The sequence below is a fragment of the Erigeron canadensis genome, chromosome 6 (genome assembly GCF_010389155.1).
Source record: "Erigeron canadensis isolate Cc75 chromosome 6, C_canadensis_v1, whole genome shotgun sequence".
Classification (NCBI taxonomy): Eukaryota; Viridiplantae; Streptophyta; class Magnoliopsida; order Asterales; family Asteraceae; genus Erigeron; species Erigeron canadensis.
The window spans coordinates 35,171,685-35,315,863 of NC_057766.1; the positions used below are offsets into that span (position 1 = coordinate 35,171,685).

General features: G+C 32.3%; 18 protein-coding genes, 1 non-coding gene and 1 pseudogene across 25 annotated transcripts in view; 11 read left to right on the forward strand and 9 right to left on the reverse strand.

Annotated features, from left to right (window-relative positions):
- Window positions 1–5,033: 5,033 nt before the first annotated feature.
- On the forward strand, window positions 5,034–7,246 carry LOC122605704 (probable glucuronoxylan glucuronosyltransferase IRX7). Its single transcript, XM_043778663.1, has 3 exons — window positions 5,034–5,678; window positions 6,117–6,361; window positions 6,438–7,246. Exons 1-3 carry the CDS (start codon window positions 5,097–5,099, stop codon window positions 6,892–6,894), a joined length of 1,284 nt encoding a protein of 427 aa, XP_043634598.1. The 5' UTR covers window positions 5,034–5,096; the 3' UTR covers window positions 6,895–7,246.
- Window positions 7,247–20,321: 13,075 nt separating this feature from the next.
- LOC122603717 (serine carboxypeptidase-like) lies at window positions 20,322–23,236 on the forward strand. The gene is made up of 7 exons (XM_043776502.1): window positions 20,322–20,642; window positions 21,400–21,568; window positions 21,685–21,804; window positions 21,881–22,175; window positions 22,256–22,344; window positions 22,420–22,681; window positions 22,770–23,236. Exons 1-7 carry the CDS (start codon window positions 20,347–20,349, stop codon window positions 23,018–23,020), a joined length of 1,482 nt encoding a protein of 493 aa, XP_043632437.1. The 5' UTR covers window positions 20,322–20,346; the 3' UTR covers window positions 23,021–23,236.
- Window positions 23,237–25,847: 2,611 nt separating this feature from the next.
- LOC122603460 (serine carboxypeptidase 3-like) lies at window positions 25,848–28,238 on the forward strand. Its single transcript, XM_043776170.1, has 6 exons — window positions 25,848–26,152; window positions 26,761–26,880; window positions 26,954–27,248; window positions 27,347–27,435; window positions 27,516–27,777; window positions 27,857–28,238. The coding sequence occupies exons 1-6, from the start codon at window positions 25,925–25,927 to the stop codon at window positions 28,108–28,110; spliced, it is 1,248 nt and encodes a 415-aa protein (XP_043632105.1). The 5' UTR covers window positions 25,848–25,924; the 3' UTR covers window positions 28,111–28,238.
- Window positions 27,435–33,560, reverse strand: LOC122603462. Of its 4 annotated transcripts, XR_006324460.1 has the most exons (5): window positions 33,213–33,558; window positions 32,835–32,989; window positions 30,332–30,409; window positions 28,891–29,165; window positions 27,435–28,124 (listed from the first exon to the last, which is right to left on the reverse strand). XR_006324460.1 is itself a non-coding variant. In XM_043776173.1 (3 exons), exons 1-3 carry the CDS (start codon window positions 33,514–33,516, stop codon window positions 30,401–30,403), a joined length of 468 nt encoding a protein of 155 aa, XP_043632108.1. In that variant the 5' UTR covers window positions 33,517–33,557; the 3' UTR covers window positions 30,103–30,400. The 4 variants fall into 4 exon arrangements, 2 of the variants coding, with proteins under 2 accessions (XP_043632108.1, XP_043632107.1); XR_006324459.1 differs by lacking the exon at window positions 27,435–28,124 and having other exon boundaries at window positions 28,763–29,146; XM_043776173.1 differs by lacking the exons at window positions 27,435–28,124; window positions 28,891–29,165 and having other exon boundaries at window positions 30,103–30,409; window positions 33,213–33,557.
- Window positions 30,748–32,611, forward strand: LOC122603461 (annotated as a pseudogene).
- Window positions 33,561–33,627: 67 nt separating the features above from the next.
- Window positions 33,628–33,700, forward strand: TRNAF-GAA. Its single transcript has one exon. It is a non-coding gene; the product is annotated as a tRNA-Phe (tRNA).
- Window positions 33,701–38,486: 4,786 nt separating this feature from the next.
- Window positions 38,487–40,382, forward strand: LOC122604779 (transcription factor RAX2-like). The gene is made up of 3 exons (XM_043777645.1): window positions 38,487–38,622; window positions 38,860–38,989; window positions 39,407–40,382. The coding sequence occupies exons 1-3, from the start codon at window positions 38,487–38,489 to the stop codon at window positions 40,380–40,382; spliced, it is 1,242 nt and encodes a 413-aa protein (XP_043633580.1).
- A 10,102-nt stretch (window positions 40,383–50,484) lies between these two features.
- LOC122606061 (50S ribosomal protein L18-like) lies at window positions 50,485–51,193 on the reverse strand. The gene has a single exon (XM_043779024.1). It carries the CDS (start codon window positions 51,132–51,134, stop codon window positions 50,757–50,759), a length of 378 nt encoding a protein of 125 aa, XP_043634959.1. The 5' UTR covers window positions 51,135–51,193; the 3' UTR covers window positions 50,485–50,756.
- A 3,657-nt stretch (window positions 51,194–54,850) lies between these two features.
- Window positions 54,851–56,623, reverse strand: LOC122604780. Its single transcript, XM_043777646.1, has 2 exons — window positions 56,618–56,623; window positions 54,851–56,560 (listed from the first exon to the last, which is right to left on the reverse strand). Exons 1-2 carry the CDS (start codon window positions 56,621–56,623, stop codon window positions 54,851–54,853), a joined length of 1,716 nt encoding a protein of 571 aa, XP_043633581.1.
- A 1,473-nt stretch (window positions 56,624–58,096) lies between these two features.
- Window positions 58,097–62,860, forward strand: LOC122605576 (pentatricopeptide repeat-containing protein At2g28050). Of its 2 annotated transcripts, none has more exons than XM_043778536.1 (2): window positions 58,097–59,549; window positions 60,370–62,860. In XM_043778536.1, exon 1 carries the CDS (start codon window positions 58,106–58,108, stop codon window positions 59,489–59,491), a length of 1,386 nt encoding a protein of 461 aa, XP_043634471.1. In that variant the 5' UTR covers window positions 58,097–58,105; the 3' UTR covers window positions 59,492–59,549; window positions 60,370–62,860. The 2 variants fall into 2 exon arrangements, with proteins under 2 accessions (XP_043634471.1, XP_043634470.1); XM_043778535.1 differs by having other exon boundaries at window positions 60,378–62,860.
- Window positions 61,604–64,796, reverse strand: LOC122605578 (P-loop NTPase domain-containing protein LPA1 homolog 2-like). Its single transcript, XM_043778537.1, has 8 exons — window positions 64,722–64,796; window positions 64,459–64,616; window positions 63,793–64,103; window positions 63,616–63,697; window positions 63,067–63,483; window positions 62,257–62,973; window positions 62,062–62,172; window positions 61,604–61,978 (listed from the first exon to the last, which is right to left on the reverse strand). The coding sequence occupies exons 2-8, from the start codon at window positions 64,606–64,608 to the stop codon at window positions 61,604–61,606; spliced, it is 2,163 nt and encodes a 720-aa protein (XP_043634472.1). The 5' UTR covers window positions 64,609–64,616; window positions 64,722–64,796.
- A 15,012-nt stretch (window positions 64,797–79,808) lies between these two features.
- On the reverse strand, window positions 79,809–83,211 carry LOC122603040 (ruBisCO large subunit-binding protein subunit alpha). Its single transcript, XM_043775653.1, has 8 exons — window positions 83,061–83,211; window positions 82,744–82,936; window positions 81,919–82,040; window positions 81,607–81,814; window positions 81,357–81,502; window positions 80,957–81,263; window positions 80,417–80,868; window positions 79,809–80,325 (listed from the first exon to the last, which is right to left on the reverse strand). The coding sequence occupies exons 1-8, from the start codon at window positions 83,118–83,120 to the stop codon at window positions 80,038–80,040; spliced, it is 1,776 nt and encodes a 591-aa protein (XP_043631588.1). The 5' UTR covers window positions 83,121–83,211; the 3' UTR covers window positions 79,809–80,037.
- A 5,749-nt stretch (window positions 83,212–88,960) lies between these two features.
- On the forward strand, window positions 88,961–89,338 carry LOC122604781 (transcription factor PCF1-like). Its single transcript, XM_043777647.1, has one exon. The coding sequence runs from the start codon at window positions 88,961–88,963 to the stop codon at window positions 89,336–89,338; it is 378 nt and encodes a 125-aa protein (XP_043633582.1).
- Window positions 89,339–90,287: 949 nt separating this feature from the next.
- LOC122603227 (OVARIAN TUMOR DOMAIN-containing deubiquitinating enzyme 12-like) lies at window positions 90,288–94,419 on the reverse strand. The gene is made up of 11 exons (XM_043775879.1): window positions 94,353–94,419; window positions 92,636–93,001; window positions 92,385–92,548; window positions 92,076–92,149; window positions 91,882–91,936; window positions 91,612–91,686; window positions 91,457–91,530; window positions 91,309–91,357; window positions 91,142–91,226; window positions 90,920–90,976; window positions 90,288–90,595 (listed from the first exon to the last, which is right to left on the reverse strand). The coding sequence occupies exons 2-11, from the start codon at window positions 92,961–92,963 to the stop codon at window positions 90,573–90,575; spliced, it is 984 nt and encodes a 327-aa protein (XP_043631814.1). The 5' UTR covers window positions 92,964–93,001; window positions 94,353–94,419; the 3' UTR covers window positions 90,288–90,572.
- Window positions 94,420–97,044: 2,625 nt separating this feature from the next.
- Window positions 97,045–100,055, reverse strand: LOC122605358 (ATPase GET3B-like). Its single transcript, XM_043778283.1, has 11 exons — window positions 99,835–100,055; window positions 98,981–99,192; window positions 98,812–98,874; window positions 98,626–98,736; window positions 98,461–98,535; window positions 98,310–98,378; window positions 98,171–98,236; window positions 97,957–98,037; window positions 97,755–97,853; window positions 97,540–97,674; window positions 97,045–97,451 (listed from the first exon to the last, which is right to left on the reverse strand). The coding sequence occupies exons 1-11, from the start codon at window positions 99,959–99,961 to the stop codon at window positions 97,314–97,316; spliced, it is 1,176 nt and encodes a 391-aa protein (XP_043634218.1). The 5' UTR covers window positions 99,962–100,055; the 3' UTR covers window positions 97,045–97,313.
- Window positions 100,056–100,984: 929 nt separating this feature from the next.
- Window positions 100,985–104,920, forward strand: LOC122605838. The gene is made up of 10 exons (XM_043778794.1): window positions 100,985–101,176; window positions 101,285–101,338; window positions 102,464–102,580; window positions 102,664–103,119; window positions 103,276–103,685; window positions 103,770–103,869; window positions 103,946–104,005; window positions 104,179–104,268; window positions 104,354–104,473; window positions 104,565–104,920. The coding sequence occupies exons 1-10, from the start codon at window positions 101,102–101,104 to the stop codon at window positions 104,871–104,873; spliced, it is 1,791 nt and encodes a 596-aa protein (XP_043634729.1). The 5' UTR covers window positions 100,985–101,101; the 3' UTR covers window positions 104,874–104,920.
- Window positions 104,921–105,952: 1,032 nt separating this feature from the next.
- On the reverse strand, window positions 105,953–106,333 carry LOC122604782. The gene has a single exon (XM_043777649.1). It carries the CDS (start codon window positions 106,331–106,333, stop codon window positions 105,953–105,955), a length of 381 nt encoding a protein of 126 aa, XP_043633584.1.
- Window positions 106,334–106,503: 170 nt separating this feature from the next.
- LOC122604783 lies at window positions 106,504–106,977 on the reverse strand. Its single transcript, XM_043777650.1, has one exon. The coding sequence runs from the start codon at window positions 106,975–106,977 to the stop codon at window positions 106,504–106,506; it is 474 nt and encodes a 157-aa protein (XP_043633585.1).
- A 22,350-nt stretch (window positions 106,978–129,327) lies between these two features.
- LOC122605803 (BEL1-like homeodomain protein 9) lies at window positions 129,328–132,970 on the forward strand. Its single transcript, XM_043778759.1, has 4 exons — window positions 129,328–130,503; window positions 131,165–131,574; window positions 131,769–131,829; window positions 132,210–132,970. Exons 1-4 carry the CDS (start codon window positions 129,391–129,393, stop codon window positions 132,672–132,674), a joined length of 2,049 nt encoding a protein of 682 aa, XP_043634694.1. The 5' UTR covers window positions 129,328–129,390; the 3' UTR covers window positions 132,675–132,970.
- A 5,438-nt stretch (window positions 132,971–138,408) lies between these two features.
- Window positions 138,409–144,179, forward strand: part of LOC122602853 (protein CHROMATIN REMODELING 4-like) — a 10,772-nt gene continuing 5,001 nt past the window's right edge. For 2 of the 3 annotated variants that reach the window (XM_043775458.1, XM_043775459.1), the window contains exons 1-12: window positions 138,413–138,574; window positions 138,889–139,368; window positions 139,487–139,549; window positions 139,650–139,885; window positions 140,111–140,258; window positions 140,408–140,532; window positions 140,651–140,941; window positions 141,760–141,897; window positions 142,064–142,315; window positions 142,407–142,547; window positions 143,453–143,746; window positions 143,844–144,179. The exon at window positions 143,844–144,179 is cut by the window's right edge and continues 736 nt beyond it. In XM_043775458.1, the coding sequence (XP_043631393.1) occupies window positions 138,897–139,368; window positions 139,487–139,549; window positions 139,650–139,885; window positions 140,111–140,258; window positions 140,408–140,532; window positions 140,651–140,941; window positions 141,760–141,897; window positions 142,064–142,315; window positions 142,407–142,547; window positions 143,453–143,746; window positions 143,844–144,179 (2,496 nt within the window). In that variant the 5' untranslated portion in view covers window positions 138,413–138,574; window positions 138,889–138,896. Of the gene's footprint in view, window positions 138,575–138,888; window positions 139,369–139,486; window positions 139,550–139,649; window positions 139,886–140,110; window positions 140,259–140,407; window positions 140,533–140,650; window positions 140,942–141,759; window positions 141,898–142,063; window positions 142,316–142,406; window positions 142,548–143,452; window positions 143,747–143,843 lie in introns of all 3 variants that reach the window. The other variant, XM_043775460.1, reaches the window with a different exon arrangement.

Here is a 144,179-nt window from a genome sequence, read left to right on the forward strand (position 1 = left end):
AAGGTGAAAGCCCGAAACAAACGACAATTTCTTGACCCACTCCAGCTAATTAGATAGGGATCATTGTATTGGGCCTAAGCCCTAAACAAATATCTAAAAGATAGTTGGACTACACGATGTTTCCTACTTATGTTGAGATTAATCTTTTAAGGGGTTGGGTATTATAAAACAAGTATTAAAGTAAAACAAATAAGACAAGATCTTGACTCTTAGATCAGGGATAGATTAATACACGAAGATTTACGAAGTAATTGATGCACGATGATTTTCATGATGCACAGTGATCTTCAGTGTAGAGAAACCTATTGTTTTATTTGTTTTACTTTAATACTTGTTTTATTTTACCTAAAACCTAATTTTCAAACAATTCCAAAGTATATCACACCTTTTAACCTATACCATTTTTTCTATAAAGTTATAAGTTGTATTTTGTAAGTTCCTTTGAAGCCATACGTTGATCGATGCCTCTATGAAATACATGAGCATTTTCAAATGGAAAACTATATTCCCTCCTGAAATATCTTTTTATTTATTGAATCTCTTAAAGCTACAACATGACATGTTCCTTTATTAATCCTTTCTCCTCATCACAGACAAGTCATATTTTGATGCTAAGAAGATAAAAGTAGGAGGATGTTTTAAGAGTATATAATTAATTAATTATATATCATTACTAAATGGAAAAAATATCACTTTTTCAGAATATACTGACTTAAAAGTTTTAATGCTATATTATAGGTTACCTTTTGTTTAGGGAAAAAAAAGTTCAAGCATATCAATTATAATTCCGTTTATGTTATTCTCATTTTAAAAAGGAAAATGATAAAAATAAATAAATAAATAAATGTTTTTTTTAAAAAAAATCGAATAATTCCTTACCAATTTTTATCATAACAATTGATATAATATAAAAGAAGAGATTATGAGATAAAACTAATGGATTACACTTGACAAAATTTAAGGAATATATTTTAGGATACTTCATCACTTTTTGAAATTTTTGACAAAGTTGAAATAATTTTTAAGGACTTATATTTTTAGGACACAAGATAAATACATCTAATGAACTCAAATCTTTTTTATAAATAGATAAATAGTATACTGATGATTCATATAATGATACGAGTATTAATTATTAAATTTATTTAACAAACGTATTTGTTGATTAATTTAATTTAATGTGCTCCAATAATCTTAGCTCTCGATGTCTTGCTAAAAGTTATTTTAAATATATATGTATTTCCGAGTTTAAAGGAAATGTACCATAAAATTTAGGTAGCAAACTCAATTTGAAGATAGCTATATACAATACAGAGAAGAAAAGGAACATATTATCCTTACACTTGCTTAATCTATACTACATATATAAACAAACTAGCTTCAAAAATTTAACACTCTACTTTTAAAATCTTTAATTTACCCTTTTAATCTATACTATTATCAAACACTTTATCCTTGAAATTACAAAAATACCCTTAACAAAAAAAACCTTACGCATGTCCCTTCCCTAAAAAAAACACACATGCGTTACTGAATTTAATAATCAATCAAAATAAAAAACGTACACTCTAAAACAACAGCGGCGGTTTGCACTTTCAGCCGTACTAAAAAATACTTGAGTTGAATCATACATTCATGTAATAACACGATACCGCTACTTAACCAACGTTTTTTTCCTATGCCCCGCCGCATCGTGTGAGTACAATGCTAGTGTTAGAATAATAAAGTAAAAAGACAATGTTTAACGTCTACGGCTCTAGGCATGTGTTTAATCGCTAACTGAATATCCAACAAGTGGTATGAAGTGGTGGGACATAATTGCATTACATGATTAACAATGGCAACCTTATCATCGATCTAAACATTCAATGATCAATAAAAAAGTTTAATAAATCAACAAATAAAAAACAAATTGACGGAAAATGCAAATAAACATAAGCGAACATATTGTAATGCAAAGGACAGGAAACATGAACTTTCACTATGCTGATTGAAGTAATTTTCCTACACCCTCTTTGGCACTCCATCGATAACGCTTCCTTTCCATAAGTTTCTAACATGGTATTTTTTTTATTTTTTTTTTCCTGTCGAATTTTATCAAAGTGTAAGACCTTATTAAGGACCTAACATCTCATTGTCAATAGGGAATTACTTCAATAACATATAATAAAATTATCAAAAGTAACTTTTGTATTAGAATACTCGATGACTTTTTAACTCAAGAAATGGTCTTATGAACATTTGGTTCCTACAAAATCAAACATATAATATAAAATCCAAAGTATTGTTGACACTAAAAGGTTCAAACAAATACAAAGTGTTGATGATAAATAAGTAGATTAAGACGGAAATAAGGAAAGTGATGATAAAGTCGCCACGTTAGTTTTATGACATCAATCAATATACTTTCATATCTTTACTCCTTTATAACATTTTAGGTTTCTGCTTATGATATGTATTTTTTTTTCCTTAAAAAATCTCTTTCACCATATTTATGATTTATAAAATGCCCTTATAACACGTGGATATTATGCTCGTATTAGAAAAAAAAAAAAAAAAAGATAGATTAGAAAATTAAGAAAAAAAACGAAGTTTTAAACGTAACCAACAACAGGAGGGAACTTATTCAGTGGGTCTCTTTGTGTTGTTGAATTTTATGGGTAACTTATTCTCCTTAACTATGTCGTTTTCGGTACACCTTTGATTGACCATTAAGTCAAAAAAGACAAGCCAACTCCCACGTACACATGTATGGCGCAAATAGAGAATCCCTAATCAGACAGGCAAAACAAGTTATTTACAAGTATAGAGAGATTTACAAGTGTGTAATACTGCAATGTAATGGGAGCTATAATATAATATACTTTACACATATAACAAACTTGTGCATATTTCAAAATTTCAAAGTATATAACATGATAATATAATGCTCAAAAGAGAACCAAATGATGTTCCATACAGCTTAGAGTTAAAGTTAGGTTAAGATGAACGGGAGATCGAATGATCGATCAACTAAGCAAGACTGTCACGACAACATAATGAATTAATGATTGCAAGTACAAACAAAATATTAACATTATTGTTTTTGGTTTTGAACTACAAACTCAAATAGACGGGCTTGAACTCATAACTACCTAATCGATAGTACACGTTAGATACATTTTTTAAGTCGTTAAGCCAATTTTTTGCTGATTAACCAAATTTAGTTGTTTTACTTTAATAAATCATCGATCAATAACATATCATCAACATAAAAATAACATATCATCAACATATAAATATAACAAACACAACGTATTATCTTTCCGAATCTTTCTAAAGGATCATTAAATATTGGATGGAAAAAAAAAAATACTAAGTGAGGATGTTGATTAGAGTTGCATAAAGGTGGATTATTTCAAACTTCAATCATAAACCTTGTACTTGAAGTATGAGCAATCAAAATGAATAAAATATGAAATGATTCTCCATAATAATCATTGATATAATGGAATATATGACTTTAGATAAGGGGTTAAGTGGAATATGGAAAAAAAAATATGTGTATTAATATGATAAATTTGTAAATTGCTTCAATGATCAATTACCTTTGCATTTTTATGTTCATGATCATACTTTCCAGTAGATAGAGTAACCATTACTTATTAGTCCAACACTTTTTGTCTTTGACTTTTAACTTGTTCGGATAACAAGCTATTGGTTTAATTAATTAATGAAAGAACAAACATATCTATCAACTTGATGGTGTATTAACATTGCAGATGGTTAAAGCCTTGTTCTCATTTTTGTTGGCCAACTTGACCAATTGATAATTTCTTTACATCTTCACCAAAATGTCATATGGACTATGGGTTATAAAATTCAATGATATACTATCCGGACTAGTCCACAATCCTCTAATATAGTTGAAGTTGTCATAACTCCCAATAGAAGGTGGTGGTATGATTTTTTAATATATATTTGGTAACTCATTAGCCTAGCGGAGGCTTGCTTAGCTTACAAAGCTAGCTTACTAACACGAATCATTTTACATTGGTTGCAGGCCAAGCCATTAATTTCAGGTATTACCCGGCAATTTGAAAACACTCGGAACAAAGAGATATCCTAGTTTTATTTATGAGGGACCAGTTTTTTACAGTTACATATATGTAAAATATATATATGGATATTTTTAGGACATATGAATTTGGTTAATATATAGAAAAATGTTGTTTGTATGAATGGTTTGTTCATTTGCATCTTAAATTTTCTTTGGAAATTTATCCCCGATATAAGAAAAAGAAAACAATGATATTATCATGGTAGAATGTATAATGTGCTGATTTACTTTTTATGCTGGTTATTCATATAGTTCCGTTTGATAAACGAAATTAAATATTTGTTTTTAGGCCGCGTGGATTATACCAATTGGTGTATCATACCTTTATGAAAAGGTTACTTTTTATTTAATCAGAAAAATGTAGATCTTAACAAATATTATAGTGATGGAATCCGAATCTTACACTTAGACAAACAAATCATGTTATAGCTTTTGGTGTTTTTAGAGACCAAATAATATTCCTGACTATTTTCAGATACCCTTTTCAGTGTCCATTTTTTTGATTATTTTTTAAAAATTTCATCCATTTCTTTATGCCGTTTCTATATCATATATTTCTTTCAAATTTAAACCTTTAAACCAACCTATATTACTGCTAAAACTCCATTATTCATCTGCATTTGACCACACATAAGAGCCCCACAATACATATTGACATAATCCCACTTGAAACACACATATTAGTCAATTCATGGCTTCATGCTTATCACATAATCTAGAAATATAAACACCATTAACTCCGAAAAGAAAAAAACCTCATCTGTTTATCTGTTTATTTGTTCTGTTTAATCATCTCATTTTTGCCATCAACTGATCTTAATTTGTGAAATGAAAGTTTTTTTTTTTTTTTTTTTTTTTGACAAGCTTTTCAATTTGGTTTCTTGATTTCTACTTTTGTTTTCTTCAACAAGAAATGAAAACCCCATGTGAACCAATTCTCATGACAACTATCTAACACCAATAATCATACAATTCCCCTGTTTCCTTTTTAACAAAAATGGAAGTATTTGGATCAACAAGAAACAGAAAGCAATTCTATGTAAGAATGAAACTTTTAAGAAACAAACATGGAAAAACAGAACACCCCTGTTTTTTCAAATACTTCAAATGGCTTCTTTGGTTTTCCCTCTCCTTTTACTTCTTTGCTAAACACCGTCCAGAATCGACGTCTTTTAGACCCATAATCTCTCAAAGGAAATCAGTTCTTACACAACCGAATTCCTTGAAAAACTTGAAAATATACATATACGAATTACCATCGAAATACAACAAAGATTGGCTGTCAAATGAGCGTTGCAGCACCCATTTATTTGCATCAGAAGTGGCAATACACAAAGCTTTGATGAATAGCGATGTACGGACGTTTGATCCATCGGTTGCTGATTTGTTTTTCGTCCCGGTTTATGTTTCTTGCAACTTCAGTACCGTTAATGGGTTCCCGGCTATTGGGCATGCACGTGGGCTTTTAGCCTCTGCTGTTGGGCTCATTTCATCACAGCTTCCGTTCTGGAACCGGACCAATGGTTCGGATCATGTTTTCGTAGCTTCTCATGATCACGGAGCTTGTTTCCACACCATGGTACCAAAAATAACGTGTCGATTTTTATTAATCTTGATTTACTACTTACTAGAGATTTCATTATGTACAAAGCCTTGAAATTATACTTTAACATGTAACGATAGATATGATATACTCATATACGTATATTTTAGATTAAAAATGGAAACAACCTCTCAAACTAACTTAGTTAGAGGTAAGGTCTACCTAATTACATCTTAATCTCCACCAAACACCGCCAAAGGTATTGGGGCTCAAAACCGGGAAGGTGACATATACGCATATATATTTTCTTTAGAAAATTGGGGCACATCTAACACGTCGTGATTTAATAAGTGATGCAATTGTACATTAGTTGAATAACGTTGTGCATTTTAGTCTTTTTAACTGAATATTTGATCATGACTACAAATACTCGTATGATTTATGGATAACTTTGTTTTACTAATAATGTTGTAGGAAAATACAGCTGTGGCTGATGGTATTCCGAAGTTTATGAAAAATTCTATTGTGTTACAAACATTTGGTGTCAAGTATCATCATCCGTGTCAAGATGTTAGGAATATCGTCATCCCGCCATACGTCTCGCCGGGAAAATTTAAGTCGGTGGTGTCAATGTTGCCAATCACGCGAGACATATTTGTGTTTTTCCGAGGGAAGATGGAAGTGCACCCGAAAAATGTCAGCGGTCAATATTATAGCAAGTAATAATAATGTGATTAATTTTTCATTATCGTTTTAGAATAACTAAATTATCCTTAATGAACTTTATTATTACAGGCGTGTGAGAACAGATATATTGCGGAAATATGGGAACGATAGGCGGTTTTATTTAAAGAGGACCCGGTTTGATGGATATTTGTCGGAAATTGTACGATCGGTGTTTTGCTTGTGCCCGCTTGGGTGGGCCCCGTGGAGTCCCCGGCTTGTAGAATCTGTGGTATTGGGTTGTGTCCCGGTGATTATTGCCGATGGCATAAGGTTGCCATTTGAGTCCACGGTTCCATGGTCAAACATATCCCTCACGGTGGCGGAGAGGGACATTGGGAAGTTGGGTCGGATACTTGATTACGTGGCAGCCACGAATTTGTCATCCATCCAGAAAAACTTATGGGACCCGAAGGTGAAAAGGGCTTTATCATATCACGATAGCGTGAAATATGGTGATGCCACGTGGCAGATTCTGAAGGCTCTGTCAGCGACACTTGGATTTACACGTGGGCATAATTTTGTATAAAAGCCATTACTTGGCTACTTGCTTTTCATTCATTGGTTGAGGCGTACAACAAATGGGGCGTATTTGGCGTTGGCGGGCCCTCACTTGACGCCAAGCTGGCATTTACGTAACGTTGAGTGGCGATCCACGATTAATGAATTTCGTTCATACCAAACGCAAAGAGGTGGGATTATATTGTGTTTGGAGTATAGACGTGATGTGTCCATGGATACAAGTTTTGATCCGATACAACAAATTGTGAAAGAAAGTGATATTTGTAACTAGTTCAATTCATTTTACTATAGATATCAAACTTATTTGTTTTGTAATCAATTTACTTAACATGAGAAATTTTTTTAAGATCTTCTACATATAATCAAAGGGACAAAATTTAAACTTAATTTCTTTTACTACTAACCAAAAAACGAAGTACAATGAAATGTTCAAATTTTTGGTCATGGACATGCTCAAACACCTACAAGTTAAGAACGATAAACACATATAACTATAGTATATGTCCATACCAATTAATACAAAGACCAACACTATGTCAAATATACTTAAAATATTCATATAGACTACAAACACTTGTACAACTAAAAGAATACTACACAAATACACAGGTTTGATCTCATGCTTTTAACCTATCAAAAACTTTAACAAAAACAGCTACAAAAACTACCTGTCATGATTAAGTGCAATAAGTTAATACATATTTACAAAAATTCCTTGGCAACGGACAACAACGAGCCTTCATACTTTAAATTTTTTCTTTTCACGGACCTTTTTTGAACTTTCAAGGATATTTGTGGTGTTTGAAAAATTGGTTTTCTCACTAAAAATTATCCATGTTTTCCATTCAACAATAATCATATTATATTGTAACATATAAGCACAACCAAATTCCACATCTAGATAACCAGTTTATTCATTATTATTATCATATATCATATATATATATATATATATAAATTATATGATTAAACATTTAAACTCATGTAAGTATGTAACTTGTATGAAAGAATTTATAGACTAGTGATAGAAAGAATGAATATATTCAGTCAAGAATTACTATAGTTAAATAAACCCCAAAAATTCACGGGCAGTGAATTAATCAAAATTCCTAATAAATAGAAACCCCAAAATAGAAATGACCTTGATAACAGTTAGGTTAGATCACAATATCAGAAGGACCGAACACTGTGACATATAATTTAATAAAATAACCATTATTCATGTCTTGAAGATGGAGGGCATAATTTGTGGATGGGTCATGGGTGAATCGGGGATTTGAGACAGGGGTTTGTTTCTATTTGTGTGCGAGAGTGTAAGACGGTTGTGAGGTATAAAAGAATAAAAGGGAAGATTGATTTGTACTCTTTTTATTATAAAAAATTAACATTAAACCCTTAAATTTTCTTTTTTTCTTTTCCAAAAGTTGAGGTGGGCATCTGCCCCTCCTGCCCCCTACTAATACCGACTCTGCATATAATTATATGACTCTAGTCTAGGTATATAATATAATTATAAACTTTATCACAAAATGTAAGGATAAATTTTAATACGAAAAGTATGACTTTTTATGTACTTTAACTATAGTCTTATAAGTTGTATTTAGCTTATTTTTTATTATTATTATAACTTGTTATCTATGATTATAGCATATCATAGTTAAATGAGGTTTCTTAATGACAATCATTAAGACTACAAATGTAACAACATATAAGCAAATATAATTAGCTTAACTCGCAGTATCCCTGAATGTTTACATAATTACATGTAAGTTTAGTTAATAATTAGTTTTGTCTCAAATTGAATTTCAATATAGAATGTATAAGAGTATATCCATACACACAAAAAAATTATATATTGTGGGCTATTTATTTTTATTTAATAATTTGTGTTCTCCTCACAAATTCCATATATATGTATAAATTGCGTGCGTGGGTTTGTGCGTCCACTCGCAACCATCCATTTTTCAATTCTTTTTCCTTTTTTTTTCACTATATTTCATTTACAAGTTTTTAAGCGATAAGTACAACGTCTAAAGCATATATTTATAATTTTTTAAGCAGCATGTACTACTTCTAAAGCATATACACGCATGACACATACACATGAACCACCAAAGCTCCGACAACCACTGAGAACAACCACCTTCGAAAACAATTACCGTGAAATGATGACAGTTTTCTAACCACCAGACAAAACTAAGCAAACAAGGTACTGGATGTCGTCGCACCGGCACCACCAACTAACAAATTAACAAAGACATATGTATCTACCTAACCCAATGTAGCACGATAAAGAATGGGAGAGATTCTTCTTTTCTTGAAAAGTTTCTATCTTGATTGTTTTTTTTTTCTTTTTCTTTATCTTTCTTTTGTTTTCTTTTTAGTTTTTTTTTTAATTATTTATTTCTTTTACTTTTATTTTTATTTCTATATAAAAGTCAAACTTAAGTTACACCATATATAAGTTTACTAGTGTATTCTTCTTTTTTTTTCCACTATTATTGTGTAATCAGTTCGACAGGTCCGACCATTAAAATATTGTGAGATTGATTCAGTGTTCGATCTGGTTTTCAAAACATTGGGAGATAGACATCAATTTTCATAAAACTAATTAAAAACATCAATTAAAAGTTAAAAAGAGAAGCACTTAAATGATCAAATCCTGAAAACCCCGGTAATCATAAACCAACTAAAAGCAATAATTTAAGAAGAATATAACGTAACAACAATTATTAAGCAAACCATGAGATTAGCACACACACAACATATAACTTAGGCTTCTTCATTAATGGCAACAGGCGGGCGTCCTCCTTCTTGTCACGTTCTCCGCTCCTCTTGACGGTAGGGGCTTTGCCTTTATGATCCGTCCGAGCTTAATTATGTGGAGGAAACGGTACGAGAGATGGAGTATTGAATAGCACATGCTTATTAATGGAAACATGCAAACCATGATCCCACTACAAAACTAAAAGCCCACAACCGTAGAACTAAACCAAACTAAAATAACTACATTATTTGAACATCAGGAACACAAAGTACATGGAATCGGATTGCTTGGAAGCTTCCGGCTTCCCCTCTGTCCCTTCTTCGATTCTTCTAGCTTGGATATTGGAAACTTCTTTCCCCTATAACCTCTCTTTGTGCTCCCCGACTTGTAGTTTGACTGCATTCCCTTTTTGAACGACGTATTGCGCTCAGCCTTCAAGTCCTGCTCCCAGCTCTTTTGTTTAGTGGCCTCTACATATGACCTTCTTGTCACGTTATTCGCTCCTCTTGACGGTAGCGGCTTTGCCTTTATGATCCGTCATAGCGTAATTAGCTGGAGGAAAACGGTAAGTCCGAATGGAGTGATGAACACTCCATTATCTATTGCTAATTTAGGTGATCCATTGTAACTTATTGCTAATTTAGGTGATCCATTGTCCTTTATTTTGTTCCAATTTGTGTGAAATGTTATTACTTCATGTGTGACCTCGATCGTTATCTATGCCTTCCATGTTTTTTTTTAACTTGAACAACATTCCATATATATAGTTGCTCGAATGGAAACCTAGCTAAATAACCACCCAAATGCATATACCATGAATGTGACTCGAACAAGAGAGCCTTGAATAGTAACCCACATTAACACTTTCCAATGGGCATACTAAAACAAAATCTATAAGACATATATTTTGAAACTACACGTATATTGGATGGACCTGAAATAAGTTAACATGAGTATTTAAAAAAATAAATAAATAAATAAATTTATCTATTGGATTGACCCAAAGGATGTCTAGGAAATTAAGTTATCTATTGTGGGTTTTTTATTTTTATTTAATAATTTGTGTTCTCCTTACAAAATATATACAGTACCATTTGGTCTTGAATTCAACATGGAAAAATCTTAATCGTAATAAGTTTATGTTTACATGTGTCTTGCAGTTTCAAACTCATACCCTTATGCATTAGCTTCGAATTTGTCGACGGATAAAGTTAGAAACCCGGCAACCCAAACTTGCTCACCTATCCTTAATATAATCGACATACATGTATCACCCTATCTTTGTACCTGATTCTTGTAAGGATTATATATGTGAATTATTTGCAATTAGTAAAAGTGCTATTGGTCGGTTCAAGCATGTGCAATCAATCAACAAGAGTAGAATTTATTTGTGGGAAATGAACCAATTAACCTAATAATCCTTTTAATTATGAGATGATGACATGTGAAAAACTTAGAGACAAGATTAGGAAAGAGAATTAGTGGATGCCACATGTTATTTTCTTAATGTATTAAGAGGATTATTAGGCTATTTAATTAGAAGGATTTATCATTTTTCTTTATTTACAAGAGAATATATTTATAGGAGAACAAGTCACGGGTTGCTGGAAATTTGGTAATAAGCTTGTGAAGAATTACGGGTAAAACGCACATATATCTACCCGATATTTATTCTAGACATGTAACATTTAAAAAGGTATGTTCTTTTTCTTTTGTTTTTGACAAAAAAATAAAAAAATACCAGTACTCTGTTATTTGTTAGGGGGAGGGAGTGGTCACCCATCATCTCCTAACATTAACCAATCAAATTCTTACACCTCAATTTTCCCCAATCTTCCCCCATTTTCCCGAAATCACTGGCGTCACTTTCTCCATGTTCCCTCCATCTCCACCTCATCATTTATTTTTAATACTATATATTTTTAAAAACTATATATACTAAACATATATATAAATACAATTAATAATATAAAAAAAGATAAATGTAAACTATATATAGTCCAAGGACTAAATTGTAATTAATGATAAATAGTTCAGGGACTGAATTGCAATTTCTAATAATTAAAATATTTATAAAAAAAAAAATCCAGATCGTCTTCTTCATATGTATACATACATATTATACATATATTATGAGTTCAGATTTAATTATGAAAAAAAACCAATTATCTTTTCCCTCTCTCTTCCCTTCTTTCTCTCTCTTCTCTTCCCCCTTCGCGGTTCTTCCCCCAATTTCTTCTTCTCTCTCCTGCGGTGAACCGCCGGCGGCGGTGTGCCCCCGCGGCCCCGCGACCACTCCCTCCCCTCTTAGGTTTTACGGTCTTAATATAGACGGGGCGGGATGAAGCGTTCAACGAAAAATATCTGAAACTTGTCACCTATTACCAATTGTAAACTCATATGAACTTTTTTTTTTAACAAATAGAAATGGCCGATCTCACTTTTATTAAATAAACCTTTTGAGTTTTGACATTATAAGGTGAATCTGATGATTTGTTGTAACGTTCAATGACCTAATGTATATAGATATAATGAAATAGATAAGTAGAATAAAGAACATATACTTAACTGAAAAGTTGTGAAGAACCGCCAATGATGATGACTCAACTCGACTATGCAATCACCATCAAATGTATCAAAAACAATGTTTTTTTTTTGTTTGGAGAGGATAAATATGGTATTTAACTCGACTATGCAATCACCATCAAATGTATCAAAAACAATGTTTTTTTTTTTTGTTGGAAAGGATAAATATGGTATTTAACTTGTTAGCAAACTCATCAAAAGACATGTCTCATAGCCATTTGATTAGTTTTATATGAAATTTTACTTAATAATCTGGCATCCTGATATTTTCGTAAAATTTTTTTAGGTAAATGTTTTAGACATTAAAAACGGTTATGAATATATATTACGTGTATATCTAAGTCAATGTTGTGCCCTTCTCGAATTACATTAAATGGAAAAGAGAAAACTTATCCTAACTCGTAAACATTAACCGAAGAACCCTTTAGATTTTTGCCTTCCGAACTTCGATATTTCAGTAATAAAATGTGGATCGCCAATTTATGACTTATAAGTGGACTTACGTTGGGCTTGTTGGGCCACAACATTGATTCACAATTTCGCACCTTCACAATGCTTAATTGTTTAGACGAAACATTCGTTTCTCACTTTGATTATTTCACATAATCACATCATCTTTTACTTACTAACTAGTTAATCAACCCGGGTTTAACCCGGACATGTTAATTAAAATTTTAAAATATAAAATAAATTAAAATTTTTTTATGTAATATCTGTTTTTAAAACATTATAACTTGATATAAATCTAATAATTCAATTAAAACAATAATTATATAGTTAATAAATCAACTAAATAAAAAAATACATTTTATTTGTAATAATATTATATAAGAGAGATTTTTTATTCTTTAAATAAATGATTGATATTTTAATTAAATATGTAAAAAACTATTTCTATTTTATTTATATATATGACATCATAATTAAATAAAAAGAATTTTTAAGTGAAATATGAATTTGCCACATACAAAATCTTTTTAATAATACCTATAAAAAATAATTTTGTTTTATTATATACAGAGATAATAATAATTATTATTATACTCAATAATCATGGTATTTATAATTTTGATATATTTAGTTTATGGTTTTACCACGTATACATTCAAACTAAGAAAACTTTTTCATTTTATGATAGTTTTGCTAATATGTACCCTTAGATAACACATTTGTGACAACTAAATGAGCTAACAAAAGTTTCCATCTAAAATAAACAATGCATTTACTACATAATCCTGTAGTACATTAGCATGGGAGGCCCGGAGGGGGCAAACCAGATCTCCGACTAGGGCACATGATTGAAGGAGACACAAAATTGTTAAAAATTTTCTATATATATTGCATAGGAATAAGTATAATGTGTTATATAGATAGATATATTTGATTCCAATAAGGATGACTAATAAATATTATGATTTTCTTACTGTTATAAAGTCTCATTTGTCAAAAAATTGCATATATGTTTAAAATCCCTAAGAGCTAGGGGCATATTTTTTTTCGACTCGGCCTGGGTACTTGGATTCTTAAGGCCGCCACTGTACATTAGCCAGAACAATCTCTTTAAGATACCATAGGTCTGTTGTCAGCTATTCGTGTTATAACATACGGGTATTTTTATCATTGTATATTATATTTCATTCGATTCATCCAACTTTTCCACAACTACTACACAATTTACATTAAGGAAATGAATAATCTTTTTAAAAAACTAATCTAAAAATCTTTCTAATTATAAGATCATGTCACATGGAGAAATGAAAAAGAGGAAATGAAGAAATCTAGATAATGAGTGGATTACATTTTCATAATACTAGTATTTAAAGAATTTTTAGGAGGATTTATCATTTTCCTTTACATTAATTGTCCATTCCATTCATCCCACATTCCATACAAATAAAATATATCAATCAACTAATAAAATAACTAAACTACTCATTTTACATAAATCACATTTACATAAATACTACACATTATTTGCTGTCCGTCATCACCAGTAATCGTTGCGTCAGCCAGCCACCGCCACTTTCATTATTACTGTCGCATCGAGTGTCCATTAGTTTATTATTGAAACAAATTCTGCGGCATAATTCTTAGAAAACAAGGTTAGCACTTAGCATCTTACCATTGTTGAAGCACATTTTTCCATTCTTAATTTGTCACAGGGTTTGTTAAAATTGGTAATCAACTAATTTCAGAAAAATTAAACATGTGAGATATATCTACATGACTACATGGGCCTTTAAACTAGTTCTAGTTTTATATGTTGCGTATACGTCTCTTCATACTCTAATGTCTTATCACGCATCGACCCATATTGAATCACGTCCAACAACTACAATACCACATCCATCCTTGGCTTAATTTGTGTTACTTTTCTTTATCAACACGAGACAAAGTATCAATGTGTTTCAACGGTAAGATAGTGAATGTGATAGGCTATAGAGTGTGATAAGTTATAGTAGGTGATATGTTATAAAGTGTAATAGCCAAATGTTTTAGCCGTACGGGTTCCGCTTCCGAATTTAAAAATTCATCGAAAGTATATCGAATGACATCTCTAATGAAATAACATGAAATTTTAAGAACACCCATATAATTTTTATAATTTATCGATGTACAGTTTTTGAGATAAAGAATTTTGAATGAGCTAGAAAATAAAATGATTTATCAATGAGAGAAAAAAATGAGTGGTTAAGATTTGAGAAGAGAAAAAAAAAGAGTGGTTGAGATGCATATAGATGTATTGTACATTATGCATTAGTAGGTGTACATTGTTGAAAAGTTGAAAAAATTTTGAAGGAACAAATGATTTATAATATAGTAGAGATAGAGATAAAGTACACATTATTTACGTTATTTATACGGGAAGTGAACACATAACTGAAGAAGTTTTTCTATAAATGAGTTTTTTTTAATTTAGATGATATTGGTTATTGTTGCATATTAAAGAAATATTATTTCCTTTATTAATCACAATTCACAACCAAACATCTTATAGATACTTTATAAATGTTAATCTGAGGGTTGTCGGGTGACCTATTAAATATTTTAAGTCAAAAATCTTGACCTTGACCCGACATGGGTCAATCTGAGTCAACTTGAAATTACTCTTAATATCTATACTATATTAATAAACAAACTACTCTTCCCCTTTTTTAACTCTCTACCTCTAAAATACCTAAAATACCCTTAATTTTCAACACATTCTCAACTCACACACTAAATCTACCTAATATATCCCTAAAATATTTTTCACCTATATTTATCCAAACTATCTTTCTTCTTTATTCATTAACTTAAATACTTTTACCTAATATCTCTATAATACTCTTAATAAAGTTATTTGCAAAAGATACATCTCCTAAACATAAAATTACTACACTACAATTTACATCAATCAATTTTAGATTAATAATCACATTGTTACCATCACCCCTACCAGCACCACCCGTTGCCGCCACCGCCACCGTCGCCACATTACGCGGGTACCCATCTCGTATAATTACAACCGCTTATCTTTCAAATACTCATAATTTATAACTACAACCGTTTCATTAAACTATCAAACTACTTACCATAGTATAATTCACATTATACAATTAATGACTCGACACAAAATAAAATGAGTCGCAGGGCAAAACGAGTCACGACTATCACCATTCGTTGCTTGCATCTAAATATTGTCTATGTAAGTTCTTGTTAGATAAAAAAATTATCAAACCATATCGTGTCATAAGAGTATTAATTAACTGGATTTTATTTGATTGTACGTTATAGAGTTTGAAAATTTGAAGCAACAACAAGAATTCTAGTTATCAGTCATGTTTCAAGTAATAGTCCAATATACAGACTTCGTTCCTCCACAATCCACATCGTTTAGAAATGATTGAAATTTGAAAGGAATATTATTTATTCACTGTATATACCTTTAGATAACATCCTCTTCAACGGTATGCTTATAAAACAATTTTTATTTTAAAAAAACAAAGATATTCGTATTTCTTTGTAATCTTCTATAATTATGAAGTAGGAACTGAGAAGGTAATTTAAAACTTTAATAGATATATGCGATTAGATATAGGTTTCGTTAAATAGGTTTCGTTATCCTCATGTATGCCTACCATGTGAGGACATAAATATGTTTTCCCTATGATGACTTCGTGATGTGAATAGCGAAATCCAGTTAAAAGTCATGTGTTTTTGGATTGATGATGAAGCCCAATTGAAACAAATGACCATTGGGTAAATTTAAAGTTATCTATAAATTTTACTTTTAAAAATAAATTTTACTTTTAAAAATATTAAAAAACATATAATATTTTCACTTAACACCATTTAAAAATATTTTCATATATATTACTCTTTTACCATTAATGATTAAATCACACTATTAATCTTTTATTTTTTAAAATATCTCTATTAACTCTTCTACATCAATTACTTTTACATCAATTATCTACACTACTTGACGCCTCATCTATCACCAACAATCGGGCCCCACTACCACATTGTCGTCGTCACGACCACCGCCGCATTGAGCAGGTAACGTGCTAGTAGATGATAAATGAAATCCATACAAACCACATTGACCATTCGCATAATTACCTTTATTTTTAAAAAAATACTATCATTATTAAAATCTTTTATAACCGTAAGAAGAATATTACAGGGATACATGACCGAAAATTATTACCTTTTTGTTGTGTAACAACGACCTAATAGCATAAGATATAGATTAACAACAAACTATTATGGAACAATAACATACAATCTATGTTGTTAATGGTCGAATAACAGTTGTAACGATTGACCACTGGTATTTAATATATCGGTTATAGCGGTGGTATAACGGTTAGCATAATATTATGCTATATATAGGGTAGGTCGGTAGGGTTAACGTGAGAACAACAAATATGGAGAGAAACGTGAGAACCACTAATTTTTCTCACTCTTTCTCTTTTTTTGGGTGGTTTTTTAATTTTTAATTTTTGAACTTTTTTTTTTAATTATTTTCTTTTAGCAAAAACCCATTAAAAAAAAACTTTTTGAAAAACTCATGTGGTTTAAGTGTTGAAAACGTATGGATACGATATGGGCGTTGCCCTCATCCATTCTAAATAGGTTGTCACCGGACGCATATGAGAATTGTATGAATTTGATGAGCGACGAGAGATGGTGACGGTTTGATACGGTACGGGCGTATCCCTTAACTCTAAGGGCAAAGCCCTTAAAGATGGTTTTTTAGATATATATATATATATATATATATATATATATATATATATATATATATATATATATATAGGGAAAAGAGAATATAAGGTTGTCCGACACCTAAGTTTAGGTGTGGAACCTCTCACATACTAATATTTTATTATATATTGTTTAATGAACAAATGCATGGCCCCCATGATTTTTATGGTTTAAAAAATAAATATGTGAGTGTCCGGTATCTAAGCTCAGGTACTTAACAACCTTATATTCTCATTCCCTTATATATATATATATATATAGAGGAAAGTTATTTTTAGTACAAGGGTTTGAAAAAGTACAAAAAGTACAAGGTATTTCCTTCTTCTTCTTCCTTCTTTCTTCCATCTCCGAACACCGCCACCACCACCATGATCATCTCCGACCACCACCATGATCCTCCGGCGACGGTGACCATCTCCGGCGAGAGTTACACATGTGTAAGTACAACTTTTTTTTAGCATTTTAGGGTTTAAAATTTCTAGGTTTTTTTCTTCGTAAGACAACCACTACCAGCCACCATCATCTCTGACCACCCCAACCACGGCGCCTGCGCTGGCATCAAGGGCTTCGCCCGTACCGTAGCAAACCGTCACCATCTCTTGGATCGCCGACCATCAAATCCATACGATTCCCATATGCGTCCCTTGACGGTCAGCTTAGAACGGATGAGGGCCTCTGGCCCGTACCGTCTCTACCCGAAAACGAACCTGATTCTCGCCGGAAAGTTAACTTACACATGTGTAAGTTGTAGTTACACATGTGTAACCTCGCCGGAGATGGTCGCCTGCGCCGGAGGATCATGGTGGTGGTCGGAGATGATGATGGTGGCGGTGGTGGTGGTCGAAAATGGAAGGAACAAACATGTGTAAGTTAACTTACACATGTACTTTTTGTACTTTTTTAAATGCTTGTACTATAAATAACTTACCCCTATATATATATTTAAAAATTCCAAAATAATTAATACTTTATATTAATATTAAACTTAAAAGTCAAGCTTAAAATTATATGAAACACGATAGATGAAATTCAAATCATTAGTTTTCAAAATCTTCATCCGAATCCACATCAACTAAGTTATCCATTTGTTTCCCAAGATATTCCACTTCAACCCTATGGCGCTCTCTTTTGCTCCTAAGACTTGGTCCAGTAGCTTCATTTTATCTTGTGTACTTGTAAAGTTTGAAGAACACTTGAGCTGCTGTAGATTGATCGATTGATTATAAATTAGGGTTGGTACTTGTTTTTCTTTTTTTATCTTGTGTTAAAATATTAGATGGATCTAGGCTTTTATTTAGTTAGTGTTATAGACCATTAAAAAAAAAGTTATTTATTAGTTTTGGGCCCAAAAAATGGGGAAAAGAAAAAAACCTGTAATAACACCGTTACAACCTAAAATTTAAAAGCTAAATATCGGTAAAATAACGATAAATACCAGCGTTAAAAACGGGACCGTTATTTTGGGGAAGGACCGAGAACTGTTATACCACCGTTATTAACAGCATAGCATACAATAGATTATTATAAGCAAATAAGAAAATAAAGATTAAGTGAAGTCTTTCATACATATCTTTAACACTATACATGACCATTATTTATAAGTTTCTAATAACATTATAAACATAAATGTAGTGAAAGTTTAGAAAGATGGATAGTCACAATAAATAAGAAAACATTTATAACACTTTTATGATTTATCTATACCATCTTGTAAAAAAAGCCCTTTTGTTAAAAGTTATATGGAAAAAATGTCAAAAATAACCTTAATAATTATATTAACCTATCAGTCTTTTATCTTTTAAAATATTTTCACTAATCATTTACATCAATTACATTTACATCAAATATTTACACCATTCGACGCCGTCTCTACCACAAATAGTCGTCCCTTACCACCATACCGTCGTCGCCACATTGCGCGGATATCGTGCTAGTTAATTATAACCAATATTAGTATAAACATGTTAAATGCACTTCCCATTATAAGATTGACTCTAATACTTTAGATTTTACTCCGTAGAGGATTGACTGTCATCTTTAGAAGGTAGTTTGAAAATCATTTCGTGTCTTGTCGTTATGAAAATATACCCAAATATATCCTAAAGTTATAAATGATCCTTTAGATTTGGGATAGAAATTATTCGTACTAGACTTATTTATTTCTAAGACATTCTTTTTTCACTAAAATCGTCTAGAAAAATCTTACATTAAGATAAAAGTAATAAATGAATTCTGTACTTTTTAGTTAAGAAGTCATTTTTATCCTTACATTAGCTATTTTTTTCTTACAGGTCTTAAATTTTTTCCCGATCGTTACTTACATTAGTAAATGAATTTAAAGACGTACACTTTAATGCAAAGAAAACGCAAGTCAATAAAAAGTCAACCAACTCCAAAAGGATTAATCATTTAATAATTCACTGATAAATTGTATTTTTTAGAACATCCGGTCGGTATATGACTTATATCCGGTAAAATTTATTCTTGAGTGAAGGTAAAGTTATCTACATTATTCTTCATTTGTGTTAGGAATTTGGTATTGCTATTGTTCTATTTGTTGTACCACATGTATTGTAAAAACATTTTTCTAAACAGATTCTGTCACATTTTTCACATAAAAATAAAAAATAAGTCAACAGTTTGCTTTCCATATTAGATCATAGAGAATTAATTACTTAAAAGGGTCAAATGAAAAGAAAAGAAAAGAAAATACCCAATTAGTAAGATCGTGAGAGAACAAGGGGACCAAATTGCAAGATTTCATGCGACATGAAACACTATATATATATACACTCACACACTAAGCAAAACTGAAACCAACCCATCTTTCCATTTCATCTTCACACACAAACAATGGCTTCACTTCTCTCTCTTTTCTTGATCATTTCTTTTCTCCTTTTCATTTCTTCTGCCTCACATTTGAGAAAAACTGGCCACCAGTTGATCAATGACCTCAACTTGCATCCAAATCTTGAAGTCAATCTTTTTAAACCAAGCACAAATTCTTCCCACAATGCATTTAAAGTTTCCGAGTCGAGTCTTGTTGAGAAACGGTTGCAATTCAATGTTCTCGGTGTATCGGGTGCTAATGTTGCTGACTTGGCTCACCATGCCGGATATTTTCGTCTCCAACATACCATAGATGCAAGGTATATATATCAATATATGTTATTTTTTCCAAATACAATCTTTCGACCAAATATATACTAGTGTTAGGAATTTTGTATCGAGATAATGTACATTGTTTTATAGAACCTAGTTACAAAAGAATGTACAAAGTTGGTATTTTTTTATTTCAGTGTGTGCCTAATAACTGACCAATTGATATATTAGATATAATTCCAAAATGACATTTTTTCTTCATGGGTTTTAATGTACATTGTTTTATAGAACCTAGTTACAAAAGAATGTACAAAGTTGGTATTTTTTTATTTTAGTGTGTGCCTAATAACTGACCAATTGATATATTAGATATAATTCCAAAATGACATTTTTTCTTCATGGGTTTTGGGTTTTTTAATAGGGAAAGTTACCTACCCATGGAAAAAACTCTTTTAATGATTAGTAGAATATTTGGACTTTCTGGTGGAGAATTGACTGGTATTATTATTATATATTGGTAGACTTTAATTTATGGAATCTTTAAAATAAAAAACATGTGAGTAGGGTCCAAAATGCACATTCCATTGATTCCTAAACAATGCCACCACTACTTTATTGTACTTTAGCATACTTCTCAGGAATTGCTCATATGTTTTTGTTTTTCAAGATTCACTGTAATGACTAACAAGTTTTCTTCACTAAAAGAATTTAGGCCCATATGTTTTGTCCATTTGCTAAAAAGCCCATTAGTGTGTCATTGTATCCTGTAAGAGAGACTAAAGTTGGCAAAGATATTGTGTGCAGGATGTTTTACTTCTTTTTTGAATCAAGAAAAGCCAAAGCTGACCCTGTGGTCATATGGCTAACAGGAGGACCAGGGTGCAGCAGTGAATTGGCCCTGTTTTATGAAAATGGTCCTTTTAAACTTACTAACAACTTGTCTCTTGCCTGGAATGATTATGGTTGGGATAAGGTAATTCTCTTTTACTGGACTCAACTCAATCAACTTATAATACTTTGAAATTTTGTAGCATGTAGCTGATCAGTTTAAATGTTGTACTCACGGACGAAATATTGTGTGTGACACAGGTTTCTAACATCTTATATGTTGACCAACCTACTGGAACCGGTTTTAGTTACAGTTCTAGTGATCAAGATCTTCGCCACGATGAATCTGGTGTTAGCAATGACCTCTATAACTTCTTACAGGTTTGTTTATTAACCGTGATGCTGTAATCGACAATTCCATCATTTCATTAGGTAAAATCTATGCTTGTAATGACAGGCATTCTTCAAAGCACATCCAGATTACGCCAATAACGATTTCTATATCACCGGAGAATCATATGCAGGACATTATATTCCAGCTTTTGCTGCTCGGGTTAACAAGGGAAATAAGAACAAAGAAGGGATTCATATAAATTTGAAGGGATTTGCAATTGGAAATGGGCTAACTAATCCTGGAATTCAGTATCAAGCATACACAGATTATGCTTTGTCCAACAATGTAATTTCAAAATCAGATTATAACCAAATAAACCGAAAACTTCCAGCTTGTCAACAGGCAATCAGACAATGTGGTAATCCTTAATCTTTCTACTTTTGTTGTTTAGGTTTTGTTCATTCATGTCATAGTTGTAATTTGTATACGAATTTGCAGGCACGGCAGGAACCCTCACATGTCAATCTGCCTATAACTTTTGCCAGCAGATTTTCGAGGATATAGTTTCTGTAACAGACAACATAAATGTAAGAACTCGTTGAAGCAAACCTACTATAACTGCAAAGTTGATTATCTAGTCATGATTTATTTTCTATTTTCAGTACTACGATATAAGGTTGAAATGTGATGGGAGCTTGTGTTATGACTTCTCAAACGTGGAAAAATTCCTAGGCCAATCGTCGGTTAAAGCAGCATTAGGTGTACCAAGTGATATACAATATGTTTCATGTAGTGATATGGTATACCATGGAATGCTCAATGACTGGATGAGAAATCTTGAACTCGTGATCCCACCACTTATGGAACAGAATATTGAAATGCTTATATATGCCGGAGAATATGATCTTATTTGCAATTGGCTTGGTAAGTCGATTATCTCTTCCAACCTGAAAAAGGAATTGAATTTTCATTGTATTGCTTTGAAAATTGAATAATGGTTTGTGCTTTACAGGGAACTGGAGATGGGTTCATGCCATGCCATGGTCTGGTCAGAAAGATTTTGTTGCAGCATCAAATGGTTCATTTATAGTTGATGGAAAAGAAGCTGGGACCTTGAAGAACCATGGGCCTCTCACTTTTATTAAGGTTCATAATGCTGGACACATGGTTCCTATGGATCAACCAAGGGCTTCACTAAAGATGTTGGAGTTGTGGACCACAGGGAAACTTTCTCTACCTAAGAAGGACACGGTTACGAAATGAAGAATATATAGACCATATTAACTTTATTATATTTATAAGAATTCATGTGATTATTGAGCGTATATGATATAGGTGTGCAGATTCACTTAAAGAAAAAAAAAAGAAAGAAAGAAAAAGGTCAAAGCGTCACATGTAACTACAACATTGATATTCGAAGATTTTATGTGATAAAAGCAAGAAGAAACCATTCAAATGGATGGGGCTATTACTTGTTAACTGCATGTTAGATCTATGTTTTTTCAATTTATAGCATGAATGCATGATTATGATAAGTCCACATTTGACTTTTGGAAGTCAATTGTTTATTCTTAAGACTAGAAAATTTCAAAGTTTATACCAGGGCCTTATCTACCAAGTTGTCTTTTTTGCATATTCAGAAAGTTGTTTATATGCAAAAAAAAAAAGTATTAGATTAGATGGTTCCGAGAACCGGCTTTTTAACAGATCATTTTTTCGAAGGAAGTAGTGGCCATAGCTGAACTCTGGCCTATCAAGCAACAAGATATGAAACATAACTACAATGGTATGAAACAAGAGATGAAACATTTAACCAAAATGGTCCCGGTCTGTTGTCATTTACCTTGTTGTCGTCCCTATCAGTCCGTTCCCATTCACGTCAGTTATATCCCAGTTGCATGATCCTTACTCAACTTCTCGATCTGCATACGAGAACAGGACTTGAATTCATTAAAAAATCAAACTTCTTTAGGCCTAACTGATTTGACCATTGTTGTTAAGCCATTGAGCCATTAAGGCTCTCAGTATTAGGCAATTCAGGTGCTTTGGTTCAATTCATGACCTTTCTCATCTTACTTGATATCTTTCATTTAAACACAGTGTAAATGCAAGGTCATTTATCCAATATTTTCGCAATTTAAGCAAAAAAGGTTAACAAATTAATCATCACTAAAACAAAGTCCAAACTCTAAGCACAAACCATTATACATTTTATTTCAGGGATTTGCTGACCATTGCTATTAAGCTTACCTTGTCTAAAAACGGTCAATAAACATGGTTGACAGAGTCTCCTAAATTTTGTTTGCTTATTATGGTTGAAATTTTGTAAGCATGCTACCGGGTTTCTTTCCAGAATTCCAGGCACGACAGGTAGGAAATTGTGAAATAATAAATTCACCAACCTAAAAAAGTTGATTGCTATGTTATAATTTGCAGCACTAAGATATATAGATATCTTTCACACAATCAAAGGATGCAAATATACCATTGTTCAACACTTCAACTTTAGCCGGTTTAATGAAAATCCTAATCAAGTCCATTGGCTTGAGTTAATCATTTTATTTTATTATTCTTTTCATTTACAGATCTTGTAGTATTGTCAGTTTTGTTGAATTTAAAATATTTCTTGTTTACTAAATCTATAAGTTAGTTTGTGGTAGGCCTGGCAAAATGGTGGTGGTGGTGGGGGGGGGGGGGGGGTCGGGCGGGTTTGGGTAACGGGTCAAAACGGGTGCTAGTTTAAGTGGGTCATTTCAGGAATACTGGTCAAACGGGTGTGGGTCAAAGCGGGTCGGGTGCAGGTTGACCCACTATTTTTCAATCACCATAAGTTTCTTATAACTTATTCACTCCACCCACCTAAGACATCTGCACCTGCACCTCTTTGATTGTTTTTGAAGGCTCGAAAGATATTAAAACCGGAAAATGTCAGTAAAATGAACATAAGGTGGTTACTATAAAGCAGTATAACTGTGCACCATTTAATGAGCATATTATTTATATACATAGCTTTTGAGCTCAACTTGATCAAAAAGATATCATTGAGATGATGATGAGGATATCTCCACAAGAACTTTTATATGCAAATGCTAAATATTGAAACACACAAGTAAAAGGATCATAAAAGTTCATTCATCAGCTTCTTTTTTAAAAAGGAATCACACTTTACCAATATTATTGTTACAGAAAGATAAATAATTGAGGGATTTAAACCTTTATCTCTAGCAGAATGAACTCGAAGACGTACCAACCAACTGAAAGTTAGCCGACAAGGCAAAGTTTTCACATAAAAGTTGAACGTTCGGCTTTATATCTGTCACAAGAAACAGCTTTGTAAGATCTTGAGGGAATGAGTGAGAAAATCACAAGATACATGCAAGAAAAAGACTAAATGAATTTGAACTTTCAAACTGCACAAATCTAACACTATATATACTCCATCACGAAACTAACCATCTTAGTGAAACCACATCCAACTCTCTTGTTTCTTCACATACAAGAAATGTTTTTTTCACTTTCAATCTCTTCTCTCCTCCTCTCTTTCCTGCTCTGCATTTCTTCATTTTCCACAAGAACAAATTCTTCTTCCATCTCCTCATTGCAGTTTTCTCGATCTCCAAGAGGAATAACCCAACTCCAATATATCAAAGACTTCAATTTGTACCCGAATCATGAAAAGAACATCTTTAACGAATATGCTAATTCTTCTTCTGAGCTTGTTGAGAAACGATTATCATTGCAGGTTCTTGGCAATTCTGGTGCAACTGTTTCTGACCTAGCTCAACACGCTGGCTATTTTCGTCTTAAACATACCGTAGATGCCAGGTATATAGTTAGATGTAACATTATTCTATATTTTCAATCAAAAAGTTTCACATTTTTTACTTTTACCTTGTAATAAGGAAAACTAGACAAATATTAAGCGGGGGCAAGTATTTCACTATTGTATATATAATAAAGGAACCAACTTTTAAAAATGTTGAAAAAAAATGTCACTTTATTATATTTGCTTTACTTTTTTGAGCAAGATATTACATGAAAGTTGCCATTTTTGAGGTTAAAAGAACTTTTTTTAAAAGTACAAATGAAACAAGTAATAACATTTTTTGTGTCTTTAATAAACTAAAATCAAACCCCATTTCTATAATCACGAATACAATAGAACATATGCAAGAACAGCAGTCCTATTTCTATAACTTCTATTCTAAAGAGAGACAGAATTGCAGGATGTTCTACTTTTTCTTTGAATCGAGAAAGGCCAAAGCTGACCCGGTTGTCATATGGCTAACGGGAGGACCGGGTTGCAGCAGTGAATTGGCTCTGTTTTATGAAAATGGTCCTTTCAAGCTTACCAACAACTTATCACTTGTTTGGAATGATTATGGCTGGGATAAGGTAATATTTGTTTTCGCATTCATGATTACATATATCCTACTCTACTACCAACCATTTCTTGCATTGTATTCAGCACAGGGCTTGTAATACTTGATCCAACCAAAAACCCGACCTAAATAAATTTTTACAAGTCAGGTTGTGTATTGTTGACTTAACTTTTTTCAGGTCGGGTTTGGGTTATGCTTTTGAGTCATCGGGTTGACCTGCCATCGATATGTTTCTAAATGGATTATATTATAAGAAATGTATATGCATTTGAACTTATCAAAGTATGTATTTCTACACTAATCGAAAATCCACTAACATCATACATTCGGATAATCCTATTTTTTCTGTTGTGAAAAATCCATTTAACAACTTTCACATTTTATTTTGTAACAATTTGACCCGAAATCAACCCATTTGACCCTAAACCAACCCACCAATATGCTTGACACATGTATTAACTAGGTCAGGTTCGGATGGTAGGTCGTGGGCCAGGGTTGAAATTACCGAGGATGGGCTATGGTTGAGGGTCTTCAACTTGTCAAGCTGGCAACCTGAACCTGCCAACCCAAAGCCGACCCAATTGACAGCCTTAATTCAGCAATGGTTTTCTTTTGACACAGGTTTCTAACATAATATACATTGATCAACCTACTGGTACCGGTTTTAGTTATAGTTCTAGTGATCAAGACACACGGTACAATGAAACCGGAGTTAGCAATGACCTCTACAACTTTTTACAGGTCTGTTTATTCATAGTCTTGGGAAAAGCAATATTGTTCCTTCATCTAACAGAACCTAACCTTATAATGATAGGCCTTCTTCAAGGTCCATCCTGATTATGTCAAAAATGATTTCTACATCATGGGAGAATCATATGCGGGACACTACATTCCAGCTTTAGCTACTCGGATTAACAAGGGAAACAAGAAGAAAAAAGGGATTCACATAAATTTGAAAGGCATGGGAATCGGAAATGGGCTAACTAATCCAGAAATCCAGTATCCAGCATACACAGATTTTGCTTTGGCTAATAAAATAATATCAAAAACAGATTATGACAAAATAAACCTACAAATTCCAGCTTGTGTAAAAGCAATCAGACAATGTGGTAACACCTAATCTTTCTAAATTTGTTTCGTAAGTCGTCTTTAATATTGTGATGTCTGTAATCATATAAGTATGCGGAAATTGCATTCTTTCTTTCAGGCACAACGGGTACAGAGACTTGTTATTCTGCCTATATCAAATGCCAGCCACTATTATTTGACATAATCAATCTTATAGACAATAAAAATGTAAAAAACTCTTTATATACAAACTTACCAGATACAAAAAGTTTATTGCAGTATTATTCATGATTTTTTTCCAATGGCAGTATTACGATATAAGGAAGAAATGTGAGGGGCGCTACTGCTATGACTTTTCACAAGTGGAAAAATTTCTAGAAGAAGTATCAGTTAAAAAAGCATTAGGGGTACCCAGCAATATACGTTTTGTTTCGTGTAATAACAGAGTGCAGGATGCAATGATCAATGATTGGATGAGAAATCTGGCACTCGGGATTCCGGACCTTCTGGAACAGAATATTCAACTGCTCATATACACAGGAGAATTTGATCTTATTTGCAACTGGCTCGGTATGTGATTTCTTCCATCCTAGAAAATTAGATTTCAACCATTATGCCTTTTTACTGAAAACCAATGAGTGGTTTGCAGGGAACTGGAGATGGGTGCACGCCATGGCTTGGTCGGGTCAGAAAGAATTTGTTGCAGCTTCAAATGTTTCGTACTTAGTTGACGGAAAAGAAGCTGGCATTTTAAAGAACCATGGGCCACTCACTTTCATCAAGGTTCAGAATGCTGGACACATGGTTCCTATGGATCAACCCAGGGTTGCACTAAGGATGTTGGAGCTGTGGATCACAGGGAAACTTACTTCGCTTCAGAATGATGTGGTTCCGCCTCTTTGATTGTTTTGCAGGCTCTGAAGAAAAATAAGTCCATAGGACCCCTTCAGCATTCTTTATTTGATTTCAATATTGTCAAATACAGATACAAACAGTGAATATATAAGAAAAATAGTAGTAGTGTTAATAAATTGGTAAGATGCAAATAGAAACCCAACTCACCTAGCAGTGTTTATCAACAAATCATAATTTCTGAAACACATAGTATTATTTTCTTATTATTATTTCAAAACAATGGCCTATTATCAATAGTTACATAACTGATACCATTGAGCAAATAGCAATGACATAAGAAAACATAACTTCAAAAAGAATGGTTATCTTTTTGACAATCTTCAATGGAGCATAACTCAACCACATACGTGTACAAGCATCCTAATATAATTGGGGGAAACAATGATTCAAGGCTATTGCATATGGCCTTTTGAGATGCATGTTTTGTATGTGGAAACTACTTAACAAAGCAATGAATAAGTTGATTAAGAGTGATACATAACAAAAACTTGGAACTATTTCTAACACTATACCTTTGTTGGATTAGCTATTTTCATTGGATGGTTTGCTTAAAAAAACAAAGATCTTATATTGGATTATTAACAACTTAGATATAACATTTAGACAGAAGTAGTAATACAAAAATGTTAACAAAGAGGCAATTAACTTGACTAATATATATATATATATATATTCTGCCGTTCTAAAAAAAATATATATATATACTATAATCATCTTATTTTAGACCCTTACGCACTTTGCAGAAACCAAATACAAAGCAACACATACCACAGTAGCATCAGTCGGCGTTTTACATTGTTCTCGTCTTTGTTAGTCAGTTTCCATTCTTGTATGTTACATCGGAGTTGAACTCATTAAGGAACTAAATTTGATCCCAAAACTCGATGTTAAGGCTTCCAGTTCTTGGTGAATCGGGTGCATCGTTTAGTGACCTTGCTCATCTGGCTTGTGATATACGAGTATTAATATTACACACACTGTAGTCCATAGATGGAAGAATTGTTTTATACAGGAGCTTGTTCACCTGAAAGAAAGAAAGAGGTCTATTTTTACTTGTAACAATTTGTATGCAAGCATTATCTGCAAGAATTAAGAAGAAATCATTCACATAATGATGCAGCTTTAATGGTTTCCTTAATATTTTTTGGCATGATTGTGTACAATAATCCATTTTCAAACTTTGAGCATCATATTTTATGCCAATTTCAATACTATCAAAGTTTATTATGCTGGTCGCGAACAATATAAAAAGATACATTGAACTATATAGAAAAGTTAATCAAGTGGAATCAATTTGAGATGGAAAAGAAAAGGTAACTTGGGTAGCTATTCCTCTTGAATATATAGCATCTGAATTTCAAATTGAGTGATGAACTTCTACCACAGTACTTAATTTTTTCTAATTCAAAGAAACAAATGTTCTTCACACACGCACACACATGCACACACACATAAACATAGTATGTAAACAAGAGATCTTGGAGAAATTAGTAAAACGTGAATAAGGAAAACACGTCCCATTTGGCAGTGCTGCCAGGGTTTGTCCATTTTGCAAGGCGTGGTATTCTTTTTGGAAATTCAGCGGTAGTAAAAGAGCTTAAGTCACACCGATTGAGTAATTAGATACGAAAACATAACTTACAAAAAGAATGCCAGTTTTATTTCAAAGGAGTACAAGTTAACCATAAAAGTGTGCAAGAATCCTATTAAAGGGAAAAAAAACATTGCTTTAAGGCAAAATTTTTTTATCTTTTTCAGATGAACAGATCCAAGACTTCCTCAATAGATCAACTTAATGAGTTAATGGTACCTTTTTTATTTCATATGTCAATGTCAATATTACTTGTTAAAGAAGATGAAGGACAGTTTATCGAGAGCGATTAATAATAAAAACTGGACTATTTCAACCATATTCCCTTTGTTTATTTATTTGCAATAAATGGTTTGCTAGAAAAAACATATAATATCTTATATGCGGACACAATATAGCCTAATTTATTACATTTGGACAAAAGGAATAATGCAAGAACATTAACAAAAATGTCATTACTTGTCTTTGATCTGCATAAAAACTTAAATCATAGTGTGCAGGTGGGTTTTCGTGTGGAGATATTTTAATTACCCTCTATAAATCCTTTAAATTCACACAATCTTTACAGAAGTGAAATACAAAGAACACTAAACCAAAATGCCTCCGGTTGTCATTTACCTTGTTCTCCATGTCCTTACAAGTCACTGTTCCTTTTCATCTGCTAAATCCCAGCTACAAGATCCTTCCTCAACTATTCTGCAGACAAGAACAGGATTTGAATTTATTAAGGAATTCAACTTGCACTCAAAATTTAATGTTAACATCTTTAAGCCAAACATATCGGATACAGTCCAGATTGCAGATTCCAGGATAATTGAGAAGCCACTAAGGCTTCCAGTTCTAGGCAACTCAGGTGCTTCGGTTCATGACCTGGCTCATCTTGCTGGATACATTCGAATTAAAAACACTATAGGTGGAAGGTATCTTTTAGTATCGCCACTCGGCCCACTCCCCATAATATTGTAGAAAGTGCTAAAGATTTAACTATAATTATAAATTCAAAAAGTAACTATATTTTTTACTACGTTAGCAGGATGTTCTACTACTTCTTTCAATCAAGAAATGGTCAGGATGATCCTGTGGTTATATGGTTGACTGGAGGACCAGGTTGCAGCAGCGCAATAGCTCTTTTTAATGAGAATGGCCCATTTCATCTGACCAAGAACTTGTCTCTAGTCTGGAATGATTATGGTTGGGATAAGGTCTATTTTTCGCAATTTTTAAGTATTCAATCTTTCTATTCTCGAAAGGAAAAGTAACCAAGACATTCGAACTGGTATGTAGGTTGCCAACATGATATACATCGACCAACCTATTGGAACTGGTTTCAGTTACAGTTCTAGTGATAAAGATATTCGACATGAAGAAAAAGGCGTTAGTGATGATCTCTATGACTTTTTGCAGGTATGGCCCTTAATCTTAATTGGTCCCATACTCCTGAACTTAAGTAACTAATTTTTTTGTCAAAATATAAAATAAGATAAAAACAACTAAATTTGAATTGTGACTGACAGGGGTTTTTCAAGAAGCACCCCGAGTATGTGAAAAACGACCTCTACATAACTGGAGAATCATACGGAGGGCATTATATTCCAGCTTTCGCTTCCCGTATAAACCAGGGGAACAAAAAAAAAGATACAATTCATATAAACTTGAAGGTGACATCACAATCTACTAGCCTTTGTAACAGTTCCAGTTCTGATAATGAGAATTGTGATTTATTGAACAGGGATTTGCAATTGGCAATGGACTCACCAACTCTGCAATCCAGTTTAAGGCGGACCCTGACTTTGCTCTCCTGAGTAATTTAATTAAGTCACAAGAATACCTCAGAATAATTCAGATAGTGCCAAAGTGTGAAAGGGCAGCAAAGAAATGTGGTATGTTCTCCATAATTAAATTCATGATTTAAATTTAACATACTTTCTTCAACTGTAGACTTTAGTACAATTTCTTTCTAGGGACAAATGATAAAGACAGATGTGTCGATGCCTTTAACATATGTATGGAAATTCTGAATGAGATTTTGACCATTAGCCCTATATGTGTAAGCACTCGGATACCATACAATCCATAATTCGGCATGAAGTTCATATGAGCTTACCTGACTTTTGTGTTCTATGGCAGAGGTTTGACATGAGAAGGAAGCACTGCTATGATTTCTCAAGAATTGAAGATTTCTTGAATATGGCATCAGTAAAAAAAGCATTAGGGGTACCCCAGGATATAGAATATTCCGCGTGTAGTCATGCGGTGAACAAGGCAATGACAGAAGACATTATGAGAAACCTTGAAGTTGGCCTTCCGGGACTATTGGAGGATGGTATTAAGATGCTTGTATATGTAGGAGAGTACGATTTAAGTTGCAACTGGCTAGGTAACATTCTTTTGTAAGTGAAAACGAATAGTGTTTTTTACTCCATTTGATGAAATGAGCACTGGTTGTGATTATCCAGGGAACATTAGATGGGTAACAGCTATGAATTGGTCGGGTCAACAAGATTTTGAAACAGCCAAATTGGTCGAGTTTGTGGTAGATGGGGAAGAAGCTGGACTGCTAAAGAACCATGGCCCTCTTACTTTCCTCACAGTTAGTGTGTACGTGTGTAAATTCTATATGCATATATCTAAGAAGCTGCTTTAGTTTTCTAAGATAGATATTTCATCCCAATCAGGTGCATGATGCTGGACATCTGGTTCCAATGGATCAACCAAAGGCTTCACTAATGATGTTAAAAAGGTGGATACATGGAAAACTTACCATACCTGAAGAAATAGGTCAAAAAGCTATAGTTGATTGATAAACATTTTATAGAGATTAAAACAAGATATCTTCCATATGTTATACATCTGATCTTTTGTATTCTTTCCTACCCGTCATCAACAAACGGTCAAGTCTGTGACAATTTGATCCAAAAGTATGACCTCAAAATCTACATAATCTTATTTATCTTCCTGTTCTTAATTCTCCACAAATAACACTCTTAACAAACTCTTGGAATGTAATTAGAACCAATAGTGAATAGTGAACAGCAATACAAAAAAATTTCATAAGTTTCACAATTCACAGCATGAAGAAGTAACAATCAAAATGAGAAAGTAGCCAGTTATCAGCTCTTACTCGATATAGTTCACGCAATGTCTCTATCACAGGACGAAAACCGGTTTTCAAAGGAACAACTGATACAACTCTTTGATGTTGTGCATTACCATTTTTTGGTTTCGAAAGTGTCACCCGCAACATCTCTCCCTCCAGAATCTTACTTGCAGTCTCACCTGAATATTTATTCCAAAAAAAAAAGAAAAAAGTCATCTATTAGTAATTGGACATACACAATACAAAACAACAAAACCTTAGCAAATTTCTTGAAAAATAAATGAAATCCCAAATGGGTAATTTAAATTTTTTGTTAAAATTGATACCAAGCTAAAAAAGAATGAAACTTGGAAAACTCAAAATGGGCAATACAGATTTCTTGATATAAAAAAGAAAACCAACCTGAAAAAGGATGAATCTTGGAAAACTCAAAGAAATCTTGAGCAGAACAACCAAACAAAACCTTAGCAGCCCTATCAAAAAACACTACAACAAACACATTTGTATCGGTTGCTATCGACATAAGAACACGAAACAGACGTTTAGGAGAAGGAGCGGCAGTGGCACTATTTCTACTAAATGTGCAATGCTTGCAAACGGATTCATGTATAGTTTTTTCACACAAGGAACACACTGTGTAATGCAGATTTGTGTGATCAATGGCGACCACTGTGCATATTGTGGTGGTTGGTTCGTCTGATTCCATGGCGGCTGAAGATTATGGAATGGTGTTTTCCGATGATTATGTATATCGAAAAGTTGTAAATGATGTGGATTTTGGTGTTATTATTTCTGCTTTGATTAAGAAAACATCGATGCGGGGATAGCTCAGTTGGGAGAGCGTCAGACTGAAGATCTGAAGGTCACGTGTTCGATCCACGTTCACCGCATTTCATTTTTTTTCCTTTTTGCATTTCTTAAAAGTTTACTTTTTGCAAGTATTTGGGGTTCGATCGTGATTTTATGAGTTTCTGACTTTGAGTATTGGTTTGGTTATTACTGTAATTTCAAAAAAAAAAAAAAATCATTCTTTACCTAATAACATATCTGGACTTTTTTGGTTATTACTGTAATTTTTTTTCCTTTTTGCATTTCTTAAAAGTTAAACACGTTTCTTTTTAGACTAAAAAAATACAGTAACATTTTTAGCTTGAAAAAAAAAAAAAAAATTTTTTAATGAAAAAATTCAATAAGTGATGAGTCTGATGTATATAATTCAAATTATTATTTTAAACAGGATGATATAGAACAAACAAAAACTAGATTTAACGCATGTATAATATATTGGAAAAATAAAATAAAATACAAGTAATACAAGTAGAAGAAAGCTAGAACAAGGTGTAAATAAATCTTTGCTTCTATATCTAGCTAGGAACTAGTATTGACGAAAGTAGTGGAGGTACTCATTCATTGATGTCAATATCCCCAAACAATAATGTTGAAATCTTTAGCCGACGTCCCTGTTTGGCTATTTACATTTAATACCCTATGCCGAGGTCAACGACGATATTAACTCAAATATGTGATCTCAAAATATATGTTTGTGTTGTTGATCGATGTGCATACACAATCTAACACATTGAATAAGTAAATTCTATTTTCATTAAAAGAATGGATAATGTAAATCATATAATTGAGCTCTTATATATTTTGGATTTTTTCTTCTTTTTTTAATGGCTTTTATAAAGTTTCTCTAGCACATCTTTAATTAGACCATTCTAATAATAGTATTCAAAAATAAATAAAAGGTCTTAGATTATCTATATATACTTCATTGCTTTAAAAAAAATGGACAAACTCCGAAAATTGGGACTACTATACATGAGAGTCAACTGATGATACACGTGACCATGAAGTCAAATCTGTGAAACACATCTTCTCCAAATGCCAAGTCGATCGACAAGGAGATTTGAGGTCACATTGCAGCTTGGTCGATTTAGCCCAACCCGGCTGATCACTCTGCTAACGGGCTACCTTTCCTGTACGTGTTTAAACTTCCAATTTCAAACAAGCATCTAGCTAGCTAGCCAGTTGCCATATTACAAGAAACATCCAGTTACGGATTGCGCATCTCTAGCAACTCCTCAACTCAGTTACATGCTTATGTCGATGCCTCCTTCAATGCTATTAATGCCTACTCTGATGGTGATTGGGCTGGTTGCCCAGATGACCGTCGATCCACAGGGGGATTTGATATATATCTAAGATCTGATCTTATCTTTTGGTCTGCTAGAAAACAACGCATTGTATCTCGGTCATCCACAGAGGCTGAATACAAGGCTATGGCTGACACTGTCTCCGAACTTACATGGCTTCAATCTCTACTTCAAGAATTGCGCATTCATATACAGACTACTCCAACATTGTGGTGTGACAATCTAGGCACTACTTATTTGTCAGATAATCCCGTCTTTCATGCACGTACAAAGCATGTGGAAATTGATTTTCATTTTGTACGAGAGAAGGTTGTTCAAGGAAATTTGTCAGTAGAGTTCATATCTTCACATGATCAGATTGCGGATGTTTTTACAAAGGCCTATCTTCAGATCGGTTCATGTTGTTGCGATCCAAGCTAAGAGTCGCACACCGGCCTTAGCTTGAGGGGGTGTATTAAGATAGATTTAGTTTCTATATTATTAGTTTCCATAATAATAGTTTCCATGTATTAGGTTGATCATAGACTTTATAAATACAATCTCTTGTAATTCTCATAATTACAAAAAAAGAAAAAAAAAATCAAATACAATAACCTACAAAGTTTTTCACTCATCACCCCTTTTTGTGTATTGTGAGAGTGTCAGAATAATCACTTGGATTAACTCTAGGAACTGATATGATGGTGGCTTAATGGTTAGACGATTTTATAATGTGATATGTATAGTAATTTTGTGGTATATATATAATCATGATTTTTATCTTGTAAAAATTATATATGATCGACAAAGAAATTAAAATAGAAAAGTGAAGGTCACATGCCAAGTTAAATAAGATATACAAAATCACTGTAGTCTGCAGCAGCAAGCATAAGATTCCATTTCAAAGTATATTCTCGTAAACCATATATGATTAGATTAATTAATGAATACATGCATATATGTATTTTGTTGATTTGCCGTTTAAACAACTGTCAACTAGCCGGTTCTCTGCTTAAACAAAACATAAAATTTTACTTGTATGCATTTGTCATCAAATAAGTCTTCTATACAGAAATAAATTTCCAATACATGACCAAATGTATAGTATATTAATTAGTATATATCATCTAATGAAGGAATTTGATATGAAATTCAAATAGTCGTTACACAAATGAACACATGCTATTTGGGATCTCGACAGTACTACTCTAACCGATCAGGTTTCATAAAGCTAGCTAGGCTTATAACAGAACAGATCGACAACGAAAAGAGTTATACGTTAATAGGTGATCGGTTCACAGTGTTACACACACACATATATATATAGAAAGAATAACTCAAGCAACGCGTGCCTATGAAGTAATATATACATACAATAATCGATCGACTACAACATCAAACGGCCGTAACCCAACCCGACCACATGATTATTTGGCTACAATATTTGTTTTCTATTTCGCCTGCTATATATAACATCTTAAATACATCAACTGGATCAAACAGGTACAGCAATGGAGGCGAAGCAGTTTAATTAGTGAAATGTAGTACAAATTTAATTAATCACTCTTGACTAATTAGTTTGAAAAGAAGTTGGCTATTTGAAAAACTTTGTCAAGCTAAATTAGGCTAGCCAAATTCAATGAGAATTTTCTCAAATCAATTAAGCAACTGTAAGTACTTTTCCATAGTACATGCATTTCTTGTGTGCCAACCATGAGAACGGGCCCCTACTTAATTAAACTTTAATTAGGGCCAGGTGTTAGAAATATAGAAATAACTTGATGGAGTTGATAAAGAAAACTCTAAACATGCCTAAATTACCCTGTAACATATATGCTTTTATGGCACTTTTTATATTAAGGTGTTCCAAGCAATGCGACATTACTTTTTCTCTTTTTTTTTTTCTTTTTATCTCGAATTTACTAATTAATAAGTCAACACAACATTATTGATCGATGGTATTATTAGTCTAGCTATATTGGTTAGAATCTGTTCAATTTTAGCTAGGTAGGTTACAAAGAAAACTCCAAACAGTATACATTTACTAACCATCTCCCTCCAAAAAAGTCCAACAAATTGACTTTTTGATGACTTTCAGTTTATATTAATTATCTTGACTTAATTAGGATTAACCTTCATTTTAAAACTAAAAGTATTTGCTAATATTCATTTAAAGAACATCATTATGCTATACTTATATACAAATATAAGATACCTTATATTTTCTTACTCATTCCGTCCCAATTTAAATATCTTAATTTGATTCCACAAGAGTAATTTTATTTTGAGTTATACAATGCTTCATGTAAGTTATATTAATGTAAACTACATTTAAAACATAATTCATTTATAAGTTTTACATTATATTACACAGACAAAAATACTTACAGTCAAAATTACATAAAAAAGACCAAAAATATCAAGCTAAGAAACTTACATTGGGACGAAGGCAGTATTAAGCTAAGGATATAAGGTTCCATCTATGTCTACCAATTGCAATTGAACCTTCTCCAAGATGTTAATTAGTTATAGTGGTCGGTAGACAGCCACATGATAGAGCAAAGTCATTAAGAACGCCCGCATGAAACAGAGATATTGGTTGATCTGTGCATATCAAAGCCAAATTAATGCTTGATCTACTATATACCTTGATAGAACGAACATGGACCTATATTTCTATTTCTATAACATTATAAAATATTTTTTTCTTTCTATTTTTTTAGCTAAGTAATTGATAACCTCAATATACCTTTTTCTTTTAATTTGTTAACTAATTTATATATTCTCAACTAAGATACCTATAATACCTTTAAAATAACTATATATATATATCATCATTTCCCTTTACATCGATCATTTTTACATTAACATCACACCGTCGCTACCACCGTCACTGCCACCCGTTGCTATCGTCGTCGCATCGTCCAGGTATTTGTCTAGCATCTGTATATTTGCATGTTAATTTGTTACGCAATGTCTATTGCATGTGTTATATTACTGTAATTGAATTTATAATCACTAGAGTTTGGTATTATTGGAGAAGGTGTATTACAAGGAAACTTGGGTGTGAGTTGATCGAGGGGAGGTTTTACTAGTAATTTGATAAATGACTCGATCTAATAAAAAAACATTTGGCCATGGGGTCGTACATATGTCATATAGAAAAAAGATACAAGTAGAAATATGATTTTTAAAATATTGATGAAAATTAAATCATTATTATTATATAAACCCTAATCTTATTGACTTGTGTTACCATGCATTATCTGTAGTAATTATATAAATAAATTAATATTTGTACCCTGACCACCATCAGAACAAGTCTCTCACTCAACATATAATGCCAACCTGCAAACCCACCAAACAAGGTTGTTCATTTAACAGCACTCACACACACATTTTGAGAAAAAAAACACACACACACACTTACAAAATAAGATTTTCTTGTGGAAAAGGCCAATTTGTAAGTGAGATACACTATATACATACAACCAAAAGCTAGCTAGCACAAAAAAGAAAGGTAAATTAAAATAAAAAAAAAATGGGGAGGGCTCCATGTTGTGACAAAGATAATGTAAAGAGAGGACCATGGTCTCCTGAAGAAGATTCAAAACTCAAAAACTTCATTGAGAAACATGGTACTGGTGGTAACTGGATTGCTTTACCTCACAAAGCTGGTATTAATTAACTATTTAACTATCTTAATTTTGCTCTTTCCATTTTTTTTTTGTATCTTGAAATTAATAATCTATCTAGCTAGTTAATAAGAATATTATCTCTCTCTATATATATATCTTGACGAGATATGGCTGTCTACACGTACCTCTCTGTGTATCTTGTTTTTAATTAGTTGTTGTTGTTGTTAACATTAGTAATTTATTGGTGTACGTTGTGGCTTTGATGTTAATTTGTAGGTCTCAAAAGATGTGGGAAGAGCTGCAGATTGAGATGGCTAAACTATTTGAGGCCCAATATTAAACATGGTGAATTCACTGATGATGAAGACAAGATCATCTGTAGTTTGTATGCTAACATTGGTAGCAGGTAGCGCTACTAATTACTATACATTCATATATATAGATATAGATTCAAATCTTATTGGTTTCCTTAATTTTGTTGCTTTTTTTCAATGTAAGTTGACTTTTGTATTCATGATGAAACATAGATATGATACACCCAATTATATGGTCATCATATGTGTTCAGCTGCTAGCTGGATAACATCTTTTCACTTGAAAGCAACCTAGCTACTTTGAAAACCTAAAAATGATAAATTGTATTCATCAACATTTTTATATATAGAAATAAACTACTCTATAGTTTTTTTTTAAATTCCGGATGCATGCATATGCATGCCAGTTCAGTTTGGAAATTAAGATCTGATCTGTCTTCCATATATATGTCCTGTTTTTGATTTTGATTGAAACATATCTTTGAATTATATATATACATGTAATTGTAGATGGTCAATAATAGCAGCACAGCTACCAGGAAGAACTGATAACGATATCAAGAATTACTGGAACACAAAGCTCAAGAAGAAGCTCTTAGCTATGCTTCCTTCCTTTCAAAAAAGGCCTTCTCTTTTTCCATTTCAATCACCACATCCATACAAACCAAACCACATGATCTTCAACCATGATGGTTCATCACCTTTTTATGCTCACACTAGCCCCAACTTCATCAACATGAACAACAACATCAACTCTCTCATAAACACTGCTACTTCCAACAACCTATTGCAAGATCATATCAATCTCTCTACACAACTACTACAAGCAGATCCAAACACTTTGATCAGCTTGTTAACCAACAACAACCATAATATTGCAAACAATAATATGGAGAGTAGTAGTTCTTTCTATGTAGGGTTTCAAGAGGATCAACAACAAAACATGTACAATATTAATCCAATGGATGAGTTATACCAATATCCTAATAGTACTACTACTTCAGATGTCAAAGAAGCTATGCTCATGTTTGGAAACACTACTACTAATGAAGGAGCAGTAGGGCATGATCAAGTGAGTGCAACTGGCTCTTCCTCTGAAGGTGGAAGTTGTATGAGTCAAATTAGCTATGGAAGTAACAAAGATAAGCAGCCATTTCAGCATCATCACATCAAGCAAGAAGATCAGTTTACACTTCAGGGTTTTGGGGATCAAATAATTAGTCATAGCTTGATGATGAATCATAGCTACATTGATCAGAAACCAAAAGTGTATAATAATAATAGCTTGAAAAGTAGTACTACTAATTATGAAAGCAGCAGCTCATTGCATAGTGATCTTGAAGAAGTGAAGCAACTTATTGTCAACACTAACTGTAGCAGCAGTTATTTGTTCAATGTTCATAATGATGATGACTACAAGACAACACATGATAATACTACTCTTAATGATGGTGATGACGATAAGGATATATGCTATCATTACTAATGATGTGTATGATTTGTAATTAATTAAGGAAGAAGATTATGCAGATGATTTGAGACAGTTTCTCTTGGGGTTTGTGCTGATTGTAGTAGTGGAAATCAATATATGTAAAAAGTCACTAAACAAAAAGATGAACAAGTTATTTATTTGTTTTTTTTTTTTTTCTTTCTTCATATCTTTCTGTGTGTGACATGTAGTACATGTGTACAATCTTTTCTTTTTGTGCATTGCTTATTGGGGTTATTATAATTTTGTACTATATATATTGTGTCAGTAGCTAACCCCACTCCAGTTTTTAGAAAGAAAAAATTGGATGTTAATATCTTGTGTCATGTATGGTTTTTCTTGTGTCCAACTTAATTTAGCTTTTTCATAATATCTAAGTGAATCAAGTTTCCATGTAATTCTAATGATCACGTACAATCGTAATTTGTAACCAAACTCGATCCATTTTCTAATTATTCGATCTCTTATGGCTAGCTGGATCGACCAATTAATGTTATAGGTTAATTTGTTATTCGATAATGAATAATTAGGCGCTTTGATCTTATAGCTAGATAGATATTTGTCATTCATTCATGTCGTTACTTGACTGTTTTATGATCAATGTACTTTGTATGCACTTTTGGTCGTCCTTGAAGAAATTTATTAACTACCATTGAATTCAAATTAAACCGATACGAAACGTGCACGACATATATATTTAGTTTTGTGATTGACTCTAACAATTAAGGAGAACACGTAAATGTTTAGTTTTGAACTAATTAAGATCACATTGCAATTAAACCCAATGTTTTAAAAACCGATATTTTAGTTATACCGGCTTGGAAAAAAATTTCGGTATTACCGGTATTATCGGTAATACCGGCCGGTACGACTATTTTTAATTTATTATATTTTTTTGTGTAAAAATCTTACAAAACTTGTTACAAATTAACAAAAATAGTCAAAATGCAATTATAATTTACTCAAAAATAATACCAAATATGTATTTTATAACAAAATATAGGTTTTAAAGTTCACAAATAACAAAAAATAACATTAAAGTATCATAAAAATAATTTTTTTTAAAAATAAAAATTTATTTTTTGAAAATACCAGAAATACCGGTATGGTAATACCGAAAAATACCGGAAATACCGGCCGATATTGAATAGTGAAAGTATCAGAAAAATACCGGACTTAAAATACCGGCGTGGTCTCCGGTACCGGTAATACCGGCCGGTATTTACTGGTATTTAAAACATTGATTAAACCTCAATTAAATTAATCTTACCATTACTACTACTCTTATTTGCTACTTATAAGTCATGATATATATCAGCATCTAGTTAAATTGATCGACGAGTTTAAAATGCAACTTTATTATGTAAAAATAGTGTTATCAAGTTTTTAGTTACGTTAGAGGTCATGAAGCATGCATGCATATCATATTATTAAACACTATTTTTTTTTTGTCCGTGAAACTATCTTCTATTTTATCATTACTCATTGTAATGACATTATTATGTTTGACATAATATAGTAATATAGATGAAGTTTCATTTTGGAACGTAGTAATAATAATGTTCCATTGGTTTATAATCTTGATTAATTAAATATACTTTTTCTGTTAAAATGTCATCTTCACATTTCATAGGTCAAATGTTTGTGTTAATTTAAAAACTAATGCATGTAGAAGCATTTTTGTCAAATTGAAACAGTCATGCATGATCAAATATATATATATGTTTAGAAGGTATCCCTATTTTTTTATATATATAAAAAAGATGGTGACATGAAAATAATGAAATGGATGTGGTGGCAAGAAAAGGTTTGAAAACAGCAACAATCAACTATGGATTTATATTATAATCTCACTGAACTATCGAATCAAAAATATACGTACTTTAATTTTATTCGCATGCATATTTTAATATATGTGTTTTGTATATTCAATACGATTTTGATGAGAAATTTCTAGAGGATAACATGATCATCGATCGACAACATACATTAAGAATTTATACTTAAAATATTATCAAGATCGATTTCGGTGGTCACTATATCTCCACGAGTACCCATTTTTTTACCATAATAATTAATTGAAGTTTTAGAACTAATTTAACTTTTTAAAAATTAATACAGCCTAGCAATTAACTTGCTATAGTTAAGTTTACAAAAGTCAGTTATTGTTCAAACTTCAAAGAGTGTGGCATGAAGAGATCAAAAAAATATTAAAATACTACTCCGTAGTATATAACCACGATCGAGTTAATATCATATCATCAGAACCACGATCGAGTTAATATCATATCATCAGATTATTAAGTTGTTGAAAGTTAGTTTGATAATTTCTTTAAGGCGCGTAAGTAATGTATAGTGGTGTTATGCAAGAAGTCAAACAATGTGGATGTTAATTACACTATTCACTTGGGCAAAATATTTTTGTGAATATACCCGAAAACACAAAATTTGATTGAATTGTTTAAAAAGTTAATCCAAAAGAAATGAAAAATATCTAGGCAAGCATATGTACAATAACCATGCATCTGCTTAGTTTTTCGGCGTTTTTTTTTTTTTAAACATTTTTCAGCGTCATTTAGGAAACTGTTTAATTTTGAATTAATAGGGTAATTATTTAGTAACGAACTTTACATCATCGACCTAAATTTCCCATAAAGTCATAAGAGAAATCCTTGAAAATTGAAATTAATTTCTCATGAATATATTCTGATAAAACGAATATATTTTCACGCCTGTAACAAAATAGCACATATATAGGAAATTAACAACTTTAATATATGGGTTTGTAAGAATCATCATGATCATCACAACCATGTACTCCATATGGAATATAGTATTTTATATATATATATATATAGTTAAACTAGTGTTCAGGTCCGTCTAATGAACAGGTAGTCTCAAAATATATTAAACAAAATTTAAAAAATTAGAATTCAAGTATATTATATCCCTATGACCAATATCAAAATTTAATCAATACGAAACTAAAGAATGAGACATATAAAAATTAACTTCATATAAATATTGATTCCAGTTTACCTTTTTTTTTAACTTTTAACTACAATACTAATAATAATATTATTAATAATGATAATAATAATTTAAGTTCATAATATATTTAATTTCATTAAAGTGATGATCTTTAAAAATTAAAAACATGTTACCTGGTATAGGAGGAGGTCGAACCTTTTGGTAGCTGACTTTTTTTTTTTGGTTTGGCAGTAGGTTTTTTTTAGTGAGAATATGTAAAAGTTTTTTCCTAATTTGTATATATATATATAAATTATTATTATGTTATTATATATATATAATAACATAATAATAATTTTTGGGAGTCTTTTTTTTTATAAATAAATATTAAAAAATTAGAGGATTAATAAGGAGAGAAGATTAGGCTTTAAGAGAAGGATTAAGAGTGTCAAGTGTACCACAACCTTTTTTTTTATTTATATTATTGTAGATTATCTTTATTTTTATTATTATGATGATATTATGATTGGATCTATATTTTTTTTACATCGTTACGATGAATTATACTTACTAATTAAGCCTAATTAAGTTGTACAAAAATCTTTTATAATAGTAAGCCCATAAATTTTACAGACTAAAATTTGTAAGATTATTAAAATTATAAATAAATATTAAAAAATTAAAAGATTAATAAGGAGATAATATTAGGATTTAGAAGAGGAATTAAGGGTGTCAAATATACCCCTTATTCCTCTTTTAGTTATTTTATAAATTATATTATGATAATTTGCTAAATATGACCCAAATTGTTTGGTGTCAAAAGATATACTACATAGCAATCACTTGTGAATCATATGCATAAAATAATAAGGATGAGAACGTCTATCACGCTAAATGTTAATGGGTTCCACACCTACGTGGCTACATATGATTGTAGCTTTTAATTTGTTAAAAGCCAAGCGTTGAGTAGTGTTTCCTCCTTGACCCTTGTTTTCTCATACAGTAGATTATTAACCAGATTGAGGGTCCGTGAAGCTAAGGTTGACTCTGGTTTGTCTTGACACTAATTCGATTGATTCCATTTCCATAAATATTGAATATTGAAATAACTTATCCCGTACTCAATACAAGTTATGATAATGTAATCAATAGCTAGGATTTTAATAGATATCGTCTTTTAAACTAGAAAGGACTTTGTATGCAACTTCTAAAGAGGTTGTTTTTTTCTAATCCGACATATATATGTTCGAGACATGTCTCACACTGATGATCATATTGTTTTCAAGGCATACATGTCATAATAATCATTATTAACATGACTTGAAGCATTGTTATTTTTTATTTAATAAACTTAATAATTAAAAATTTAATTATTCAGTCAAACTTTATTATTATTTTTTAATTAATAAACAAAAATAGTTATCACCTATAATTTACTTAATTATTTACACATTCATCTATTAATTTAATACATTCAATATTTAATGACTACAAATATATTATATTATGGTTTTGGACCTAAAAGCACGGTTCACAATATTTTGGCTAGTATCAGACAAGCGACATTAATTTTACTTTTTATACCACTCGTCTAGTATCAGACAAGCGACATTAATTTTACTTTTTATACCACTCTACACTACTATACTAGTGCGTATATATTTTGAATAATTTGGATAGAATCTGAAACGTTCACATGGACTGAAGTTGTACCTAAGTATTTAAATAAGGGTGAATATATGTAAAACTAATATAAAATTGGTGAATTGATTAATTAAATCAAATGACAAAAATTCGAATCCGCTTTGGGAAATTGGAAGATGTGGAAATAAATTACAACATCCAAAGACAAAGACAAACCTTCTTCCTCTTACTCTAAATTAAATGTGAAGATTGTTTGGATGGTAAAAGATGACGACTTCTCTAATAATCATTGGATTGACTTTGTCATATCACTTCATTTTTAGTTTTTAACAAACAAATATGTTTTTTTTCTAAAATATATCTATACTTCCTATATAAACAAACTACACCTCTCCAAATTAAACACTCTACCTTTAAATTCTTTATTATACACTTTTAATTTACACTATCACCAAACACTTTAATCCTGAAATATCGAAAATACCCTTAAGAAAACCTTACGTCCAATTTGTCTTCTTTCTCTTCCCCGGAAGCTGCTCACATATTATACCAAAAAACACACACATACATCCCCCCCCCCAAAGAACAAAAGACACACATACATCCCCTCAGAACCGCCTCACTCTAAAACACATATAGCCACCGCCCCCCAAAACCGTTGTCGTCTGCGCCGTCTAAAACACACATAGCCATAGGTACGATGATCTGGTAATCACGTGGGTACCGCTAATTAACCAGCTTTTTTTCCAATTCCTCGCCGCATCGCACGGGTACAAAGCTAGTATGCCATAATAAGCTTAAACAGTTAAACTAACTTATGATATAGTAACTCGTAAATTATTGATAAGAACTTTTTCATCTCGTACATATATATATATGTATATAAGAATTTTTGTTTTTATCTTTTTAACGTAATAAAACAATTTTTTTTTTTTGAACAACAGTGTTAATTGGACTCAACGGCATGCCTCTTCATCGTCCGGTAGAAATCGACCACGTCACCAGCACAGTTAAACCGAGGGCATGACTGACGGTGAAAGTTTCACTACCGTTCTGAAAGAAACTAGCTAATGATATAAAAAACTCTCATGTTCCACTTTATTGGTAAAGACTTCCCAATATATATTTCAAATGTTTTAAACTTGTAATCAACATTTGGTTGAAAGACATAAGCACGTTATTATAATTGATCATGGTAATATATATCAGGCTATGATGAGTATTTCGGGTCAATGATAGAAAGAGAATCCACACTCAGAAGCAACGTTCACTAGGTCCAAAGTTTCATCATTTTTTCCATACATCTTGTCAGTCAAGAAAATATATTCAAATAATTCTGGAATAAAGTATCTTTATATCAATAAAAGATAAATTATCCTAAATCTAACTATAACGAGAGGTCTAACTTATTTTAATTGAATAAGTAAAAGTTTAGCTTAATGAAAAATTTATTAAATTTTAGACCCGACCCGTATAAATATACGGATGTATATAAGAATTATACGCTAAACAAAATTTAAAACATGTTCATGACAAAAGTCGTGAACTAAATTATTTGAAGTAACATATGTTTGGTTTGTAAAGTTTCATTTAGAAATATTTTTATCAGACTTTGTTAGTCCACTTTAGAAAAGATTAATGTTCAAATTTTGACATATGTTTTGGAGTAATTTAATTAGATTTAATAATTTGTTCCAAAAAAATATCATTTCTAAACAAAATTAAATGTAAGTATAATATCTGGTATATTTATATATATTTATTTTGATAAATAATAAAAAGTCATATTTGATATGGATATTTTTTTTAAAAAAAAAATCCAATTGAGTATAATAAAATTAATATAATTGTTAGTAAACTAGGTTATATCTGGACGTTGCCCCGAACTATTTTATCTCTTACTGATTTCTCATAAGTTATACTCATATACAACAAAAAAGATGGCAGAGTTACACGGAGGTCAAAGTTGGTAGTAGCAACCCTCTAATGTGTATAAAATTCTATATATTCGGTACTATTTTTTAGTATTGGTGCAATTTAAAGCTAACTTACCTCCTACCAAAACATACATTTAGAAACTCATATGTTCATCTTAACTCAATTTAAGATAACTGGTATATTTTATACACTGATTGACCTAAAATTATGTCTTTGCCACTAATAGAACTTGAGTAAATAGAAACACAATTATCTATATATACCCAACATGATTATATATACACGTGTGTTGTATGAACTAATCATTTATAAATAGTAGTTGATAGAAAATCGATATATCTATACTACTTTAATATATTATAAAAAACATTAATTTATTATTATATATTGTAAATTCAAATATATATATATATATATATATATAGATATCAAATCAAATTATAGTTATACGATTCTCTCTCTCTCTTTATATATATATTTCGTATAAGAACTGTAATTAGTCGAAAAGTTCTTAGAGTAACTCTCTTTTAAATATATTAAAAGAAGGATGCATATTTCGAATATATATGAGTTTTAAATATTATTTATTTTATTTCAACAAGTTATTATTTTTTGAGAAATGTTTAAAAGTGCGGATTGATGATGGAAAAAACATGTTTAAAAAGTGTAAATTAATGATTAAAAAAATATAAATTATATTAATGACATGTGCTAATTATTATTTAGTTGGATATTTAGGATAAATATGAGTTTCATACATTATTTATTTTATTTTAATAAATTATTAATTTAAGAAAAAAATTTAAAAGTGTATATTGATAATGAAAAATAAAAAAAAGTGTAAATTATGTTATTGATATATGATAATTTAATTAAATTTAAAAAGTTGAAAATTATGATTAGTCAATTGAGGTTAGGTCCGTTGTTTTATAATATAATATAAGATTAAAATTAAGATTAAGAATATTAAGTTAAGACTAAAAAGAGGAAAACTTAGAAAAGATTAAAAAAAGATTGTTACACAATAAAATTGTAATTGAAAATAAAATTAAACAACAAAAAGTGAAAAGAATGGTTGTATTGTTTTAAATGAATTGGATTTTCTATTTTATTATATCAATTTAGTTATGTTAAAAGATAATTGTATTACATCATTTGTTTGGTCGATCTATATTACATTTTTTATTTTTATAATCAATTTTATTATATTAATTTAATGATGACATCATCAAAAGTCAATTTGATAGAATAGAGAGTTATGATTGGTTAATAAGATATTAAACAAGTTGTCTTTTAGTATATATAATAAAGATTAAAATATTTTTAAGTGAAAAACACTTTTATATATTTTTGCATCTTACAAAATTATGGAAATTAAAATCGATGATGATGATAATGATAATAGGTATACTACTAGTTGTTATGGTTATTTAGTTACATTATTTGAAAATATTTACTAAGTTCCTATATACAATAGAGGTTTTGATTAATTTGTATACACCACAATATTTTGTGCTTAATTAGTTACATTATCCCGTACTTACTCGTCTTTTTAAAGATATACTATGTGAAATAATCACACCTAAGACCATTCTTAAGGGTGGATGAAGAAGGAAGGTGAAATAAGAAGGTGAAGTAGGTTAATGGTTAAGGGGTATAGTTTAAATGGGTAGGTGATGAGAAGAAAGTGATTATGTTCACCTATGATTTTATGGTCCCTAATAATTGTCTTTATCTTATTATTTAACTTCATTCACTTTATTTTGATTGGTTAGATTATGAGTATAGTGAGGTAGTAATTTGAAGGTGAATAGTTAAAGAGAAAAGTAGAAAGTGAAAAAAATAAGAAGGTGATACTTATGTGACAGGAAAAAATGTAAGTGAAAAAATGAATGATTATAAATGGTTTAATAGTTCATTTTTATTTTTTTTAATTATTATTATTATTTTTTTTTATCAATAATAGCACTAGTAGTAGCCACGTTGGAAAGGACATTTCCTAGTGAAGTTTTGCTGAGGTCAAAAAGTATGGAGAGGCTGACAAATGACAAAAGAGTGCATATTTTTAAAACCTAAAATTCATCAACATTTTACTTTTGGGAACACAATCCCAGTTTCAGAGCTAGGACTTTTTTATTTGGATTTCCATGTTCAAACAATTCAATTTATGATTTTTAAATGTATCATCATCATAAATATTCCAGCTATATGATGCATAGTTTTCTGTTATTAGACTCGGTATGTGTTTGTTTTTTAAACCATTAAGCGACTAAATTGATAAGCTGAATGGATAAATAATGTCTGTATTGAAAGTCAATACAGGTGTTTTTGTTTATTAAGTAAAAAAACAAACACTTTTGATGATTTAACAAATTAAGTATCTTTGATTAAGTCATAACTAAGTTTATTAAGTCCCAAACAAACAACACCTTGATGTGGTCTATAAACTATAACAAGGGATAATATTAACAAGACTTGAACTATACAAACATATTAAGGTAGCAAATTATTTGGAGGCTAACCACATTTTCTATTAATATTTTTCGTATATATATAGTATTTTAAAATTAGATTGTATCCATCAGCTTAAGTATTTCGAGATATTTAATTTCATAAGTTTAGTGTACATACGGTACAAAAGACCAAAAAAAAAATGCATTTCTGAGCACTTGAGAGGGTAGGAACTAAACACGAGACCGGAATTAACAAAATGAAGATTTTGGATATGCAATCTTAGAAGACGATGAGTAGTTTGTGACTTTGTGTATAACTTTAAAAAGGGTTTTAAATACTTTAGTTCTATTACAATTAACCATCCTACCTGCAAATCTTGTATCTTATGTAACAATTGGTAACTTAATGACCAGTTTGACTAGTCAACTTGATGACGCGACTTCCACTTGGCATTTAGCACCTACCGTGGATTGAGATCAGTTTTCTCAGAAAGCAAGCGTTTTTCTCATTTGGTGGTGGGCTAGCTAATGGCTCAATGGCAGATCTAAATTATAAATGGGGATGTCCCAAGACTTGAAGACTATAATGAGATCGGTTTCTCAGGAAGTAAGTTTGAACTAATATTTCTATCTTCATACTATCTAATAAAAGAAACTGGCACTTTGATTACCCAAAATTACTATTTTTTGACTCATAGGCAAAGTCATATTGGCGATAGACTCAACTTTTTAACAGATAAAGCTTTGCAACAATAAAAAATAATAATAAGTTCAGATCTTAGTTTAATGGCAAAAATTGACTTACAAGTTACTCATTGCTATATACAAATTTTCATACTCACCCAGGAGGCAATGTCACAATGGCAACAGTCTTATTAACATACATCCCATTATGTAGCGGGTTGATAAAGCATTAGCTGCATAACAATAAACAACTTGCATCATCTCATCATATAAGATTATACTATTTAGCAGGATTTTACTGCACGACAATGATGAGATAACAAACTGGATGAATCTTTATGGATAGATAACTGTAAGATACAAACCATATGTCCCATCTGGATATAAGATATATAAACTGAAGTGACAGGTAACGCAAAAATTTTGATATTGCAAGTTGATTCAGGTCATGCAATCAGAACACGGAAACATAAATCCAAATCTTTCTATCTACATATTTGACCAATCAGCCTTTCTGTCATCACTCATGGTATTTATTCTTAATTGGCGAGCTTCTGCACAGTAGTCATCACCCATAACATATAGCTTTTCCATTCTAAATTTTTCTTTAAACAAAGATCAAACCGGTGATGTGTTTTGTGGACCAAATAGTACCAGGCTAAACAAGTCATAGCAGAAAGGCTTAACCTAGCCGAGAAGCATCATTATTCTTGTCAAGAATGAGCCTGACACCGTTGCTTTTAAGAGAATTGATAATAGCCCAAACCTTGGTTCGATTTTTGAAATCTTTTTTCTCAAGCTCTTTATTCACGTCAATATGAATGCCTCTTTCTTGGCCAGATTCAAGACCTTCTACCTTAAGCCGCATAGCCAGCACCTCACCCACAACTGTTGCAGCTTTTGCATTGCAGGTTCTACCACACTCAAGTGAGTTTTTGATAGAATGTTCAACTGTTGATGCTGTTGCAACTATTCGCCCATTGTTCCCATCCACTACATTAGCAGTAACGTATTTTAATGACATGAACAACCTCAGCACATACCTCTTCAACACCGTCATCCTTTGTATTCTCCTACATTAAAAAAACCCTGATAATTAACTATGGAAGCTACTCAGCAAAACCAAATTGTTCATATTCTCTCTTGTTCATATTTTGTGAATCAAACGATTAGGGACAACAAACAGAAGATGTATTGATGATGATGATGTTTAACTAAACAAGACGCCTTCTTCTTTTTCCTTTTTTTTTCTTTCCTTTTTTTTTACTTTCTTTTTTTTGTCTTTGTTATTGGGGGGCTTCATTTTTCTTTGTTTGTAGGCTTGTAGCCCATTTGGATTTGGAGAGTGTGTTGGGTAATCTGAAAAAAATTTAAAAAAATAAAAATTCTAAATCTTTAAAAATACTTTGTAAATATGTTTTTCTTCCACCTTTCAAAAAACTAAATAACAAAATAAATAAGTTTATTACTCAATATTTTCATATTTTTCATCATATTGTAATTTTATCTTATGATTTATAAGTTGCACAATAATTCATTATTATTTATTAAAAGATACATCATCATACATTAACTTGTGGTCATCGTCAAATCAATGATAAGTTGGTGAAGTGGTTTTAGTTCTCCTGGTGACTTATAGGTCTCAGGTTTGAATTTCCATTTCATCCTTCTATGAGGGCTTAACTTGGGTATACCCAGGTTTAAGTCTAATAGACATTTCTACTTCGAGGGAGCTCTCTAGTGCGGACACAATTAAGACAACGTATGCTAGACCTCTCACTGTCGAACTGCGACACGAAGTTTCAAGCGAAATTCACTTTTAAAAATAAAATAAAATTAAAAAAATTAAAAAATTGTGGTCATCAAAGTTTCTGTTAATGGAGTAAGTTCTATCTAATGAGTACTGTAAAATCCGTTTATATCATTAGTATGCAGTTTGAAGGAATGGTACTGTAATATTGCAATGCATATAGCATTAGTATAACCATAGTTGTGTATATCATAAGCAGTTATCTTGGTTAGTTTGTAAAGAGCAAAGCCTGTCTTTCACTAGAGGTAGACTGGCCTTACAGCAAAGGTTTATAGTATCGAGTTGTGGGTTCAATCCTAACTAATTCATTTGTAAATTAGTTGAACATTTTGAATATTATAAATTTATAATTAGAGTCTAAATGTAGGAGGCAGCATCATATATGAACATCACACTAATTTTTAAACACTGCAACAAATGGGCCGAAGAAATTAACATCACATAGAGGTTTAACGGAAATTTTCAGCTAATTACACAGATTTTTAGTTCAGACAATTAAAAAGATCCTGCTCATTGTTTTTCTGGTAAATAAAATATCTCTTACGGGGGTAAAAATCTTTGGATAGTCGAGGAAAAATTTAGGAAATGGACATGGAATTCCAATAAGGGAATCAAAATTACTAGTGAATTTCAAATTTTAATTAATTACTAATTGAAGTAATCAAAAATCAATAACTCATTAAATAAAAGGGAAATAAAATTGTAGAAACAGAACAGTACATACCGATTTTGAGCGAAGGAAGGCAGTCCAGATGCAGCTGGCTGGTTGGCTATAGAGGTGCTGCTCTGCTGAGACCTGGGTTGTAGTTTTGTAATCTCAGCCTCTCAGGGCCTGAGGCCTGATATTTAATTACTTGATCAACAACAACAACAACAACAACTGTACCCAATCCCTGTGCGGGGTATGGGGGAGGTGAGCTATAGACAGTCATGCCTCTACCCAAAGGTAGAGAGACTGCTTCCATAAGGACCTCCAGCCAAGCATATGTAAAAACCGTAAAAATAGTAAAGTGTTTATACCTGTCTGCCGAGAAAATGCCAAGACGATATACCTGGTCGCCGGTTATGGCTACCTTAAGAGTAGGGAATAGTGGCAAGTGTACGGGCTAAAAGTACCTAAGCACAGTACATAAAATATAGGAACCATAATACGCAAATAACAACGTAGAATGTAGGGACATAATACACAAAGTCTTCAACAAGGAGCTCAAACCAGAGGGACATAAACCACCAGGACAACCATTCCAATATGTAAGAAATGACTAAACACTAAGGGGATTAAACTATTTCTAAACAACCTACGTAGCGAAGTACCTTAGGCCGCAAATCCAAACTAATCCTAGTCTACTCGCTAAAACGCTCCAAAACGACAAAGGTAACCTATACACCTAGTCCTCTAGACACCGTCTACTGAGAACACCCGAGAACAAAAAGGAAAAGTAGCATCAAACGACCTAAATAACTAAAAGCACTCATCGAAACGCATATAATAACAACCCTGTAGAACGTAGCCAAATTTAAAAGTGTTTTAGCATAAATCCCAAACCTACTTACAAATAAGGAATTAACTAAGAAATCCTAGTGCCCGATAAGTCCAAGGAAAATAACAGGTGGTGCGCAACCTATGAAACACACTAACTAAGCCGCCTAGCTAGACATTAACTTAGACTAAACCTACCCTTCTCCCAAGCTCCCAAACCCCTAAACTAGTCCTAGACCTCTAATAAACTCTCACCGGTCATGTCCTCCAACGGGCAATGCATTTAGGGGCAGCCAAGAGTAACCTCCCCCCTCGATTTTGGCCTCCCTCTACTCAGGCCAAAACCACTACGGAGGTTACAGAGAACCAAAGTCTAAGGAAAAAAAAGTATAAAAAACCTATTCCCATACGACTTACACTCACTGTCCACCTCCTCCACCAGAAAACTCCTTCATATCCTTCAGTATTCTGTCCTTCCACCTCCGTCGACCTAACTATTTTCCTGTCAGGTCAAAGCCTTCTGTTGCCTAGAGTCACCTATATTGGGCCTACTTCTCCCGGCCAAACAAACACAAACCACCTTAGGCAAGGCACTATGGGAATAAGATGTCAATCACAGTCCCGCAAAAGTCATACCCTAACCTAATCCTCTACTCTAATCCTAGTTCTCCAGGCCATCCTATCCGACGTCATGTCCTCCGACAAACCAAGCTCTATTAGGTCCTTCGCTAATCGGTCCTCCCACCTCATCTTCGGCCTTCCCCTTCTTCGTATGCCTTCGACGTGAATAGACTCCGCTCTCCTTAGAGGTGTTGTTCGATCCCTTCTCCTAACATGGACAAACCATCTCAAGCGCCCTTCTCTTAGCTTGTTAGTGATGGTCCCTACTTCAAGTTCGGCTCTGAAAACTCCCGTGGGGATCCTGTCTGATAGGGTCTTCCCGCAAGACCACCTTAGCATCCTCATCTCTGCCACCTCTACTCGAGACGCTTGGGCTTTCGTCATCGGCCAACATTCTGACCCGTATAACATAGCCGGTCTAATAGCCACTCTGTAAAACTTGCCTTTCAGTTTTAGCGGGATCCGCTTGTCGCACATGACTCCAGAAGCTGATCTCCACCTCATCCATCCAGCTTGGATTCGATGTGTCACGTCTTCGTCTATCCCCCCAGATTTGTGTATCACCGATCCCAAGTATCTAAAAGACACATTCGGACCCAAAATCCGCTCCCCGATGCGAATATCCTCATCCCCATTTTGTCTTATTTCCTGTTTATCAAAGTCACATCGTAGGTATTCAGTCTTCTCTCGGCTCACACACAACCCATTATCTTCAAGGACTTCTCTCCATTTCTCGAGCCTGCGGTTTAGCTCCTCCGTCGATCTTGCAATCAATGCAATGTCATCTACAAAAATCATGCACCACGGTAGTTCCTCCTGTAGGCCACTAGACAACTCGTCTAAGATCAAGGTAAAAAGGTAAGGACTAAGCGCTGAGCACCACGGTAGTTCCTCCTGTTCGAACACCGGTCCTCGCCCTATCGTACATATCCCTGATCACACTAATGTATCTCCCAGTAACTCCTTTCGCTTGGAGCGTCCTCCAAATCAGCTCTCGTGGTACACTATCGTACGCCTTATCCAAATCTAGGAAGGCACAATGTAACGCTTTTTGTCTTTCCCTATACTTTTCCATAAGGCTTCTGGTGATATGGATAGCCTCCATCGACGACCTCCCTGGCATAAACCCAAATTGGTTCTCTGCCACCTTCGTAACTCTTTTGAGCCTCGACTCGATCACTCTTCTGAGCCTCGACTCGATCACTCTCTCCCAGAGCTTGATGGTATGACTTAGGAGTTTAATGCCCCTATAATTGCTACAACTCTGCACATCCCCCTTGTTCTTATAGATAGGTATAACCTCACTAAGTCTCCATTCTTCTGGCATTTTTGCCCTCGTCCAAATCTTGTTGAAGAGGCTTGTCAGCAAGCTTATCCCCACGTCCCCCAGGCATCTCCATGCCTCAACCGGAATTTGGTCTGGACCTACTGCTTTGTTTCTCCCCATCTTCTTTAGGGCGACCCTTACTTCTTCTTGGCTGATCCTCGTAGCATCATCGTTGTCGTAGCGTGTGTTTGAGTGTGCGGTGAGGTCTTCTCCTCCTTGAACTCTCCCCGACCCTCTCCCATTAAACAGGTTGGCGAAGTACTCTTCCCATCTTTTCCTAATGTCTCCCTCCTTCACAATGCACCGCCCACTTTCGTCTTTGATATAAATGACATCTCCTAAATCCCTACGTCTTTTCTCCCTTGCTTTAGCGATTCTGAAGATTTCGCTTTCGCCTTCTTTGGAATCTAGTTTCTTGTACAATTCTTCGTACGCTCTTTCTTTTGCTATAACAACAATCCTCTTTGCTTCTTTCTTGGCTTCATAGTACCTCTGCCTAGCCAAAGACCAGTCTTCATTTGTCCCGTTCTGGCGGCTTTTGACAAGATCCTTAAAGCAACTAAGTTTTGCCGCGACCTTGGATTGGACCTCTTCACTAATCCACCAAGATTCCCTACCCACTCTCCGTTGTCGTCCAGTTCCTCTAGTTACCCCTAGAACCTCCTTTGCCGTCTCCCTCATACCCTCTGCCAAAAGTGTCCATAACTCGTCGGCTCCCATATGCGAACCGTCCTTTATCTCCCTTGTGAACCTCGAGCTAGTCGTCGACCTAAACGTCTCTGCTGCTTCACCCATCAGGTATTTCCAGAGGATTCTTGGCTTTACAGCCTTCTCTGTCTTCATTGCTCTTCTACTCAGAAGCAAATCTATTACCAACAGTCTATGTTGGGAGTAACTCGCCTCTCTCGGGAGTACCTTGCAATCTTTGCAAGCCCTAAAATCGCCTTTACGCACCAAGAAGTAGTCGACTTGAGTCTTATTTATGCCACTCTGAAAGGTAATCAGCTGGGAATCCCTCTTTTGGAAAAACGAGTTTACAATAACCAGATCGTGTGCAGTAGCAAACTCCAATATCGTGCGACCCTCATCTCCTAATCCCCCGTGTACACCCGCGTAGCCGTCTGACTCTACTCCTATATGCCCGTTTAAGTCTCCTCCTAACACTAGTCGTTGGTCAACAGGGCAACTCCTCACAAGTTCATCCAGAGAGTCCCAAAAACTCTTCTTGTCTCCCGCTCCCTGGCCCGACTAGGGAGCATACGTGCTGATCATGTTTATTGTCTCCTCTTGTATCACCAATCTCACCAACATCAACCTATCCCCGTGTCTTTCCACTTGCACAACGAAGTCTTTAAGTCATTCGGTCATGATGATCCCTACTCCGTTAATCGACTTAGGCGCTCCAGAGTACCATAGCTTGTATCCGTTCTCCTCTCTAGTACTTTTCCCCGTCTACCTAGTTTCTTGAAAGCATGCAATGTCTACATTACATATAGACATGGCATCTCCTAGCTCTAAAAACTTTCCCTTAAGGGTGCCTACATTCCAACTCCCGAATCTAAGCCTAAAGGTTCTCTTTACTCTAGCATTAACCCCCCTATGCCTGCCCGCCCCTAAATCAGAAGGACATGACCTCACATAACTATTTGATAGAGACAGCTTAAACTAAAACTCAACAAATAAATGTAACTAACAAACAAAATAATAATATAATAAATAAATAAATAAAGTTATGCTCAATTAAATTAAACTATCCTTACAAAATGCAAGTAAATTTATAAAGTTGATGATCGCTTAATCGGGAAGCTTATGATCTCGATCTGGCCGGAAGTGATATCAAAAATCACCGAAGTTTTTTATACTCAACAAATCGAAATTAAAAATGAATAAATAAAAAACAGAACGTTACTAACTTTAATTTAGTTTAATTACCAAAAATAAAAATTGAAAGGAAAATGAGTAATTAGAATTAAAATAACAACACAAAGTAAGAAATGTTAAGTAGGTAAAAGATTAGATTACGTTACCGATGGAAATGAATGATGGAGTTGATTCCTCAAGGATAGGAATTAAAGTACTCGTATTAATTTTTATTATAATTATATTATACGAGTATAATATTGGGGTTTAACTACAAAGAAAGAAAAATACAGAGGAAGTTAGTCGTTCATAGAGATAAGAGAAGACTAAAAAGAATTACTCCGTATGTGTTTCTTTATTTAATTCCGAGTAAAAAGAATATTTTGAAGTAAAATATATATAGCTATATGTATTTTGTTTATCAAAACTATAAAAAAAAATGTTGTAGTAAATAACCACATAGATATTTAAGAATAGACTCAATCCATTTCGCCACAACTCACTGATGATCTTACGTTTTTAAAAAACTTTCATTAATATGTTCGGGTTGAACCCAGACTAATTAGCTAGTTTGGAAATAAAGAAAAAGTAGGATGTGAGGTTAAAAGTATGGGTTTTTTTTATTTCTTTCAATGCTTTACAATGGCCCACCAAACAATTTAGACTCCAATTTCAGATTTCATACCAATGAAGTAAATAGTATATATATATATATACATGGGGATGAGAATATAAGGCTATATATATATATATATATATATATATATGGAGATGAGAATATAAGGCTGTCGGGTATTTAAGCTTAGATGTCAGACAACCTTATATTCAGTCCAGCCCATATGAGTTGGCCCAACTCAGAATCTTAAAACTTACAACAATCTCAATCAAAAAACCATTTGAAACCCCATTAAACAAAGTAACAAACTAAAAAAAATGTCATCAATCCAAACTACACTTCTCCAAAACCTCAAAACAATCAAGAACAAAATCAACCTTCCAATCACAACCCCTTACAAGGAAATTGTTGACAACATCATCTCCTCTGCCACTAAAACCACTATTCTATCAACACTCACATCCAACACAATCACATCAATTCTTTCAGACCCATCAATCAAAACAAGAAAATGCTTAAATTTATTTAAAATCATCTCAAAAAACCAATCTTTAATACCCTTCAAGATTGAAGTTGAACACTATGTGACACTTATATGCAGGTCTATTAAGTCCAGAAAGTTTGAAGATGCTGAAAAGCTTCTAACTTTATTGACAAATGACCCAAATTTGAAATGCCCATTTCAAGATTTTGCTTATTTAGCTGCAAAACACAAGCTTTTTCAGTCAAAAATGCTGAATTTGATGCTGAAAGTTTGTGCTGATTGTGGTGAGTTTGTTAAAGGATTTGAGGTTTTTGATTATATGAAATGTAATGGTGTTTTTATTGATGAAAAGACTTGTACTGTTTTCTTGATTGCGTTGCTGAGGTGTGAAGAATTGGGGTTAGGGTTGGCATTTTTCGATAAAATGGTCGAGGCAGGTACCGATGTTTCGGTTTATAGTTTGACTGTTGTGGTGGATGGTTTGTGTAAAAATGGTGAGATTAAAAGGGGTAGAGAGTTAGTTGAAGAAGCTTTGTGTAAGAATATTAGGCCTAATGTGATTACTTTTAATACTTTAATTGATGCTTGTTGTAAAAGATGGGACTTTGATGAGTTGGTTTTCGTATTAGCGTTGATGGAGAAGGAAGGCGTGGAGCGTAATCTGGAAAGTTATAAGTTTCTGATTGATGGATATTTGAGTAGTGGGAGGGTTGGTGATGCTGAAAGGATGATCATGGAGATGTATGATAAAGATTTGAATGTCGAGGTTTATTTGTGGAAGTCGGTTATTCTTAAGTATTGTAAGTTAGGGAAAATGGAGAATGCGTTTCTAGTTTTTGATAAAATGATCGAGAGAAACGTTGTGCCTAGTGCAGAAACGTTTCGGATCTTGGTTAGTGGGATTTGTGGGATTGGGGAAATGGAGGCAGCACAGGAGTTGGCTGATAAGTTACAGAAGAAGGATATTGAATTGGGTCATGATGTTTTCGATGATTTGATTGATGGGTGTTGTAAAAAGGGGAAGTTTAATGATGCTGTTAGACTGCTTTCGTCGATGGAGGGTAAAGGATTGTATGGTGATGTGCGCTTATATAACATGGTTATTGTTGGTTTGTGTGAATCGGGTCGTGTTGAAGAAGCAACAAGACTTTTGAGCATTGTTGTGAAATGTGGCGTTGCGCTTGAAAATTTTGTCACTCTAATAAATGATCCAAAATGAGAACAAACGACGACAAAGAAAGAATTCCCACAAGGACATGGAACGATGGAAATGACAGGTAAACTATTGTCCCAACTTTTCATGCCATTAGCCCATTACGCTTATGTTTTAGCTTAACAAAGGCCATAAGCTATAAAACCGTAGTCAAAATGATTAGGCGATAATGTAGGCATGTAACAGTAACCCTTTCATAGGTCAGCCAAAATTGTGCGTCCGTGTGTAAGCTAGAAAATCCGTGAGATCGTGTTTTGACTATCAAGCTTCCAGAGGACACAAGCCTTTAATGATATCCTCATTGTGTAAACTTTTGATTTTGGAAAGTGTAAAGTAGGATTTGGGAAGAACTGCAAAGTTGAGTTAGTTTTGATTACATGTAATACTGCTCTTTGATACTTTTATTTCATGTCATTAGCCCTGCTATACACTTCATGTGGCCCCTATTTTCACAAGGGAAAATGTTTTGTATTTTGAATTTATGATTTCACGAGGCATGTTTTTAATTAAAGCTGCCATGCAAACACGTTCAGTTGATTTAAATCTTGAGGTATTTCAGTGGTCTGTAGCAACTTCTTGGCCTTTTTGCTGTTTGGTATTTTTATCAGTATCGTATATATGTATAACCAAAGTATTTTTCTAATAAGTATTTGTGGGCCAATAATCTTACGTGTCATGAATTTTTTTTATAAGTTTTGAGTTTTGACATATATACACAGTCAAAAAGCTTTAGGGTCCTTTGATAAATGAAAAGTGAAAGTGATAGATGAAGAGATTAGTTAACTAAATTTGGTATATTCTACTTCTGTTACGGTGTATTTTTTTATACATAATTTGCTCTTGAATTGCGCCTAAATGTCATTATTGCTGTGTATTATGTGGAGGCATATAGACCTGTAAGGAAAGGAGACCGTTTCCTTGTTTGAGGAGGAATGCAAAGCATAGAGCATAAGGTGACCGAAGCCGATCCTGCCAAATACTGTTTTGCTGCTCCAGACTCTGAAATCTTCTGCGACAGTGAGCCTATCAAGAGGGATGAAGATGAATGCTAGGATGAGTTAGGCACCCTCATTTTTTCAAATCTATTGGAGTCTTATAGTTATTTTCGCCCCAAGTACCTACCCTGGTTCAGGAAAGACAATGATAGGTAGGGTAGTTGGCTAATGGAGCAGGAGCTTTCTTTTTCTGCGTAACTGCGTATACGGACCAGAAATGATGTTAGCATTCGCTGAAGAGTGAAAGCAATCTTATTGGGGGCTGAGTAGAACATTCCTTCAATTATTTTCATCAATGAGACAGATTCGATAACTCTCAAGCAAGAGAAGACCAGTGGTGATTTTGGTGCACATGTTAGCGTATTAGGGGCTGCAAATCACCCAAATGGCATAGGTCCTCCTCTCAAAAGGTTTGGTCGGTTCAACAGGGAAATCAACATTGATGTGCCAGTAATTCGGTGTCATAAGGTTTACCGCGTCCATGCAGAACATGAAGCTTACTGAGGGTGTAAGTCAACTTTTTTAGAAACATGCCTTTTTAGTTTTAATAATGACCATTTAGCTGATCACTGACAACAAATTGTAACTTTTCCATGTTAATTTGGAATAGATATCTAAATGAACACATAGTTATGCTGTGATGATCTTGATGCTCACACTGAAGCTACACTTCTATAGTTCTATGCATTATAGAAAAAAAAATGGGTGTTACTGTCTTGGAAGGTAATCTATTGATGCTTTGATACTGATTTCCATAGCAGTCTCGAGTGAACAATTCTTGACTGCTCTAGGAACAAGCAATTCATCTCAAAAAGGAGGTTTAATGATGCTGTTAAACTGCTATAGATGATGGAGAATAAGTTATTGTACGGCATCAGTATAATATGTTTATTGAGTCGGTCGCGTTGAAGAAGCAACAAGACCTTTGAGGATTGTTGTGAAATGTGGTGTCATCCTTGAAAATTTCATTAATCTAATCAGAGATCCAAGATAAAGAACATGCTAGCCATCTACAAGAAGTCTCCTTTTTTACAACATGAATATGCTAGGTTAAACTTATCATTCCCAACTTCACACACACAAAGTCACTTAAGTTTCAGCTCAACAAAGACCACAAGCCAAGTCAAGGATGATCAAGAGATAAAGTAACAGCGATCCTTCTGAGGGTGGGACTAAGTGGCCCGTCCTTGCCTAAGCTAGAAATGCTATGAGACCGTCTTCTGACTTTCAAGCTTCCAGAGGACACGAGCCAATTTTCTTTGATGACACTTGGGTTGGTGTGCAGCGAATCCAGGCTCTGCTCACTTTTGTCTCTCAAGAAACGGTCTAAATTTCGACTGTACTTGTCTTCATGGTCATGTTGGGTAGTGGATAGAAGATTATGCTTCAGATTAAATTCATGATCAGTGAAGTAACCATTTTCTTGAATATCCTGCATCGCAAGATCGTCATACTCCTCATCTGATTTGGTCGACTCCTCATCAACTGAACCTTCCATCTGCATTAGCATGATGTCATGAAAAGCTGAAACCAAAACTGGGGCCAAAATCAAAAACTATGGTCATGTGAAAGTGTAAATACCTCTTCGTGCATATGTTCATTGGCATCATCGCTAAAATCCTCATCGCTGTCCACCTCAAGCTGATCATCTCCCTCTTCATCACTTCCATATACCGACTGCTCCTCCTTCAACTGAAAGTTGCACAGCAACCATCAATTATTTAAAGATCACACAATATTGGTTTGCTGTGATTCATAATGGAAAATGAGATTTACCTCTTTAGCAGGCCCATCAGAGGCCTTAGGTGAACTACAACATGATGAATAATATCTACTACCATTATCAGTAAGCTCGCCTCGAGAATCGTCAACGCTACTAGCCCGACTGGTGCACCCAAGGTCGGTTGGCCAAGCACTGATTCCAAAGTTACCAAATTGCAGGTTAACTGGTTCAGCCTTTCCAATCTGCACAGGTCCATAATCAGGATGTCCTATGATCGGCTTCCCATCAGCATCTACAGAATTTACGGGCCATGCTTTTGCAACAGATCCATCATCATTTAGAAGAGCCATTAAATGTCTTGAAGAACCTTGTCTTTGGATCAACTGAAACATTCCCTTTGAGCTCAGTGAGTTAGCCACACACTGATTTCTATATTCTTCATCAATTACAGAAACAGTGTTAGTGGTTGGATCGTAAAGCTGCTCTCCAGCCTCACGTCTTCTTAAGCAGCTGAAAACCGTGGCATGTATTGCAGCAACACTCTTGTCAACATTTGTATTATTTACTTTTGGCACCAGATGTTTATCTGCTCGATTGCAAAGGTATTCTTGGATTGTTCTGATGTTTCTTATATACTTTACATATTTGTTTTTGGAAGGGTCTAAAGTCATGTACTTTGCACGTACTGCAAATCTTTCCATGTGTTTGTCCTCATTCGTGATGTATATCATGAATGGTATGATTGATGGATGTTTCTTCATCAACCCCATCTGCATATTCAAACAAAATTGCCATCAGACATCAATTAACACAAGGCAGGTGCTATGCTATAGATTATATTAGTGATATTTGTTATCATATACCACAAAGTTAAGGCTCAAGTGAACACCCTCCACAACAACCGATTCTTTTCTTTCTTCCCATGCTGTGATGAGTCGATCAAGACTATCAATAACCATCTCGCTCTGTGCTTTAAAGCCTTCGATTGCCATTTGTTTAGGGCTGATCAAGTCTACTGTGGTAGAATCAGAACCATCATGAGGTAGTCGTGTTGAAGCATCAAATGGACCATTTTTGAGTTGTGATTGAGGCGAGATATTTCCTTGTTTATTTGCTTTTCGTTTGGCTTTAGCTTCTGAAACAGCCACTGGATCTAGATGCTCTCCTGCATGGTATGTAGAAGACCAGAGCAGGGGATTTTGCTTTTCATCAACAAAGCTCCTCATCATGTGCCGAATTGAGTCCGTAGATATAACCGTTGTGATCCCTAACCTGCTAGCCTGCACATGCAGTTTCAGGGTTCAATATCTGAATAGCAATAGTCTACCCAATTTCTGTCTTCAATGATGTGGTGTTGTATACGAACTCGTGGCACTAAACAAATAAAAGCTTCTAAAGCGAGATGGAATTACCAGCAAAGCAGACAATGTAGATTTGCCACATCCACTCGTCCCACATAGTAGCACTGTTACAGACTCCTTTCTTTCACGGATTCTGCAAAAACGATATAGCACATAATAGATTAAAGACATAGGGTGATAAAAAGAAAAATTAACATATATGATGATTTAAAATAAATAAAAAGATACCTGCAAGCTAAAACCAAATCCGCCCTCTGATTAGGACCAACATACTTGTATTCAGCAAGAGCATCACAAACAACATCAATGAACCTCTTCCTTTTAACAATAACCGTTGTACGCTTCTTATACGATTCAAAGGGAATACTCTTAATTTTCTCATCATCATTATCATTCTTTAAGCTTCCTTCTCCTTTATCATTCTCTTTACCATAAGGATGGACTTTTAGGAAATCCTTTCCAGTTTTAATAACACCCATAGCATCTAAAGTATCCCCTGAGCATTCTGTTCTCGTAATCTCAAATACCCTTTGACTAATCTGGTCAAACAACATATATTTTGCATAAAGTCAATATATATATTTGTTAAACAAATTAAATTTATAGATAAATCACTTCAAATTAATCATTAGTATATCCTAATTAAGGTATCACCAAATTAAAGGGCTTCTGATCTAGCTAGCCCTACAGTAGTGTATAGTAGTCATAAGAATTCAGTTTCTTATTAGTTTGTCTGGCCGTTTAAAGTAAAAGTGGTTGCACTTTAATTTCCTGTTGTAATAATTGACCTTAATTTTAAATATGTGGTACATAGTAATGAAATGCATACTTACGTATAGGTATAGGTATATAGAGAGATTAATTAGGAATTAAGGATGTATATATATATATAACCTTGAAGGCGTGACGAGCTTTACAACCCATTAACTGCAAAGTGCTTTGAAGAACATGACGAGTGTACCTAAATGATGACATGTCATCTTGACGACCAATATTATTATCATCTTCCACCACTACTATGTACAACAATTTGGCTACCTCCATGCCTTTCCCTATATTAATTATGTTGTAAGAAACACACACGTACAAACACATAAATATAAACTAATAAAGCATAAACAGAAAGAACGTACACAAAAAAATGGTCGGTCACTTACAAAGATTAAAGGAAGATTGGTGTACGTAATGTTTGATGAATAAGTTTAATATAACCAAGATTCAAAAAATCAAATAAGGAACATTGTTAGAATATGATCGAGGGTGTTTTATTATTATTATTATATAAGCTACTAGAAGAAGGAAGTAAGGAAGGTTATTGCTAGCTAGCTGATCGCAGAGAGATATGATATGGAGAGGCCAGTGTGTGTGTAGGTGGGTGGCACCTGCTGCTGCATATACACGCATCAACGTCTCCAACACTCCACGAGTCGTCTCCCACCTCCTCTCTCTCTTTCTCTCTCTGACCAATATATATTTATACATTTTTGTATATATATAGAATATATATATGTGTGTGTATTTTATTTATGAGGGAAATTTGATTGACGTAAATAAATAAAACATATAATTAGGGGTGAAAGTTTCAAACACAAAGAAAGCAAGAAAGAAACCCTTACCATTTGATGCACTTTTGTCTATTTTCTTTAATTAATTTCTTTCTTCTCGATCCTTTTTGTCCTAATTAATTTAAGAAGATATTTACAGGATTTAGAAATATATATTATTATTATAGGAGTAAATAATTAGTAAGAATGATCTTTTAGAAAAATAGATTTTGACAAGTATATATCTAAGTTATTATTTATTAAATATTCGGGTTAGATTTACATAAAGATATATATAATATATAATAACATAACCAAATTCAATATGTATATATAGTAGGCGTATATATGTAACTTCAATGCATAAAAGTCATCAATTTAGGCGGTCAATGTTTATAACGTAGCTAGCTTACATGCATGTCTTTGTAGTTTGTCCAATATTATTATTTTCATTCTTCTCATTAATTTAAAGGTTTTACCCAACAGTTTCAAAAATATGCACTTTTCCGTTTGGTTGCCTTTTACGCAAAAATCCTAGTACAAAAACCAGGGACGAAATTGGATACCTTTGGGAATGTCTAAGTGGAAAAATAAGCAAACTAGTCTCTCTCAATTTAAAAAACTCAGCGCTTTTTAAAAATATTCATAAAAAAGCCCTAACAACCTCTAACACATCACACGCATAATTACGCATTTCTTTTTCACACATCAACAGCAGTACCATTCATCATCACCATCGCCCGCTGCACCGCCACCACCGTCATTATATCACCACAACCATAGCCGCTACGACCCGTCACCGTCATTAATATTTTGCCGCATCTGTCGGGAATTAATTTCTCTAATAAAATATAAACGGAACCAACAACATTAAATAAATAAAGAGTTTTGTTAGTGACAGCCCTTAGGGTTGTCAGTAAAAACTAATTGGGTGCATTAAAATTTGTACTTTGCTGTTAGAAAAATCAGGGGGCAATTTTTAATATATAATGTACAAGTTTTTAAGCATGTAATATGTTGTTAGTGACAGCCCTTAGGGCTGTCATTATCATTTTCCATAATTAAATCACAGAGACCATACATATAATTTACTTTTATTCTAATGAAAGGTAATATTTTTAGAGTACGTGTTATCTTATTTATTAAAAAAAGGTTTCCTTTACAATGTGTTAAACGTACATATGTAAATATATAAATAAATATTCAAATAAAATTAACTAACATAACCAAAATCGAATTTGTTAAATTCAAGCCTTATAGCTGGTTAATTAATAAATAGAAAGAATATAGGTTTTTTTAGTATATAGAAGATTAAAGTTTCGTATGATCAAATAAATTCAGAAAATAAGAAAAGTTTTGTTTTTATATTTGTTGAATGGGTATGGTTGTAGCTTATGCTTCATAGGTATTTTGGCGAATGTAATTATAGTTGGTAGTTGTAGCTTGCGACTGTAATTTTAAGTTGAAATTGTAAGCCGTAGTTTTAAGTAAAGCTATTAATTAAAGCTTTTATTTTACAGAGATGTTTGATATTATAGTTATAGCTTCAACTTACAAATTTATTTGTGTTATTTTAAAAATTAAAAATATCGTCCAAACTAAAATCTTTAGACACGTTACTTCAAGTAGCGTTTTATTTTGAGTTTTTTCTTTTAAATAAAAGCCTAAAGCTCTAAAAAAGCTTTTGTCAAATATACCCTTCATTTGATATATTTATATAGACAAACTATGATTAAAAAATTAAAGGTTTTAGAGAGTGTTTAGGATTGAGTTTGGAACTGATTATTTTCATTATTGTGTTTGAATAACACAAACAATAGTAAAAAGTTTTTGGCAAAAATTATTGATTATTTGCATTTTCATAAAGACAAAATGCATTTTTTGAAAAAACAAGTTTGAAAATGTTTTTCCAGAACACAATTTAAAACACAAAATCGATATCACAATCGTACTTCCAAAGTCCCCTTGATTGGTTATAATAGACATTTGAACAATCTCTTGTTATTTATATAAAGATATCTATAATGGAAAATGATTAATCCTTTTAATTAATTAGCCTAAAAAATCTTTCTAATCATGAGATTATATATGTCGAAACATCAGAAGGCAAGATTAGGAAAGAGAATTAGTTCTTATAATTTTAGGAATATTTTTAGCCTAATATATAAGAGAATTTATCATTTTCTATCTATAATAATATGGTAATATGAAACTTGATTTTTATAACACATAATCACTAGCAATGTAGTTTGATGACCAACAGTTTAATTGTGAGGTATTTCATATAAGTAGGGGTAAGGATTTTTTTTATGAAAGCTTGAATTTAAGGAGATTCAGGTTCAAGTATAAAAAGTCAAAAATCTTTATTATGTTGTATCTTTAGACGAACTATTGCGGAGTATTCTTTTTATTAAATATTGTATTTAAAAATAAAAAAAAAAGTCTTTTTAGCATAAACTCTTTTTTTTTTTTAAAGGTGTGGGTCATAAAAGTCTTTTTAGCATAAACTTATGAAATATTGGATCATTTAGCGTAAACTTATTTAAGAAAACATTATATACACCCTACGTAGTGATTGATCCGCAGTTAAAAAGGAAAAATAAAACATAAATGATACAAAAGTGACCGACAAACAACCTACGGACGGGTGGTAACGTGGGATGTAGCAATGGCGAGAATAAGGGGCATTTTTTGGATGGTGCCAACTTCTAGAAAAATATACCAATTAATGAAAAGAGCATGTTATCAAAACTGTGGGTCATATATTCTGCAAAATTGAAGGCTTTTGACCTTTGACCAATTTTGTAAATGGATACATTTTTAAACAATGTTAAACTACGTTCTCCTTTAAATACTTACATATTCAAGGATATTCAATTTAACTAGTATAAAAATTTAACGAAGATATAAAGATTGTCTTAAGTTTACCAAATGATACATTTACTCTTAAAATATTAAAGTATTTGAATAAAATTGTTTTTTTCTTTGTCTAATGATAGAATCTTATATATTCTTATTAAATTACCCATTTATTTAATTTTCAAGTAAACACGTAAGGTTTGACAAATCTTTATATTAAATAAAAGAGGATTGTTGTGACATCATCATTCTATAAATATTGTTTATTTGTCACATCCAAATTATTTCTTAATATTAAGCTTGCTATTTTTAATTTACTTATGATGTCATAAACACTCTTATTCTTAAAATATATTGCATATTTTTTTTTTTATAAAAAAAATTTAGAGATATATATTTTTTATTTTTTTTAGAAAAAAACTCATTGTCTTATAAGTTTCATCGTCTAAATAACTTTATCATAAAAAATTTTAGTTATTCACATATTATGCGAGTTAATAAACTAATTATAACTTATAAGATATACTATTTTGAGGAGACAAGTGCTCTTATACTATCGTAACTTCGGTGGCGAAGATGCAATTTTATAAAAATTTGATTGATATGCCCGGGTTAAACCCGGGTTAATTAGCTAGTTAAATTAATAATCTAGAGTGAGATATAAGAAATAATTAACTAACAAAATTAGTATGATAATTACTCACTATATGTAGATGTTCACTACAAAAAAAATATGTTATATACAGGATAAAATGGAAAAAAAAATAATAAAAAATACCCTCTTTTTAAAAAATAAAAAAAATACCCTCTTAGTGTCTAATATATATCATTTTACCATGTTGCAACTAAATGCTAGACAAAATTGTACTTAGTATTAACTAATTATTTTTTGTAAATGAACAAAAATTAATAAAGGTGCCTCGTGGGTTTTTCGCTCTTGGACGAGATCATATTGAAGGTCGATTATGATGGTTGATTTAAGTATGCTTTATATAGAGAAGGTTATGTTGAGGTCGTGTTGTAGTCACAACATTTTTGTCAATTCTTTTATATGCTTGCAATTTAAACTTTGATGTATCAAAGATTAAAGGTCAAGACTAGTTTTTCAATATAGTCATTTCAGGAGGTGCAGTGTCGTCGTGGTGTTGTACACTTTGAGATATTTTCTCGATTAACTAACTCTATATATACATTCACAATGTCACCACTTTTGTCAATTATGTGGCCAAGACTGTTTGGTTTGAGGTTCCAACGGGTAACATCATATATAGGTAAGATCATGGTCAGTTTTCAACTTAATTATTCTATGACTTCTACTGATGTGTTTCGATATCAAGTGATTGTTATCTTAATATAATGGATTCCGTATTCTCATGTTCTTGCTTGATGATAACATCATTTTAAGTTAGACTTTGGTTTAGTAAACTTAGCATCAACTTAGCTGCTTCTAAAAAGTAAGAATCGATGTTCTGAATTTAATGGTACAATAACTAAACAGACAAGAGGTGGAGCGGCAAGCTAGATTAATTGTTAACCTCGATAACCAAAACTTTACTTTGATATGTATTTTAGAACTAGTATTTAAAGTAAAACAAATAGACTATATTTTAATTATTAGACTAAGTGGAGTAGAGCATTAAGGGAATGCCCAACCACCCATCATTTATCGACATGTGGCACTCCTCAATCATGAGGGGCATTCTCCCATTTCTTTTGGGTGGAGGAATGCCCTTAGAGACCCCACAAAATATAAAATTATATACGGAGTATATAATAGGTTTTTTAAGGAATAAAAAAATTTAATTAGTTACTTTTTCTTCTTGGAAGTGTGAATCGGTCAAAGGCCCCACAAAAAACCAACTCATCTAACGCTTTAAGAATGAAACGGGTCTCGGTTTTTAATGAGGTGGAACGCCCCCGGGATCGAAGTGAGGCGTTCCGGATGGAATTTACGAGAAGTAACAGGCTACTCCGTTTAGTCTTAGATGATAAAACTAATACACATTCATTGAGTACAAGTATATACTTATATATATATAACTAGGTTTTTTTACCCGCACGATGTGCGGCTATTTAAAACAATCATTTAATAAAGTTTTGACTATCGTTCTAAAATAAAAAATAAAAATAAAAAAAAAGTTTTGACTAATGTTATTAATTTTGTAATGTGAGGCTATTTAAAACAATCATTTATCAAAGTTTTGACTAATGTTATTTATTTTGTAGCTATAAGATTAAAGATAAACATGTATTAAAATTTAAACACATAATTATAATTATCAATAATATGATATGAATCGTTTCTTTTCAAATTTATTCATAAACATATCTTATAATCACATACACTCAACCTAAGTCTTTACAAAAATTCGTAAAAAAATCATTAAAACTCAACATATTAGTTTGATATTAATAATAATATAATAAAAAACTGTAGTCTGTAGCATTAATATAATATTTAATATTAAATTATAAAGCTGTAATTGTGATTATATATACATAAGATTTGATCATTTTGATGGAAGATTTTTTTTTTAATCTAAAACTTTCTATAAATATAAAATAGGCTATAAAAAATTGTTAAAAAAATATGGAGATGCCACATGGGATAAATCCTACATGGCAATTTTTTAGAATGGCTTTTAGTTTGAAGAATGTTTTAAAAGGCTTGTTTAACTACTTTTTTAATAGATATATAATATATAATATATAAATTCCATGATCAAATAGAGGAAAATACCTTTAATTTAGAACCCTCGTGGAAAAACGTTGCATAAACAAAAAAAAATCCAAACACCATTAAAGCCTTAAAGGTAACATTTTTGCGTTTTATAATGAAAGATCCTTCTTCGGCCATATCTTTTTTCTTCAGTAAATATATAATTAATGGAAAATATATCTTAGTTATGAAAACCATATAGAACTAGACTTTGGAAAGATATTTGGATCAAGGAAACGACTTTGGCCAGCAGATACCCCAAGACTTTATGCATTTGAAAATCAGTCGGATTGCTTTATTTCGAATTGGTGTATTGACAATTCTTGGAAATGGGAATGGAGAAGAAATCTTATAATAGAAATGTAAAAGTAACATGTTTTTCTCAGTTAAAGATATAAGAAAAGACCTAGATTTGACAATTCTTCCTATTAAAGATTAACCGACATGCTGGGACTCCATGGTGCCAAAGAAAGTCAATATCTTCACATGAGATTGTTGAGAGATTAACTACCCACAAAGTTGAACCTTAGTACTAGAGGAATCGAGCTTTATTCTATTAGCTATCCGATTTGTAATATGAGGGCTGAAACATCGAATCACATTTTTAAGGATTGTACACAATCAATCGAGGTAAGACTTCTATTATCAAATTGGCTTCAACTTAATATTCCCGACGAGCAACAAAATAACATCTTGGAGTGGGTATCGAGACTTCACGTGACAACGCGATTTAAGAGTATTATTCAGACAATATGCTTTGTGTGGTGGTGGGTTATTTGGAAACATCGGAACAACGTGGCCTTCAATGACAAAAGAATGACTAGTTTGGATCTTTTTCATGACATTGTTTCTTTTTCTTTCTTTTGGATTAAGTACCGTACTAAGAAAAATAGCTTAGATTGGTCACTATGGCAGGTTTGCCCCATTTATTTCTTGTAATTCTTTGATATAATTTTTGGTGTCTTCCAGTCTTTCGTCGAAAGTCACATCTAATACAAATAGAAATGTTGTTCCAAAAAAAAAATAATTAAGAGGCAAGGGTACAGAGCCGACGCTTGGCTCTTTGGCTAGTTTTTGGCTCTTTTATGCCAATAAGAAGCCCCCACGTGTTTTTACAAAAAACTAGCCAAATTTTGTCAAAAGTGGTAGTGTAGTGCAACAAAACGAGCTAAAACTTGCCAAATGTTAATGCCGAAAAATATATATAAGTGACCGAAAAATATATAGAAGTGACAAGGTTGCTGGGAAATATATAAAAGTGACAGTTTTTTATAAAATTTATACCCGGGCTCAGAATTTGGGGGTCGGGAATTCGGAAGTTGAAGACGTCATGGCTGCCAACCCGAAGGTTTACCCCGCCAAGATATGCCTCGGATCATCTGAGTCACATTCTTACGAACATTTTGTATTATCATCGCCCATTTAACGTAACACCGGTAACCTAATTGTTCGACGATATCATCATCGGCATAATACTACTTTTCAGACTACCTATTGCTTTAATGGAACAAAAGACGGCAATACTACCAAGGAAAAATCTGGCAACGTTACCGCTAAGTTAACACTACCAAGCTAATTACAAACATGCAATTAACGGCGACGTAAATAAGATAAATATACATATAATCAAGCATAAGCAGCAACAGTTAACCGGAAAACCCAAAAAAGGGCTTGTCGGAAAACCATATTAACTGGAAACCCCAAAAAGTTGTCATTGGAAAAACCGAAGCAACACCAACAGAACCCCCAAAAAGGAGTCACCGGATCACATGCAGCAACCAATTAAACCAGAAACCCTAAAAAGGAGTCACCGGAAAACTGATTAAACCGGAAACCCCAAAAAGGGAGTCACCGAAAAACTGATTAAACCAGAAACCCTAAAAAAGAAGGTCACTGGAAAAGTAGCTAAAGAGCCGATAAAATGTGTCCACTGCACCCTTGCCAAAGCCAAACAATTATTTGGACGTAAAAAGTGAACGATTTTTGCTAGCGACCACCAGAAACCCCAAAAAGGGGTTTCAGGTCTCATCGGAATAAGGGTATTGTACGTTAGGAGAGTCTACTAGTTTTTCCGGCATGGATTCCGGCAATAGAAGCCAAGAAAACCATAGCATTAGCCTCAAAATCGAAAACCCCCCAAATAACAATATTAGGTTTCCAATGAAAAAAATTTTGACACAAGAACAAAAATACGGTCACATAGCACGCTCCCAACGTTCACAAGGATCGGCCAAATGTGACCAATTTATATAGCCGATTAAACTTGTAAATATTTACCGATACACATGCTACAAGAAAGCCAAATAGCCGATGTTAACCAAAGCAATTTGCTGATAAAACTTGTCGACTACACTCTTACCCCCAACAAGCCTAACTATAACTATAATTCAAACATGACCATCGGTTTCACATGGTTAGGACCCGTTTGAAATTAAAGCACGATAGAAATTATGGGATCATTTATGTCGCACATGTAATAAAAGTTACGAAATCTCTTCAATAATAAATAAAAATAAGGTTAATTCATTTTTAGGTATAATGTGAACATTAAGCATCTATAACATATTGTGAATCCTATAAAAAACATGTTTTTTTAGTAAAGTATCATATGATTAGGACCACACGTCGCTTTTTTTATTTATGTTACATTATTACGTCTCGACATTTATATTTATATTTATATTATATATTATATATATATTGGTATCATATATATTAGGTACGATTCAAGTTAAACAACTACTTGACATTCACATTACACTTTTCTTTTGCTTAATTACTAGCTAATTAATCCGGGTATATTAGTAAAAGTTTATAATAACATATATTCGCAACTAAAGTTGAAACAGTCAAACGATACTCATAACATCGAAATAGTCACTATAAATAATGTTGTATTTTTTCACACTTTTAGTTAGCGTGAACAAATTAAAATTTTTGTCACGCTTTTATGTGTGTAAAAATATATAGAACTAAAAGTGTGTAGAAATTTCTCCACATTAAAAAGTGTGAACTCTAAAAATGTGTGAAATTAAAAGTTCACACTTTTTAGTGTGGACTTTCATAATTATTTTGTAACACCTAATTTGTCTGCGCTACCTTTTTAGTTAGCGTGGACAAATGAGGTATTACAAAATAATTATGAAATTTCACACTAAAAAGTGTGAATTTTTAATTCTACACACTTTTTAGTGTGAAGAAATTTCTACACACCTTTAGCTTTACATATTTTTATACACATAAAAGCGTGACAAAAATTTTAATTTGTTAACACTAACTAAAAGTGTGAACAAATGCAATATTATTTGTAGTGAGTATACCTTATAATTAACTTATTAACTCGCATAATATGAAGATATTTTAAAAATCTGTTATTACAAAATTATTTAGATGATAAAACTTAAAAGACCATATAAAAATTATTAGAGTTTTTAAAAGAAATTAAAACATTTTTTAAAAATTAACATCATAAAAAATAAAAATAAAAATTTAATAAATTTTAGAAAAGGAAAATGTTTATGACATCATAAGTAAATTAAATAGAAAAAAGAACTAAATATCAAGAAAGAATTGAAAGGTGACAAGTAAGTTATTTTTTATAAATGATGATGTCATAGCAATCCTTTTTTATTCAGTATAAAAAAAATAAAATAAAGATGAGCAAACAAATTCTCTAATTGGACAAAAAAAAAATATTAACCGGGCTTCGTGATATTAGAAAAGATATACCGAAAGGATATACATTTTACAAATATCTTATATAAATAAAATAAAATTATAATGACAATGATTTTTTAAATAATGCTTAGTTGTCATTATTACATTTATTTCTATCAATTATATCTTTTTATTTTTTTTCATTTATGACATCATTCTATAAAAAGTTTAAATTATTTTTTAATAGATTTATGATATATTTCATTTTTAGCTTAAGTCCAATATAAATTAAAATGTAATTATCTAATTTTTTTTAAACGACTATATGTCAATTTTTAAATATAATATCACCATCTATTTTCGTCTTAATATTATCAATCAGTCCGTCTATATTAAATAATAAAACAACTGTTATAAAATCATCATTTAAAAAAAAAAATTAAAATAGCTTAATTGTCATCTTTAAATTCTTTTTAAAATTAAGTTTTTTTGTTTAATTTTCTTATGATATTATAAGCACTTTTCTTCTTTTAAGTTTTTATAATTTTTATTTTTGTTATTTATGATGCTCTTTTCTATAAAAAAAAAAAAAAAGTTTTTATTTCCTTTGAAAACTCTAATATTTTATACATGGTCTTTTAAATTTTCATCATATAAATTGTTTTATCAAATAGATTTTTAAATTACCTGCATATTATGTAGGTTAATAAGCTAAATATACATTCGAAATATAAGATATACTATTTCGAGATTATGAATATGGTTGAACTATTTCATAGTTCTTAAATATCAACATAACTTAATATTACAAAAGCTTTATTTATAAGCACGGGTTGAACCCGGGTTAATTGGCTAGTTATTTATACAGTATTTTTTGTTTCCTTGAAATAATTGTTCAGTATATAAAAACAACGCAGACTATAGAAGCTATATTTATTATGTACTGCGCAATTTACTTTCTACTTGGCTGACAATATTTACGTTGATCATTTAATTATGTGTTTTCTGCTTTGTATAATAATAAACTTACTTTATGTTGTTCAAAAAAACTTAAAAGGTTAAACCTAGTTCAAAGAATAATAAATGTGAACAAAGTGAATAATGTTGTAAAACAAAGACACATAACAATACAAAAGACAAGAATATAGAGAGAATGAAGAGAGTTTTTTTATTTATCTCATAAAGAGGTATATATAATTACAAGCTGGAATATCCTCTAAGAAAACAATCTCCTAATCATAGAACAGATTACCATTCAATATATGGATATCCATTCCATATATAATATTTATAACACTCCCCCTTGGATGTCCATTGACTAAAGACATTATGCCTCGTTAAAACCTTACTAGATAAAACCCAACGGGACAAAGATCTAGTGAAGGGGAAAGAGTACATAATTCTTTCGATACGCTTGGGGATGTTGCCTCGTTAAAAACCTTGACAGAAAAACCTAGTGGGACAAAGCCTTGCTCAAGGGAAAAAGAGTGCAACGCGTATCTTCTCCCCCTCATGATCACATCACTTAAAAATTCTCATTATTACCAAATGTTTTCAATGCCTGACGTATGAAGTGTCTTAACAATATAAATTTTATTGCTTCTCGTACAAATAAAATTCTTAAATATTATTCTATTCACATATATTTACATACCATGTCTGAGGATTAGTAATACATCATGCATCTCATTTAAGTATATCCTCATACTTCACAAGTTACATATTGCCAATAAACTCAAGGTAAATGATGTATAATCCATGTTTGAACTACGAGAATAATTAGTGTTTCAATGACACTTCTAAACCAAAATGTGATCATTATCTAAAAAGTCATAAAAGGGGCATTTTAAGCATCATGTGGCCTCATAATCATGAGCGTTATTTATTATCAATATCAAGTATATTTATCATCTTTCTCTCTTATTTGTCATGATGCACATTGATTCATTCTTAAGATATTAAATTCATAAATCAACTATTATATTTTATGGATCTTGGTACAATGTAATTTTTTAAAGGTATATTTGTAATTGTGTTCTTACAAAATATAAATAAACAAAAAATATATACAAATGTCACCATCGTTGTCATACGCCTCTTCTTTGTAAGTATGTTACTTACGTTGGAAGCATTAGTTTTGAGATAAAATCTTCTATTGATAAAGTAAAAATCTTGAGTTATTTTGATTTTTAATAGAGTTTAAAAAGAAAAGCTGAAAAAAAGTGTTTTATTTGTTTGAGTTAATGTATGATCATACATTGATAAATAATATAGATGTATGTGAAAATGATATTTTCTTTTCAAATTATTATATAATAGTAATCACAATAGTCAGGTGAAAATTTATGTAGATGTTAAATTGCATATCATTGATTTCGATGAACTTATTTTATGTTCTTTAATATAATGCAACCCCTCTTTTTGCAAATTTGCCAAAATTGCAAAGACCAATGTTCAAGTTCCCATAACTTGCACTCACAAGAAATTATTTTAAGAGTTCATATTTTCTAATTCTCATGTGAGGGTCAATTTTTTTTAAAAATTTTTTCCTTCAAAAATGACTCTAATAAATATAACAAGAGATTTTTAAATTTGCCCCCTTACAAAATAAGTTCTGGCTCCGTCCCTGCCTGCCAACAAGGCTCGTCAATTTCTGGAACTGTTGGCAATGGCTTGTCCGGTTGACTGCATCACTTTACAGTGTCGGCAGGGCAGAAGTGGATGGGGTGGGTCTGATGAGTAGACAAATCAAAAAGTAATGTGTTTAATCGATTCATATACATAAAAAAAAAAAAATTAAAATAACATACGTGATTAAGCAAGTAAAATGATATGTCAGTTGGTTTGTTAGTATAAAAATGTTATGTGATGATGACGTAACAAAACAGATGAAGAAAATGAAGTGGGTATTATTGTTTAAAGTGGTGTAAAGCCTAGAATAAAAGAAAATACATTTAGATAATTCGATATGACCACTTCAAATGTTCGAAGGAGACTATGAAATATCATTGTCTTGAACCAGTCAATTCAAAATGATCAGTTATTGTTGGACGACCATCGGGTTTGTTTGACGTTGGTTTTTATATATGTAAGTTGTAACATGTATTATGGGGTTGAAACTTAGAGACCGTTTGTTGATGCACGTTTTGGTAAGGCATAACAATAACAAAGTCTTATGTCAAGGGTTGACCTTCTAGATTCCAACGACTTCGACAGTTGTATGTAGTTATGTCATTGTGTGTCTCTTACTTTGGACCGAAATAACTAGTATGGTCTCCGTGCGTTGCAGCGGATTCCATTGACAATGCGTTTGATGTCGTAATTACTGAAAGCAGTATAAGTGGGCAATCAATTAAACAAGATACCACGATAATAACGTAGCTTCAATAGCAGTCAACATTAACAACATATTTTATCCGTTTATAACAATTAATGCTTTAGACAGTTGTATATTATATATATATATATAGGGGAAAGATAATTTGAGACCAACTAAAAAAAGTCCAAAAAAAGACCATTGATTTTCGTAAGTTACACACCACCATCATGATCTACTATGATATACAAGACTTTTTTGTAAAAACATTAAGACTTTCAAGCGACGGGCCCACAGAAAAATTATGTGTAAGTTAACTTACACATGTGTAAGTAACTTACACATGATTTTTCTATGGATCCATCGCTGGAAAGTCTTAGTGTTTTTACAAAAAAGTCTTGTATATCGTAGTAGATCATGATGGTGTACAAAAATCAATGGTCCTAAAATAAGAGGTGGTCTCAAATTATCTCACACTTATATATATATATATTGGAGATAGATAAAAACCGGTGTAGAGTTATCACCACCCTATATTTAAAGGATTACAAATACGATTTTCAAATTATACTTAATACCATATAACATGCAACAAAAGTTATTGATGTGAACATAAACTGATTTACTCATTTGTCCCTCCATCATCATCGGACCTTATAATTGGTAACGGTTGGCCCACAGATAAAGAAAGGCCAATTACTTAGTCAAAAGTCCGATAACCAAACTGATAAGTTAGATAACTAGATTTCAAAGATTAACAATTACTCAAGTCCGTCTTTTACGGAAGGATGGTTTTACCTTTACCGTGAAGAATTGTTTTAACTTTACCGAAGGTAACCAGACTGATTCCAAAGAACTTAGTCTTCCACCAAAATTCTATGAAATACGTACTTTATTATGAAATTAAATTAAATCAAAATGTTTGGTAAACTTAATTTTGGCATTCATATACTTGATGTGTTCTCTCGATAGTACATACAAAGTATACAACTAACCTTTGTTGCATTTGGCATAAGCTGTCTCAACTCACAGCAAATTACAGACCATCAAATGCAACAAAATGTAATCTAGGGGCGATGGGTTCTTCTAAATCTATTTTACCATAGGCGAACAACACTTGAAAGAAAACGTCAACCACAATACTAAGTCAAGATATAATAATGGAACCTCCAAATCATCAAACTGTCATCTTCGACAAGCATAAAATACGATGAGCTGCAAATTTTGGCATGTTGGAAACCCCTTGTCAAAACGGGCATACAGGATTGGCAAGCCAAACTAATGAACATTTACTGCAACTAAGAAAAATTATTTTGACACGGGTACCGATATTGGCATGATTGGCAACCATTCCTCGCATTTTGGAATGGAATGGCGTAATAATTTGATGTGGCAAACATCAATAGGGTGAGAGTTACCAAATTTGACGTGGCAAACACCCATAGGGTGAGAGTGCCAACTTTTGACCTCATTGGTAGGGATGACAACGGGTGGAAAAAAACCCATTATCCGCGGATATCCATCCGTCATGGATGGTTAATTTCGATACATTTTACCCGTGGATGCTTAATGGGTATATTTGTGTACCCGTTTGTCGGTAGCGGATGGATAATGGATATACCATATCCGTCATGAATATATCCGTCCCGTGAACCCGTGATATCCATTAATGAGATCCGTGATATATTAATATGATAACCCGTCAAACCCGCACACTATTTTTAATTTTATATAAAGTTTATATACATATGTGATAAATATTAGTAAACTTGTAAAAAACAATTTACATTTTCTGTTACAAGTTTTGTTCTGATCATCATGTTAGTCCATTAATTTTTGTTTCCAAAGTTCAATTCCTATTTACTTAACATTAGTTGACAGTACGTTTTTTTTTAATACTATAATTGTTAGTATTAGATTTTTTTTTTGGGTTATATAGAATCCGTGGATCTACCCGTGAACTTGTATATCCGCGAATGATGAACATGGATTATATATTTAACCCGTTTGCGGATATCCGCGAATTGACTATTCAAGAAAAACCCGCGGGGATGGTAAGGGGAAAAAGATACCCGCACCCGTTACCCGTAGGTGCCATCCCTACTCATTGGCAGCCAACCTTCCACCCTAAAAGGGCACCCTTCTGCTGTTACCCAACTATCAAGATCAATATAATTTAATGCTCGTAAATGGCGCATTAGCTGCAATGACAAAAGATATATCGAGTTGCCTCAACCGGTAGATAACATTTAGCTAAGGTAACAGTGACCTCAAATCGGTAAAAAAAAAGACCCCAATCACATTTCCTATACTACATTGCCACGAGAACAAGCCACAGTTTCAGCTAGAATCATAATGCACTCAAATTAACTTGTTGATCATACAGTGAGACCTTGAGGCGCACCAGCAACAGCTGCCTTGGGCTTGGCCTTCTCGACCACAATAGCTTGTGTTGTCAGAACCATTCCAGCAACTGAAGCCGAATTTTGGAGGGCACATCTTGTCACCTTTGCTGGATCGATCACCCCTGCGTCTACCAAATTCTCATACTTGTCGGTCATTGCGTTGTATCCCATCTCCCATTCACTTTCCTTTACCTTCTCAACAACCACCTCGCCCTCAATTCCAGCATTCTGAGCTATCAGGGATGCTGGTGCCACCAATGCCTGCAGCAACTCATGTTCAATGTTAGTGTAAGACTGTTATAATGAGTCAAACAGATACGACACAGTGAAAAACGATTGCAAACAATTTTACCTTTTGGATGATGTCGGCACCTAAACGTTCATCTGCATCATCAAGCTTGTCCTTGATGGCAGGAACCAATGTTGACAAATGAACAAAAGCAGCACCACCTCCAGGTACTATTCCTTCCTCAATGGCAGCAAACGTTGCGTTTTTAGCATCCTCGATACGAAGCTTACGATCCTCCAATTCAGTTTCGGTTGCAGCCCCTACCTTTATCACAGCAATTCCACCAGACAACTTTGCAATACGCTCGGCAAGTTTTTCGGAGTCATAGACAGAATCTGTCTCGGCCAACTCCTTTTTTATCTGAGCAATTCTCGATTGTATCTCATCCTTTGACGCAGCATCTGCAATAATGGTGGTCGAGTCCTTGGTGATTGTGATCTTCCTGGCTGTACCAAGCTGCTCCACAGATGTGTTCTCAACGAGCAATCCCAAGTCACTGGCTTGGTACTCGGCTCCTATTACAGATTGCAAAATTGATGAAAGATCAGTAACGTATGTTAGATGAAAATAAAAAAGAACAAAAAGTAACTACTAATCATGTACCTGTCATGATAGCAATATCTTGAAGCATGGCTTTTCTTCTCTCACCAAAACTAGGTGCCTTAATTGCGGCAACGTTGATGATACCACGCAGCTTGTTCACAACAAGAGTAGCCAGAGCCTCTCCACTAACATCCTCCGCAATAATTAGTAAAGGAGCTCTCAGTTGAGTGGTCTTTTCCAACAAGGGAATTATGTCTTTGATAGAAGTTATCTTTTGGTCAGTGACCAACACTCTAGCACTCTCGAACTCAACTAATAGTTTCTCAGAGTTCGTAACAAACTGAGGAGAGATGTATCCTCTATCAATCTGCAAAACACATGAAATAAACAGTCATAAATCAAAGCATATATTAGATAGCTAAAACAAGATTAAAATTGAAATAAATACAGTTATACAAACCTCCATTCCTTCTTCAACATCAATGGTTGTCTCAAACGAGGATGATGATTCAATAGACAACACACCATCTGGTCCAACCTTATCAATAGCATCGGCAATCATGGTTCCAATGACATCATCATTCCCAGCAGAAATTGACGCAATAGCTTTAAAAATGCACAAATTGTCCCATCAGAAGCAGGATGATGTAAACTGACTCTATCTTTACCATTCATCAAAAGTTGTTATGACGAAAGAAACTCTAAATTACCTTTGATGTCATCACGACCTTTAACAGGTCTGGCTCTCTTCTCAAGCTCCTCAACCAGAGCTAGCACGGTCTTGTCGATACCTTTCTTAACTGAAACCGGATTAGCACCAGAGGTTACACTCAAAAGACCAAGTTTGATGATTTCCCGTGCAAGGACTGATGCGGTTGTTGTACCATCGCCAGCCGAGTCATTGGTCTTGCTCGCAACCTGTGCAGCGTAAATCAGCCCCCAAATTTCACCAGAAAAAGATACTCAACCAACTAGTAATTTAAAGTAAATCGGATTATTAATAAAAAACATTAAGCTCAAACCTCTCTAATAAGAGCAGCACCAGCATTTTCCATGGCATCGGGTAGCTCAATGGCTCTTGCAATTGTAACCCCGTCATTAACAACCTTTGGGGTACCGTATTCATCCAAGACCACGTTCCTTCCTAAATGACATAAGAACCACAATTGCAACCAAATGAGATCAAATCTTACTCATTTCTGATGAATTTACTAACAAAATGATAGGCAATAACCACTGAGACATTGTTGCCATACTAGAAAAACAAAAAAGGTCAAGTGCATCAAAAAGTATTCAACTTTGTTCCAAAATCTAATGTATGCATCCAACTCTCACTTATTCCAATTATATATATAACTATAGCTATATATAATATGGATAATGATAAATCAACCTACTTGGTGTGCCTAAAGATGTGCCTAATTGTAAGATAATAACATGTGGAAAAATCAGGGGGCAAGATTAGGAAAGAGAATTAGTGGAATCCACAAGTCAAATTCCTAAGGTTTTAGGCATATCTTTAGACACACCAATTATGTCAAATCGATATAATAGTACTTTTGTGGAATTGTCATCTATGTAAGTTTCAATGAAGAGCCCAATACATGTTTTGTCACATGAACAAAAATACTACTAGCATACACATACAATAGCAGTATTATAATAAAGTCGAAAACACAAGGTAGAATTGTGTTAATTTGGATACCCTACAATAAACTTTGTACTAAATTTGCATACATTTTTTAAACGCTTGGCCCAAAATACACAAATTTAAGCAGAAATCAGACACAAATAATAACAATAACAAATTGTAGATTTATAATTACTAGTGGTAGTTTATGTAGTACCTCTAGGGCCGAGGGTAAGACCAACAGCATCAGCAAGTTTATCAATACCGGCCTGCATCGCTGACCTTGAGCTCTGGTCAAACGCTATCTCTTTAGCAGAGGCTCGAACCGCCAGCCCCCGACGGTTTGACTGCTGAACCGGTCGACCGGTTCGCAATTGATTAACACCGTAATTAGCATTCCTCACTCCCCCCTGAACATAATTATCCAAACACTAATCAACTTAAAATACACACACACACACATATATATGTGTATATATTTAAAAAAAAAAAAAAAACTAAAAGGATTGAAATTTAATTTCATTTAAATTTTACCTGTTTAGGAGAGTATATGATGGAAGGGGTGGAAATTGCATTAGCAGAAGAGGAAGCCATTTCTTTGGTTTTGGTGTGTCAAATGAATTTCGTGTTTGTTTGTCTGTTTGTTTATTTGTTTGGTTATGAAATAAAATAAAATGAAAAATGTGAGTGAGTGAGTGAGTGAGTGAGTGAGTGAGGGGGAGATTGAGTTATTCATAGGGTTTTAAGTAAAATGGAGTGTACTAGACATTCCAGAACATTCTCCATGGAATTGGAATGGAAGTCTGTAGATTGGGCTATATTATATTTGGCCTATACAAAACTCTAGTTTGCTTTTTGCACTTCGCTCCCACTAGCTTTATTTTGTTACATGATACACCCATTTATATTCTCTTTCATTATTGAGATGAGATGATATTTTTTTTCCAACATTCGGTCGGTATGCAACATCAGGGAAATATCACCGTATAATGGTAAAGCCTTGCATGTACCCTAGACAACAAGATGTTGACCATGGCTCGTTACAAGTATTCGGGAAAAAAAACCTCAAGACTTGTCATCCCTAAGGATCGAACTCAAGAACTTGGATAAAACTTGAGATGCCTCTCACTAGTTGGACTAGTCATTATTGGCGATGAGATAATATTAATTGCAAAACCGAATAAAAAGTTAGAATCTGAACGTCGTATTAATCAATGGATTTTGGTTTTGAATTTTTAGATAACAGATATTCCGGTTATGTTTTTCAATTTGTATAACCATTGATCCAAAACTATCAAACTAGACGGAATCAAAGATATAACTACTACCTAATTTGTTTATATTTATATCTTTTTTGTATCATTATTTGTTAAACAAGTTAAAACAACATATACTACATTTTATATTGATGCTGAAAAGATACATGTAGAAGCTCATATGAATAACAAATTTGACATCCCTCACACATGTCGTATATGTTTTTTGTTTTTCTATATCTATATTATCCATTTTACAACGCATTTTCAGTTACATATCAAGAAACATTTAAGATGGCATTGGCATTGAGTCACACGAAAAAAATTGAGTTACTAAATACATGTAATTAAAAGCATATTTTAACCTGTGATAGATATACCAACTTTTTCAACTTTTACATAATTGATATGTTTTTATACAATTATTATATCTTTTTACATATGATAACTTGATTATGGTCCCGCGTAATACGCGAGAGAATATATTTTTATATTCATATATATATATATATATATATATATCAAAAATACAATTTTCTTAAGTAATAATTAACGAATTAATAAAAATTCAATTTCATTTTATTAATATTTGTTTTTCTAACCTTATTAATTTCACAAAAATTTATTGTGTTGTTCATTAAGTCTTACTGATTCAACGCCAAAAGTTATTACTTATTCATGTTATCACAAATATCTCGATGTCATTCGGATTTTCATGTCATCTCATAAAAAATATTACACATGACACATTCTTTAGATGGTGCCTAGGCATACAACCTTCTAAACCGGGTTGCAAGAATGCCACTATTAAACCAATGATCATTCCATAATCTTGTCTTATTTTCACTCCCAACTATTATCTAATAACATCTTAAGGAGGTTAGCAATCGAATGTGTCTCACAGACTGAGGAACATATATTTGCCCAAATATTATTATCATTTTTTTTACATAGGAACACAAACTCAGAACCATGAATCACTTGGATAATTTTAAACCTCACGACATCAAAGTTTTGTACCACATGTCATATCCATTTGTACATATAATGCTAAATTAAGAGCATCCAGACCACTAAAGCGTAAACCACTCACTTTTTTACCTGTCTTCCAGTCGATCCATTGCATTTCATTTTCCTAGTTCAGCCCCCCTCCTCCCTTACCCCTTCCACAAAAAAAAAAGAGATGAAATTGTGATCTTTAACAATCGAATAAAGAAAAATAATATATCATAAATACTTTGAATTTTAACTTTTATAGATTTAATTTTATTTTATTAAATTTAAGTTATTATTACTTTCTTCTTTAAGTTTGTAGACGTTAATAATTAACGTATTTAAAGATATAGTTATGTAAATTAATTTTTTTATATTTTACATCATTTTTTATCTTTAAAATTTATTTTTAATGTTATTACAATATAATTTTCTTTTTATTAAGTTATACTTTTGTATAGTATTTTTATCATATAACAAATAAAATTTGGTTATAAGGATTTTTGTATAGGATTATTATCATATAACGTTTTTATTAAATCAATGTTTTGAAATCTGGACCGGAGTTAACCCGTCCTTGTTAATAAAAAACAAATATGGAGTGTATAGTAAGCTATCACAGTTATATATCAAAAAAATAATTGTATAAAAGTTACAATGATATTATGCATAATTTTAAGTTAGATTAACACAACATGCGATATATTGATTGATAATTAAATTGCTTAGCTATTTTAGTGTATGACTAAATTATTCGAGCAAAACGTTAAAACAAAAGTGCAATGACAATGCAGACATATCCGGATGAGTGAAATACATCCAAAGAAATGAAAACCTTACTTAGCGAGACTTCTGATAGATGATATATCCTTTTTTCAAAATTGTGGTTAAATAACGCACAAATTAATATGAGAAACAATGACTAAGGTTTTTTACAAAAGCAAACTTCATGCCTAAAAGCGAACTGTGTGGTCACTGTTAAATGAAATCTTATCCACGACTAATGTAGCTTCATGTGTTTTAGTGGTTTAATTTTTACCTGGTTAAATGTTTGTTAACTTATGATATTATAAAAACTTAACATGTCACTAAATTATTATTTTTTTGAACGACATGTCATTAATTATATATGTTTCTAACGTATTACGCGGGTATTAATCTAGTTAGGATATATATTAGATATTAATATATTGAATATATAATATTAACTATTATTCTATTATATATATATAGGGGGACAATCAAATAAGAACATATTTAAAATAATAACGGTGATAACACCTTAAAATCATCATTTTGATGCATTAAAAGTTCATAAAACTGAAATAGTGCATAACTAATTATTATAATTTAAGTGTTTAACAACACATTGATTCATCAAAATCGAAAAAATCACGTTTTTTGTTGGATGCATCATTTTGATGAATATGCATCCAAGATGGATGCACAAAACAAAAAACATGATTATTTCGATTTTAACGGATGAATATGTTGTTAAACACTTAAATAATGATAATTAGTTATGCACTATGTTAGTTTTATGAACTTTTAATGCATCAAAATGTGTTCTCACCGTTCTTATTTTAAAAGTGTTATTACCGGAGTGTTAGGTGCTAAATTCATCCCTAAACAAACAAGAACCCTTTGATGAATTCCATATTTGATTTAGATCAAATTTAATTATTTCATCTTTCTTAAATGACAATATTAATACTTATACTTTTTATGATTATACAAAAAATACCTCTTTAAATTTAATTTACACTTTTTGGTTTCCCATAATAAATTTACACTTTTTACCCATCAATTTTAATCAATAAATCAAAAATATATATAGGGTAACACTCCAGTGAGAACAGTCTTAAAATATAAACGGTGAGAACACTTAAAAAACATCATTTTGATGCATTAAAAGTCCATATAACTAACATAGTGCATAACTAATTATTATTATTTAAGTGTTTAACAACACATTGATCTGTCAAAATCAAAAAAATCACGTTTTTTGGTGGATGCATTATTTTGAAGAATATGCATCCAAGATGGATGCACAAAACAAAAAACATGATTTTCTTGATTTTGAAAGGCCAATGTGTTGTTATACATGCACTTAAATAATGATAATTAGTTAAGAACTATGTTAGTTTTATGGACTTTCAATGCATCAAAATGATGTTTTTTAAGTGTTCTCACCGTTCTTATTTTAAAACTATTCTTATTTGATTGTCCCCCTACATATATATATATATATACATATAGAGGGTAACTTTCCAGTGATAACAGATTTAAAATGAGAACAGTGAGAACAAGGAATAAAAAAGGAATTTTAACATAAATATGGTAGTTTCCCTTTCAAACGTCTTTTTGATAATTTAAAAATGTAACCATCATACTAATACAAAATTCGTTCTATCCACATCCCCTTTTTAAAGATTTCTACACGTTTGCTATATCAAACAGAATTATACATTTTCAATTTTATATCCAAAAAGTTTAATATTCAATAATACACAGATACTATTTTTTTATTTTATTTTTTTGACAGCAGATATATGGATACTATTATTTACGACTTTAAACATGGATGCACAAATCTAATTAGTATGCATCCAATTCATCTCTTAATGATTTTACATAACTATAATATATGCACACTATATATTATTATGCATCTTATGTTTGAAATTGGAAGAAAGGAATTAACGGATTATAAAAGAAATAAATATGAATGCACAAACAATATTTGGTGGATGCACAATTAATATTTAGGTTTTTAGATGGATGCATAATTCATCTTAATTAATTATTACGGTCAAATTTGATGGATGCAAAGCTACTACTATTTATATGAAATTTAATGGATGCACAAACAATATTTGATGGATGCACAAATAATTTTTAGTATTTTTTTTTCTATAGTTGCATGCTTTTTAATAATCTAATTACGATGTAATATTGGTTGGATTTCAAAACGTGGGGGGTGGGATGGGGTGGCCGGCAGTTACCGTGAAGAATTATTTGATTTTATTTCCTTTTATGCCCTTTAGTTTTATTTAAAAAACATAAATTGCTTCAAATTTTATAATCCATTGATTTATGTAACCAACGGCTGAGATCTATTTTTATTTGTTCTTATTTTTTTTATGTTCTCATTGGATGGGCTTCCTATACATACATATATATATATATATATAGGGGACAATCAAATAAGAATATATATATATATAGGGGGACAATCAAATAAGAATAAATTTAAAATAAGAACGGTGATAACACCTTAAAATCATCATTTTGATGTATTAAAAGTCCATAAAACTGACATAGTGTATAACTAATTATCATTATTTAAGTGTTTAACAACACATTGATTCATCAAAATCGAAAAAATCACGTTTTTTGTTGGATGCATCATTTTGATGAATATGCATCTAAGATGGATGCACAAAACAAAAAACATGATTATTTCGATTTTGACGGATGAATGTGTTGTTAAACACTTAAATAATGATAATTAGTTGTGCACTATGTTAGTTTTATGGACTTTTAATGCATTAAAATGATGTTTTTAAGGTGTTCTCACCGTTCTTATTTTAAAAGTGTTATCACCGAAGTGTTACCCTATATATATATATATATATTGTAGCTATTATTTTTGATTTCTTGATTAAAATTATTGGGTAAAAAATGTAAATTTGTGATGGAAAACCAAAAAGTGTAAATTAAGTTAAAGGGGCTATATTATATTAGCTACTATTTTTGATTTATTGATTAAAATTGATGGATAAAAAATGTAAATTTATGATGGGAAACCAAAAACTGTAAATTAAATTTAAAGAGGTATTTTTTGTATAATTATAAAAAGTATAAGTATTAATATTGTCATTTAAGAAAAATGAAATAATTAAATTTGATTTAATGGCTCTAAATCAAAGATGAAATTCATCAAAGGGTTCTTGTTTGTTTAGGGATAAATTTAGCACCTTGTTATATATATATATATTGGTAGATTGGTAGATGATTGGTAAATTTGTTTTATATAATAGAATTTTAATACTCCTAGTATCTTTCGTAATTTAAAAATGCCTACTTATCTTGTATAAAAGTTACAAATCACCGCCCTAAAAGATAGATAATAGATATAACCAACCGGTTAAAACAAGAACCCTAAACCACCAACAAAAAAAAATGGACCCACAACAACCTGTCGAAAACCATCAAACCGGCCCCTCAAATCCAACACCCACTCCGACTCGGGCTCCGGCAGCAAGAAAGAAAAGCAGCCATCCGAAAGTCAACGGAAGAGGTCTGAGAGTCAGGGTACCAGCACTATGCGCCGCTCGTATATTCCAACTGACCCGTGAACTGGGCCACCGGTCGGATGGTCAGACCATTGAATGGCTCCTTCACCATGTCCATCCGTCTCACTTTCCCACTTCCACCGTCGCCACACCGGAGAACAGACAAGACACATCGTCGGAACTTGATTTGTTTCCAAACATGTCTTTTACTTCGTTGCTGATGCAAGGCCAAAACCAAGACCAAGATTTTGAGGGCCATGGCTAGTTATTATTAAAAAAATAATTATTATATATATATATATAGATAGATAGATATTGTTTAGATTTAGAGGAATGGTGATGTGATGCCTTGTACATGATCAATCTATGGATGTACATTGTTCTGGGCTTTTTGGTTGTTTGTTTGGAAAATGTTGGTTTTATTTTTTGTGAAGGTTGACTTTATGTTTGACTGACCCCATTGTTTAGGAGAATCCATGATTTTCAATTGGTTAAAATGTGTTATCGATGTCTATTTTTGTGGTAGTAGGGCCTACTAATTGATATTATTTGGTTGATTTGTATCATTTGCGTTTGATGTAATTTAGTTAACTTGATTATAGTTGATCTACGCATTAAACGCCTTCATCGACTTCATAAGAAGAAAAGGGTGAAAATCGCCCTCACCAAGGTTATGGTTTGTAAATTAGTTAACGGGGTGATCAGAAATTACCTTTTGAAGAAGTTATCACACTATTTATGTTTTGCAAAACTGCAAAATTAGTTGACTAAAATAATGATTATTTGTGTTTGCATAAAGATAAAAAAGGCTTTGTGTTTTGGGTAATTATGGGTATTCTACTCGATTTACGAGCAAACTAATCTTAACTTTTTGCAAGTTTAGAGTCAAAGCAGGTAAGTTTATATGGCCACTAAAGTATAAGAAACCAAGAATTAGACCCCTGAGACTTTAACCCTTTGTGAAGATACATACCCAACCAATGAATCAACACCCTAGTGGTTATTTGGAATTAACCTTTTGGATCAAAAAGTAAAACAATTTGTAGAGAGTTGTTAATGGGGTTGATGGCTCATTGATAAGATCTTTGACCTTGGGAGGATTTACCTGGGTTCGAGTCTCACTTCTCACATTCGTGAGGGTGGATTAATAGGAGTTTTTCGAGAGTCATGGATTCCAGGCATACATATAATTTAGGACTATGAGTAGAATAAAATGCCGTTCAAAAAAAATTTATAAAGAGTAATCGTAATAGATTCACCATTTTACTAGTTAAACCAAAAAACCGAAAACAAATTGGTTTATACAGAATACAATAAAAATGTAATTGTTCTAGACTGTGGGAGAGAGCACAACTTGTTATTGTATATGCCATATCATATGCAACATATGGCCACTAAAACTTGAGCAGAGTCTATGCTGCACGTTAAATGATATTAGCGGGAACAGAGCTGCAATAGCCACTCAAATACTCATCTTCTACATCAGTTCTTCATGTTTTTCACGGTCTCATGTTCGGCCCATCTGGATATATAGATATCGGGTAGAAGATTAGAAAATAATTGATCTCAGTGCATGATAAAAAGCAAGCGACTTTATATCAAGTAAACGATACAAATATACTATAGAATGCAGGTATTTTTGGGCTAAAACATTTCCTGAAAATAAATGTATCACACTTATTTTGGGGACAATTCTCAGAGAGATTATGCTAAGATCTGACATAAGATACAGCCACGTTAATTAAAAGTTACTCTCATGGTATTTTAAAACTAATACCGGTCTCGTATCATTAGTAATATGAGTCAGCATGAACGTTATCAAAAGTCTAATGGTTCAATCTTTTACCTTCATCAGGATGTATTGAATTGTAGTGAACCTCTGCCCAAAAGCTCAAGAAAATTACTGCAGCAACGAATATCATAACAATTGTAAAAAGAAACATTAACCAAACATGATGGACCTGATGGAATCCATCATTCAAGTGATCCCGATGTAGATTAAATTTTACTAAAACTTCTGCCTATCCATTTTGTCATATCTTCAATGGGCTGCAAACAAAGATAATACCTCGATTTGACCTTTGGACACTTGGAACAATCTCAATATAGCAGGTGTCCTTGAATGACGTGATTACGAAGATTTTGATGCCATACTACAACATAAAAACAACATGCATTAGGCTGCATCTCATGCTATTTTTAAGTAGATTATACCGTGAAAATACATTCTCATACCAAATCAGCAGCAGCCTGCAAAGTGACGTGATCGCCCCATTCACCGACCCTAATTGATATCCATGGAGTTCAGAAACATATAGTAAGATGGTGGGTGACTCAGGAAAAAAGTATATCACCATTTAACAGAAAAGAAGTAGTAAAATACTTGGCCATATTCTTCAAGTAATCACTGTAAACCATGGGGACATATCCTTCGTATATCTCTGCATGTGATTCAAGCTTTGGAAAAGAAAAGTCAATATCAAAAAGGAAAAAAGGATGGTGAGTCAATTACAAAAAAACCAGCATATCTACACCAACCTGATCTACGATTTGTTGTCTCACAAATTCATGGTGCTCTGCCGAACGGTACACTTGATCTGAGAGAGCTCGAAACTGAGAAACACAGTACAAATTACTACAATATTGTTCAGGCTTTAGAATGAGCACAAAAATTTGTAAAAAACAGGTTGGGTATCAAACAGATGCTTTATTAGGAGCTTATTCTGGTTTCAGTCAAAATATAGCATATGCTAGTCTTAAAATAAACATTACATAATTGTTCAAGCCACACATGCATAAGATATTCACCTGGCAATTTCCATCGCCTAGAACTTTAGACTCTACTAACTGGTATAACTGTAGCCTGTAGAAGGAAAATAGTATTTAGGCATCATGATAGGTATAGACTATAATGAAGAAACTGTTGCACCAAAAATAGGAAGTGAATGCATATACATGCCACATTCAGTGAAGCTATTGCGAATCAGGATATTGCTTAATACCTGTCAAGTAGCCTCTGATGATCCAAAGTTGCCTCATCTATAGAAGGTATTTCTCCGTTGACTCTGGGAACATGCTACAGAAATCCAGCAGCAAATTCTTATTAATACATTCGATAAGAAAGATACTGATAGTACATATGCAGCAAAACCATCTGTTTGACTTATTTAACCTACACAGAATAGAATTTGGTAGCCTTATTTGCATACACTTTTTTCTTGCATATGAGGCACAAAAGTGAAGTACTTGTATCAAATGAGACTATTACGTATGACAGGGTGAATCATAATACTCCAAAATTACACACTTACAGGAATAGAAGCCATCTGATTCAACCTCTTGCCTACTTCATCGTCATAAGCATAGTCATCATTTAGTTCCAAAGAGTAAGCCCACTCCTCCCCGTAATTCAACTGCCTGGTAGGGCTACCACATGAAGTAGAAGGTGGCACATCATTTGCGTTCTCATCATCTCCTAACAAAGTATATAAACATCATACAGCCAGAAATAACTTAAATAATCAAAATGATGAAATTAGAGCACGTTTCGTCTATATGATACCAAGGCTGTAGTTTGCCATAGACTGGTTAAGAGAATCCTGTAAATAAAAAGATGTTTGTGAATGATCAACTTCCTCACAAGAAGGTGCAGATTCTTCTGAAACCGAAAATGGGGACGTGTTTTCCGGAAGGACAAGTATAGGAAGTTTGTCATTTCCTGTGCTGATACATTCCGTGTCATAACTTGCTTCTCTAGAATACTGATCATGATAACAATCTCCATAATTTTGTGGACCATATCCGGAATAGCTGTTGTCAGTAAACGGCCCACCATCAAAGAGCTGGAGGCCCCACCGAACAACATCAGGATCTTGACTGTATGAAAACATTATGCTAATTCGTGATTGTTTAATTCATATTATTTCGGCTGCAAAGATAAGATAAATTTGTCAAAATATGAGAGGCTGAAAAGAAAAAAGACACCCTTATTTAGAGAAAGCCACATGATTAAATATACTAGTGGTCCCTAAGAAAGATTATGATAATGGCCTTATTATGTGGCTAACTTGGACAAATTAGCTATTTTGTATTAATTCAAACAAGACATCACTACTTTGCCTAGATAGAACATTATAAGACCTTCCAACTGGAAACTATATGGGCAATAATGAAAGCAAAGCGTGCGACTTTGGCAAAAGCTACAGATTATACAAAAATACCAGTGATTATTTGGGGAAGGTGAAGCTTGAAGCTGAAGCCAAATCAATCAATAATGAGGCAGTGTGTTAGGTTTATATCTACATCAATAACTTTTGAATGGTTCATGAATAGACATATTCATGCCGTTGGCAAGTTCATCAGGATCATGGAAATTATGAATAGACATATTCATGCCATTTTCTAAGACCTTAGATAGCTTTTTAAAATGGATTATGAATAGACATATTCATGCCGTCTTCAAAATACAACTGTAACTCTTTATCAAAGAACAACCCATAAAGGAAAGTGTGCCTCTTCTAGTTATATATGGTTCTTTGGGTGCGGTTAGCAAGTTCATCAGGATCGTGGAAATTAAAATTATGATTTTCCATTTTTTTTTCTGATTGATCATGAAACACTGGTTAGTGGTGTGTTTATCCAAAAGCATATCTCAATCAGGATCATGGAACCTCTATAATTGTTATCATATATGAATATTGACTTTTGAAATTGTGCTAGTGACATCGTATCACACTAAGTGCCGGGACCAAGGAAGAAAAAGTTTCCATGGCGATAGCCAGTGGGAATCGTTGACATAGACGAGATAGATAAACATAAACACACCACTAGTAAAATAAAAGGGAAAGTAATACCTAGTCTAGAAAACAATAGCAAATATGGCATCAACTTATCTCGTTCTCGATACTCAAATACCTTCTTTTACGCAGCAACACGATTTATATTCTCCTAAAGTTACTAGAGAAAATATATTAGGATGCAACTTTTTTCACTAGATTTAGATGCTACATTGTACTAATAGCTATAAATAACCAAATTTATTAGTAAATACGAGTACAAAAATAATCAAAACCTAATCCAGCTCACTCAAATCATTAAAAAGACAACCTTAAAAACATAAATAAATAGAAAGACATACATAGACAGTTAATCAGCCAAAATGCATGTGTGATTTAAGTTTCTTAAAGCACATAATAAGTCAGCAATCCGATTTTTTTTATTCTTAAAATATAGAAAACACTCAAAAATAAGAAAGAAACAGATAGAATTGTAGCAATTACCTAAAATGTGAATGAATTAGCACTTAGCATTACATTTAGAATCCAATGAAGAGATATACAACATATATATAGACATAGATAGAGATAGAGATAGAGATAGATACATTTTGGGTAGGAATAGTATAAATTAGTGTACCTGAAAGTGGGGGATCGAAAAAAGTGGCCCTTCAAAAGCGGAATCACCAGATTAAATATTTTTATAGATCTTTATTATTATGTCTGTGTTTTTGTTTGGCTGTTGGGAGAGTGGAATACTCACTCAGGTCGCTTTTACAACACTGTTTCTTCATAATATACGAAAAAAAAGATAAATAAATAGGCTTAACTTGGGATGTATTTAACTGTATCGTATTTGGATGCAGTTATCATGAAAATTTAGGAGATTTTTGTAAGAATAGTGATATTCATATCACAGTTTTTAATAAATTTAACACACCGTACAGGTACTATACAAATCATTAATGTATAACTGTGGTAGATTTATCAAAAATAGTAGTACAAGTATCACCTATTTTTATATACTTTCTCCATCCCAATTTAAATGTCTTATTTTGACTTTTGAAGTCTTTCCGTCGTAACTTTGACTGTAAATTATTTCGTGTGTGTTATATAACAATTGATGTAAAATATATGGATAGATAGAGCTTTAGATGTACTTTTCATTGATTAGATATTATATCATACAAAAAAAAACTTACGGTCAAAGTTAGAGAAGAAAGACTTAGCAAGTCAAATTTGGATATTTAAATTGGGACGGAGAGAGTATCAATCATCGATATGTGTGTGTGACTCACACACACAGTGTGACTGTATCTAAGAACTTTACACTCAAATGCATATTTGATTTTTACATAAATAAATATTATTCTTATTTTTAAACAAAAAATGTACGAGTAATATTTTTCGGTTGTCTTTCAAGGTTGTCTAAGGGGGTGTTTGTTATTGTGATTACAAATTAAATTTTGCATTTTCAAAATAGATTATGCGTTTTCAAATTGCGTTTTGAAAAAGCAGGTAGGTACATGCTTCTTCAAAACTGCGTTTTCATAGCAGATAATCACTTTTTCATACAAACACTTTTTTAGATTATTTGCGTTTTACGAACGTAATAATCAGATAATCATTTCAAAACACATTCCCAAACACCCTCTAAATGGTGCAACACTGGTGACTTTCAACTTGGTCCGGTAACATGCTATCTTACAAATCAAATCTTTGTTAGGTAGAATCTTGTACTTCCATTAGTGTTGAGCACCATTACATGATAAAAATCTCTAACGCGGACCCGGTTAAAATAACGTATGTTAGACCTCTCGCTATGAATAATTCATACACTTAAAAAAAAAAGTAAAATCATAATGGTGGTCAATGAAAGGGTTCGGGGATAAGACTAGAACACAACCATTTGATTTAGAAACTCGCTTTTTTCAAATAACTTAAACATAAAAAAACCTTATAGCACGTTTAGTTGGAGGAAAACATTCCCTGTTTTTCATTTTTGATTTTAAGAAAACATGAAAAATAGATAATGCAATCAAATCATAGTTTTTCAAGAATGTTTTCTAAAAAACAGAAACACTGTTTTTCACTTCTCCATATAAATTAGGAAACATTTTTTTTTAAAAAATATTTTCCAATTTTCATTAAAAAACCTTATATTATATTAACTCCCCCCCCCCTCCCCGGTAACTCGTTGTCCCCGCCCCCACCTCACCCCCGTCCTCTCACTTAACCAAGTATACTAGAACATGTTTTTTGATATGAAAAATTAATATAACAATTTCTAGTTTTGAACACGTTATCAAGATTTTTCATTTGTTTACCTAGAGACAGAAAAATTCCTTCCAATTTCTAAAAAGTTATAAATACAAAACTAAAAAAACATTTTCCACAATTATATGCGCCCTTATCTTTTAATCCATTTTAGTCTAACAATTATACTTTGTTTACTAAACTGGACAAAGTTTACTAAGTCGATAAATCACTGGACAAAGTTTAAGACCTTATACTTTGTTATTAGAATTATCCTAGACCTAAATGGTCTTTAAAAGCTCGGAAACGTTTATATACAGAAAATTTTTCTATAGTTGTTTTAAGTCGTTGCAATTGTTTCTGTTGTGTGTAGGAATAAAGAAAGTTTGGGTAAGATGAAGACAACATTGTGTTGATAGTATATGAACCAACTATATTAAACTTTATATCTACAATAATAATAATTTTAAAAAATATATATATATATATATATGGTATACTTGAACAATGACTTGTAACATAAACAAAAGATAGCTGGTGCAACAGTTATGTTGATGCATTCAAGCAACTAGAATTGTATAATTGCATGCATCTGGCCAGCTACAATATAATATATTCTTTGCATTTCTTTAAGCAAATTCGTTACTTACCATATCGACACCAATTACAGTCCAGAGTCTACTCTGGTCCATTTTAACTCCGAAGCATCTTGAACTCTTGCCATCTCAGGATGTGTTTTACTTATTAATTGGTTAACCCATGTATCCCACCCATTTTGTGAGCCGATCAATCTTAACGCAACCACCGACTTTGTGGGTAGCCTAGAGTCGTTACAAGTGAACCTCCATAGCTACAAGGGGTATATTTAATTGCTCCTAGCATTCAAACTAGACCTCTAGGTATTTCAACTCTTCGGAATTTACAAGACTATCTCAACTAATTATCTAATCACTAATCTGATTCTTCAGTGTCCACGTAATATTCTTTCAAAACAAAAACATGCCCCCTTAATGACTTCAAAAATCACATCCAAAGACCCATAGTTTGAAAAATATGTTAAACTGGGTTGGGCAGCTAGATGGAACGGGTGGAACTAAACAACATGCAAAACAGGAATGCGTTCACAGTCATGCGTAGACCCCTCCCTCTTAGGGCTCGCAAATGTGTTAGTATTTCTGATATGTTCACCCTCATAAGGCTCGCATCAATTCACTTCCAGACCATATCGCCCATGAACCGGAGAGCCGGGATTCCTCTTATCTCCATATCAACCAGTGGTGCTTCAAGTAGAGCTAAACTAGCCAATTCTGGATCGTTCTTGATCATATCAAGGGCACGCATTTGATCCTGTAATAAACAAACAAATGCACCAAAATTGATCAAGCGTATGGGGACAAAGGCTCAAATAGAATGAAACTTATAGCTGCTGCATTACCTTTCTTCTCATCAAGCAAAACTTGCAGTCTGTTGCAGCTGCTGGTAATAATTGATTAACTACAAGTCTTTGAACAGGGACACTTTCTTTCTTCAAAGATGCATGTAGCCTCGAGGACTCTTTTATTGCCATAACCTGTCAATCTCTTTTCATTACAAAAACTTATTTGCTTTTGGAGTCATAAATCTCAAGATGCATATGCATTAACAAATTACCGTAGGGATAGTCACAATAACAAATTCTGTAGTCTCCGAGTCACGAAAAAGAGCTCTCACATTTGCCATCTTTTCCCTCAACTTCTGTAGCTTGTCAGTCTACAGTAACAAACAGATGCTGAGAAATCTAGTTTTGACACTGGGGTTTACAGTTTATGGTTCAGTGTGACAAAAAAACATACAAAGTATATTCAATACTCACAGGGTCTTCAACAAGTGGTTGCTGCTGTTTCCCAAATACAGATTTAATGGCAGAAGTTGCAGAAGCAATCTTCTGTTTCATCTGTTGAGTAACACAATAATTGTAAACAAAACACAAAACAAAATTCAAAGATACAAATTAGCATGACAGGATTATATCTAGAGTCTATCGAGGTAGGGTTTTGGGGGAATGTGGTGAATAACTGAATACTAACCTTCATCATTTTGCCTATTGATGTATCCATGAAGTCTGGCAAAGACAAAAGCCTAAGTGTATGACCCTGCAAGTGAAACAAGTGTTCTAGAAACGGCTTGTATCTGAAATATTTTAAAGGATTTTACTATGTTGCTTACCGTGGGTGCTGTGTCAAACACTATCCTTGTAAACTTACTGTATTCTGGTGAATCAACAAACTCCATTACCTGCAAAGAACCGTGCATACATTAGGAGCCTGTGTTTTCTAATAATCACAGGGGGGAAAAAGTCACAAAAAGTACTACACACCTTTGATATTGCAATAGCTTCATCTACACCAGGAGGAGTTATATCCAAAAGCTCTGCCAAATTGAAGTCTCCGAACTATTAAGTCAAAAATCCAAAGAAACATAACCCAATTATAAAAAGACACGAACTTTCACAAAACATACAAGAATAAAATAATGTTTACACCTGCTCAGCAGCCATTCCAAGTCCCATGCTTTCCATCATATCTCTAACACCAGCACCACCATTGTTTTGAGACACACTGCGGAAATCTTCCTTTGTTTTCTCTGGATTAATCTATCAGAAACTCATAGTCTTATCAAATTAGTATTTATACAATGGGTATCAAGAACCTCATGCCAATAGTAGTACCTCAAGTCCAAATAAAGGCGAATCCAATCCTTGAATTGGAACTAGTCTCCCACCAGTCAAATCCTAGATAAGTATGCATTTTGAAGTAAATCAAACACAAATTCTCCCAAAAGGTTATGTATAATCCAACGTAAAAGTAACATTTCAAAGAGTAGAAAAAAGTGAATACCTGATCAAAGGAATCGCTTAAAGAGTGAGCAGGGTCTGTAGACACTACAATGGTAGGATGGCCGTAATTGGCAAACTTAACAGCAAGGGATGCGGCACAACTTGTCTTTCCAACACCTCCTTTTCCACCCAACATGTAATATTTTCTCTGATTACCCGCAATCATCTTATCAAATACTGAAAGAGATTTTGCATCACTTGCCAATGACCTCACTACAGAAAGAAAAGAAGAAGAAGAAGAAAAAAAGAGGTCCATAAGTACAAAATTGTTGTATGAGATATTGATACTTGTATCTTTACTTATGTTGTTTGTTAGAGAAAGAGCAAACTTTTGTTAATATATATGCTTATCTCTGAAGTCTTGAGTTACTAAGCTAAGAACTGTACATATTTGATCGGAACTTTTTATTCAGTAGTACATTTACATGTATCATGGTCCGTTTGTTATCGTTGTTTGTTTTATGTGCTGAATGAACGGTCCGTAAAGCAAAAATAGGCCAAGAAGTTATGGGTAATGCAACACACCAATGGATTAAAGTATAAAACAACTGCTCCGTGTAATATGTTTTTTCTCATTAAGTCGAAATTAAACACCACCTTCTCGAATAACAATTCCTTTTCGCAGTTCTTGATATTTCAAGAGTAAGAGTCATCATTATATCGCAAAATGAACAAAATTGGTACATACATTTAAAACTCACAAATGGGTACATATATTTTTTTTTCTATTTTAACTTTTTACTTACAAAAAAAAAACACACACACACATTGATCTTTTTCTTTTTTTTTTGAGTCCTAAGAATTAAGCAGTAAGGATATTGAAGCTGGAAAAAAGCTTAAAGAAGTAAAGAAAACCTTGAGAAAAATGAGGTGGCGGTATTTGAGTGTTGATGGTAGTTGAGAGTGAGGTGACGTGGCAGTAGTAAGCTCTGGATTGTGGGTTAGCAACGCGACGAAGCAGAGTGTAGGCTGCTGCTGACATTGTTTGTTCTTCTACGGCGGCTTTTACTTGATTGATTGAAGGATTCGTCTGCCTGTGGTGTTTTCTTCTTCTTTTTATGTTTGTTTCCTTTTCTTTTTTGTTGACTGTTCAAGTGGGCTTTTTGTGCTGGCCGAACTGGTTAATTTGAACCTGGATCCGGATCGGGTTTCCTTACCCACTTTAAGGAGGATGATCAATTTGGTTAATTTTTTTTTTTTCTAACTTTTCAACAAAGGTACATAATCTTTTTTTTATATAGTAATATAGAAGTATACTTCTATAGATAATCAGGTCAGGATGATTCGTTTTCCAAAAACTATATGAAACTTTTGCATACATTTTTTAAAAACTGTTGTCTTGAGTCCCGCAAACTAAAAAAAATGAGTACGGATCCCGATCCCAAGTTCCATTTAGTATTACTTCTCAGGATCGGGATCGAATGAGGGCTTGAGAAAATATACCCATCCCCTGGTTAATGGGATATAAAAAAAAGGATAGTATTTGTATTTTTCGGTTTATCTAGTCCAATCCTTTTAAGTATATGAACTCATATCAAAACTTCGAATTTAAATATTTAATTTCATAAAGTATAAATAACAAAAAGAAAAGTTTAGAAGAAACAAATTAAACAATGTTATCTTTTTCTAATAAACATAAAATAGATTTATTTAAATTGATGCCATGGACCATTTCCAATATGTCATGATTCATATGTTAATATCCAAATCATTTACAAACAAACACCACATTTAGAAGTATAACATGAAGAAGCAATCTTTCTCTTTCTCATGATTCTTTCATATCTATAATGAAAGCTCTTTTTCATCCTCGGTATATCATTCCTTCAAATCCAAACGTCAACATTCACAACCACCGCATCACCACCACTAGCTGCCACCTCACCAACCACCCTTCTGGTCAAAGCAATGCCACCACCAACTTAACTCACATTGCTTGCTTACTCATGCATCCATCATATTAACTTAAACACGTACATTTTTAGTTAGTTAGTTTCTTCACAATTTTCTTCATCATTTGATCATCTTAATTCACTTCATTTCCATCTTCTATCTAGCTACGTACCTAGCTCACTTTGTTCTCTCTTTCTTTTTTTTTGACATTCTACTCTAGTTGATCATAATGTGGATGGCAGCCCATCACATTCCCACCAGCACCACCACTACTATCACCCCCGCCACGAACACCCCCCTTAACGTAAGTATCTAGTTATATTTGTCATCTAAATATATCATGATAGATATTGATCGTTTCAAGATTAATTGTGCTTATCCTTAATTCCTTGTTAATCATTATTGTTTACAGAAAATCAATAAGCAAACTAGTGGACATCAAAAGAAGGAAGAATTAGAAAGAGAGGTATTTATGTTATTCAATTGTCGATATATATATATATACATGTACTTCTTAAACAATGGATCAATGTAGGGGCAGAGCTTATCGAGAGCGAGTTCAAAATAAAAATTATCAAGGTTTATAAACAAATTCAGGTGTCCAACTTCAAACACAAATTTACACTAATTAAATTACACTAGAGTTACAAAGAAATACTTTAGTCAATGGGTTTAATTAACTACATCTAACGGGCCGGTATATGTAGCTCTGACCTTTATTGGATCCATACACGACAAAAGTTTTTTAGTTTTGTTTTTGGAGCTTTGAAAGGGATATTGCAACATCTTATGATGATGTATGAAATATATGATGAACTGTATATATAAAGAGCATTTATGGTTTTAGTTAAGATACAAGAGTACCTTGTAATTTACAGATATACAGATAAATAAAACTATTTTATGTTTTGTACAATTAATTAATCGGCCCCTAACAAATAAATGCAATATATCTTTCATGAAATAGCATGTTTTGCTTTAAACAATTTGAGTATGTATTAGTATTACGGTATAACTTAGGTTGTGGGCGTGATGTAGGTACTTTGGTACGTACTCATAGTCACATGTTATATGTTTCCTATCATTATTTACTAACTTGTCAAATATAATGAATCAATCAAAGAAGCATTATTATTGTCACCATCTAGAAAACAAGGGCCATAACTGATAATAGGACTAGTTACATACTTACATTATACTTCAATGATTATTATGCAAAAAAATTAATGATTTTCATTCGATCAGTAGTTTCAATATGTGATCGATATGATTATGGTTCCCATAGTATGGAATTATGGATAGGCAGAAAAAGAAGGTGATGTCAATGGTCAGTCTGTTAGGCCAAATCCAAATCATTTTGTGTTTACTGTCCATGTTTCATTAGACATGTTGTGAAAATTTCTTTGAGCAAAACACAAAGCAAAAAATCTGTGATTTCGTGTTCTTATCCTGACTTTCATGGTGTACATGATGCATCCCCCATTCCTCTGTACTATTGTTTGTAACTAATCAAAGTTAATGTAAAAGATCCAATGCTTATAAGTGCTCGAGCTGTTTTTAATTCATTCATTCATGGGTGTTGATTAATCAGGTGTCGACGCTTCAAAAGATGCTAGACCACGAAGAAAAAGTTGGGGAGCTTCTTAAGCGCACGTACCAACAACAAGACCATTCCGCCCTTCATATCCCAAATTCACTTCCTCTAAAGGTGCCATATATATTTTCGGTTTACACTTTATTCTTAACTCGAATTAGTATAATTCTTTACACCCTTTTGTTTTTACGTGACAGATGAAGGAGTTATTGACAGAACTAGCCATGGTTGAGAACGAAATAACAAGACTAGAAAGCCAAATCAGTCATCTTCAAACTGACTTAGACCGAGAGAAAGAAGCCACAAGAGAAACTAAACTGAAACAAGGGCAATTTCGTCGAATTTCCAATAGTCCTCTTGCTCCAACGACACCCTTAATGTTGCCAAAAACTAAGGGATCATATGGTGAAAAACTGTCGTTTGAGACCAAGGCAATGCACTTCATTAGTAAAGCCATAAAGGGTGATTATAGTCTTAGAGACTTCAATTTACATGAAAAATCAAAAACAAAAAACGTATCATTCTGTCATGATGTGAAAGAAAATCGGCAGAATGATGATCAGGAACTTGGGGTTCGTGATCGAACCCCCAAAAGAACTGGGATTCTGAAACCACCCTCACCTGCAAGAGATACAAGGCATGTAACTCCTAAGGTATGTTAGCTATTTTATTATACAGTAAATAATAGGTTTCAAAATGATCTAATTATATCTACAATCTCCTACTGCTGTCAAGATTGGGCTCTTGATATACCATATGCCCAAACTGTTAAACCAGCCTGTTGGCTAACCCGTTTTATCTATTTATAGAGAGATCGCAATGTACCCGTATCTTCAGAGTCCTCATCACAGTCTGAGGAAGATAACATATTAAAGTGGTCACCAAACAAGCTTTCCGAAAACATAATGAAATGTTTGATCTTTATTTTCACGAGACTCTTGAGGACGTCGAGAACAATGGAGATAGAGAAATCCGGGCCCATTTCTAGATCAGCCAACTTTTCAATGAGCTTCAGGGCTGAACCCTGCTTAAACTCAAAGGCAAGCCAGCTGCTTCAAAAGGAGTCTAGACAACAAGACCCTTATGGGATCTTTAACCAGGAGGACTCAATTCCTAGAGACATTGGCTGCTACAAGAACTTAGTGAAATTCACATCAACTTCATTGGACCCTAAATGCATTTCGAGTTCAAGTTACATTCCATTGCTACAAAAGTTGAGGTAATTTTTACAACTTGTAATCACTTTCGATCCATGTATTGATGAGTTCGACATTATGCCTAAATGTGTTTTACTTAATTCAAGGACTTACATGAATGGGCTACAAAAAGTGGATTTAAAGTTTTTGTCTTCACAACAGAAATTGGCATTCTGGATCAACATGTACAATGCTTGTATAATGCATGTAAGTTCTTCCATATTCCACCATAGTGATACAGATAATACTTGTTCTCTTTGAGTTTAATATCTTGACATTTCAGGGGTTTCTTCAATACGGAGTTCCTTCTAATCCTGAGAAACTACTCACACTCATGAACAAGGTACCTCATCTTCTATGAACTATCAAATGACTGGTGAAGATACTAACCCGTAGTTTCTAACCAAGAGGCCAATGGTATTTAACATGGAAACAATCAATCTCACTAGAGTTTGTTGTCCAAAAAGTACTGTATTTTGGAATAAATTAAAATTTTCTAATGTGAATATGAATCAGGCGACCCTGAAGATTGGAGGCAACACAATAAACGCTCAAGCTATCGAACATGTCATATTGAGAAGGCAAGAAACCTCAATCTTAGAAAAGGTACATGACCAATATAACCTTGGTTTGTAAACAATCCTTACATAGCTTTTGTTTTTGTAATTTAAATTCTGTTTTGGTCTATTAGGTCTATGGGAAGGCGGATAGAGATGATAAAGAAGCCATCTTTCGCAAACTTCATGGACTAGAATCAATGGATCCCAATGTAACATTCGCATTGTGTTGTGGCACACGCTCTTCTCCTGCGGTAGGTGGAATTTAATCATTGAAATCTTTTAGACTTGTTCAATAAGTTATATTTACGGGTACCATATCCTAACAAGCTTCTATACATAAAGGTGAGAGTATATACAGGTGATGGAGTTGTGAATGAATTGGAAAGAGCAAAGTTAGAATACCTACAAGCGTCAATAATTGTAACAAGTGCCAAGAAAATAGGACTTCCAGAGCTTTTGCTTAGAAACATGAATGATTTTGCACAAGATTTGGAAACATTGGTGGAATGGTTGTGTCAACAATTACCAACTTCTGGTTCATTAAGGAAATCAATGGTGGATTGCTTTAGGGGAGTAAATAATGCAAAGGTTTCATCCATTGTAGAGAAGCTACCATATGAATTTGAGTTCCAATATTTGTTGCCAATGTAGTCATTTTATTTTTGCATATATATTCTCTGTATATTGTTTTGTGTATATTTATCTAAACAAATGTAAAAATAAAATCACATCGGATATGTACTTTGATTGTTATAAGAATTCGATCATGCTTTCTTTATTATAATTCTTTTAATCTAAGAGCAATTGATCACTCTTAGTGAATATTCAATTTAGGATGGACATCGTTGTAGGCTTATAGCTATAAGATATCATTATATTTATATGTTATTCTAGACAGAAAATAATAAATTATGACCGTGACCAAACTATAGTAAACATGTAAGCGGGAATATTTTATTTTAATGTTCTACATTAATACTATAGAATTAATTCTATCACAAACTCACAGTTATTTCTTGTTTGATTGCTTAAAAAAAATCATGATCACAGGAAAATACATGAAAGCAGAATGAATGATAATTATAATTTTTGTGTGGTGACGTATTTTTTTGCAGATTGTAAGAAATGGAGTAATTATTTTTTAAGGTAAAAATAATCACTGAAAAGTGGCCGAGTATTAAAAGTTTAAGATAGATGGGCTGGACTTACCTAAATTATATTTTACCATATGAAAGTAGCCCATTATTATGTCCATTGCTAATATTCGGAGAGTTATAGTTTTGATTGTTCACTTCTTCAGAAGTCCGATTTCCTGTTTTAAGGGTTTTTTTTTTAAGAACGGAAAATATAAAATGTTAATGATTCGATACCCAACAGTGACATCAAAGATGAGCAGTATACTGAAAGTTAGAACCCGTGCATTCCTGCAGAACATGAGTGATAACACGTACGTCTGCACGCTCGAGAGGCAAATGCCCAAAACCATGAGAAATTCATTAATAAATATTTAGGTATATATGATACATTTTTTAAATGGCTGCAGTCAACGTGCATAAAAGAATTTTAGTTTTTTTATATCAAAATCTTACTCTTTGAATATAATGGAAAAATTATATTTATTTTGTACATATTATTAAAAAAAAAAAACAATACATTACATTTATTAATTAAAAAAACACAATAAAAAAAACACACTACACTCAATGTTCACGTTGGTTTTCCGGCAAGTTTCAAATGTGCTCAACTAGGGCGCCTCTTAGACGGTTGTGTGTCGCCCTATCACGTAACTCCCTTATCATACGTAACTGAATGTCAACACGTTCGTCCCAAGAACGCGTTGGCGGGGTATCGGGAATTAGCTCCAAATCCAAATGACCGATTGCACGACCGTTATATTCAACGACCATGTTGTGCAGCAGCACACAAGAGTACATGATGTGTTTAATTTTATTAATACTTAATGGACGCGCACCCTGTTGAAGGATTCTCCATTGGCCTTGAAGTACCCCAAAAGCACGCTCCACGTCTTTTCTTGCAGACTCTTGGAAGCGTTTGAATTTACTGGTCTTAGGGTCCATGGACACTTGAAAGACTTGACAAGTGTAGCCCATTCCAGATAGATACCATTAGCTAGATAATAACTATTTGTAAACTGCTAACCATTAGCGGTGAAATTTACCGCAGGAGCTTTATTTTGGAGAAGCTGGTCGAACAATTCAGATTCATTAAGGACGTTGATGTCATTGTTCGAACCGGCAGGTCCAAAGTAAGCATTCCAAATCTACAAATCATATGAAGCAACCGATTCAAGCATAATCGTTGGATGTCCTTTGTCACCACGAGTGTATTGGCCTTGCCATGTCGTTGGGCAGTTTCTACAAGCCCAGTGCATACAATCAACGCTTCCAAGCATACCCGGAAAACCATGCACTGCCTCGTGTTTAGCGGTCACGTAGTTAACATCTTCTTTAGTCGGTTTTCTCAAAAACTCTGAGTGATATAACTGAACAAGACATTTGCAGAAGTACTTCAACGAATCGGCAGACGTTTGGGACCCCATTTCGAGGTATTCATCTAACTGGTCGGCAGTAGAAGCATAAGCTAGTTGTCGTACAGCGGAAATACGTTTTTGAAAAATATTTAATGTCGGGCGACCCACAACGTCGATTGGAGCATTGTGGAAGAATGCAAAATGTTTTGGTAATGGTTGTATGGCGTTAAAGTGATATATATCGTTCACTATATGAAGAAACATTTCTTTGGGCATTCGAAAACGGCTTCTAAATTAATCGGCAGGGTAAACGGGTTGCGGGGCAAAGTAATGATTATATAAACGTGTGGCGGATTCCACATGGTTTCTGGGTATTGTTCTTCTTGGTAATTTTGGTTTGTTTGCCATTCTCGAGCTCTCTGCTTCTTAATCTTCTTCGTCAACGAAAGTAATGAAAGTGTTTAAGATTTCGGCATCTATTGTATACTTACGAATAATCTTCGTCGTAACTCGACATATTTAGTGAAAATGTATAGGGTGAAAGATTTTATTGATAGTGTGAAGAAAATGGAATGAATTGTGAAGAAAATGGAATAGGTGATGAAGAATGAGATGTGAAAGGGTAGTATATATAGATGAAAAGTTAATATATATATATATATATATATATATATATACAAACTAAACTAGCCGTTTAGTTTAAAAAAATTTTGAAATTTCTTTTTTTTTTGTTTCCGTTACAAGCGACCCCACCCACATTCCCTTCCTCTCGTATTCGCCCATCGATGGATTGAACACCTTCGAACGAATTGTTGTCGACGAGAACGTTCCTTATAACTTCGTGGTCGGAGAGGTCATCGACGAACGGTCGATAAACCCTTAGGGAGAGGCCTTATAAGATAAAAATTAGCAAAACCCTATGACTTTTTATCAATCTTTATCTTACTTTTTATAAAGATAAAAATATTTGACATTTTAGACCACTCTCAACATCTGAAATCTAAATTTAGTTAAAAATTTAAAGTGCTAGATACTAACTGTTACTTTAGGAGGGGTTTGGTTCAAAGTTTTAGAATTTTGAAATTTATAATCCCACAGGATACTGCCCAATTGGATATCACTGTGGTGTCTCGAATGCTAACTGTTAATTATTAACTACTAACTCGCTGTTAAAAAAAATCAAATTTAAAAACATATAAAAGAGTTATGTTTAAAAAATTCAAAAACTTAAAAAAATGTTTTGTGACTCGTGACTCGGAACACGACTCGGACCGACTCGCACCACAAAACACGAGTCATGTTACAAGTCTGGAGTAAATCAAGTCATCTCATCGAGTCGTCTCGTTTTTCCTTTGTTTTAACTCAACTCGTGACTCGTACAAGTTTGACAACTATGCATAACACCCGAAACAACCAGATTTTAAAAGAAACTGAATATTTTAACTACAGGGGATAAACTAAGTACTATACATGCCATGGCTAAAATTCAAATTGACGTATGAGACATGCAACATCTTTTTTCTACCTAAATACCGAATCCTCCAAGTCACCTACTGTACACAACTTCTATATACTGATTCTAGCATGTACTCATCTTTTAGTAAAAACATATCCGTAACATCAAATTTTTAACCTAAAAACAAGCACCATTATATTTAGTCAATAAAATCACAACCGCAATATAATATCAGTTGATTTATTAAAATTTATATTATGTTTTAAAATAACAAATATTATAGTGACATGATGGCCTTATTTAAAGGGTTTTAACATTATGAAGAACTCATTTAAAACTGATACATCAAGAACTACAACTCAAACACATAAATACATCATGTCACTACTTAACCTTTAGAATTTTATCAAAGTATATAAAGTAGAAAAACAACTTATTAATAATTGGTGAGATATACACCATAAACCTTTAAATAACTTAATTCATTACATAGTGTGTGGGTAAAACATCTACTATATTTATAAAAACACAATAACATGCATGATTCGGTTGATCATTTGATAAGATCGGTGATTCGATAACCAAGGTACGTCACATGCAAAGTAATATATTCTTTTATGGTTGTATACCATGTTAAACAAACGGTTGCTCGACTTCAATTATAAATTTTGTTTTTACTAGTAAAGTTGTTTGATTATATCATGTTAGTAATAATAAACGTTTTGGGTTTAACAGCGCACGGTTTAATTGAACTTTGTTTTTTTTAAACGGGGAGGATGGGAATATAAGGCTATTAGGTACCTAAGCTTAGGTGTAAACACTCACATATTATTTTTTTAATTCATAAAATTCATGGTGTCCAAGCATTTATTTATTAATCAAGATATATTAAAGAGAAAATTACACTTTTGGTACCTCAAGTTGACAGCTTTTGCACTTTTAGTCTCTAACTCAAAAAATTGCAGCTTTCATACCTAAAGTTTTGTGTTATTTTCAGTTTTGGTACCACGTTCATACGGCGTTAATTTTGTCGTTAACGCCCTCACGTGACAAACACGTGAGGGGTATTTTAGTCTTTTGGCCCCTTCTTTTTGAGAAAATTACACTTTTGATACCTCAAGTTGTCAATTTTTTCACTTTTGGTACCTCAAGTTGTCAATTTTTTCACTTTTGACAAACATATTTTTATCACACTCTCCAATTTTCATCTCACATATTAGCATCTATCAAACAACACACACTCAAAAATCAACACACATGATTTTTTTTGTTTACGGCTTTTAAAAAAACACCCAATGGTGTGTATCCATTCCTGAAATATTATATGTTGTTGGTGTAATTATGGGTGATGGTGGAAGAACTGAATGCATTGGTGAAACGATGGCCGGAAAAAACTCATGTCGCTGGAATACGTATCCACCATCGATCTCTTATCTTTATATTATTGAAAACCCCCTCACCCTTAAATTACCCTATTCTTCGATCGGAATATGCTACAAACGAAATTTGATTGGAATCTGGTACAAACGAGATCTGAACGGAATCTGTTACAGATGAATATAATTGCTACAAACGAGATTAGATCGAAATATCTAGCTAAGGTGGAGGTCGTGGTGCCTGGTGGGGAAGGAGATAGTCGGTAACCCTTTCTGGTGGTGTATGATTCATATAAGAGATTTGAATTTATTTACGCATGTTTATGTATTGGATTTGTTATGGTATAGAGATATAGGTATACATGGATATATGGATGATCGCAATGTGTGTTGATTTTTGAGTGTGTGTTGTTTGATAGATGCTAATGTGTGAGATGAAAATTAGAGAGTATAATAAAAATATGTTGTCTACTTGAGGTACCAAAAGTGAAAAATTTGACAATTTGAGGTATCAAAAGTGTAATTTTCTCAAAAAGAGGGGGTCAAAAGACTAAAATACCCCTCACGTGTTTGTCACAGGTGTCGGACAGCCTTATATTCACATTTCCCATATATATATACATATATACGAGAGCAAGTACCCGCGCGTTGTGGCGGTGAAATGGTGATGGTGATAGGTCATAGTAGATGATATGTCATAGAGTGTCATAGCCAAATATCTTAGCCGTACGAGCCCCGACCCCAGATTTAAAAATTCGTCGAAAGTATATCGAATGACATCTCTAATAAAAGAGCATGAAATTTTAAGAACACTCATATAATTTTTATAATTTATCGATCTACGGTTTTTGAGATAAAAGATTTTGAAAGAATTAGAGAGATAAAATGATTTATCGAGGAGAGAGAAAGTTATAGGCATTGATTTATGATACATTATGTATTATTATGTGTATATTGTTAAAATTGAAAGTTAAAGTTGAAACACTATTTGCTTTATAATATAGTATAGATTAAATTAAATCAACCAACTAGCAAAATACAAGAATATAATTCTAAAATACACAATTTACACAATTTAAAACAAAAAATTTAAAATTTCTCATTCACATTCATTCTACAATTTATAAAAAATTGAAAGAATAAATATGATTCTTACTTCATTTTATTTTTCAATCTCCATGACCAAACAAAAAAATCTTTCCTATTTTCTTTTCTTTTTTTACATTTCATTATACCAAACACTCTCCCTTCAAATTATAGCTTGTCTCTTAATTAAACTAAGATCCTAACTATATAGTTTAATTATCCATATATAGTAAAAATAAAGCTAATCGATCAGCATATCATATTTTAAATGAAATGAAATAAAAAAGGCACATGGTAACACTACCAGGAAAAAGTCAACCCGATCAAGGTATTTGCGGCAACGTCGCCGCTAATACTCTGACACTGACAGGGGGGCCGCTATTTTCTCTGCCAGATTTACCATTACGAACATGGGGGGCTGCAGTATTAGCGGCGACGTCGCCGCTAATACTACCTGGTCGGGGTTTGACTTTTTTATAGCTTGGTGGGCTTACGCTCCTCGATAAAAAAATTCAGAATAATAGCAGGCAGACTGACGAGATGATAAATCTCCCATTGATTACACTCAACAGGATGCCCATCCTTCAACTTTGATTCAAACTTGAAGAAAGAATTGATATTTAAGATTTTGTGTGATGTGATGGTGATATGATATGATCCCATTCAAGTTGTATGGACGGACGGATGTACCTTGTGTAACACTTTTACTGTAGCAACGTGAATAACAAGAACATGTTTCTTTACAATTATCTTTTATTTTTCCTGGCCCATAACTTCACGACAGATACGTTTTTACACAACATAAAATTATTATATCTACCAATATACTAATATATATATAACAATGTCCTAAATTCTTTTATAGAGAAACAAGGACCGTTAGATGAGTTTAAACTTTTGATTACAACCCTTAGATCTAAATAATAGTACCATTACCAAATCTAATATTAAGTAAACACAATATTAGTCCATCTACTTTAGATAACTTACACTTTTTGTTTTCCATCATTAATTTACACTTTACACCATTAATATTCAATCACTAATATTTAATAGACACAATATTAGTCCTTGTATTTTAAATAATTAAATTTTGTATATATTCATGCATGTATGAGTTCATATTGTAACTGTATTGAACTAATATATATACCTAAGAAGTCATAAATCGATCGATCAGTGTAATGTGTAAACATAATGAACTAATATATATATATATATATATATATATATATATATATATATATATTCATGCATGTATGAGTTCATATTGTAACTGTATTATTAAGTTATCAAATCGTTTATAATTATATTATATACATTAAAGTCTTTTAGACTATCTGATTATTATTTAACTAATATGGGTTATTATTAATTTATTAATAAAAGAAAAAACATGTCAATCACTATGTATACTAGATACTAGATTAAACTCGTACGTTGTGCGAGATAATTGAGAACATAAATATAAAAACAATAATTGATAGTTACATTGTTATTAATAGTTATAGTAATATAAAGAACTGTTAGATTGCGACTGATAAAAACAATAAAATTATAGTTTATGAAATATGATATACGCCAAGTACATATAAAAGCAAGACTAATGAAACATAAATATTTATAAATCATAAAAGTCTTTCTCATGATATATAATTATTAAATCTAATATAATAAATACTTTTAAAAAAATAAACATAATATAATAAACAATCTTATTTGATAGAAAATAATTATTATTGAATTAATAAAAAAAAAAGTAGTATAATGTATATAATCGTTGTACCTATATAGAAAATAAAAAATTAAATATTAATGATTAGGATTATGATTAATGATTATGATCAAAAATGATGGTAAAGATCATACATGACAACGTAGATATATCAATTTAAATGGAAAAAATGACACCTCATTAAAAATCCAATGTGACAAAAAAACTAAAAATGTCACCTATGAAAATATCATCTCTTAGTTATAAAGAGATATTGAATACTTGATATATAATTATAAAAACATAATGAGTTTGAATTTTTCATTACAACCCTTAAATTTTTATATTAACTTAGTTAAATTTCGTACGCATATTTAAATTTGAATGCAAGAACAATTACCTTTTATATTTTGACAAAGTATTACAAGAAAAAAGAAAAAAAATTGAATGCAAGAACAATTATCTTTTATATTTTGATAAAATATTACAAGAAAAAAGAAAAAAAAAAGAGTTATAAAATACGAAAAAATACTAGAACAAAACACATAAATATGGAAGTTAGATTATCTAATTTATTATTGGAAGTTAGATTATTCGAACAAAACACATAATATAAATATGTTATTTTGTTAAGGAAAATGCTAAACAAAGCCCTTATGGCATTTAACGTGCATAAAAAGATTATACATTTCCATATTAAACGCTCACCTCCTGAATTTTATGATAGATGTACAACTAATTAATGCAACTTAACGAAAGTCCTTAGGGCTTTGTTTAGCAAAACCCGTTAAGGAAAATGCTAAACAAAGCCTATTTATAATTGGGTATTTGATTTTATATAAATAAGAAGATAATATGTTTTTTAAAATTTCATTTAATTCACATGGTAGATCGATATGAAACCTTTAATCCCGTGTGCCGAATTGGTACTTACGAAACCTCAATGCTGAGTTTTTTTCATCGATGATTAGCTACCATTATCAGTCTTACTAATGGCAAGAATTGAACATGCATCACTTAAGATAATAGACTTTCAATGATGTCATGGTGGCCAACCCACCTAAATGAGTTGGTTTGAAATTTATTCACTATAGTAAATGAAGTTTTTCTGTTTATATTTACTTTTATATCGTCATTATACAAATATATAACAACCATATTATAAAACCAACTACACTAAAGAGAAATTTTGAATATTACTATCTTCACCAGTATTAGATGTATTTAACATTACATTGTCATTATACAAAAATTTATATATCTTACTAACCATTTTTTATTCAAATAAAATTTTAAATAACAATACAATTGTATTTTAACATATCTTATCTATAATTAATAATTGTGTTATTCTTAAAACTTATTATATTTACCTCGCGTATTTATATTGTCTCGCTTAATATGCGGGAAAATATAATTTTACTATTATATATACAAAAATACGATTTTCTTAAATAATTACTAAACAATTGAAATGTTTTATTTCACTTAATCAACATTTGCATATGTTGTTGATCCTATCATAATGAAAAACTTATTACTTGACACTTTTTAATAAGTTATTTATTATATGTTTTTCCTAATAAATCTAGATGTTGAAATTTATGGTCTCTTATAAAATTATATATATTATAAATTTTCAAATCTTAATTATTGTATTATAATTTGCTAGATTTTAATTTCCTAAATATTTTAGCTTTTTAAGTTTGTTACATAAACATGATATATGTTTCAAATACTATTAATATTACTAACAAAATTCAACCATGATTTTCAGAAAATACTTTGAAAAATTCTAAAAAATTAACTATAAGTACATAATTTGAAACTCTCAATATATTGATGTAAAATTAACTTTAAAAATTTCAAAAGGGTAACTATAAACACAAAATGTAAACTTTCAAAAGGTGAGCTATTGGCAAGGTCTTAAACTTTAGGGAAATCCATCATGGTATAAATCACACTTCCGACATTTGTAGGAGTGGATCATTAAGAGGGTTTTCGAGATTACTGGGTTTCATCCCAGATATGCGTGGTTCAAATGCTAACTACTTTTGTTTTGTTACATTTTCTTTATGTGTGTATTTATATAAACATTAAACTACGTGAAAATTGTAAAAAATTACTAATATAGTTACACTAATTAAAAAGAAATCAAATCCATATAGAGCCCTTATTTATATTCCGCTAAACAAATCCGTTTATATTGGATTTCAAACTATCACTTGATACAATAATTTGAAGTTTTCTAATTGTTTATAGAAACATAAAATCATGATTTTTTTTCTATATAAAGACATACATTAACTTTGATCGTAAATGCGATAGTTTTCAATGAAAATTTGCTTATATGCATATTAACTCATTACAGCAAGATACTAAATAATTTACATATTTGGCATCATGATACTAATTAATCTATTTTCAACATCTTTTATTTATGGTTGTCAGTGTATGATATTGCATAACTTGTCACTAATTAAATATGTTATCTCGCGTATTACGCGGGATAATAATCTAGTTCAATATATAAAATAGTTATGTTAATTATCAAGGATGAGGATCCTCTAAAGTTATTGATAAAGTTAGTAATCTTAACCCTTGATTTATAATCAAGGGTCAATATTTAAAGAGCATCTTTGAATCTTAACCCTTGATTTTAATTCAAAGGTCAAGATGCTCCTAACTTTACCTATAAAGTTAGAAGTAACTTTAAAGGATCTTCATCCGATTATCAAACATGACAATATATATGACATATATTGTTTAGCTCTCTACAATACAGTTTTACTCAATCAACCATCACACTTTAAAATCTGTATGCATGTAACACTTTTGTAAACTGATTAACCAGATCTCTCCACTTGTTTTTTTGTGGCATTTAACATTTAGGTGGTGTTTGATAACATCTTAATAAATAAAACATGACTTAATCTTAATTGCCTAAGTTGGATATAATGTTTGTTTATGACTTATTTAATAAGTCATCACTTAATTAAAAAGTGCAGCTAATAGGTATTTTACATAGTTATTCTTTCAAAACCTTTTATAAAAAAAATACTCATTAGATTTCAAGGGTATTATAGTAACTTAAATTATCCAATTGGTTAATTCAGCATACATAATAAACAACAATTATTTATTTATCATCTTATCTGTTTCAGACACAATAAATTCAGATAGACACTTAATCCACATAGCACTTAATGGGAAACGAACAAACAGGCCCTTAGTAATTAAGGATTTCTTTTACTAAAATTTTGTTTTTGCAAATTTTTGAATAAAATTACAAATAAAATAATGATTCATATGGAAATCCGTTTAAACTTTTAACAATTACAAAATAACTATTATGATTAAAATTTATTATTATCGTAAGTTTTTTAATCAAGGTATAAATTATTTTAAATAAAAAGTGAAACTAAAAGAGAATGAACTTTTTCTAGGCAAATACTACGTAACTAGCTAATCAACCAATTTCAACCCGAGATTTTAAACAAAAATTTGCTAATACTTTCTATATTATTATTAAATTGATGCATTTACATGATGTATTTATTTCCCAAATCTTTTATTAACTAAAACACAGCTGCTTTAATAACTTATCCACCAATCATATCTCTTAATTTTTCTAAATTTTCAATTTTGACTTTTATTGACTTTTTATTATTATATAAAAAAAACACATATAAATGTCGACCATGATGCTATTAAAATTAAAAAACTTTAAGATAAATATCACATTATTAAGAAAATATTAAAAATAAAAAATTGATACTTACCATGTATCCTAATCCAAATCAGTTTCTTACACAATATTTAATTAAATAAATATACATTATATAGATATTTGTAGATATAAATATTTAATTTAATATCTAATATAACAACTCTAGATCCTACCCTAAACACAATACAAATCGTAAAACATAGATTGATATACAACAAATCTAGATCCTACCTTTAGAGCTCCGGGGTAATTATGTTGAACGAAAGTCGAGCTCCGTTATAAGTATGAGTAGCTTTACCTGTACGAAGGTGACTTCGTATTCTGCTTCGGGTACGGAGCTAGAGCTCTGTATGGGTATATCATCACTAATCAACCTGGGTTCAACCCGGGTTAACTGATAAACGTTTTGCAGATAAACCGAATGTTACCCAGGTACCTTTAAAATATGTTGTTATACTAAAATGTATAATAACAACGTTAAATAAGTTGAAAAGTTATAATAAATTATTATGTAAAAAACGAAAATACACGGAAACAATAATTGTGTAGTTGTAGACACACGTTAAAACACATTCGGTTAGTAAAAACCAAAAAAAAAAAAACATTATCTAGAAAGAAAAAACCACCATAGTTTTCGGCCTATTATAACAATAAAAATAAGGTGAATAAAATTTACATAATAATGAGGACATTTAATAAAAATCTATATTAATGATACATATTTAAAAAAAAACAATATTTTGAATTTCAAATAAAAAAGTATGATGATGTCATAATTAAATTAAAACGATGTGTGGTAATACAACTTTTAAAAAATCTTATGTGTAACGACTCAACCCGAAAAGACTTTTTTTTTTTATAGAAAATTCACAACCAAGATGAAGTAAATTTATACCCAGGATGAAGTAAACTTTAGAACCATGATAAAGAAATTTCATAACCAAGATAAAGAATTTTTCAGAACTAAGATGAAGAAAATTTCAGAATATAGATGTAGAACATTTTAGAACCAAGATGAGTACTTAAAAGACTTGAAATATTTCACCAATAATTATTGTACTTCAAAAATAGATTAAAGACACATTAATGAAGCTTACCTCTCCCATATGGAAGCAGTCTTTCTACCTTTATGTAGAGGTAAGACTGTCTACAGCTTACCTCCCCCAAACCCCGCGCAGGGATTGGGTCCTGTTGTTGTTGTTGTACACATTAATGAAACTTCCATTCATAAGGACATATCCAATTTTTCATATTCACAACCAAATGGGTCGTTTACCTAAATTACCCAAGTTGTCAAAGCACCCATTTGCCACAATGTCAACTACAAACTTCCAAATTCAGGATTAGAAGACTCAAAATGATGCCATTACAACACTTTCATACAAAAAGACACAAAATGAACTAAGAGCCATGATGAGGTAGGATGAACTAGGTCTCTACCAAAAATATCATTCTATCTTAAATGACCCAAAATACCTTCAAGTCTACTAGCACTTCAAGAGTCAACACTTCAAATCAACTAGAGTTAGTTACTTCTTCCGGAACCACCTATAAAAAGGTAAACAACTAAAAAGGTAAGCTAACGCTTAGTGAATACATTCATATACAATTACACACATAATGAAATGAATACATGAAAACCATATCATAGGTTTAATACATCACAATACCGTCTCAATCATGCTCACAGTTATACTACCAAGTAATTTATGAAAAACATAAAACAATTTCACAAATAAACCAAGTTATTCCATGCGCAAACCACGTTGTCACGCCCCGTAAAGTCCATCAACAATACACTTACCGAGATACCAAGGATTGTATACACTACAATATTACACAAATACAAAACATGTAACTCCATGCCATCAAGTATTCACTTCAAATATGGTATTCAACAACCAATTCACGTTGCCATACCCCGCGTGGTCTTACATCACATGCCATACTCCTCGTATGGTCTTACATCACATGCCATACTCCCCATATGGTCTTACCATGATTATCCATGACCATACGCCAGACCCCGTATGGTCTTTCCATGGTTAGCCATACCCTGTATGGTCTTAATCCCATCAAAACATAACTATGGTTTCCCTCCCCGTCATTCATGTGATTGACCCAATATGTATATAATCGTATATAAATGTACTTACCTTAATAACGAACAACCAAGCCCATGGTGGCCACGAGAACGCACATTATTGCTTTGAACCTATCTTATCACAACATGCATAAAACGTCATATTCGGTCTCTTGGCTAGCTCAACCTAGTCATACTAGCAATTCACTAGCATTCCTAACCCAAAATCGTTTTACTTTGTTATTGAGTTGCTTTTTATTCAAAATTTCACTTGTTTACTTCAGTTAATGTTAAAATTACAAAAAAGGATTAATTTAGTTATCTTAAAAATATTGGGGTGTTACATTATGTCATCACAATCTTTATTTATTTATATAATAGCTTTGAATTAAAACATTTTACGTATATCTTTAACTTAAAAATCAAAAGCGAGTTAAATCTATGAAGATCTAATATTGATAATGTTGTAAACCCCGTGTCCAGTATTGGACACGAGTCTAAAATATAGTAACACTAATACAAGGATTGTAGAAAAATTAAAGATTCATGAATTCGATGCAAATGCATTATTGGATGCATAAAACAAAATGTGTTAGTTTTTGGTTTTGACGAATCAACGTATGAATTGTTAAAATCTTATATAAAGAAAATAATTATAAAATTGTTTATATAATTTATAGATTTATAATGCATCAAAATAAAGTTTTAAATGTTATAATCTTGTTCTTATTATAAAATAATGATACATAAATAAATTAAAAAAGATAGTAACTTTAAAAAGATAGTAAATAAACAATTTGTTTTTATAATTCTATAAAACAAAATTTAGTGGCGTTAAAAGCCAATAAACAAAAAATATATTAATACCTAAATTAAAAAAATTAAAAATTAATTATGATGTCATCTTTTGTAAAACATGGTGTAGGAAAGGATCTCATGTTGCCACATAGGAATTTTTTTTAAAAACATTCTAAAAACAATTTTGTTTTATTAGGTATAGAGATATTATGAATACACATAATACCTTAAGAAAATTGTATAAGGAGAAAGATTGGATCACAATACTAATTGTTCTATTTATTTTATGGATAATGATATATGAATTTAATTGGTATGCCAAAAAATCAACACAATTAAAAGATGATGACATGTGTAATAATCAAGGGATAAGATCAAAAAAGATAATTAGTGGAATTCACTTGTCAAATTTTTAATAATTATAGGTTGATTTTTAGACATCTGAGTTAGATTGAATAATCATTTTTCTTATTTATTTTTGATCAATTATTAAGAGATATTTTTGTGTCAACTTATTATTTTTTTGTAACCAACTATCAAGATATTGTCATATACAATATTAATTAGTGGAATTCACTTGTCATGATGTATGCAACTATTTCTCTTTTATTTGTCTTGATATAGTCATATACAATATTAATTTTACTATTAAGTTAAATTAAAAGATATATGTACACTTTAATATTTTTTAAGAATTTGAAATGAGCAACATTCTTATTTTATATATATAAATATATATAACTTTAATTTCAATGAATGCTTATTATGAAAAAATCTTTCTCTTCAAATATTGAAAACATTTTGATTATAACAGATTTAATCATAAAATTTTAGGTTTATATGTTTTTACTTCTTTATGAAAATCCTAAATTCCTCTATTTAAGGAAAGAGTTATAAGGGTGGGGAAATTGCCTTACCAGTTACTACCTCTTCTCGCTTTTTCTCATCCTCTCCGCTCGTTCCCTAATTGCACGGAATGCTTCCCCGCCCCTTTCCACCTTTTTTATTTTTTAATTATTAAATGTTAAAGTTAATACAAATTTTTTATGTATATACAAAATTAAACACTATATAAACATTTATTAAAATAGTTTAAAAAATACAAAATTTTTAAATACTACAAATATAAAAACATATTAAAGTATGTTGAAAAAAATAATAAAAAATTTTTTTTTTACAAAAAACAAAAAAAAACCATTTTAAGCCATTTTAATAAAAAGTTAAAAGTTTAGGGGGTAAACTGTAAAACTGAACTTAAATATATTGACTTTTGTTGCTCCTCCAGTCCGCCTACTGCACCTGTCTTCCCCAAAAACACGCCCCTGTCTTCTCTATAAAACATATATATATATATATATATATATATGGAAATGGATTAACAGTCAACCAATCGAGATGAGCCCGGGACAACCCTCTCCAATCTCCTCCCCACCCTACCGGTACTGGTACCACGGGGCGGTGTTCCCTTAGGTATCGTACCGGTACTTATTCGCTCTCCGCCTCACTCTGCCCACCCTAAGAAAGTTAGTTTATAAATGAGTCAATTGTCTTCAATGAACGACCTTTTATGGGAGGATTAGGACCCCCAATGGAATAACTTGAAGAGTAAAATTAGAAAAATCATAATCATTAAATTTAAATTAAAGGTCAAAATTCAATAATTATTTTTGAATTTAATGGTTAAGTTTCCTCCCACTTGATTGGGGAGCTTGAAGGAATCCTAATCATTTAATGGAAAAAGTTACTTTTATTTGAAATTACCCACTCTACCCTTGATAAACTTATCTATAATTCTACACCATAAATTTTATCTTACTAATTTACACGATAAACATTTGTATATCTTACTCTGTATAAAATATTTACAATACATTCTTTACATCAGTTATAATTACATCGACCGACAACACTCGAGACCACCACCACCACCACAAATAGTCACCATCATCACCATCCATCGCCAAATCCACTAGACCATCGTCGCAACGATTATCGATACATTATGTGAGTACCATGCTACTTTTAAATGACATTTTTTCTATTGATATTGTTGATACGGTATATGGGAGGTGATCCCTACACAACATGTTTTGCCATACACAACAATGTATGCATTATATGATTGTATAGTACAACTGTATAATGCATACGGTGTTGTATATGACTAAAAATGGTTGTGTAGGGATCATTTCCCATATCATTACTTGCACCATTTTCTTTTCTTTGTAAGTATACTTCGGACTATAAAGGGCAAGAGTGTAGTGCCACAAAATTGGCAAATTGGCAAATTTTCAACCAATCACACGACGCCATGTGGTTTTGCCAAATTGTTGCCGGTCCTTGCCAAATGCTTGCCAAAGTAGGTGGTCTAGTGCAAAAAATTAGCCAAACTTGCCAAAAAAAAAGACAAAGAAGAAAAAAACAAAAAATGGAGTATATTTGTACTAGCCAAAATTTGCTATGGTTACCATCGGCCAAAACATGCCGACGTCACTTGCCAAACTTACCAGTTAAACTTGCCAAATCACATGCTATCAGTGGCGGATTTAGAGTACAACGAGGGGGTCACCACCCCCTCCTCAACCTAGATTTGTTAGTAAGTTTTTAAATTTTTCAAACTCATTAGGCATTTAGGCCCCTATATAGAAATAAGAAAACAACAATGGTTGGAAAGAAATGAAATGAAAGAAGACAGAAAGAAAGAAACTTGCTAGAAAACTTTTTGGTGGTGGTGGTGAAATAATGCCTAAAATGGTGGTGGTGGGCATGATATAATTTGCAGGTTTTAGTTTCAATCGATGAAGATGAAAAGTTTATAATGTTTGTCAATTTAAATCCTTCTTGTATGTTAAAGTTTCCATTTAATCCTTAAACTTTTAAAGTTTTTATCTACTACGACATAATGCATAGTACTTGAATATTACTGTACTACTATTATACTCGTATTTATCAACTTATGCTTAGTACTTCATAAATTATGATTTTTTGCTACTTTAATTATATTTAGGCATAATCTTCAAAAGTTGTAAGTTTATAAATACGTTTAACATAATACAATTATCGTAAGAATAAACTTGTTTTTTTTTTTTTAATATATTGTAATCCTTTAACTATTGTGTTGGTAGTATAAAAATTTAGTAAGGCATATTTTTTCCGTTTAATTATGAGTATAAAATACTTAGGACTAGACCTTGTTTATATGTCGATATATATATTTCTGTGTAGATTATATAAATTTTGAAAGAATTAGGGTAATGAAGGGAACCCTGGTCCCGGTATCATAATTGAAAAAATTTCGTGATAAATTTTAATTTTTCCGCCCCTAACCATAGTTGTCAAACTCGTACCAGTCGAGTCAAAACAAAGGGTAAAGGAGGCGACTCGATAGGATGACTCGTTTTACTCAAGACTCGTAACATGACTCGTGTTTTGTGGTGCGAGTCAGTACGAGTTATGTTCCGAGTCACGAGTCACAAAATAATTTTTATTTTTATTTTTTTTTTAATTTTTTTTTAAACATAACTCTATTATATGCTTTTAAATTTAATTTGATTTTAATTGTATCTTCTATTTTTAGCTTAATACATTAACACATTACAATATTTCTACAATAAATACTTGCACATAATTATAAAAATACCATATTTTCAAATATCCTGACACTTACTGATTCAAGTCACGAGTCAAAAAATCAGATTTCGAGTCGAGTTGAGATTTACGAGTCGACAACTATGCCCCTAACTATATAAAAGTCTGGATCCGTCAGTACATGCTATAGGCTTGTCAATTTGACAAACCTTACCAAAACTTGTCAAAAAAACACCCTTGCCCATAACATTGTTTATACGTTGGAAAGAAGGAAGTAGAGTAGATCAAACTGGATGGATTTGGGCTAGGAAAAATGATGTCATGGTGTGTGTATGTATGCATATCTTCTGACATCTGAGTTATGCACTGGGACCTAACTGGGAGACTGCCAAAAGTAATTATTAGTCAGATTTGATTGGTCATGAATGGTTACATCAAACCTTTTCATTTTGATTTGCCATTTTTTACAATATTAATCGAGGGATGTTTGTACCTACATATGCACCAGTTCCATCTTTTAGTTTTTTGTTCAATTACATATATATGGTACAACAGGTATAATTTTAGCGTCCATCATTTCATATCAATTATCTTATCGATCACCCCCCCGTTATATATGGCTTTTATCCATTGGGAGGGTCGTCACCTGAAATTATTCCCTGCCTGCCCTTGTCAACAACCACAATACGTCCCAAAACTACATACAGTAATTATATATTTAGCCTTTTTTTGTTTTGACAGAAAGAATAGGTACCCACAACATCCAATTATTAACACTTAAGTTTGATTTGCTATATCGTAAGTCGATTTTGAGGATAAGAATACCCAAGTAAATGATATCCCTAATTTAGTTGGTCATGTGACAAGATCAAATTTGACTTATTTTAAAACATTAGAACAAATTAATTTGCTGGATTGAGTTCTGTTTTTAGTTACATGAAATTTTGGTGTATAGCGACTCAAAATGGCATAAAGTTTTCAAGAAAATAAAGGAGACAAAATACAATGTCATACCATGAAGTCATGAACATCATTAAAACTTTTGACAACATGGAATTGAATATGAGATGTCGTGGCATGTCTCATATAGTCATATGGATTAGAAAATTTTGGCATAGCATAATATACCTTTAGTTGTTAACAAAACAGTTGGTTAAGTTTAAGATTATATGAAAAATCAAGGGCAAGTTTAAGAATTAAAAGAGAATTAGTGGAATACACATGTTAAATTCTTAAGGTTTTAGGTTGACTTTTAGACATATTTGTTAGGTTGATTATTTTTACATTAATTGTTTCAATCTAGCTAGCTCAGTCGTTTTCAAATTAATTACTACATGGATATATATATATATACGGCTTGTATCATCATAACCTTTAGTACACGGGGACTAAACGAGTGTACGTGGCTGTGGGCAGTACCGGGGGTTTAGAAAGAAAACAGATCAATCGATCCATCGAAGGTATATGGCAATATAGTTTGCTGACGTACGTAGTAAATATATAAAACAAAATATATATATATATATATATGTAGTGACCCGGCCCCGTCAGTGGACTGTAGTTCATTGGTAATCGGAGACATTACCACTGAGGATAGCCAAAATATATATATAAACAGACACCCACCCACCATGCACTGTGTCTCTCTCTGTCTGGTTTTTCCATAAAGACGCAAATATTATCACACACACACAACATTGTTTTTCACCTTACACACTACTACTGCTTCTCTTTTTGTGCCCCACTGTTCTTCTACACCTCCTAGGGTTTCAACACATATATATTTGCATTTGATATTATAATATAAATGTAGAGCGTACGTAGTATAACATAGTTACATATTTTACTTGTACTACGTATAGTACGTATTTAAGTTGTTTATGTGTATTGAATGCATCAAAGCTTTAAACAGAAGTTTTGACATGGACTTGTAAATATTCGGACAATTAATAAAGTACGAGTACATTTTTAATTTATTTATTATTATAAACCAAAGCTAGATGCAAACATTACACCTCATCCTAGCTAGCTAGAGCTGCAAATAGGAATTAGACGACTATGATATGATTTTTGATATATTTCATTTATACCCGCGCGCCCATTTAATTTATATATTACTCTATAATGTATGTTACTACTCGATTTTTTAATTTGTTTCTCGTCTTTTCTTTCTAAAAACTAATCCAACATATATCAACTTCATTGGTGTACAGATCGATCATGTTAATTGGATGTATGTTAAATATCTCTACTCTTTCGAAGTATATATATATATAGTCAAAAACAGTTTTGGATGTAGTGTCTCGCTCGACCCTCATATATATGAATATGCCTTTGTATACCTTAATTATCCTCTTTTGTACTTAGAATCTAGCTATATGTGTAGAATTGGGTGGTGTTGTCGAGGTTCGTCTTCTTTATGCATTATTTGTGGAATTTTTAATTTACAATGTTTGTATGGTTTGAAGTGGCCGATGGTTCTACGTACCTATATATTCATAATATTGGGTGGGTACGGTGCAACTATATATGGTACTTATGAGAATGTTAAGTCTTTGATTTAAGACCTTGTGCACAACAAAAATGTTAATTGCTCACAATTATTTTCTCGCAATTTCTAAAAAATGTAAAAAAAAAATGTTAATTTGTTCACATTTAAAATTGTATTAAAAAAAACTCACTTTTATAAGTGTGAAAAATTAATAAAGTCATACTTTTTTTTACATGTATAGATAAAATGTTCACACTTAAAAGTGTGAAAAAATGTCAAACATTTTTACACTTAAACGTGTGAGAGCTAATTTGTCACACTTAAATTCCTCGTACTTCCTCTTGTGTGAGGAAATTTGGTGTCACAAATTACTTCCACACTTTTAAAGTTTTAAGTGTGAACAATTATATATTTTTATACACTTGAAAATGTAAATTTTTGTTTCTACATATATAATTGTGAAATTTTTTTGATCCTTTAACTTTATTCATACTTTTAAATGTGAGTTCTTTTTCACGCATTTATAAGTGTGAATAAATTAATAATTTTTTTAATATTTTTAAAAGTGTGAAAAAATGAGTGTTAAGAAATAACATATTTGTTGTATTGATGTTAAAGATGTTGTCACCCATTAACACTTTTTTTTTTACACTTTTAGATAAGGTTCTAACTTCTAACACGGTTGATATATTCTGGTTCTCTAGCTACAAATATATATGTATATTAGAATTTCTAACAACAAAAAATGCTAAGAATTAAACTAGACAAAGGGGAAGGGGCGGCAGAAGAGAAGAAATAAGTATAGGATTTAGTATAAAACAATATATTGATAATTAACCACCGGATTCAAATTAAAAGCAACATTTATCAAATTTTGTGAAGCTAAACTGGATAAAGTAAAAAGGAAAAATGTTATATTTTACTCCTAGCTTGGAATTTGTAAATAGCACTATTGCAATAATTCGTTCATGAGGTTTCTATAATTAGTTTGGTTATATTTTGTAGGTGGAGATATTGATGATGGCTTACCAAAAAATCCACAAAAGGATTAGAAATTAGTTGAACCAATCGAATTTAACGTGTAACCGGATGGCTAATCATCTTCGAATGGCCCATTTTATGTTACTTGTCTTTTAATTAACTCCCCATGCTTAGGATTAAGCTTATATTTTAATGATGTTTTCACATAAGTTATACCAAACTCCTAAATATTGTAACGACTTAGTAGTTAGCATTCGATACATACTAATAACATCTAATTGGACAGTATCTACGCGGATCTCATGCCTGAATGTAAAATATAAAATATAAACCACCATCAAGGTGATAAAGTATTACATAAGTCTTTATGTTGCAACTATCCTTGAAGTATTTGGATGATGTACATGTATGGAAAACAGTCTTATGTTCCAACTATCCTTGAAATATTTTTGATATGATGTATTGCCTGGCCTGAAAACATTGCACACATGCAGTTAAAAATTCGAATGTCCAGATAACTTAAATGAAAAAAAACCTCATAAAATTTATGTAATTTTTAAATACAAAAAATATATAAATATAATATATTTATATGCAATTAATTAAGCTGATATCTTATGATAAAGAAAAAAAATATATATATATATAATGGAGACAAGAAATATTGTATAGTCTGTAAAGGGGTGAGGTTCGCAGGGCACATCCAATAAACCCACGTCAAGTCCAAGTGGGGAAAACCAAATAGTGATTCAAATGGCAACCACGTAATATGTTCCCAATTTAAGGTCCTAAAAGAAAAATATAATTATTAGCCTCCCTTTTAAAGGTATGCCTTTTTGTTGACGAACAACTTTATTAGTTCATGGTACTTAAAATGCAATTAAAAACAGATAGAATAATTTAACAACTCGTTTACTCAATATAAAGTTTTCTTGTACGAGGCATTTTAATTATAACCACTTTAAGAATCTCGTGAGTGTGGCCAATCCTTCTTATTTAAGTTCGTTATCTAAATTAGAACAACACATATACGAATATGTATTAATATGTTATGTTACGCATATATTATATGGTTCTGGTTCAAATAAAACAAATTCTTTTTCTATATTAACTATAAATCTCGATAAATTATGAAGTATTCGTATATTAGCTTATATATATATATATATATATATATATATGTGATATATTCATTTCGGTACATCAAATTTATTATGGTTCAAATAAAACAAATTCTTTTTCTATATTAACTATAAATCTCGATAAATTATGAAGTATTCGTATATCAGCTTATATATATAGCTTATATATATATATATATGTGATATATTTATTTCGGTACATCAAATTTATTATGACTTGTTAAAAGTTTATATTATATTTATTTTACATCAATATTTGTCTTACAATAACTACTATTTATTTTATATTTGTCTTAAAGGCAATTTTAACTATTATAAACTCCATATTTTTCTTTTATTTCTTTATCAAGAAGGTTGGTTCGACATCCAGTCTGGTTTTTAAAACATTAATTTAATAAAAACGTTATACGATAAAAATCTTATACAAACATCCTTATAACCAAATTTTATTCATTATATGATAAAAGTCCTATACAAAAAAAATAATTTAATTTAATCATATTATATTAAAAAAGAAAGTTATATTGTAAAAAATTAAATTTAAAGATAAACAATGATGTAAAAAGTATAAAAATATTAGTTTTCATAATTATATCATTAAAAATACTAATTATTAAAGTCTACAAACTTCTATAAATAAATAAAGAATAATAATATAAATATATGACATCATCATTTAATTTGTTCTAAAGGCTCTGGTTAAAAATTAAACTTCATCTAAAGGTCCATACTTATCCGATTATGAATTTAGGCTTCTCTTATATAGGAGTTGGGTATTGTAAAACAAGTATTAAAGTAAAACAAATAAGACAGGATCTTGACCCAAAGATCATGACTAAATTGATACGAAAATTCACGAAGCAATTTATACACGACAATTTTCATGATGCACGGTTATTTTCAGTGAAGAGAAACCTATTGCTTTATTTGTTTTACTTTATTATTTTTTTTATTTTATCTAAAACCTATATATGTATATAAATAAATATAAACTTTTGTTTAAATGACCATTTTAAATCACCTTAAGTTTATTTCTTAATAACCATTTCAATTTATGATTCTTAAGATATATAATTGTTGCAAGTACTATAAAAAATATTATGATTTGAAATGAAAAAATGACTTGATAATTTCGTTATTTAGTCTCTAAAAAGTTGATAAATCTTGCGTGGAGTTTTTGATATTTTTAGCAAGAAGTTAAATTAATGGTTTAGGATATGGGAAAAAACAAATATTATTCCAAACACCCCTGAGATAATAAAGTGTACGTGGGTATTACCAACGTAACTGATTAGCCGGATAATTTTAACTTGGGTAACCCAACGAAAATCGAACTCATATATGTACATTCATAAACACGTACAGATAATATGAGTTTGAGCTCTGACTTTATAAATAACTTAAATACTTTACCATTGTATCGATGAGTCATTAGCAACAAATTAGTGTCCGTTAGTTAATATAACTAACCACAAGATATATATAGTGATTACACAGCTAGTGTGATTATTTTTATTTTTAGGTTATATATATAAAATGAAAGACCGCCCGGCCTCTAAAATAAATAAAGCCAACTGGAATTTTATCAACTTTCACCTTTGCAATCATTGTCCTACTACTACTGGTCTACTCCCCTCCACCACAAAAATATCTCTCTCTCTCCCCCCCATCATCGATCTCTCGCCTTTCTCTCACGCCACTTTACTTCTCCGCCGCACACCGTGCCCAATCCCCTCTCTTTCCGGCACCCCCCCCCCCCCTTCCCATCACACACTACTTCATTTCACCATCATGTCCTTTCCAAGGTAATTTATATCATATCATCTCATCTCATCCTTTTATTATCATTATTATTATTATATGACTTATATCACCAATCACACACAAACATATATATTCATGTATGTATCTATATATTTTACACACACGCCTTTTCTTTTTTTTAACCAACTTTATGATAACTGATTGATAAAACCTGATCTTTAAGTTACTCACTAAACTTGTCATGTGTATATATATATAAGTTTTAATTCCCATATTTACCGGCCTTTGTTTAATGTTGTGTGTACGTGTGTGTATTAAGTTCATACTTTTTGTAAGTGAAGTTTATTTTTAGTAAAACTTGAACTAATTAAACAAATTGTATGAATACTTTCCATGCAGGGATCTATAAAAAAAAAAAATACTCATAATACATCTTAATTACTACGAGTAGTATTTTTTTGTATAATAATGGAAATGAACAATCTAAGCAGGGTGGAATCTCATGTAGCTCAAAAAAACCGGCGACATAAGTTAAGATTTCAACAAACCTCCGGCGGTGATCACTTTAACCACCACCAACAACCACCACCACCACCCTTTTCATATAACCCTAATGTCTTCCCTTCAGAAATGATGATTTCCGTCGCTAGAAATCCACATCTTTTATTACCTCCGGCTTTTGCTACTGCTTCTCATGATCATCATCAAGATCCTTGTATGAGTTCAGGTTCGGGTTCGGGTGTTGGTTGTTCCCAACCCGAAAGAATGGTAACAAGTAGTAGTAGTTCTAATAATAATAATTATGCTATTTTTCCATACCAACAACAACAACAAGATAATTGGAAAACAGTTTTAAATAATAATAATAATAATAATAATAATAATAATAATAATGATTATTGGAATAATGTTGTTAGTAATTCCAACGTTGTTAATTCCATGAATTCCACCTATGGTTTCTATCAAGATAATAATATTTTACCATTTTATAACCATAATCAACAAGTGACACTTGCACAATATCCTCAAACAACCAAGATTAATAATAATGATTATAATAATAATAATAATAATAATGATCATGTTTATAAAGACCAAACCACAAGTGCTACTCAAGGATTGTCATTATCACTTTCATCAGTTGTGCAACTTAAAGAAGATGATGATCATCAACCTGCAGCCATGTTACAACCGGGTCAAAAGTCAACAAAGTCGGCTCATCTACCGAACCCGGATCCGAGGTCCATGATGGGTGTTACAGGTTTGGGTCATAGTAGTATTGGGCCATTGGGTCCATTTACTGGGTATGCAACGGTGTTAAAGAATTCAAAGTATATGAAGCCAGCAGCACAAGTGTTGAATAAAAGCTGTGATGTAGGGTTTCAAGAGTTGGTTCAAACATGTCTTGGTGTTTACCCTCAGAAGCTCCTTGAAGAAGAAATGAGTTGGGCTTCAGATTATTGTTCGCCGGTTGCTAATGGCGGCTTGGATGAATTTCATGTTAATTTTAATGGCCGAAGTAGCTCCGGCAGGCCCGAATTTCATCGCAAGAAGGCCAAGTTGTTGTATATGCAAGACGAGGTATTTTTTTCTCTTTCATTGTTCATACCTTTTCATACAAACTTACAAAAATATACTTAAATGAAACATGATTATTAAATAAATATTTATTAGTAATTAATGAGAAGATGAGATAGATTAGGATTATTGGTCTAAGTAACTTAACTTTCTTTTTTGAACGGCGTACTCTTAAATTACACGCATGCCTGTAGTGAATGATAAATCATTGCTATACATATATATTATTCATGGCTAGTGAGGCTCGGTCAACGAAAAATGTGATTCATTTTTGTAAACTACATATAATGATGTCTTTATGGTTTATATGAGAGCCTTTTACTCGTAGTTTTTTTTTTGGGGGGGTTAAATTTAGACACCTAGCTTAGTTTACTAGCAATTAGGAGACAGATTAAAGAAATTAGAACTGTAGTTACCCCACTCTTTTGTGACTAAAAAAGTTTCAGCCATCACAATGATTGTTCTTAACTTCACATCAAACTAGTGAATTCAACTTTGTGTCTTTTTTCTACTAGAATGTTAAGTTGACAACGTGAATTGTATATGTTATTGTGTTAAGTTTTGTGGATAATATACACATTGTTTTGTTTTTAAATATTTATCATTTTATGAATCATGGTTAGTTTTATTAATCAGAATGATCGTTTCGCTTTTGTATCACTAGATATGCCGAAGGTACAAGCAGTATTTGCAACAAATGCAAATGGTGATTTCATCATTTGAGACTGTAGCAGGACTTAGTGAAGCCACTCCTTATGTTTGTTTGGCCCTCAAGGCGGTTTCCGGACATTTTCACTATGTAAAGGATGTTATTTCCGAGCAATTGTTGCAAATGAAGAAAATGGTAGAAGACGGCTTGTGCTCTTCCACCAACCCGAGTGGCAAAGCTTTTGATGCTAACGTAACAAGTTCTTCGAAGCTAAAATCAGTTGATCAACAAATTGTAAAATATAGTGGTGGTGGTGCTGCTGGATTCTTTACAGCACCACAACCTGTCTGGAGGCCACAAAGAGGCCTACCAGAACGAGCAATCTCCGTTCTCAAAACATGGCTTTTCGACCATTTTCTTCATCCGTAATACTCTATTTTTACCCCTTTTTTTTGTCTCTATATGAATGTATGCATTTAGTTGTCTCACTTTTCTGTTTTTTTGCTGAAACTTTAGTGCTTGTTTTGATATTTTTGTGAAAGTAACAGTTGATTGAAACCATATACATGCTTATAAAATGTTCATATATAATTAAGTTTGATTGTACTATGATGAGCAGGTACCCTTCAGATACCGACAAGCATATGTTGGCTACTCAAACTGGCTTAACCAGAAATCAGGTTAGCCATATTTAACTTCTGATATATGGTCAAACTTGGGCCCTGTCTATATATAAATTTCTTCTGATATTTAAACCTTCTGACTTACCATTTCTTTTACTATTTTACTTAAAATGTTGACTTTGAAAATTTTACAATATCAACAGGATAGTGCTATAGTTAAAGCTGAATCATTGAAACTTTGTGAAAAAGAGTTGGGAATAACATTCTTTCGTATCGATATATTTTATGTTAGAACGTAAAAATATCTACTATCTGATAGTATCGTTAAACAGATTGACCTTTTAAATCGTTAAAACGTTACACGTCCAGCTTTAAGGATTTTTTTCATTAATATATGCTAGTTTATTTGCTACTGATCGATAAGTCCTTTGAATCAGGTATCAAACTGGTTTATAAATGCAAGAGTTCGTATTTGGAAACCAATGGTTGAAGAGATCCACACCCTTGAAACCCAAGGTTCGGCTAACCCAAACTTAGATAACCCTCAACTGGACAACCAAGAGCCTAGCCGGATGGATATTAGCTCGTCGTTGCCGAACACACAACCAGCTGCAGAATGTTCTAGGAACCCTGGCGTGAACTCAACAGTACAAGAACAACACAACCAATTACGTGATCATGACAAACAAGCTAGCAGTAATAGGCCTGCAGATCAGTACCAGATTCCTATATCTAGCATGGACCGGCTGATGAGCATCATGCCCTACCCTCGAGCCACGTTTGATGCAACTGGGTTGGGTCCGGTTTCACTCACTTTGGGTCTCAGACAAAATGCCGAACATGTTCAACAGCTGCAACAACATTTCGGAGGTCATCAGTTGATTCATGATTTTGTTGGTTAGGTTTTTATTAGTTCAGACGCGACAATGGAGTTTAGCTATCGCAATAAGTATAACTTGGGGTAGAAGACGGTAAAGGATACGGTTGGGAAATCACAAGATTTTTGTTTGCTATTCGTAGAAGAACTATTCAAATTAATGGAGGTCTCTTTGTGCTTTGTACTTTCTACTAAAGATGAACATCTTTTGAAAAACCCTAATCTTTGATTTCCATCTTTAAGCAATATTTTCAGTTATAGTAGTATAGCAATATTGGTGCATCAAGTATCATGAAAATGTTCACTCTAGTTTCTTTTAATCGAATGTCCAATTCGTTTTAAGATGGTTTGCTTCAATTCTTTCTCTTAGAATACGTTGGTTTATTATTTTTTTTGTTTTTTTGTGTGTTTACTGCAAGATATATATATATATATATATATCTACGTTAGTTGGTGGTATTCTAGAATTTATAAAATTTTTAGGTAATGAAAAAGAAAAACTTGCCTAATATCAGAAACCCGATTTAATGTTAGAAGAGGCCATTGCTTTTCGAGTTTTTACCTGGTAAACCAACTAAGAACGGCAAGCCAAAGCTTGCTAATTTGGCATGTGATTTGCTGCTTTTTGAAAGTTTTTGTTTTTTCTCGATTTGGTCGAACCTTGTCTTTTTACTTTAAAAAAAAAAACAGTCAATATCTTTTCAACCTTACCTTGATTTGTAAGTTTATTTTACGGTTTCAAAACTTATGAGCAATTAATTAGTGGTTGAAAATCCGTTTGAGAACTTACAACAGATATGGTTGTGATATACTTGGTTATACACAAAATAAATACAATTGCTAACTCTATTTAAAATGATAGGAAGAATATATTGATACCCAAATGACAAATACAATAACAATAGTTAGCAACAGAAATAAAAAAAGTTGAACAAGTCTTAAAGTTTAGTCATGTGAAAGGTATGTAATTTCTATAATCATTCTTATATGTAAGATATATGCTTGTCTAACAAGGTAACAGTTGTATACTTTTTCTTCAAAAATATAAGTGTTGTAATCTAACCAAACCAGGGGAAAAAAATATGACAAAATGCAAATTTGACTAGCATTTTGGTCAACTGGCAGACATATGTCTTGTGATAGAAGATTACTTGGGCAATGCGAGGACTAGAATTGAAGTAATTTTAATGGAAAATCTGATAACATTTTATTAGGTTGATATAATAAATACTTTGTTAAGTTCTTATAGATTGTATGGTAAAATATAAAGTTTTATTGAACAATAAATATATTGTATTAAATATTCTCCATTGTACAATATATTGTATTCAAAAGAATTGTATTTCTATATTTTTATTTATTTTATATTTTTATACTACTATATAAAAATTAATTAAATTTGTTTTTTTTACCCAACTAGTCTTCTTCTTCTTGCATATACATATGTATTAAATTTTTAGTTAATTCACTTTTCATTTTGCACTTCTTTTCAACTAACAAGTCTATTGAAGAAGGTTTTTATAATGAAATTTTTAGATTGAAGTATCGGACTATCGGAGGTGTTCTAAAATATAACTTGGATTTCCCTTGCAACAGCTCAAAAGGTAAGAATATATAATTAGGGCCTTAGAGGTTTGGAGTTTGGACCATGTGTTGCTTCTGATTGGACTGGGCTTATTACTTTATATATATGGACTGATGGACATATACATTTTGGAATACTCTTTGATTTTGTCAAGTTGGGCATATACTGATGGACATATACAAACCAAACTCGACCTAGTGTAGTAATGTGGATCCATATCAACCAAAACTCTGGTGCGGATTTAACATGCTACAGGAGTACAAGCCTACAGCCTACAATCTACATTTTATTTTATTTTATTATTATTATTTTTTTTGTAAAGTTGATGGCTAATGAAAAATATGTACATTTGAACCTTGCTAATTCATTAAGAGTATATTTTTTCATTTTTAGGTTAATGTCTAAAAAGATTAATCATTTTCCCTAGACAATAAATGTTAGGTGTTTAGTATGTTAAATGGTGGAAAACATTTTAAATACAGCTAATTTGAGAAAAAAGAAAAAAAAAAAAAAGAGAGAGAGAAGAATTTGATACGTAAAGATAACTAAATTTTACCAAGTAACGCCTTATTTGCTATGTGTTCTATAATAAGCCTAACACTTGGTTGCCTATCAACTAAAAAAAAAAAAGAAAAAGTAACAACTATATTATATCACATGATATTTCATATCATATCATGAGAGTCTATCATTTAAAAAGTTGTACATCTCATTAATCATTTAATAACCTTAATTAAATAACTTACAACACTTATCCTTAATTCTAAAAATAATTACATTACTCTTTTTATATTAATTACTTAATTAGTAACCACTCCGCTACTGTCGCCGTGTTAAGATATGTGTGTGGGGTATCTATATCAATAACTATATGTATATAAATAAACTAGATTAAGGACCCGGGTGACTACCCGTATAGTATTATAAAAACTAATTATAGTAAAAAGTTGTGATGTAAACAATACAACACAATTAGCTACATAATAAGTAGTCATTTAATATATTCAATAACAAAAAGACTAATAATTCCTACATGGTATAGATCTACTTTGAAAAAGCAATCCTTGAAAACGGCTTAACTTATTAACATGACAAAATGCTCAATCACGATTATAGTTTCAACCCACCGAGACATATGCATAACCAAAGTAAATAAGTACCGAGTACATAGAACGAAGGAAACAAAACATAAACAGAAAAATGACCACGTTGACATTACACCGAAGTCAATGTATCAAAACATGTATGGGCAGCAACCTTGACACGAGAGACCATGAGCATGAAGCATGACCAAAACATCCAACATAAAAGCATCAGGGCCTTCAAATCAAAAAGAAGAAAAGTAACGTTGGACTAAAAAACAAACATTAGAAGGCAGTAGAATATTGAAATGGTAGAGGCGGAAAACTAACCATATTGATGTTCTGTATTTAAATCTTTTGTTGCACTTCTCTATAAACAACATTTATTGTTGTGTTTGATGTATTTCCATCTTTCGTACAAATGAGGACCTTGAGACCTGCTTTACTTGTAACTCTTGAAACCGTCACATAGAGTTGTCCATGAGTAAAAACAGGTTGCTGCAGGAACAAACCCACCTGAGACAACGATTGCCCTTGACTTTTATTTATCGTCATTGCAAAGGAAACTACCAACGGAAACTGACACCTTTGAAAACTAAAAGGAATGCGACGGTCAGATGGAGTGATACGCATGCGGGGTATGTACGTTATATTACCAAAATGAGACCCCGAAATGATTTTTGCTTCTATAACATAAGGAGTCATCAGAATGATCTGTAATCATGTCCCATTGCATAAACCATTTGCCTGATTAATATTACGTACAAAAACACCTTTTTTCAATGATAGTTTGTGGTTGGGAACACCTGATATTTTAAACCCATTTAGGACATCTGGGGAGTAGATGGACTATTTAAATGTATCCAACGTCTCAGTTTCACATGGGTTGTCCGCACTATAATAAGTAATTTCCTCATCTTTAATCAGGTTCAACACATAGTCATTGATCTTATCTACCTCTTCATTGGTTGGAACCAAAATAGCTTTGTCTCTGAAGTAATCATGTTCATCTAGATGATCATTTATATCTCCATAAATAGATTCGACCATTGACTTAATGTGTTCACCATCATAATTGATGAGGACTTCGTCAGGAAATTGAACGTCCCCCTTAGCATCATTGTTCAATTCTCCGATTTTTCCTTCTCCAATCTTAAAAATCCAGTCAGCAAATTGTTTCACTTCGTCTAAAGAATGTTGGGGACATCCAAACTGCAAACGCATATTAACGGTTAATCGAAGCACGGTGCAATGATGCCATATATATGACGAGTTGAGTGAAGCATTAACAATCTCTGAACGTGTTCCTTTCTGAATTACCGGAAGCACCTGTCAAAAATCACCACCGAAAAGTATGACCTTGCCACCAAATGGTTTGTTAGCCAAGTGGGAGGAGGTCAATGAATTTATATCACGCAATGTTCTATCTAATGCTTCAAAGCAATGCCTATGCATCATGGGAGCTTCATCCCAAATTATCAAACGTGCTTTTCTTAACAATGCAGATAGATCACTGTCCGGAGTTATAGAACAAAAAGAATCCTCGTTTATATTGATAGGGATTGCAAACCTAGAATGAGCTGTTCGACCTCCATAAAAAAGAATCCCGCTTGAAGCAACATTCACTACAATCTTCCCTTTTGATCTAATAGCAGAAGACAATGTCTTCCACACAAAAGTTTTACCAGTTCCCCCGTAGCCATATAGAAAAAAAACACCACCTTCATTTTTGTCAATAGCTGTCATAACACGATTGTAAGCATGTTTTTGTTCATCCGTCATCGTTGCGTACAATGATTGATGAACCTGCCTCATTGCAACCTTGTCGTAAGCAAGCTCTTGTTGAATCAACATATTGCATGAATCCTCGATGATTCCATAATCTGGATACGGCATGCCAGTAATGTATCGAAGACTTCTACCATGAGAAAGCAAAAATTCTTCAATCTTTGCAAGTGTGTGGTTTCTAAGTGCCTCTGGACTGAGATTGAGATCTGTTTCATGGCAAGTAATAATTATTTGTTCATTACACTATTTAAAATTAGTATAATACTTGAAACATGCGATAACAATTAATATTTAATAAAATTAAATTAACTTTAATTCATACATTTTTAAGGTCGTGACCCCATTTTACTTAATGTCCATTATATGATCTCCTTTGGAAAGATTGGTTGAGTTAGCTATAAAATGAAACTTTATTTGACAACTAATCCGTTTTTGTGATTTGTTAGGAGTAATCAACAACACTTATTTAAACTCTAAAATGAAACTTAATTAATTTGAATGAAATATATCGTGGACATATCGTCAAAACTACTGATTTTAAGATGATTATTGCAGTTAGAACTGAATGCATGATTACATACCTGGAACATGAGTTTCACGGCGATGTAATATTTTATTTTGCTATATATTAATTAATACGAATTGTTTCATAATTAGGTTAAATTTATGAAATTTGGTTTAAAATTGGGGTTTCATGGTTAGTAATCAACAAACGATTTGTGTTTAAGATCAAGGTTCCATGGATTTTTAATCTGGTTTGAATTTGTATTGAAATTGATGTTTGTTGGTTTGAATTTAATATATGCTTTTAAGGTTGAATGTTGGGGTTTTTTTTGCATCTGACTCTCACGTGAAAAGTTATTTAGTATATGAACAAATTTAGTTATTAAATTACTTGAGAAAAGATTTAGAAGTATTCAACTGATAACATCACTAAATTTATTTATTTAATCAAATTAATGTTTTAAAGGGTTTCTATAGAGTCAAGTCAGCTTTTTTTTAAGCTATTTTTTTGCATAGGATTTCAGTTTTATTTAGAAAAGAGATGGAAAAAAGAGGTGATAAAAAGATTCATATTGGTAGGAGATGTTTTTGGATATAGAAAAAATAATGTGAGATTGATAATCTATTGAGGAAGTGGTGATGATGACATACCTTATTTGGAAAGCTCCTATGATTGGTTGGAGTTTTAAAGGGTAAGAGGGTAATCTCACCCTTCCTCCCTTTCCCTTGGCTTTCTTTTCCACAAGTCAAGTAGTCAACAGCCCATGAATCCTGTTCAAAACAAACAAACAGCCCATGAATCAATCGGCTCAAAAGTACCCCTAAAAACGCACTGTCTATTATTATTATTATTATAGATACATCATAGTCCACACTGATTGCATGTATATCTATCTATTTTCGTTAATAAAATCATCACACTAATTGCATGTATCACCCATTCAGCCCCCCACCTAATCAATGCAGGTTTTTTTCCGGTTCTTTTTATTATACAGTTCTTTTTATTATATAATATATTTTCCATTTTTATTGTTTTATTAAGATATAAATTTCCTGATATAATGCTGATTCTCTTGATTTTTTTATTATTGATATATTTCTAGATCAGTTTTTATTGAGTAATTGTTTATATTTTAACCAAATTAAACTTAGTTAGGGTTTCAATTGTGTCTGCTGCAGTTCAACCATATATTACATTTTTGTAATTTTTTTTGGTATGTGATGTGAAAAGTTGTTGGCTTGCTGGATTTTAAAAACTTGTGTGGTTTATTAATTTGTAGCTGTGAGGATGGCGAGCGATAATCGGCGTAGTAGTAAGAGAGTTAAGGATAACGAGAATGTAAATTTGAATGAGAAAAAGACGCCAACATGTGGGTCGCCCGCGTCTAGCGTAAAGAGGTTATCCAAAGAATCGCCTTTAAAGAAACAGACGATAGAGAGTCCGGTTAAAGAAGGTTTGAGTAATACACGCAAGTCTAGTCGGCTTGAGGGGAGGGATCCTATAGCTGCTACTCCGGTTAAAAAATTGACGACGCCTGTGAAGAGGAGTGATAGAGTTAACAAGGTTGTTAAAAAAGCGGGTTCACCAAGTTTGAAGTCGAAGAAGGGGAAAAATTTGAGGAGCTTGAAGCACTGTTTGATGGATACTAGTGAACATAAGAAAGACAGAAATAAGGGTTCTGATGTTGGTGGTAGGAAAAGAAAGAGAGAGGCCGCTTCCGTTACGTTGTCTGCTGAGCCTCAACGTGTTAAAACTGAAGGTCGGTGAACTAATGTGGTTTTCGTTATTTAATTGGTCATCAGTCCATAGTTTAGCTTTGATATGATTCTTTAAATGTTGAAGAATATGTTACCGAACTCTTGTTTTTTGGCATGTAGGTGAAGACAGTGATCACGAAAGTCAGGAGAAGTCGTCTAAAGCTGATTCCAGTAGCAGTAGCGGTACAGCTTCTAGCCATGACTTCCTAGATACTTGTTCTTTATCTTTATCCGTGTAGCGGGTTCTGGATAATCATTTTGTTTTGTTTATTTTGGATTATAGATGTGGAGGAGCTAGAAAAACCAGATGAAGTATGTCAACCTGATACCAGTAGGACAGAATGTAGTAACTTCAAGTCTCTGGAAGGTAAAGATGGCAATGATGGTGAATGCAGTGACAAGACGGGAGAAGATTTTACTCCTAATGCTTCTATAAGACAATCCAGAATGTCATATATGAAAGAATCACCGAGTGACGCAACATGTGACACAGAGATGTCTGACAAATCTAGTGTTAAGGTTGGTCAACTATAGATATACCGTTACATTTCACTACATGCAGTTAAATTAGTCGACAAACGTAGATTCTTATTGCGTAATCCTATTATTACAACTTAGTGCGAGGATTAATGCTAATTTGTAGATGACTTGATGATGGCTCACCATCTGGCATAACATTTTCATTATATATGTAAGCCGAGTCAATGAGTCATTCAAATTCCCCTCTTTTGATGCTTGCACTAGGATAGGACGGCATGTGAAGCAGATGGTGCTGCTGAAGCTGTAGAAATGATAAAAGGTGTGAAGAACATTAAGTCAGGTGTTCTTTCAGTGTCAGGAGTTCCAGAGTCAATATGGGATACTAGAGAAGTGGAAGTCTCAGACACAAAAGGTTTGAAAGTTAACTTCTTTTTTTTTTCTTATAGAAGGCAAAGATCTGAAAGAATCATGTGAGCCATGCTCACATGAATGTCTTTCTGCATTCCTGTTTCAGAACTTTCTTTTTAGAAATCTTTTTAGCGCATCATTTATCTTGTCCAGGTTTGCAGAAGCAATACTTTGTTAAATACAAAGGTCTTGCTCATATTCACAATCAGTGGGTATCAGAAACTCGGTTGCTTGTTGAAGATTCACTGCTTGTGGAAAATTTTAGCAAAAATGGTTCGGTAAATAAGTTCTTATTCTTCTGCCATTCTTCTATTTTTTATTTACCAGTGTATTAGTTTAAAAGAAATTGAACTTTGAAGTTTAGTTACAAACCGTTAGAACTTGACCCTTTTCCAGATGAAGTGGAGTGAAGAATGGACCGTACCACATAAATTGTTGAAGAAAAGACTGTTATTGTCTTTAGAGCCTCTACAAGAGTGTCAGAAGATTACAGGTAAGGTCTTGAAGTACCATCACGAATGGCTTGTGCAATGGCAAGCCCTTGGTTATGAGCAAGCTACATGGGAATCAGAGAGTAATCCTGTCTTAGATTCACCTGAAGGACATAACCTCATAAAAGAATATGAGTGGCTATATTTATTTAGTCATCATGGAAACAAAAAGACACATGTTTCATCAAATGATAAGGTATATATTTTTACTCTGTTCCCTTTTCATTTTTTGAGTGGTTACAGTTCTTTATTCAAAAACTTTCCTTGGAAGTGGTATCATGCACCTACCTAGGATAGAATGGATTGTTATCTTCATGAAGTCACAAAGATAGTAAACTGTCTCCCAAATATTCCTTGCTTAAAAGACGAGGTACCGAGCTGGCAAACATTTTCACAAAGGTTAATTGTAAAGCATACGGCTACACAGACTTTATATGTATCTAGTTGTGCTCCAATTTCAGGAGGAATGGTATATACACTATTATATAGCATAAAAAGAAGTCAGTAGTTAGGGCAATATATAGGTCATCATCAAAATGATTTGATCTTTTTTGATTCAGATTATTATTTTTAATTTGTTTAATTTCTTTGTTTGGTTTTAAGAGCATCTTCTGTGCAAGGTCCAATAAAAGGTTCAAACTTATGAAGAGGTTCATTTTTTTAATCAAGCATAGCGAGAGGGGCTGAAATGAAGGGATTAAATTTAGGAATAGTAACTGCTCTATTTGAGTATTTAAATATCTCATTTCCTGTTCTAGTTGGCTAAGTTTGGTGTTATTTTTGATTATCATTGTTCTTGTATTGGAGACTAGCCCCGCTCGAAACGGGCCGGCTATCTCAAGTGTTTTTTAATAAATTTCCGAATTTCCAGATTCGATCATAGGGTGTGCTCTAATTTTTTATATGAATTGACTATGTTAAAATGACACACACACGTATGTTAATACCCAGATCTTGTCACAAGTTTGAACCTTGGATAATGGATTTCTTTTTTTTTTTTCCCTGTCAAAGCAGACTGAAGAAATGACAGTCAAACTTCCAAGTATTCCTACTTGCAGCCCACCTGGAATGGAAAATATCCATTTAGGTTATGTTAAGAACTTACATGATGCATGGAGCAAAGGGCAGACCAGCTTAATTTTCGATGACCAGGTGATTTTCTAAGCTTTTATTAAACATGTAATATGTATTTGCCTTCTATGCATCAACTTTTTCTTTGTAGTGAAGTTATCTTTGCTAGTTATGGTTACATAAATGCAAGTATATAACTGTGTTAAGACTTGTGAAGTAATATGATTCAAGTTTTACACACTTGCAGGAGCGGATAATGAGGATTGTTCTATTCATCCTCTCATTAAAGGATGTAACTCTGCCTTTCCTACTAATCACGACGTCTGATTCCATATCACTATGGGAAGCTATGCTCTTAAAGATAGTACCTTGTAATGCCCTTAAAGTATCCCTTGAGGACAAAGATGAAAAGAGAACTTGTAGATTGCTACAAGTACATAAGGAAAGTGGTCAGTTAGCATTCCAAATACTTCTGTACCATGTTGAAACATTTGTTAAGGTATGTCAATTAAATTTTCTGCATGTGTTTCTAATGCATGATGTTGTTTATCCATGGTAATTTTGTTCTATTTTGCATGTCATATTTACAGGATTTAAATATGTTAAAATCTATAAAATGGGAAGCAGTCACGGTAGATGAATCCCAGAGTTCTGAGATCTCTGCTCATTTCAGTCACATCAAGAGCCTAACAACCAATAAGAGGTTGCTTGTGTTCTGTGGTCCATTAGGTGTAAGTTTCCTCCTCTACATTTGATCAGTTACAAGGCTTATTAGGACCATATGCTTCGCACCGGGATAAATAGGAATAAGAAACTGACTTTGTTTATATTATGACTTTAATACTCTTTTAATTCTGTTCTAAAAAAAAATAATATTTTAATTGAGTCGTTGAAAAAACAAGTGGAGACGGCAAATTCAAAAGTGACTTTATAGTTAAATGTGGTAATCAAATATTAAACAAGCAATTGTCGAAAATGCGAAGTGGTAATAAACTTACCCAAATACATATGCAGGGTTGTAAAACTTGGCCGACTTGGCCTAAAAATTGGATCGGACTTGCGGTCAAACAAGCTGAGTCTGGCTGGCTCGAACTAAAAATCAATTCAACGGGATTCGACTTGGGTCAACACAGGTCATTTGGCTGACTTGGGTCAAGTTCGGCTGACTCGGGACAAAACTCGGTTCAAACATGGTCAAAATTTTTTTTTTTTCTTAAAAGCTTTAAACAAAAATATAAATCCTTTAATTGGTTCAAGTTTATGTTTCTAAACAATTAAGTTTGAACTTTGAAGTATTATGTTAATGTTTCTAAACAATTATGTTTATGTTTGAAGTTTCTAATATGTTTCTAGTTTTCTATTGCACTATAGAATCAATTTTTTTTTGTTTTATTAAAAACTCAATCTGGGTTTTCCCAAGGAGTCTTCAAAAACTCCTAACCCCGCCGCCGCCGCCGCCGATCAGATTTCGAGCCATAAGTTCACCAAGCTTGCAAGTATGTTAAGTGATAATAAGCTTAGGCCCCACATGATTTAGTGGTCACTTGTCCTGCTCTTTTTGAAAATTTATCATAAGGGTAGTAAATAGGTAGATTTTGTGTATTTAAAGAGTGAATTAGTTTTTAATGTATGGCAGGTGAGCATGACTAGTTACGTTGATGTGCTTTCACTGCTAGATTGTGATGTCATATCAAAAACAGAATTGGATGATATCAGCAAGTTGAAGGAAACTTTGTCAAAGTTGATTGCATATGAATGCAAGTCTGGCAGCTATACCAAGTTTGTAGAATTTTGGGTTCCGGTTCAGATATCCAATGTGCAGCTTGAGCAGTATTGTTCTATGCTACTTTCGAATGTTTTGGCTCTTAGTTCATATTCAAAAAGTGATACTGTTGGGGCCCTACATGACGTTCTTGTGTCTAATCGCAAGGTTTTTCTTTTACACTATTTGTAGTTAAATCCATTGAAATGCTGTTATGCTGCACATTATATCATTTATTTGATTGATTTTATGTTTCTGTTTATAGTGCTGTGATCACCCATACATTGTTGACCAAACCCTTCAACGTGCCCTTACAAAGGATCTTGAGCCTGCCAAGTTCTTAGACGTTGGCATTAAAGCAAGTGGCAAACTGCAATTTCTGGATTTGATACTCCCTGAGATGAGAAAACGCCAACTCAGAGTACTTATTCTTTTTCAGCCTTTAAGTGGGTCTGGAAAAGATTCAGCTTCAATTGGAGATATATTGGATGATTTTATTCGTCAGAGATTTGGTGAAGACTCTTATGAGCGTGTAGATGGGATTGGAATGATTCCTTCAAAGAAGCAAGCTGCTCTTAATAACTTTAACGATAAAGAGAGG

Excerpts from the sequence above, each read along its gene's own strand:
- LOC122604779 (XM_043777645.1), top strand. The coding sequence starts at position 38,487 with ATGGGGAGGGCTCCATGTTGTGACAAAGATAATGTAAAGAGAGGACCA. Across the intron at positions 38,623-38,859 it reads TGCTTTACCTCACAAAGCTG|GTCTCAAAAGATGTGGGAAG; the intron begins GTATTAATTAAC and ends GTTAATTTGTAG. Across the intron at positions 38,990-39,406 it reads TATGCTAACATTGGTAGCAG|ATGGTCAATAATAGCAGCAC; the intron begins GTAGCGCTACTA and ends ATGTAATTGTAG.
- LOC122605358 (XM_043778283.1), bottom strand. The coding sequence starts at position 99,961 with ATGTCAGCAGCAGCCTACACTCTGCTTCGTCGCGTTGCTAACCCACAA. Across the intron at positions 97,854-97,956 it reads AACCACTTGTTGAAGACCCT|ACTGACAAGCTACAGAAGTT; the intron begins GTGAGTATTGAA and ends TTGTTACTGTAG. Across the intron at positions 97,452-97,539 it reads TTTGCTTGATGAGAAGAAAG|GATCAAATGCGTGCCCTTGA; the intron begins GTAATGCAGCAG and ends TGTTTATTACAG.
- LOC122603462 (XM_043776172.1), bottom strand. The coding sequence starts at position 33,516 with ATGGAATCAGACGAACCAACCACCACAATATGCACAGTGGTCGCCATT. Across the intron at positions 32,990-33,212 it reads CAAGATTCATCCTTTTTCAG|GTGAGACTGCAAGTAAGATT; the intron begins GTTGGTTTTCTT and ends ATAAATATTCAG.
- LOC122604781 (XM_043777647.1), top strand. The coding sequence starts at position 88,961 with ATGGACCCACAACAACCTGTCGAAAACCATCAAACCGGCCCCTCAAAT.
- LOC122606061 (XM_043779024.1), bottom strand. The coding sequence starts at position 51,134 with ATGACGGTGTTGAAGAGGTATGTGCTGAGGTTGTTCATGTCATTAAAA.
- LOC122605578 (XM_043778537.1), bottom strand. The coding sequence starts at position 64,608 with ATGGAGGTAGCCAAATTGTTGTACATAGTAGTGGTGGAAGATGATAAT. Across the intron at positions 63,484-63,615 it reads CTACATTGTCTGCTTTGCTG|GCTAGCAGGTTAGGGATCAC; the intron begins GTAATTCCATCT and ends CTGCATGTGCAG. Across the intron at positions 62,173-62,256 it reads CTGATGGGCCTGCTAAAGAG|TTGAAGGAGGAGCAGTCGGT; the intron begins GTAAATCTCATT and ends TGCAACTTTCAG.
- LOC122603460 (XM_043776170.1), top strand. The coding sequence starts at position 25,925 with ATGCAAGAACAGCAGTCCTATTTCTATAACTTCTATTCTAAAGAGAGA. Across the intron at positions 27,436-27,515 it reads ATCTTATAGACAATAAAAAT|TATTACGATATAAGGAAGAA; the intron begins GTAAAAAACTCT and ends TTCCAATGGCAG. Across the intron at positions 27,778-27,856 it reads TCTTATTTGCAACTGGCTCG|GGAACTGGAGATGGGTGCAC; the intron begins GTATGTGATTTC and ends AGTGGTTTGCAG.
- LOC122605803 (XM_043778759.1), top strand. The coding sequence starts at position 129,391 with ATGGAAATGAACAATCTAAGCAGGGTGGAATCTCATGTAGCTCAAAAA. Across the intron at positions 130,504-131,164 it reads TGTTGTATATGCAAGACGAG|ATATGCCGAAGGTACAAGCA; the intron begins GTATTTTTTTCT and ends TTGTATCACTAG. Across the intron at positions 131,575-131,768 it reads TTCGACCATTTTCTTCATCC|GTACCCTTCAGATACCGACA; the intron begins GTAATACTCTAT and ends TATGATGAGCAG.
- LOC122603717 (XM_043776502.1), top strand. The coding sequence starts at position 20,347 with ATGGCTTCACTTCTCTCTCTTTTCTTGATCATTTCTTTTCTCCTTTTC. Across the intron at positions 21,805-21,880 it reads ACCTCTATAACTTCTTACAG|GCATTCTTCAAAGCACATCC; the intron begins GTTTGTTTATTA and ends TTGTAATGACAG. Across the intron at positions 22,176-22,255 it reads ACAGGCAATCAGACAATGTG|GCACGGCAGGAACCCTCACA; the intron begins GTAATCCTTAAT and ends ACGAATTTGCAG.
- LOC122603227 (XM_043775879.1), bottom strand. The coding sequence starts at position 92,963 with ATGTTTTCATACAGTCAAGATCCTGATGTTGTTCGGTGGGGCCTCCAG. Across the intron at positions 92,549-92,635 it reads TATGGCAAACTACAGCCTTG|GAGATGATGAGAACGCAAAT; the intron begins GTATCATATAGA and ends ATACTTTGTTAG. Across the intron at positions 91,227-91,308 it reads TGCAGGCTGCTGCTGATTTG|TATGGCATCAAAATCTTCGT; the intron begins GTATGAGAATGT and ends TTTATGTTGTAG.
- LOC122605704 (XM_043778663.1), top strand. The coding sequence starts at position 5,097 with ATGGAAGTATTTGGATCAACAAGAAACAGAAAGCAATTCTATGTAAGA. Across the intron at positions 5,679-6,116 it reads GAGCTTGTTTCCACACCATG|GAAAATACAGCTGTGGCTGA; the intron begins GTACCAAAAATA and ends ATAATGTTGTAG. Across the intron at positions 6,362-6,437 it reads AGCGGTCAATATTATAGCAA|GCGTGTGAGAACAGATATAT; the intron begins GTAATAATAATG and ends TTATTATTACAG.
- LOC122604782 (XM_043777649.1), bottom strand. The coding sequence starts at position 106,333 with ATGGGCTACACTTGTCAAGTCTTTCAAGTGTCCATGGACCCTAAGACC.
- LOC122604783 (XM_043777650.1), bottom strand. The coding sequence starts at position 106,977 with ATGTTTCTTCATATAGTGAACGATATATATCACTTTAACGCCATACAA.
- LOC122605838 (XM_043778794.1), top strand. The coding sequence starts at position 101,102 with ATGTGGATGGCAGCCCATCACATTCCCACCAGCACCACCACTACTATC. Across the intron at positions 103,120-103,275 it reads CAAGGCATGTAACTCCTAAG|AGAGATCGCAATGTACCCGT; the intron begins GTATGTTAGCTA and ends ATCTATTTATAG. Across the intron at positions 103,870-103,945 it reads ACAATGCTTGTATAATGCAT|GGGTTTCTTCAATACGGAGT; the intron begins GTAAGTTCTTCC and ends TTGACATTTCAG.
- LOC122605576 (XM_043778536.1), top strand. The coding sequence starts at position 58,106 with ATGTCATCAATCCAAACTACACTTCTCCAAAACCTCAAAACAATCAAG.
- LOC122603040 (XM_043775653.1), bottom strand. The coding sequence starts at position 83,120 with ATGGCTTCCTCTTCTGCTAATGCAATTTCCACCCCTTCCATCATATAC. Across the intron at positions 82,937-83,060 it reads TCATATACTCTCCTAAACAG|GGGGGAGTGAGGAATGCTAA; the intron begins GTAAAATTTAAA and ends AATTATGTTCAG. Across the intron at positions 82,041-82,743 it reads TCTTACCCTCGGCCCTAGAG|GAAGGAACGTGGTCTTGGAT; the intron begins GTACTACATAAA and ends TATGTCATTTAG.